The 109998-nt window shown below is 44.9% G+C and overlaps 1 protein-coding gene across 1 annotated transcript; it reads left to right on the top strand.

Annotated features, from left to right (window-relative positions):
* Nucleotides 1-18046: 18046 nt before the first annotated feature.
* Nucleotides 18047-105005, top strand: NR1D2 (nuclear receptor subfamily 1 group D member 2). Its single transcript, XM_069212039.1, has 8 exons — nt 18047-18503; nt 36496-36768; nt 43756-43844; nt 57014-57158; nt 62291-62919; nt 66121-66306; nt 72789-72999; nt 96937-105005. The coding sequence occupies exons 1-8, from the start codon at nt 18488-18490 to the stop codon at nt 97131-97133; spliced, it is 1746 nt and encodes a 581-aa protein (XP_069068140.1). The 5' UTR covers nt 18047-18487; the 3' UTR covers nt 97134-105005.
* Nucleotides 105006-109998: the final 4993 nt, after the last annotated feature.

Genomic DNA, 109998 nt, shown 5'->3' with positions numbered 1-109998 from the left:
TACATAGTAATGATCATTTAGATGTCTTTTTTGATGAAGCTAGCCAATGGTGGTTAGTTGGCATGAAATAAGTCTTTTATTATGGTGCTGATTTTGAATCTAAGATATTGATATGTCCCTACCCCTATTTACATGATATATGATTTTCTAAATGATGTGCCGTGTCAGGATCCAGTGACAAGTTCAATATTTCAATCATGTCAAGGTTTATCTTATATACAGACACTGCTTTACATTCTTTCAGTTCACTGAAGACTGCTGGCTAAGATTTTTTGGGCAACCGGTATAAGGAGGACATCATCAGCATGGAGGATGGTCTTATGCTCTTTTGCAAATGTAACCCCTTCTGTATTTTGAGATTGTCCTATTTTACATGCCAGTGGCGTATTATGTAAGGCAGATAATAATGGGGGTAGGCGACAGCCCTCTTGTGTTCCCATCTCCAATTCTATTGGTTGGACAGACTGCAGTTATGGGAGAACCCCTAGGCCATTTACAATTTGCCATCACAACACCTAAATAGTTGGCCTTTCTGTAAGAAGGACCGGTCCACATGGTGGAAGGCGTTTTATGCATCTAGGGCAGGCAGATCCACTGGTATTGTCTACTTGTTTACCCTTTTGACCAAGTGGGCTGCCCTCTGTAGGATGTCCTGGGACAGTCTACTCTCCACAAATATACTCAAATCGAAATATATCAGTTCAGGGAGAATTCTGCCTAACCTCATTGTCAAAATCTTTGTGCATAAGTTTGTGTCTATATTAAGGAAAGCAGTGCGTCTGTATGAGGTACAAAACTTTTATGTTTATCTCTGCTCCTTCATCGAAGCAGCTCTTCCTCACCTTCGGTGCAGTGGTTATACTAAGTAGTGAGTCAGGGGGGTCAGCTAATCAACCTAAATGTTACAAAAAGCACACATAAAACCATCAGGTCCTGCAGCCTTGCTATTTTTTACTGTTTTCTTGCTCTACTAACTTTGTTCTCCGCAATAGGGGCTTCTATTTTTTCGATCCGATTATCTGCGAACTGGCTTCACCAATGCAATCCTGTCGACTATCTGGAGAGTCGACATTTTTATTTTATAGTGAGGTATAAAATCTACGAGACTCTTCCTGTTTCTCACCATCTTTAATGAGGACTGTCCGATATAATTTATCAAATGTAACCCCTCATTCATTTAACTCCAGAAGCTTAGCCTATGAGTTTCCTACTTTGTTCCCTGTAACAGACGTCCTTTGTTTCATCTACAGGATATCAGTTTCGGCCTTTTTAGGGTAATCAAACTTTAACTGACATTAATATTATTAGTTTTTGACACAGTTGTCTGAAAAGGTGCGCCTTATATTAGGTTTCTTCCCACATAGGTCGTTTCAGGATTTGCAGGACTTGAACAGCAGAGTCTGACGTTAACCTCCCCACTTGCCAAGGAGAACCGAACTCTGGAGGGAAGGGGGAATGGGAATGAGAGAGAAGAGACAACCGGAGTTTCAAGGTCCCTTTTGGTGTGTGTCTCGCATATGGGGACTCACAGCAGCGTTCTTACAGACTAATGTCAAGCGTTTATTGTAAATATGAAAAAACAGATAATAAGTGCAGTTCACAGGCAAAATCAATGCAATAACAGTGGCGGTTTTCATTGTAATGCTTAGTCGCTTTAGTATGGTGGGCCTCAGTGAACTTAAGCCAATGAGGAGGGAGCTGTTACCATGAATGATGAAGTCCAGGTTGAAAGCAACCCTGGAAAACAGGGTAAGAAGAAGCAAGGGGCAAAACAGCAGCAAACCAAGTCAAATCGTAATCCGAAAGCAAGTCAATGTTCAGGTAGAAGTCTGAAAACAAGGGGAAAAACAATAAAGGAACATATGGTGCAGTAAACAACCTATAGCGACAGTCAAGGAGCCAGTACAACAGGAGAACAGTTTATAAAGGACTTCTGCCACTCATGATGTGGAAGCCCAGTCTCGTCAACCTTCAGACTAGCATTCCTGGTTCCCAGACACTATCAGCGGCAGACCACAGCCTCACAGGGATGGTGTTCCATTTTCTCCTCACACCTTGTTTATTCCATACAGATCTACCTCTAATTTTTGGATGTCCAGTATATGTAATTCCTCCCACTAAGCCAAGAAGGCTACACATTTACCTTATATCACTACTTTAAAAGCATCCCAGATTCCCTTCACCTCACTCCTTTGTTGTCAATGTCTGTAAAGTGCGACTTTGTATTTGTCCCAGTTCCTCAATGAAGATTGGGTCTCTTAAGATAGTCCGGTGCATTCTCCTCACTCTATGTTTTTTTTTGTTTTGAGCTCATATGTATAACTTTATGAACAGATGCATGAGGTGAGACTGATACTGTCCCTACAACAGCCGATATTGCTGCTGAAGCTAACGCACTGCTAATTTACATGTAATCAATACGTGAAAATATTTGATACACATGGGAATAGTATGTATAAACTCCTCTTCGACTGAATGAAATTCCCTCCGAATACACCCTAATTCCTGTAAGTCTCTACTATATCTTTTAGGAAAAGCTCCCACATGCCTAATTCCACCATTTGATCTATTCGTCAGTGGGCCACAGACTGCACTGAAAACCCATGCTCTAACAATTTCTCTTTTGGTAAAGTTAATACAAGTCCACAAATTCTCTCAAAAATGTCTTGTGCTGAATTTGGTGTACATATTGTATCAACTGTGATTGCTCTGCCGCAATGATCAAATATCTACCCTACTCTTCCTCTTTATTATCCTATAACATCAGTGGGAGGTTCGGGTTCATAAATGTAGAGATGTCGATGCACTTAGCGCCTGCAGACGAATAAAATAAAGTGCGTTTGGGAATGTTCTGTGTTTCATCTTATATTGATCTGTTTTCTGTAAAGGTGTTTCTTGGAGACATATGATGTCTCGTTGAGGAGCATTCAAATATTTCCAAACTCAACATTTTTTTACTGGGCCATTAGGCCCCTTGCCCTTACATAAACATTGTTTTTAACAAAATATATACTTTATACCAAAACACCTGTTTCACGAGCATTCATTTATTTCCAAATATTTAAATAATATAGTCAAAGCTTGAGTATGTATTTTTCCATGCACAGCACTAATTATATTGGCCACATATACTTGTGAATAAGTGGGAAAATTCACAAAGTTAAGGGGAGCATTTCCTTCTTATAGCGGACAATTTAGCTATCGACACATATTTGTGAGAGTAGGACACAACTGAATTTGTTTTTGGGAGCACACTTTTCAAATACAAGAAAACCACTTTCCATCAATACTGAAACATAAGACATGGAAACGAAATCAAGAAAAGAGACATCTATCAGACTTAGCCTTTATCTCAGTTTAAAAAAAAAATACTGCTTGTGCTTTTGGTAGGGGTTAATTGATCATTTTAGAACTAATACACTTACTATCTATTGTACAGCTGTTCTCATGCATCTTTAAATATGTATTATCCTGTAATATAGGAAGCATTCACAAGCCAAGCACCACTGGCTGGCAGCCTCCCAACTCTAGATTTCCCTTTGCTGTCCCTCTGTATCCTTCACACCGTCATTCACGTGTGTGCACTTCTGCAACAAGGAATTCATTTCCTAAATGGAGCACGCATTTTGACAAGAGGCATGTCAAGCATAGGTCACAACTTATGGCTCAGAAAGGGAACAATACCCTAAACTCACTTGGGTCTAAATCATTTCAGAGAAGGAAAGGCTTGCAGTGTTCAAAGAGTGGTGGTGCTACCTGTGTGAAGTTTTGTGTGTGTGGATAGGCACTATGTGACTGCACCCTACAGATAAACCACATTTCCCAGTCTTCCTTGAACTCTCGTATTGTTGACGTCAGCAGCAGCTATCTTGGATCATCAGATATAGCTATTCTCATGTTTCACAGCATCCTTGTTAAGCAGTCATGCTACAATGTCGCTGCCATCAGCACATTGTTTCATAGATTTATTCAGGAGATCATTTTGCAACGAACAGTTACTTCAATTTAGAGCTTGTTAGAGCACAGATTCTTATTAGAGAGAGGGATTTTAAAAATCACGCTCTGTTTACCACAAACTTTTAAAATATTTTTAACATTTGTTGGTAGGCATGGTTATAAACTTGAGGGATTGTTGTATTTAAACCTGGGCTTTGCACCTCAGAAGGAACAGGAAAAAATTGCACATCAAGACCAAGGTTACAAGTGATTTGTATATATGATTAGGTGTGAGGTCCTAACAGTTGTTAGCAAGTGATATTTGTACTGCTTAAGAAAGCCACCACAGAATAGTAATGACTGTCAGAGGCACAGAGTCAAATAGAAACTAAGAACAGCCTCATCAGAGCACATAGCTATGAGGTTTGAAGTAGTTATCACTAGGATAGCGATGAACACCGTAAGAAACTGGGTTACTAGATGGGGGGTACTTACTTACCACCAGTAATAGTCACAATCCTAATTGGGACAAACCACTAAGGTCACTAAATAAACCTGAGCTCAACCCTATGGTAGCTACAGCACAGATCAGACAGGATTAACTTAGATAAGGCAATGTGTAAAGTATTTATGCAGCACTGAAACAGTAATAAAGTTGAAATGCAAAACAATAAAAATCCCAAAAGGAATTAGAAAAATAGAGTCAAATGTAATAAACAAAAGGACACCAAAATTATAAAAATGCAGTAAAGGGGAAGAAGAAATGTGATTTTTTTAAATTTAAGTACAAACAGCACTAATATGTTTGAAGTGCAAATGATTATCAATGGTTCTAGGCATATCTGCCTGTAACACAGGAAGCACTTATGAAGTTAATTGAGTCCTTGGGCCCAGCCCACAGGCCATACTGTCAGTTGTATGGGATTTCATAGAAAAACAATTTAATGGAATACCATTACTGAGAAACCATTTCATCAAACTGATTAATGGAAAATTTCAGAATTAATAGCATTTACCTTTGTCACATAAACCAATTAAAAGAATGTATTTTTGGTCGAAATTGGCTTTTGAATGCCAGTTTATAAGTGTGAATACAATGTGTGCAGGTGTTACTTTCAGGAAACATTTTTGTTGGAGATATTTATTTCAGTGCTTTACTTTGGGGAACATTATTTCATATTTATATCTTTTGCACTGACAATTACTTTGGATGCTTTTATTTTGCAGACCTATCATGATCCATACACAGCATCCATCACTGACCTCCCACAACCCCTAAATACCCTCAATCCCTGCTCTCTAAGGCCCCTACCCATACCTAAACTGCACTCATCGATGAACCCTAAAAACCTTTCTTATACCACACACCTACCATCCCTGATCATATAATCACTCACTACCCCTAACTTTACTCATTCCTGAACCATAAAGAACCTCTTTCTATCCCTAAACTCTACACATCCCATACTCGTTAAAACACCTCACCTCACCCAAAATCCACCATTCCCTGAACCCTAAAAAACCCTCACTGCCCTTAAACACCAGCCACCCATGATGCACAAGACCTCCTCATCACCCTAAACTACTCACCCCAGGAGCCTAAAAACCCATTTCTACATCTAAACTCCACCCATCCCTGAATTCTTAAAATCCCTCACCACTCTAAACTCCACCCCTTCCTGAAACCTAAAAATTCTTCACCACCCCATCCGCTACCCATAATTGAACATTAAAACCCCCCACCAGCCCAAAATCCCTAGCTCCCCCCTAAGCCCCTACCAGCCCATACATGAACCCTAAAATCCCTCAACACCCTTACACTTCACCCATCCCCAAAACCTTAAAAACATCTTGCATATCTAAACAGCAATCACCCGTGAATCTTAAAAAACTCACCACCCCTACACTCCGCCCACGTCTGAACCCTAAAACCCCTTTCTATGCCCAAACACCAGTTCTCAGACCCCTAAAAAACCCTCATCACTCTAAAAATTACCCATCGCTGAACCCCAAAACACCACAGCATTCCTATTATTATTTATTTTAAAATGTTACCTCTAAGTTTTTTATTTTTTGTACTTCCTTAAATTTGACTTTCGGTAAATTGGTTTTCCATGATTTGGTTTCCTCCAATATGTTTTCTCAGTTTTTGTTTTCTATTAATTCACAAACATCAATGCTGTCAAGAGGGGGGCGTGGCCAACTGCGGGAGATGGCGCACGCTTAATCTCCTCGCTCCGGAGGGGCCGCTTTAACTTATACCTGTAAGCGTGCCGTCTCCGGGCGGGCCAACGCCTAAAGACTGCTGCTGATCCGCGGACGGAGCCTGGAAGCGGTTGGGTTCCCCGCTTTGGATCCGGGACGTTCGAGAGAGCGGGATCGGCTCGCTGGCTCCGGAGCGGACCTGCGGCCTTTCCTCCCGCGGTGAGCCGCGGCCTCAGGTGAGGCAGAGTACTGCGGACGGGCGAGCGCGGCCGGCCCGGGCCGGAGAGGCGGTCCCGCCTGATGGGGGCCCTGGTGCGGGGGACAGAGGGCCGGGAACCCCCTCTGAGAGGAAGTGAAGCCGGAGTTGAGCCGCGCTCGGTCTCGGGTGACGCGGCGCGGGCTGGAAGCCCCCGGTGGAGGGGGCTCGGAACCGCCATCTTGCTGGGAGAGTGACCGGAGCTCGAGGGACGCTCCCACGGGAGCGCGGAAACGACACTGAGCGGCAGGAGGCCCCCCCAACGAGACACTGCCCACGGGGGCAAGTAAACCGCCGGGGAAAAAAAAAAAAAAAAAAAAAAAACATGTGAAAGAATCCTGCTGAAAAGAAAAAAAAAGAAGACAGTGGGAAGAAAAAAACAAAAAAAAAAAAGGGGGAAAAAACAAAAAGGTAATAGAAGAGTGGCAGGACCCAAAAAGAAAATAAAATAATAAAGAAAAATGACGCCGCCCAAGCGAGAGAGAACGATTGGCCCTGAGGCTAGAGCCACCCGGGGGCGATTGCCGTAGTAGACGAAAACAGAGCCCAACAAAGTACAGAGGGGGTGGACATACAGGCCCTCTCTGACGCCCATCCAGGGACCGAGACTGGGTCTGCGCCTGCCAGAGCACGAAATCACAGTGGAAAGAGGGCCTGTGAAGAGACTCGGGCCTACGCCTTGGGGGTGCGGTCTCCCCCACGCGGCTTGGCTGATGCCCCCTAGAGCCCGTCACAAGAAGAAGGTCATGGACATGGCGCCCCCTCCAGCACGCAAAGAAGTGGAAGAACAGTCCAACTCACAAACCAACGTACAGGAAACCCTGGACAGAATACTGGGGGCGATTGAAGACACAAAGACAACGCTACAACACGAAATCAGCCAAGTAGCAGTTGAAGTAGGCCTCCTAAGGGCAGAACACCACAAACTGGCGGACAGAGTCAAGGAAACGGAATCCATATTGGCAATAGTTGAACCGAAACAGAAGGATCTAGCAGCTGAGGTGACCTCCCTGGCTGCTAGAGTGACACGACTAGAACGAAGGGCTGAGGACGCGGAGGGCAGAAACAGAAGGAACAACGTGCGTGTGGTGGGCCTTCCAGAGGGAGTCGAGGGAACTAACATGGTGGACTTCTTGGAGAAGTGGTTTAGTACAACGGTGGCACCTGGATGCCTAACGCCCTTTTACACGCTGGAGCGAGCGCACCGAATGCCGTCAAGGCCTCTCGCCCCCGGTAGGCCTCCTCGTGTGGTAATTGCCAAATTACTGCACTACAAGGACAGAGACACTCTCATACAGAAGGCCAGAGAGATGGGCCCGTTTAAGATAGCGAATGGGGAGGTGACGCTATACCCGGACTACACTTTGGATGTTCAGAACAAGCGAACCTCGTTCCTGGCAGTCAAAAGGGCCCTTAGGGACGAAGGGATTCAATATTCATTGCTGTATCCGGCCAGACTGAGAGTGATACTGGAGGGGAAAACCACCTTCCTCCAAACTCCGGAGGAAGCATGGGAATGGCTCGAGAAACAAGGGCTCCAAGTGGGGCGACCCAGTGGTGAGAACACGACTGCGGGCAGAGCTCGCCGAGCTCCAAGGGCGCGAAAACCCGGGATCCGACCGAAGCTGGCGCCAACACAAACGCAAAAGGAAAAAGATAAGAGAGCGGCTCTGGAGGCGGCGGCCCGAGTTGGTGGTGGAGCCTCTCCCCCGGAGGACTCAGGAGAAGATTCAGACGGTACAATGGTGTCCTCGGCTGGAGACTCGACCTGCTCGACACGTGCTCCCAGGGTGACGCCGCGGTCCGCTGATGAGCTTGGATAAACATTGCACAAGTTGGCCTGGCGTAGCGGTACAACAGAAGAATATGAGGCCCCTCCGGACCTGACCGCCCCCCGAACCAGTAACTCGCTGGTCTAAGCTAGCCTGGCGAGAACTGTAGCTATATGTTTAAATAAGTTGCACTGTTGCGTGATTTTCTGGGTTGCCTGCAGGTTGGTAGGCGCCCTGGGGTGGGGGAGTTGGGTTTTACAGTTATTAGTTAACTTGGCTAAGTGGGTGACGATATACGATAGCAGTAAAGGTTTGAACATGGGTAGGAATAGAGTTGTACTCTGGGGGCGCCAGGGACGCTATTATAAAATTAACTTATTAACATGGCAAACTATAATCTTTTAACATGGAATGTCAGGGGGATGAGCACTCCGACCAAAAGACACAGAGGGGGTCATTCTGACCCCGGCGGTCTAAGACCGCTGGGGCCAGGGTCGGCGGGAGCACCGCCGACAGGCCGGCGGTGCCCCGCAGGGCATTCTGACCGCGGCGGTTTGGCCGCGGTCAGAAGAGGAAAACCGGCGGTCTCCCGCCGGTTTTCCGCTGCCCTTGGAATCCCCCATGGCGGCGCAGCTTGCTGCGCCGCCATGGGGGATTCTGACACCCCCTACCGCCATCCTGTTCCTGGTGGGTCTCCCGCCAGGAACAGGATGGCGGTAGGGGGTGCCGCGGGGCCCCTGGGGGCCCCTGCAGTGCCCATGCCAATGGCATGGGCACTGCAGGGGCCCCCGTAAGAGGGCCCCACGTAGTATTTCAGTGTCTGCATAGCAGACACTGAAATATGCGACGGGTGCAACTGCACCCGTCGCACCTTCCCACTACGCCGGCTCAATTCTGAGCCGGCGTCCTCGTGGGAAGGTAGATTTGCCCTGGGCTGGCGGGCGGCCTTTTGGCGGCCGCCCGCCAGCCCAGGGCAAATCTCAAAATACCCTCAGCGGTCTTGCGACCGCGGAGCGGTATTTTGTCGGGGGAGAACTGGCGGGCGGCCTCCGCCGCCCGCCAGTCTCTGAATCACCCCCAGAGTCCTCTCCTACTTGAAGAGAAGAGGGGTGGAGGTGGCAATGCTACAAGAGACCCACTTAATAGCTGGAGAGGTTGAGAAACTGAGACGCAGATGGAGGGGACAGGTGTTTGCCACAGAGTATTCAGCATATGCGAGGGGAGCATTGATATGGGTCAGAGCTGGGGTCCCACTGATAATAGACTCAACTGACATAGATCAAGAGGGCAGATTTGTGGTGCTAAAAGGGAGACTACACGGTATCCCAGTTGTTATGAGTTGTATTTACGCTCCCAATCAGGACCAAGTCCCCTTCCTGACCAAATTATCAAGCCACCTCACCCGCCAAAGCACAGGAGAATTAATAGTGGGAGGGGACTTCAATGCAGTATTGGACATTAACATGGACAGATCGACCCCGCCACTACAGGGCGCAGGGTCCACTAGAATAGCCAAAAAACTCTGTGAATGGCTGGACTCCTGGGGGCTGGTGGATGTATGGCGGGAACAGCACCCAAAAGACAGTGACTATTCTTATTATTCAGGCCTCCACCGGCTGCACACTAGAATTGACAGAATGACATGCACTGCGGGCCTTGCGCGTTATGTAACCCACTCAGAGTATCTTGGCCGCACACTATCAGACCATAACCCCTTGCTGATCACATTGAGTATTATAGAGGACAGACCCCCAATCCCATCGTGGAGACTGTCCCCCACTGCATTGGAGGATCAGTCGTATAGAGAGGCCCTTCGATGCCACTTGACAGAACATATCAAAATTAACAGTGGATCCGCCACATCCAGAGCCACAGAATGGGAAACGCTTAAGGTAGTAGTGAGAGGATTTTGCCTGGGTCAAACAGCGGGGGTGAAACGCACACTTGAAAGGGAATTGACCTCCTTAGAGAAGAAAATACACGAATGGGAAGTGAGACAAGATGTTGGACCCCAGGAGAATGAGGAATATAAGCGGACCCGCAGAGAACATTCCCAGATCGAGGCACAACTTAGGTGCCACAACACACAAAAATACCTGCCATCAGTGCAATCAGAGGAGGGTAGATCGGGAAGGCTCCTAGCTTGGCTGATACGCCCAGGCGGAGGGGGAGAGCCCATCACAGGTGTACAAGACAAAAAGGGAATATGCAGGCGAAGTCCAGGCCCAATCAACGAAGCTTTTAAGGGATACTACATGCACTTGTATAGGAAACCCCACGACCTGGGGGTGGAGGCCTTCCGAGACTCCCTACAGCGAATCGCTCTCCCAGCCTTGGACCATGTGGGGAGGGATAGCCTGGGGGGACCTGTAACAGTGGAGGAGATAAGTGAGGCTATATTGCAGCTGGCTCCTGGAAAGACTCTCGGTACCGATGGCCTTCCAATGAACTTTTACAAAAAATATAGGACATTGTTAGTACCCCAGCTGGCTGAGGTATACGCGGAGGCATTACGCCGAGGAGAGCTACCGGGCACATTACGGGAGGCTTTGGTGATACCACTACCTAAAACAAAAAACAGGGAAGCACCAGTGACCGACTTCCGCCCATTATCAATGCTGAATAGTGACTTTAAGATCCTCAGTAAGATCATGGCTAACAGGCTGATCCCCCTAATGACCACACTGGTGCACACAGACCAGAATGGTTTCGTCCCTGGTCGCAGCACTTCATTGAACCTGAGGAGGGTCTTTGCCATCTTACACATGCCAGCAACAGAGAAGCCTCCGACAGGGGTTTTATTAGCGGTGGACTTCGAAAAGGCCTTCGACTCGATCAGGTGGGACTACCTTAGGGCTGTGATGCTAAAGATGGGACTAGGTGAAAGCTGGGTGAAGTGGGTGGACCTACTGTACTCCTCCCCATTGGCTAGGGTGAAGACGGGCAGAACGATATCCGACACATATCCGGTGTATCGAGGAACCAGACAGGGATGTCCTCTATCACCGCTGCTGTTTGCCCTGGCAATTGAACCTCTAGCGGCCCAAATGCGACAGGAAGGAGTCGGTAGAGGAATTAACTGGGGTCCAAGCGAGCATATTATTTCCCTATATGCGGACGATATTCTGGTGTATTTGAGAGACGGAACCAGTGGCCTCCCGTGGGTTTTAAAGATCCTGGAGAGCTACGGGGAATTGTCGGGACTTCATCTTAACCGCGGCAAAACATTTGTCTTCCCCATACTACCAAACATCGTGCGCCCTGAAACATGTCCGAAAGATATGAACTGGGCCCCGCGGACTATCAAATATCTAGGGATCCAAATATTTCATGAGCTGGCCGACCTTCGAGATAGCAACCTGGGTAGGGCGCTCCGATCCCTACGCGCCTCAGTTGGGTTTTGGCGGTCGCTGAAACTAACAACAATGGCCAGAGTGGCATTGTCTAAGATGGTGATGCTGCCCCGCCTCCTCTACTTCTTTGCTAACCTACCGGTATGGGTCCCCCCTGCATGGTTCCGTGAACTGAACACCCTGCTCTGGGAATTAGTATGGGATGAGGGCCGGAGACGTACAGCATTGACTACTATGTGCAGACCGATGCGAGCGGGTGGATTAGGGGCTCCTGACTTTGAGGCATATTACTTGGCATCCCAACTGCAGTGGGTGGCTGGATGGATGGTGGGCAAGGGGCAGCTGGACCTAATTAACCCCCACTGTTCGATGGACATAGATCGAATAATAGCACGTATGATAGAGAAGAAGCTGTCCCCCATTGGAGACAACCTAATGACTAACACCGCGAAGTTGTGCTGGAAAAGATGCGCGAGCAGGACTGGAACTGGTCCACCCTACTCCCCGGCACTACCGATTTCGGTATTGCTCGTGGAACTGAAGGGAACCGGGGCTGGGGGCCGGGGATTGGGCCCATGGAGAGATGCGGGAGTGGTGACGGTGGGGGAGCTCTTCAGGGAAGGTACACTACAGAGCTTCAGCGAATTGGTAGGGAAGGGGGTCCCTCAGGGTTAATTTTTGATGTACAGGAGGCTGGTGCACACTCTGAAAGGCCACTGGGATACGATTAATGCAGAGCCCGGGACCCACGGAGTGTTGCACCTCCTGCTGACCTCGGGAGAAGAATCCCATTTAATCACGAAAATATATCGAGCCCAGATAGAAGCTGCATTGGATCCCCTGCACTCACTCAGGGAGAAGTGGGAGAAAACGGTCGGACATACACTGTCTGAGGCAGACTGGAACAGAGCTCTGGCTTATCCCCGGAGGATCTCGCGTAACACCCGGCTACAATATATCCAATATAACTACCTGCATAGAACTTATCTCACCCCTCACCGACTGTTCCGAATATATGGGGGAACCCCTAAGATATGTCCCAGATGTGGTGAGGGCGAGGCAGACTTTGACCACATGATGTGGAAATGCGCAGTGTTACAAACGGGCTGGAGGGCAGTGATAGAGAGCATGTCTAGACTATATGACACGGAACTGCCGTTCGCCCCCGATGTCTGTCTGTTGGGCCTAAAGACAGATATCCAACTAGGGAAGATTAGGAGTCGCTTCTTGGATCTCGCCCTGGCCCTCTACAAAAGATTAATTATGAGGGGTTGGAAAGCTGCTAACCCCCCCCCCATTAGCTGAATGGAAAAATGACGTCAAGAGGTGGGCTGGGGCAGAATTGCAGGTCTTAAAAACTGAAGAAGCAAAGGGTATCCGGCAGACCCCGTGGCCCCAGGATGGGAAGAACTACTGTTGGGCTGGAATAGCACAGGGGAAGAACCATTAAATCCCAATACAGCACCAGCAGAAATGGAAACCTAAACAGATACTGTAAGGAGATAAGGGATAAACCTAGGAACACCGCTGGCGAGAGTGAGAAAACATAACAATGAAATAGCTAGTAGAGAACACTGACAATTCATGATAAACTGCAAGGTGCAGAGCTGAGTTGAGTACAATCACACATAAGGAGCAGTAGGAAAACGCATATAGCAGATGACTATCCCTCCAGATATAGCCCCCACAGGGAGCGACTCTCACCACCTAACACAAAAACCACCCACAAATTGCCATTAAGTGTGTACATAGTTAAGTTCAAGTTGAAGCTGTTAAGTGAGCATGTAAAGCAATTGGGTAACAAAGGGACAAGGAATTAGACACTCAAGGAAACAAATATAGAACCCTAGAGCTAACAGGCAACAGAAATTGGATACAGACCTAGTTGTGAGTTAAAACATGACATAAGACATCTGTGAACACATGCAAAGTGAAGTATCCTTTTAAGTGTTGTGAATAACGTGGATTATATGTTCCCATAAATGTAACTGTGAAAAGTAAACAGCGAACTATTAATAAAAATATATATTTAAAAAAAAATCAATGCTGTCAAGAGCACAATACCACTTCCATGCAACCAAGGCCTTTTGACCCCGTCCTGGGAGTAAGTTCACACCTCATTCACACCCACTGAAATGTTAATTACTGGCTGGCAGACAGGAGAGAGGAAAATGCAGATTTAGCTTCCAGGAACTTCAGTCAGGGCAGAGGTGACTTTCTAAAAGCCATTGTTTCAAAATATTTATTACAAATTCGACTTCCCCTGTGAATTTGGCTAGTAATAAACATTTAAAAAAGACCACACATTAAATTTGTAACCGTTTCCTAGGTGGAGATAACACTTATTATACTTAATATTATATGCCAGTACTTTCTCATGAACTGCCAAAACTGCTACATTGAAAATAGCTTTGAGGGACTGGTCAGTTTAAAATTAATCTTTACATGTCCCACATTTGAATACCAAGCACTTAGCTTTAATAGTCAGTATGGCTTACTTAGCGGTGACTTATAAATATATAAAAGGAGGGTTTTAGGCCTGTCAAAGGGGGTTCTTTAGACAGGTCGAGTCTACAGTTTAAGCCTGCCCAGACAGGCTACCTGCTGGTGGCAGGCCTGCAGTCATGTTCATATTGCCACTGCAGTGGGTGGCACAATAAGTACTGCAGCCCACTGGTGACATGTAATGTACCAGCTCTAGGTAAACTTTGGGCATCATATACCAGGGACTTGTAGGTAAGTTAAATATGCCAATAAGGGGTATGCCGATTCCACCATGTTCAAAGGAGGAACACAAGCACTTTACCACTAGTTAGTAGGGGTAAAGGGAACATAGTTGTATAGCCATCAACAATAGGGCTCAGCAAAAAGGCAAAACAAAAATCATGGTGACCCTGTAGAAGGGGCACATTTCCAACTCATACATGAAGGTACTGATCTCTTTTGATTCAGTTTCAGAAATAACAATTTTTATAACACTACACAGAGCTGGATATAAAGAGATCTATGTAAGGTATATACATTTTACTGTAAGGATAGATGCAGAACTTTCATGGCAAGCTATGATATCTTGAATTGCCTTTAGATACCCACTTTAAAATGCAGATGCCAGTGCCCAATAGAAGCAACCAGTCTGATTGATGGTAGCCCGTGTTTTCTCTCTTACCCTATTCATTTCCCCATTGTACAGGCAGATTATATCCACACCAACCTGTCTATCTCCTGGTTCCTTCAACAGCAGCACAGTTTCTTCACAGCAGGAGGGGTACCATCCTTATACCTCAAAGGAAGGAAACCACAGTTTCTGTCACTGATCCCACTTCTTTCGGAAAGGTATGCAGAGCTTCTTAAGTGGAAATCCAAACACTAGAGATGCAGGACCCCAAGATGGCAATACCAGTGCTTTGGGTGAGGAGATAAAGCCCCTAAAGCAACAAATGCATCAACCTAATAGCCATTTCCCCCAGGCATGGCAGAACCTGATATACAAATACTTTTGCTCTAGGAGGTGCCAAAGGATACACCTCTGGTGCAAAGAGAGGGAGGGCAGTCAGTGATCGGAGCAGAGAAGGTTTTTGTGGGTAAAAGGGTGGAGTGGAAGAGGTTTTGTTGAAGAGGTAGAAAGTTGTAAGATTGGTAGAGATAGAGGGACATTTAGAGCGAGGGTTGTGTGACGGTGTGCACTGCAAGAATGTTTATGTGATTGGATTAGACATAATTGTTATGGAAAGGCATGATGTGAGGTTCGGGTGAAGAGGAGTGATGTGGAGAAATCTGAGTGAAGGTATGTTTGTATGAATGCAATACTTCTATAGCGCAAACCTATCAAAAAGGCAGCCGGGCACTGCCCAAGGTCAAAGCAAGCACAAAGTGATAGGAAGGGTAGCTGGTTTGTGGACTCTAAATGCATTGTGAGGTAATAATCCAAAAAGAGGTGCGTCTTCAACTCTTTTCTAAGTGGGTGCGGCATTGGGTCGGTTCGGGTAAAGAGATTTTGTTCCTGAACCTAGGAACATAAATGGAAAAGGCCTGATGTCTTGTTTTATTTTTTTATTTTTGTCTGTTGCCTAATGGTGTCCTTGCTGCAGGTCTGGTGACAACCACCAGAGATGGTAGGCTTGTCTGCAAGATAAGGTTGGGGAAGGATGCTGTTCACAATAGCTTTGTAATGCTCTAGCTTGTTTTGAGGATGCAGCGGGCCAGCAAGGGGAGCCAATGGAGTTCCATCAGGATGCGGGTCAGGTCATCATAATTCGTCGGCCCTGGGTGAGACATGCAGAAGCATGTTGAATGCCCCGAAGAGGTGCCAGTTTGGAGTCTAAGGTCATAGAGTGAGGCATTCCCAACACTGAGGTGCAAGAGCAAAGAGGCTTACGCATCAGTTCTGAAGTTGCTTTCTGGAAGAAACCGTTCCACTTTATTCAGAAGAGAGAGTTATATCATGTTCTCTTTGTATTTTGGTAATGCATTCCTTGAGGGTGAAGTTGGTGTCCATTGTGAATTCAAGTGACTTGATATTCAGTGAAAGTTGGGGATCAAAGCCATCAAAGTTTGTGTTATTGAGCCCAGTCTGTGCGGTTTCTTGATATTGGCAAATAACAGGAATTCTATCTTGGACGGGTGGAGCTTTTAGAGTGCTCCGCATCCTGGTCTGGATGATGTTCAGGTACTGTTTGAAGCACTGGTCAAGTGTTAACTGAACACTACAGGTATCGACCCTCACACTACTCATACTCTTACACTCTCCCTCACAGGCCCTAATTTCAACTATAAGCTTTCATCTATCGCTCACCTAACCTAACCCTGTATTTTAAGCGTACCCTGTTGCTAAATCCCCCTATAACCATACATCTTCAGTATACAATAGAACGAAATGTTACCTTGGCACACAACCCAAAATTAAACCAGAATCTACGCCTTTCTACAATTCTAGGCAAAGGGCCAACCTTTGCTCGGACAGCACCTTGGGACTAACTAAATTTCGTGCCCCCATTGCTGACTGTGCATAAAATAAGGCAATGGGAAGTCCCCTTTGTGTCGTTAGGCTAGTCGGTCAAGGGGATCTTCATACTGGGGTTGGGCCCAATGTAGGGGAGGAGGACCTCAAGTGATCCCGGGGGCTGGGTGTTGCCACGCTCAGCCAATAGAAGCATTAGGCCAATAGGAGAACTTTGTTTTAAGGTGAAAAAAATAAGTATCACTAAACTTCTCTGTAATGGGCCATCACTAACACGTTTTGTCAATTATATCCAGGCTGGGAGTATGTGTCAAAAAGGAAGGGACCCAAAAAACTCTTCAAAACCCTCACCTCCTCTTCTAAAATTCACACTGTGAACACCTTTACAAGTTAGTAAGGTCTGCCTGACCAGACTAGTATGTTTGACATCATGTTTTTGATGATATTTTTAACAGAACTTAACTGCAATGTTTAAATAAGTCTTCACATATTTAAACTGTGCCAATTTAATACAATAATTGTGAAAAAATTAATGGGGGGGGGGCGGATATTTTTATCCACGGGGGAGGGTGACATTAAAAAGTTTGAAGACCACTGGGCTAGTCATTGGCTGATTACAACAGCGCAATGCATGGCCTCTGGACACAAACATCTCAACCCCCAACTCTCTGGAATCACACACAGAGCAGCTGCCTCGTGCAGGTGAGGTAGATGGGAGGGGAAGGACAAGGAAAGAGGTTAGGTGATTGTTAAACTCAGGTTCCCTGGAACATAGGAAAAAACAACTAATTAAAAGAAGATTAATTTGAATCCCTGGAGCCAGATCGAGACCAGTAGAGGAAGCAGCTAATTCCTCCCCTCTGAATGTTGGCACCCTGGGCATGGACCCAGCTCGTCGATGCCAAAGGCTGAACCTGCCTAAACATACCCTTAACCTAACGTAAAAGTGTTTCTTGTACCTCAATCTAAGGCTACCCCTTAACACGTACCCCGATGTAGTGTTGTCAATGTAAATATCATGTCGGAGTGGTTTCTAAGTGTGGTGCTATGTGGGTGGTCGTTTGAGTAATGGGGTGGGTAAGTCAGGAGGATTGAGTTAATGGGGGGGTTAAGGAGGTGGGGAGACATGCACAGTTGTTGCTATGTTTGGAGGGAGGTGTGTAAGATGGAATGTCTGGAGCAGGGCGTGCTTGATAGTATTAAAGAGATCTGAGTGGTAGGGTGTAAAGATGTGAATTATAAAGAGTGGGCTGGCGTGGGGTGTTTGGGGTACAGACGTAAATAAGGACTGAATGCCGAAGAGATCTGCATAAGGAGAAGTGGAGGGAAAACTGGGTTTTGGAAGGTGTGGAGGGCTGTTTACCTAAACGAGAAAGGTGAAGACGGGGTGATAGGACGTGGAAAGACAGGTGTTGAGTGCTAGGAAGCGATACGATCTGGAGTGAGGAGGTAACACTGAGCGAGGCGAATGTAAGATGATCGCTGCTCTTGCTTGGCTGGCGGGGTGGAGCTGATAAGCATTAGGGCAGATCTCACGATGAAGTAGGGGAGGAACCTTTGCTAGAGCGCTCAGCAGCCCAGTCAGCTATTGGAGCCTCTTGGGGATCCTACAGCTCAGCTTCCTGCGAAAGCAGGGGCGCCAAGGAGCCTGCTTCGGGGTCCCTTATTTCTGGACTGAGGGAGCTTAGCAACATCAATGCCTAGGAAGAGGCAGGAAATGATTCCAGGCAATAGGAGGGATCCGGTCACCTCCCTGCAGAAGCAGAGACAGTGACACCGGACCCCAGCTCCAGGGGGTGCTGCCTTCACCGCTTAGTTCGGGCAATGCCCACCCTTTTCTGCTGTTCATGAATTAAATCCCAGTGAGGCGCATGGACAGGAGACAGCAGTGCAGCCCTGCAGAGGCAGAGAGGCCCAGGGGGCACCCTACAGACATGAGGTGCTGACACTGAGGAGGGGGCAGCAGAGCAGTGAAGAAGAGGGCCCTGCTACCCCCGGCTAAGGAGGCATGGAGGCTCGCCCAGGTAAGGGCTCTTTACATACCTTTACATACACTGAGGGCGTCAGTGAAGCTTCTGTAGGATCTCCGTCCGAGAGAAGTCTGGGACCCCTGACATCTTCTCAGGAGGAAACTGACCATTCTTTGACTCTTTAGGCTATTCTGAATATCAAATGATGGGCATCTAAGGATCCCTGAAGAGGTGTTTTTGGGGGGCTTGCAATAGTCGTTGAAGCATCAGTGATGCAGCAGTGACACTCCTCGCAAGATGTGTGTGTAGGGTGAGGTATTTTTGGGGGTGTTCCTAGCACCCTGGAAAAGGGGAGAGTAGAATCAGGGCAGAGGCACCCTGTCCTATCCCCTGGCTGGAGTCGAGAAGCAAGGCAGACGACAGCTCCTTGTAATGTCGGGCATTTCCCGGGGTGAGGGCAGGATCCCCATCCAACGCACCCGGAGAGCCAGACTACAAACGCCTTATGGCTGGTGGTGTGCGCGCACGCGCAGGTGTCCCGGATTTACCGGGAGAGTCCCGGTTTTCCAACAGGTTTAGGTACATTTTGCTCGCGTGCCGGTATTCAGAGAGGGTCGCCTGGAAACAGGAGCAGATGAAACCTTATGTTTTCCAAAGACGAGATTGTTAGCAGGTGTTACCAGAAAGCAATATAACGAACAAACATTATACTGGCTGTAAAAATGACATTTAATTCATGCTCTGAGTGCCCGGTAATTCTACGCTGCTGAGCGCTGTCCTTCTGTGGCGCTAGGTCGCTATAAAAACGTAGCCCCCCTATTTTTGTGAAATGCCCGTTTTTTGGCCTTACATTTCTGGTCACCCGCCTCGCCGCCCCCCTTCCGGGGCGTTTCTGCATGAATACTGCAGAGGCCCCCGGCGGCGCTCCCCGGAGCACGCGGGCCCCTGCTCACGGGGCCCTGCTCCCCTGCCACGTGCGGCTTTGTTTATCTTCCGTCAGCCGCGGCTACCGATTGGACGAGGCGCGCGGTGACGACTCATTACATAACTACTCCTCCAATTAGCTTGTCCGACCGGACACGTGCGCCCTGTTGACGCCATTGGAAAGAGGGGGGTGAGGTTGGGGGAGCAATGGAAACAGAAGGTGTGCGCATGCGCGTCAGTACAACGGCGTTCTGCAGCTGAGTTGGAGACTGCGCATGGGCAAAGAGAAGGGCAGGGCCGCGTGCCGTGGACATAGAAAAGGGACATTGGTGCGCCCGCTGTGCACCGGTCACAGTTCAGGGCTGCGCCGGCCGAGGGAGCCTCGTTTTGAAATTTGGACAGTAATGGGTTAGGAAGTACTTTATCTCGTATAATGTAGGGTAGGAAGTACTTTATGCGTATGATGGAGTCCTGGTGGATGGCAACGTCAGAAGGATGAAGGGATAAACTAGCCTTGCAGAGTTTCCAACTGATGGTGAACTTAACTTTGCACACAGACGACTCTAGGTCAAATCTTCCCCAACTCTTGATTTCTGCAAGGTCTGTGATGACCGAGCCCCACCTCGAGGCGCATCTAACTTATCTAGCAAACGAGAATTAAATAATGATGTGGTAAAGCTGATTTTTTTTTTTGTTCATTTCAAAGAGTGCCCTGGTGCATTCAAGACTTCAGCTAAACTAAGACCACTCTACTAATGCCTACAGGTGTCCAGATGCTTGAAAAGGGGCAGGTGTGAACTTCTTAGCTTACCAAGACTAGGAACCCTCGAAAACTCGCCATGCCATTGATGTTTTGCAGAATCAGTGCACCAGAAGTTCTCTACGTGCTGAGTACAAACAAGCAAAGCCAATATTCAGCTCTTGTGACCTTTTGGCTTTGCCAGTGGTTGTTAACCACGTTGACCATTATCCCCAATGCTGTTCAGCATGGCTAAAGCAAAACAAAAAATAAACCCTTTTACTTTGCCACCTGCATCATTTTGTTGGTGTGCTCACTGCACATGCTTGTGCCCACAAATTGACATCTGTTTTCTTTTGTCTTCAAAGTTAGTTCGGTAACTAACAAAAAATATTAAACAAAAAAATGCTCAAAACCATTTTTTTAAACTAGGTGGGCGAGCGAAAACTACAGGGGGTGGAAGCAACAAAGGAGCGAAGCAATAGGGCTGGCGGTGGAAACAACAGAAGGGAGGGCATTGGTAACAGAAGCAAACAGGGGGAGGAGATGCAGAAAGAACACGGGGAAGGCCAGGGGCCCACAGAAGCCTCATGGGGCGGGGGTGGGGGGTTAATGCAACACAGAAGCACAGACGAGTGCAGCAGGGAAGGGTTTGGGGAGAAGCACATGGAGACAGGCAGCAGCACAAGTGGGGGGAGAAGTACATGAGGGAGGTGGCTGGAAAACACATGCACTCATATGCATTCTTTGTGACTATTTAGCAAAAAGAAAAAAGTTAGTTTCCTGATATGGAGGACAGGCACAAGGCAAAACTGTGTGGTAGAGCGGGAATGCGCCATGGGAGGAACAAACACAAGATTGACAATCTGACACATGAGTAAGAAGCTGGCTAATGAGAGTGACAAGAAAAACCAGCCAAAGGGTGGACTCCAATCTCCTTTCTGTTAATAATACGTGCATCTTTCTGTTTCCATTAACACTGTGCTTCCTATCTTACAGGGCAAAATAGTTTGTGTGAAATATTTGCAGCATGCATGCAGCAGAAATCAAGCCTGTGGGCCTGATTCACAAAGGTAAAGTTACACTTCTGTTTAAATTTACTATTTTTTGCAATTCACAAAGAAATTTTACGAATAGTATCTTCAGGACTGCGTATCTTATCTTTTGTTTATGTTTGTTATCTTATGCTTATGTGTGGAGTCGCTGTCAGGAGTGCGAAGTCTTCGCAGTCGTAGAGATACCACTTGTAAACTTGCTTTGTGAATTGCAAAAAAGCGTGAACTTACAGAAAAGTGTATGTTTATATTTGTAAAACAGGCCCTGTGTGTTTTGGTAATAGAAGGAGAGTTTCTTTTATTCTGCACTTCCAAGTTATGTTAAAAAATGCACCTTCAGTTTCACATTTATCATGTGATTATGTGTTCACAAAATGGGCTCCTGTAAGCACTTATTAACACCTGCTGGAGAATACTACGTAACTTATGTATTATGTACTGGTCTGTCCATAAGCATTCTAAGACTGAAGACATAAAACGCCATTAAGAAATACATTTTTCTTAGGTTTCTTCTAAACTGAGTTCCATAATGGCACAACTGCTGCTCTGAGAACAGCAAATGTGATGTTAACACACATTTTGCATGATCACTGAAACACACTTTCTTGTCCCTGGTGCAGGCTAAGCTCCACATTACCTGTTGGTTATTGTAGCAATTTGGGATGTGCGATGAAAGTGGTCTGGGCTCCCGCCTTTGTGGTAGTTGCTTCTCTCCTATGTGGCCGTGTCGGCAGCCTCACTCGGGACAAAATTTGTGAGGGTGATTGGTGAGACAGATCTGTGTAGCAGCACTTATTTTTGGATGAGATGGCCCTCCATGGCTTCTGTAGACAGATGTTGAGATGTGGCAGTTGGAGCCTTCAGGGCGAATCCCTGGTGGTGGTTTCTTTCTGGCAGTTCTGGCCACCCAATGGATCAGGGCTTCCCACATGGCGGTGGCACGGCTTTCATTCACAGCATCTACAATTACAGCACAATTCTCTTAAGCCCTTAGCAAATTGCCAAGCAACACAGGATACTTGTTCTTATGCAACTCACCTGGGCACAGGGGACTAGGGACCCTTCACACCAAGCATCAGTCCAGGCTTCGCTGTTTGGGCAAGTTGCCCTTCTCCGAATGCTCCTCACCCATGGAACAAACTGGGCTTCTCCTCTTGGACTGTCTCTACTACAAGGCGAGGCAAATAACTTCCCTCTCTATGATGGTAGGCTGGCTTCAAGCCACTTCAGGCAGACCTTCAGATCCTGCTGTGAATGTTAAGATATCGGATGATTTCCCTTCACCCCTGGGATACTGTCTGTCTGTCAGAAACCGGCTCTGGTTACACATCTAGTCTTCAGTTTCACTGTGGAGCACTTCCTGTGTTGAGAAGAACTGTACTGGAACAGAGTGAGATTGTTTGGATCCCACCTTTATAAATGTTTTGGCAGCTGATGTGGATCCACGGTCCGCGGTCTAAGGTTTCAGATCCAGTTTGTATTGGCTGTCTTTCACAGTCATTGTCAAGCTCATCTCCAGACACAGCCTTTGTGAAATGTGGTGACTTTCACAGCAGTTAGCAATAGGTCTGGCTCCAAGCAGGATTATCCAAAACAAAGGCACAGTAAAGTAGCGGTCTTCACAGCAGGCTGCCATAAGCCTTCTTGAAGCAGTAAGCAGGACATGCAAAAAGGCAGACCCTGTCTTCTCACTTTGAATAGCAGAACCTGAGTATCAGCCATAACCACTACCATATACTAAATGGTGGAACATAAAAGCTAATCAGCAGCCATTTGCAACAAGGTCCTCATTGAATTTCTAAACATAGCCCTGTTTCCATCCTCTCTCACTTCAGTGCCTGGCTCTCCTTGCTCCAGGCAACACATTTCCACTGTCTGGCGGTTTTGTCCTCACCCTCGCCATGCTAAGGCCCGGGGTTCCAAAATGGATCCTGTGGTACCCCATGCTCAAACTCTAACAACACAAGGAGTCCTACTGCCATACATATTCTACACACTGAATGGGCATAGGCGCACTTGACATGCAGCACAAGGTTTTGGGTTTCACATTACAATGGAATTTTACAGAGTACACTCCTGCTACTGTTTTGTGTGCTTAGCCATGGCATGGGCAGAAGTCCGAAGCCCACTATGAGGATGTGCTTAGTGCACAGTTCCATGCTACAGAATAAGTTGTTTTGGACCTCACATTACCAGGACAGGCCTAGACTCAGCGCACACACTAGATTGGTGTCACTCCCCCTTGCAGGGGACCTGCTCCTCCCAACAGACGTGCCTCTCTGAGCAGACTACATGGAACCTTACTCCACTCTTGGTGAAGTTTGGTTATCAGACGAAATCTGTCAAACTGTCGGGTTGGCCATCTGCAATCCCACGATTAATTCCAGATGTTGTGGTATACTGTGTAGCCTAGGTCTTGCAATGAGACAGACCATCTCAGCAACTTCATAACTATCAGCCATTTGAGTGACTTGTGATCTGTCTGACGTGGTATCAAACAAGTGAAGCTGGAACCTCTTCAAAGCCCAAACTATCGCAAAGTATTCTTTTTCATTTGTCACCTAGTTTTGTTCCCTTGGATAAAATCTGAGGTTGATAAAGACCACTAGGTACTCTATACCCTTGTCATCAGGTTGAGCTAGTACCACTCCAACTCCTTTGTCAGAGGCGATGGACAGTATAATGAGGGGCTGAACACTGGTGCCTTCAACACAGGTGCGTTACATAGTGTTGTCTTCAGGGACTCAAAGTCTGTATGCCACTCTGCAGTCCAAATAATTTTCTTAGGATGCTTCTTGGATGTCAGTCATAAAGGGCATAACTGTAGTCCTATAGTTTGCTGCAAACTTTCTGTAGTATCCAGTGAGTACTAAGAGGGCTTTCTATTGAGTCTGGGTGGTGGGAACCTCCAACATGGACTGGATCTTAACGTCCTATGAGTGGATCATCCCATTTCACACCTTTTGTAAAAAGAAGACTCAAGAAAACTGCCTTACCTGGCACTTGTTTGCCTTAATGGTAGTTTTTTCCCTGTATTATGACCAATAACTATTCTGGGTGGCTCAGGTGGTCCTCCCACAATTTGCTAAAGATAACAATGTCATTCAGATAGGCAATGGCAAAATCTCTGGTGGCATCTATTGTAGTCACCTCATTAAGGGCCCGATACTCCACACAGAAGCACAAGTTTGCGGATCCTTGCTTGAGTACCAATATCACTTAAAACATCTTAGCAACCACTGCCTCGATGGACATGGTCAGACATGGTTTGAATGTTTCTTTTACCTTCAAGTTAACTCCTCTGTGTTATGTACATAGACTGGTGTCAACCCTGAAATCAGTGAAAAGAGATTGGGAAATCGTCCTCTTAACTCTGGTACTTTCTCTTTGCTGTTCAAGTGGCAGTTCAGGGGCAAGCTGTACCTCCTCAACAAAAACAGTCAAATAACTGGTCAACACTGCTTTCTGTTCATACCACTGTCATCAGCTTTTTGCTTGCTTGACCCACATATTGCACCATCATCTTCCTGAGGCCAATCACATTGTCTACCAACCCCATTTGAGATGACTCAGAAGTTCTTTCTAATCCTCCTGTGGCGGTGAGTGAGCCACGCACAAGGTGCTCAAACACAAGTTTGAAGGGACTGCACCCAATTCCTCTGAAGTCAAACAAGAGAAATGGCAGGAAAAGATTCCACTTCCTCCTGAGGTTGTCCTGTAGAGTTTATTATGCTCTTAAGGGTCTTGTTGAACCTTTCTACCAGCCCATTGGTTTGTGGGTTGTATTACTTGGAGAAATGGTTGGTCACATAAGCCTGCCCCCTCATCTCTCTCAAATAAGAGTAGATAAAGTTAGCTCCCTATTTGGAGATCACTGCTTAATGAAATCTGACACTTGAAAAGATGTCTAGGAAAGCCATAACTATCATTTTTGCAGTTGTGCTCCTTCCCGTTGGCATGGTCCACCACAATCAAGATACCTTTGTTGCCTGATAGGGGTGTGGTTTTCAGCCGATGGCACAGGCAGTGAGGAGAGAGTGCTCTGAAAACCCAGGCCCCATCCAGTCCCATCCTGGCTCTACACTGGAGGCAACATGCAGCAGTACTAAACCCACTGAGTCTGTGGGCTACGACTGAGATAGATGCGAGGCACCGTAAGGCTGAGAAACTGCTAATCCCAGGATGACCACACAATGGCGGCGCAGTGAATACTTTGGAGGTGCCTGGGAAGAAGCCTGACGACCCCGGTTGTTGTGTTCAGGGTCTGCCTACGTCATCTCTGTGGACATGGGTGGCTCACAGAGAGATGACTGCCTTTGTGAGGAGGACCGGGGATGCCACAGGTGCCAAGAGTGGATAAGGGCTGACGGACAGGAGGCGGCGAGTCTGAGAGCCTCTGGTCCTCCCTACCCCTCCTCTTACTTTGGCCTGAAGCAGGCAAGGTCATCGGGGTCTGGGGCCGGACTCCGGTCACCAGAAGAAGAGCAAGAGCCGAGGAGAACACCCTTGAGTGGTACCAGTGGTGTAAGGACCCAGACCATGCTCAACTGATGCAACGCAGCACTTCGGGTAGCAAGAAATGGACTGCCTGATAGAAATTGACAGGCTGGCAAAGCCCGGGTGCCTGAGGCCTAAGAACATCCCAGGTGAGTGCGCGGGACTGCACCTGGGGACTCCGCGAGGTCGGGGCCGGCGGGGCCCCACTAGCAGAGGAGCCCAGTGCCTATGAAAACAGGTGGGAGGCAAAGAGTGTGTAGCCCTCCTGTAAAGAGAGCCACAGGAGAATACCCACAGCAGCCTACTGAAGGCCCAAAGCGGCAGCCCTTAGTTATAAAACCCCTTGGGATATATAGATGGTGATCTTTGAAAAGGCCCCTGGAGCCTGGTTATGCGAGAGGCCTGTAAAAGGAAAGACTGTCGCACTGTGAGGGCCAAAAAAACGCTACTGAAACCACGTTTGGCAGAGAGGGGGCTCTCTCCTTGATCTTGGTGGAAACATTGAAAGTGACGCAGAATAGGACCAAGGGAAACCTGGGAACAAGGCCACACTTGGGAGACCCCTAGAAAGGCAGCAATTGGAAACTGCTCCCAATTAACAATAATGGCAGAGACCTGTTGAAAGCTCTCCCACTAGAGCTCACTCTTGACTTTCTTGGGATACTGCCTTACCAGTATAGGCTGAAGATTTGCATTAGCAGGCACAGCTGGCCATAAAAGACTAATTGAGTTCAAAACCCATCCCAGCTTACCCATATCTACCTTCGATTTGGCACCCGATACGGTGGTGACAAGTATCATGGGCAAGGCAGTGAAGAAGCAGAAACGAGAGGCAGCGGCCCAGATGACGGACTGTATAACGGGGGATCATGTGGATTCTGTGATTCAGTGCAATGCCAGGGATCCTCCTCTCGGACAACCAGTGAACCCTACACTTTAGGACATATTGCAGACTGTAAAGGCCACCCACAAGGTGCTACAAACAAAAAACAACACTCTGGGAGTGGATCTGGGCCTCCTTAGAGACAATCACTGCTGCCTCGCAGAGAGAGTCACTGCAACGGAGCGTTAACTAGCAGAAATACCCTCAGCTGTGCCCACAATGAATGAAAGACTTGCCTTCATGGAATCAAAGATCTGCACACTTGAACTCAAGGCAGAAGATGCAGAAAACCGATCGCGCTGGAACTGCATCCGGGTGGTGGGACTACTGTAACGGATTGAAGGGAATAACATGGTTGAATACCTGAAGACATGGATCCGAGTAGAGCTGCAGGGAGGCGGCCTATCTCCATTCTTCGCACTGGAGATACCTCCTAGGGTACCCGTGCGGGAACCGGCCCTGGGGTAGCCCCCTCGACCAGTGGCGGCCAATCTCCTGTTCTACAAAGATAGAGACTACATCCTGGCCCAGGTATGTCATAAAGGAGACATCATAGTGCACAGTAGCAAAGTACAGATCTACCCAAACTTCTCTTGCGAAGTGTAGAAGCAATGCACAATGTTTCAGGAGGCCAAACTGAAGCTCGGACAACTGGATCTGCAGTACGGATTGCTGTTTCCTGCAAGACTCAGAGTGATTAGAACTGATTACACCAGAGTCTTCAGTTCCTCACAGGAAATATGGGACTGGCTTGACCTTCATCCTCAACCAGGCTTGAGCAGCGGACCCTGTCCCCAGCGACAACACAGTACTGGGTGGGTGTTTGGGCAGTCCCTATAACTCAGTGGCCCCAACCTAAGATGAGATACAGCTTGAAAGAAGACCGGTGATGGAGGCGGTGGCGCTTCCCTGAGTGACTGGAAATGGACCCGAACAGTGCCTCTAGTGATTCAGGTAACTATAGTTTGCACATGCCACATGTAACGCTGGGAACATCAGATGACATTATTTGATTCACACCATTTTGGGGTGGCACAACTCTGAGTCCTTCCAGTCGATAGATCTCCAGATTGCTATGAAGATGGAGCTCTGGCAAAAGCAATCAGGTTGTTTCCTCCTTAGATATTGGGGGCTTGAGAATTATGGGAATGCTGGGAAGGCTTGGGGGTGGTATGCTCACACTTGCACTCGCCCTGCTTAGTGTACAATCTGTGGGACTCCATGCAGAAAACGTTACTTATGTTGAATGTTTGGATCAGGGGCGAACCCCCACTTGTCCTGGGGACTGTGAGTTGGGTAGAGAATATTACATTTACCTGTTGGGGGTTTAAGAATTGTGAATTTCTGACCGTTAGACTTGCAAACCTCAAAGATGCCCGAAATGGGGGTAAAAGAAGAGGGGAGAGTCACACCACACTAAATACCACTAATGACAACCCCTATGACTTATAGGTTCCTGTTGTGGAACATTAGGGGAATACACACCATGTCTAAAAGATATAAAATACTGTCATGCCTAAATAGACAAAACATACAGGTGGCACTTTTGCAGGAAACACACCTTACCCCCAAGGAGGGGAGGGCTCTACAACAGAGATGGAGAGGCCAGCTGTCCTGTACAACCTATTCAGCATTCGCCAGGAGGTCCTGGTGTGGGTGAGAGCAGACGTACTGTTTCAGACAACTAGTGGACCCAGAAGTTAGATACATGACGGTAACAGGCAGATTAGAGGGCCAAGATTTTACCATAGTGAACATATACGCACCCAACTTGGATGGAAGGCCCTTTTTGGTGAGTCTATCCAGCACCGTAGCCCAGTATATGACACACAGTGATAATGTGAGGAGACTTCAATTGTGTAACAGACCCACACATGGATAGCTCCCACCCTTCACTACTAGACTCAACAACATTTAGCATGGCGCAGGTATTCTCGGAGTGGCAGACGAGATGGGGGCTGGTGAACAGTTGGAGACAAACTCACCCACAAACCCATGATTATTCCTTTTTTACATACTTCATGAGCTACATGTCTGGCTAGACACATTCCTTTGTACCCCTGACATGCATAGCCAGGTCTCCAGCTCAGAATATCTGGCCCATACGATTTCTGATCACAACCTGGTTCTTCTACACCAGAACTGGGAGCGTCTGCGGGCCCGGATTCCCACCTTGCAACTCAACCCTGAATATCTGAAAGATCAGGCATTCCGAGAGGATACAGAATCGAAGAAGCACAATATTTTGAGGACAACAATGGATCTGCCTCCTCTCTCCAAATGGAGTGAGATGCTTTCAAAGCAGTGTTCAGGGGATCAAAATCAGGGTTTATAAAGCACAACTACTCACCCATAAGAGTCTCAAGGCGCTAAAGGAGTTTGTCCTCTGAGCTTCAGTCGAAGAGCCAGGTTTTACTGTAGGGATACTGTGGGGCATCATCAATCCTTGTTAGAGGAACTATATTGAGGGAAATACTGTAAGCAGATGAAGATCTCCATGGACTAGAGGTACAACAACCTTACCGCCCTGACTTACATCAAACCCTTCTGGAAAAGAAGGAAGAAGTAGCAGTCCGGGTAGAGAGACTATGCTGCTTCGACTAGTGGTGCTACATGGAGCATACTTATGCACAGAGACACCGAACGGGCACATTGCTCTCCTGGCTGGCTAATCCTGCAAAGCGTGGGTCATCCATATTAGAATTAGAGAAGGATGATGGGAGCTGAATTTATAGTCAGGATGGAATTCATGAATATTTCCACCAATATTATTCGGAGCTCTACGAGAGCACCATACAGCATAATTGGGAAGAAGTACAAAGTTATCTGACCCGTCTACCACTAACTCACGCCTCTACAAAGGAAGCCGAGGAGCTCGGAGGAGACATCACCACACAGGAAATTAAAGTAGCCATCAGATCACTGGCATGCAGTAAGACACCAGGGATGGATGGCTTCCTGGCTGAATTTTACGCCACCTACTCTGAAGAGCTGGCCCCATGCTTAGAGCCCTATATGCCTCTGCCAGAGCATCAGAATACCTATTGGCCACAACTAGGACAGCAATAATTGTCCCTTTATTAAAACCTGGGAAACCGCCCGAAGACTGCAGAGCGTATAGGCCACTCTCAATGTTAAATGTAGATTACAAAATCCTATGTAAAATGTTGGTGTCTAGACTTCTTCCTTATATGACAAAGCTCATTCAGTCATATCAGGACGTTTTGTTTCCCAGATGCAACTCTGCCCTCAATATTAGGCCGCTCCTGTCCGTTGTGGAGGCAGGACATTATAATAATGCGACAGCAGCGATCTTTACCGTTGAAAAGGCGTTTGACAGCCTTGAATGGGAATAATTATATTGAGTAATGTCCCACATGCAGCTCGGGCAGGGCTTTTTGAAGTGGACTTGGCTTCTCTACACTGACCCAACAGCCTGAGTGCGAACAGGCAGAGCCGTTTTGCAGAGCTACCAGGCGGGGAGAAGAACAGCAGGGTTGCCTCTTGTCGCGCTTGCTCTTCACCCTGGCCATGGAACCCCTGGCTGCTTGCGTGAGAGCAGGGAGATACTTCCAGGGACTACACATTGGTGAAAACTGGCATTGAGACAACCTGCTGATCTTTCTCAGAGACATGCAGGGAGATCTAGGCGGAGCCAAGACAATGCTGGAAGAATTTGGTTCAATTTCAGGCCTATGAGTAAACTGGCAAATGTCCAAGCTGTTCCCGGCTACTATTGAAGGTGGGCCACTGAAGGGGCTATGGCTGCTGCAATGGGAGCCCAGATATTTGACTTACTTTGGAGTAAAAAGTAACTATGATGGACTTAATGTATTAGAGGGCAGCATGGGGTCAGATCCCTAAGATCAAGCATGGAATTCTGGAAAATACTTCCGCTGTAAGTGATGGACAGAATAGCCTTACTGAAAATGATAGACCTACCAAGTCTATTGTACTTCTTTGGGACACTCCCCATTTGTGTCCCAAGGGCAGTGTTCGGGGACCTAAACTCGTTGATCACAGCTTTTATCTGGGGTCCCTCCCAACGGAGAGTCGCCCTCTCAACTTTGAAGTGACCTGCTTTGATGGAGGGACCTAGGGTGCCTGATTTTGAGGCGTACTATCTTGCAGCCAAAGTACAGTGGTTTGTGATCTGCCTAGTGGGCAGACAGAGCCATGGTAGAGATCGAGGCCCCTTTGCGCCCACACTGTCTGACCTGACAGAAGTGTTGCTACGAGTCAAAAGGTAAATGGCCGCAGATTCTGCTGAATTTCGCGTGGTCTCCAAGTGTTGGGACAAATGCCTTTGAAAGATGTGCACAACGGTCCCATATACTCCAGACCTACCCCTCAGCACACTGATGGAACTCCCACATGGTGGGGGGGGGGGGAATTAGAGGGGTTTGGAAGAATGGGTGGCCGCTTGGGCGACCACAGTTGGAGACTTATGCAACGAGGCTGTGCTGCTCCCCTTTGAGGAATTCTGCACCAAATTTGATCTCCCACAAGGGCACTTCTTGCTCCATCGGGCGGTCACAACAGTGCTTTGGAGCACTGGCAGTCTGGTACTACTGAACCCTCCACACATAAGAGTTGTCAGTACATAGCCCTCTCGTCCAGTGTTTTCGAAACAGATGCTTGTATAGGACCATAGGGGAGGATATACAACGGCCATTGGAATGACTGAGGGACAGGTGGGAGGCAGATCTCGGGAACCCACTGAGCAAAAAAGACTGGGATATAATAGTGAGCAGAATTCCCAAGGTGTCAAGAAATGCTTGCTTCAAAATCATACATTTCTATGTCCTCCATCAGGCATATCTCACACCAGCACGCATTCACAAACACTTCTAGGTGGTCAATGTGGCATGCCTTCATATTGGCCAGGTGAGAAATCACAAGAAATTGGAAGTCTCCCAGAGGCCCTCGGACATCAACATGGCACATAGAGCTGGAACAGTGGGCAGGGTGTAAGGGAAGGTTATTGCTATGAGAAGTTGAGAGAGGGATTGGGACCATGGGCATGGCTCGCGCCTGGGAAGCCTCAGTGGATTTGCTTAGGGACCCAGACAACCTCCTGATTGTGGCATCTCAGGATGATGAGCAGCACTGACTACCTCGTAAGTGCTCCAACCCCCTCCCCCCAGAGCCCACACCCACCCTACTCCGACTCACCCCTTCTTCACATGCAGGACACACACATATGAGGAATTGCCTTCCAACTTTAGAGTTTCCGGAGTGTAGGCATACATGACCACAACTCTCGGGAGGTGATTGAACTTGAAGTTGTTGGGATTGGGTTGTTTATATTCTTCTGCAGCTGCTTTTGCCCATTAATACAGGCGCTATCAGATGATGATCCTGTCACATGTACAGCTTGTATGGAATGCGCTGTAACAAAATTCAATAAAATGTATTAAAAAAAAATGCCATGGGCAGTGCAGAGGCCCCCCCTGTAACCCCCAGAAGTGGGGTTGTGATCAGCACAGTTTAGCGCCGGCCTGGCTGAGAACAACCCCGGCCACCTTAAGTCTGTCGGGAACCATGTTCCTGGCTGTGACGGTGGTCCGCCGTAATGTGGTGGTTGAACCTTTTGGAGGTTGGCGGTCCAACCGTCACCGTGAGTCTAGCGGTCCTTGGGCTCACAGACTTGTAATGACCCCCTTTGTGTCAGAAACCATGGGTGGCAGCTTTAGTGTACCACAAAAGTGCTATTTGCGTTAATTTTAGGTAAATCTTTTTGAAAAAATGTTTTGTCCTGGAACGTAAGCAATTCATCAATTGTTCACATAGGCTTGCGTCACTTTTTGTGACTTTGCACCTCCTCCAAGCCTTGATAAATATGCTCTTCAATACCTCAAATTCCTCAATAGCAAGTTGGTCCCTACTTCATTTATCCTGATGCAAAACAATTGATACCATTAACATGATGCTAATCCCAATTGCCATGTATTTAGTATCCCTGTTACCATTTAAACTTCATACATTTGTATTTAAAACTTAATTGTTTCCTATCAAAATGTTTATGGAATAAACATTTTCTAGACTGGCCCTCTCCAAGGTAAAGAAAACAAACCTGAATGTAATATGGGTTTTGTTTCCCTGATTTACATTTTTTACATGTTTCTTTTTGTACTAGGAAACCTGTACCACTTTGTTAGTTTATGTATTGGATACATTTCCGAAATCGGTATGCTTTGGAAAATCTCTTGTTGCTCCACTTTCCATCTCTATTTTAAGGAAGTACCGTGTGTATCATGATGGCCCCTTTAAAGTCTCTTCTAATTCTAAAAGAATTCTTATGATTTCGTACATAAACTCCTGATTTCTAAACAGTGTACACTGGATTATGTAGTTTCTTCATTAATCTGGTTTAATAAGTGAATAAATATTTGAAACTAATGTTTTTGATGAACTGAAATGATGCCTGGGCTGCCACTTTCTTTAACAGTGGTCCCATAGTTCATCTTCAGGTTATACATAATTCTTTTGATTTACCTTATGCTTTTTTTAAAATCATAAGTACATTCTTTAATACCCATTTAATAATCGCATACTGCTTCCAATATTGAGGATAACATCAATATTAAGGCCTTCCTGCAAAATCTCTCTAATATAATTTGGGAGGTCTCTCAGTTTCTAAACCACCTTTTCTGTACAAAGACCTTAAATGAAATACTAAATTGCACCACAAATTTTGAAATTTATTAGGAAGCAGATTTGCAGGCCTAATTCTTTACAGGATAAAATTTGGGACAACATATTTAAAAAATGTAAACCTGCTAACATTACCATTAAGTGTTGTTTTATCTTTTTTTTGACAGGTTTTTAAGTTCTTCTCTGAAGCTTTGTAAGTTGTCAGATGCCCCAAACAGTTTATCATCTTGTACATCACAGAAAGGAAACTAATTGCACATGCTGTTTTTTTGTATTAAAGTCAGTTATTTTTGGAAATCCATTTGGCAACAAATCAATATACTTTTACAGCTAGCGTTGCCTTTCAAATTCAGAAATATATTTTAGGTTGCCTATTTCTGTGATTGCTGGTAGTAGCAATTTTGGAATAATGTTTGGGGTCTATTCCCATTTTGTAGTTTGTTTACAATAGTAGTAATGCTGTTCACAAGCCTACAAGTGTAAATCATTCCCTCCACTTTTCATATCTTTTCTATGGGGGGATTCTCATACATATAAGTTTACGACTTCATAGTAAATGTGGACGGGTCCTGGAGGAGTTGCTGGAAAAGAGGCATACTTTCTACTAAGTGGGAGGTGGTTAAGTAGGAGTACGGAGGGGCTTAGTGGGGATGGGAGTTTAAAGAGGATTATGGAGGGGAATGTAACACCCACAAAAGTGTAAACCCATTACTATTCACAAACTGCACTTCTAAAGTTACTACAGCCAAAAGGGGATCCAAAACTGTTATTTCAACTTAGAGCGGGAGAAAGCCCAGCACCTCACGTAGCCAGCCATTGGTACTACACCGCCCACCCCTAGAAAAAGTGGACTTAGGGACTTGAACAAAACATATGAAATAAAGTCAAATTAAATTAATTAAAGTATTAAAAATATGACTAAATGTAGCCTAATGTTGAAACAGCCTAAAGATAAATCTGATTTATTTAATCTAAAATATTTTAACAACCTTTTTTTTTAAAATTATAAGTTAATGTTAATTAGGTGGCTTTTAATAAAATACAATTAAATAGCTTAAAAATTATATGCAGCACTTTTTATAATTCTTAATGTATAATGAAACATATTTTTACTTTAATTTGATTTTTTTTAATTTAAACATCAATAAAATATGTTTATTTAATTTAATATATTTAAATTATCAAAGAGTTAATTCAAAATTGGTAATAGTGCTGTAGCACTTCTTATCTTTTGTTCTACATTTAAAATACATATAGAAAAACATGAATTTAGATTAATATTTAACATAAAAATATCTGAATTAAAATTGTTTGAGTTAAATACACTTTTTAAAAACTTATTGTTCTACTTTGCCATAGGGAGACTTCACAGTTGGGGTGATATCCCTATGGTAAAATATAGGGAAAATAAAAAAAAAGGGTTAGTAAACTTTAGAATAAATTAGAAAAACTATGCTTATGTTAAATATTAATATAAATTATTTTAAGTTTGAGCTCTATGTATGTTTTTATAGATGTTTATATTATTTATTTATTTTCATTTTCTTTGTCCATACTAAGGACTACTTTGGCAACACGTTCCCAGTTTGCTACTTTTTATCTATGTTAATTTCTCAACCTAAATTGTGTAATGTAATAAACATAATAGATGAGATTAACCCCTAATCTTTTTATTTTTTTCTTCACTTATATTTTCCTCTCTCTTTTTCCACCTTCTTTGTCTTTCTTTTTTTGAACCAACTGTTCTGCTGGTATAGATTTGTAGCCCACTGCTGAGGGCTGAACCGGATATTAGAACATTGGAATGCTGGGGGCTCCATTGAAAACAATGGAGTGCTGCGGGCTTTTACTGGCCGGTAAAAGCCCGCAGCGCCAACATTCCAATGTTCGCTTTGTTCACAGCAACAGCTGTGAACAAAGCCTCACGGAGCCCGAGGGGATTTTAATCCCCTCGGGCTCCGTGAATTATTTTTTTTTTAATAGAACATTCTGCCCTGAGTGGCAGAATGTTCTAATAGCCTTAGAACCCGCCGTAGCGGGCTCTACCGGCTATTAAAGTCCCTCTCCCTTGTTAAATGCCCTCGCCTTCAGCTCGGGCATTTAACGCGGGGAGCGGGCCTTTAATAGCCGGTAGAGCCCGCTACGGCGGGTTCTAAGGCTATATTAAAGACCGTGAACCCAGGTTATAGGCCAGAGCCACAAGCAGGGGCCTGTAACGAGGGAGGGGGCCTTTAACGACTGGTATAGCCTGAGACACAAGGGCCATAAGACTATTAGAACATTACACCCACTGAGGGTAGAATGTTCTAATTTAAAAAGGAAGAAACAGAAGGACAAACATTGGAATGTTGGGGCAGAAGGCTTATATCAGCCATTATGAGTCCTTAGCCTCTTCATTGGAGCTCCCAACATTCCAATGTCCTAATAAATTGTAATCAATCATATTTTCAGGTTGAATTAGAAAATTATATAGCATTAATTGTAAGTAGCTCCTTTAATTTTATTCATTATAGCAGATGTTGTTTCTTAACATTTGAAAGTACTTGTACATTTTTATCTTTGTATGACTTATAATGCACCATTCTTCCCATGCTTGTTGTAAACTTATAGTATAACTTAAGATAGCTGTTAAATTATGTCAATTTTTTCCATGAGTGTGATATTGTACATTTTGTTAAGATCAAATAAAACATTTAAATTGAACTAGGGACTTACTTGGGAAGCAGAATGTTATCTATTCTCTGTTTTCTAAAAAGACTAATGTTGTTTTTGAAGATTAGTAATATTGTGAGCTAGTGGAGTTGACCTGTGTTAGCAGATATATGAGATATTTGATTAGACCATTTGAGTTTGAAATGGATATTATTATTACCAGGTGGTATGGTCTAGTAATCCATACAACTGGTGAAAGCATTGTAAGAATTGTGAGCCCAGCAATATGGTGCTCTCCTGCTAAAGGTATTGTCAGCGTTGATAGTCTACCAGTATTCTGCACAACTGGTGAATGCATTGTTAGCTAGGCAAGTCTATCAATATTGATTTGTGCCCAGCTAGTTAAAGCATTGTAAGATACGCAAGGCTAAAAATATTACTATCACTGGGTGAGGGCATTTTAAGTCATTTGGGAAGAAGTTGCCAATAAGATGTTTAAATGCTGCATCCAAACTATGCTTTATGTGTTGTATCTCTAGCAAAGGAAAGTCGCCCAATGAAACCATTCCAAATGGCGTCCATTAAGAAGAAATTTTGTAACATGGTTCAGCATCTCATGGCCTCACCTTCTTCTTCCAGGTACTGTGATTGCCTCAATGAGTTCCTCCAGTGGTTCTGCCAGTCCAGCCTCCTGCGTAAGTGAGCCCTCAGACTGCAGCTCCCAGAGCTTCTCACCGCCCTCACCTGGCAGCTCCACCTATGAAAGCAGCTGTCACAGTGGAAGCAGCGCTGTGTCTGCCAAAAATTGTGGCCCCATCTCCAAGGGGATGCAGAATGGGCAACAGCTAAGTCAGAAGGCAGCTTACTCAAGCGCTGAGCTACAAACAAAATGTTTTAGCAGAGTTATGAGAAGTAAGTGTGGCATATCTTAGCACTGTGAGAAATAAATACTTGTGTGCATTTTACAAGTGGCAATTCTTTCTCAGATGTAAGGTACTGGTACCACCAGAGGTTTGATCATATGGTGTTCTACTGGTAGTAGAATTCTATAGCTTCATAAGAAGTACAAACTGTGCATGGTTTCAAATGTATTTTCTGCAGATGTAATTTTTGGTGTTCTTCGTCTTTTAACAAAACTTGTCATAGCTTTTTATTAATATATAATTAAGAATGATTAACTTGTCTTCCATTCTGTTGCTTTAAAACAAGGTCATTGCACTCTGTTGATTTAAAACAAAGTCATTCCACCCCCCTCTGAAAGGTGTAAGTTTAATCTTTTACTTTTATTGGAGGGCGTGTACTAGTTATTATTGTCACACTTTGTTTTTTTTAATAAAACTTACTCCCACTAAAAAACGTAGCCCGAGGGCCCTTTAACCCACGAGCAAAAACACTAAACACTGATTGGCCGCAACTCATGTTTATGGCGATACAGAGCTCCTTTTTTGTCTTTAAGCAGACCATCAGGAGGGATTTAAAATTCATTTCCAACATTCATTTAATTCCATTTAATTTAAAATTATTTTGTAGAACATTTGAAAACAGCAACAAAAGAAAATGTTGGCTATTCACGTATGTTGAAATTATAATAAAAGGCAGTTAAAGGTATATTCTCTGATACATTATGTATACTTTTACCATATTACTGTATTACTATATTGCTGTGAAGATCTCCATCTCATTTGAAAATGTTTAGTTTTAGACTTTTTAGGATCTCTATTTATATAGACTAACTAGTTACTTTCCTCTCCCCCACTACATCCTTTGAAACCGAGACCCTGAGCAACAGCAAGCTCACAATTCAGAAAAATTCATTCTTGCATTCAAAATTCCACAGGATCATTTGAAACCCACATTCCCATATTCATTTACGTATTTATTTAATATTTTTATAAACAGAAAGGCTAGCAGAGCGCTCAACAAGTAAAATCATAACAGTGTGAATTTTACATTGGTGAGACATTATCATAGATTTAACTACAGTTTGAAAAATAGTCTAAATGATTTTCAAGCACATTCATTATAATACCACTTTCCTTTGTAAAAGTGTAATATGCTGACCTCACACCCTCTTCTGAAAAAACACAGCTAATAACTAATAAAATACAAAAGCCTGTAAGCACCCCATTTGTCCAATCTAGTCTGCATAAGTAATCTGTGGGAGCTCCAGACTTTGCTTTAGGAGAGAACACTGATGTGCTCAACCAGCGACAGTCGGTCACAAGGTATATTCTACATCGGTATGGCTACCACGAGACTCGGATAGCTGTCTGGTAAAGAAGACTAGAAGAAGTCTCCTGAAGTTCATGTCTGCTTGGTAAAAGACTGTGAAGAGGAAGGTTGTCTCCAGCTTTGGGACTCGACTTAGGGCTTTGATGAACCATGATGACAAAGTGATCCAGGTCCTGAGAATGTGGATGCTTGCCTTTGGGCTTCTTTGCTTGAAAATGTTTTATAAAACTCTAAAGTTATGGAGTCTCTACCATCTGTTTTCCCAGCTGAAACATTGGTGATCACCAGCCATGGTATGTTTCTCTAATGCAACCCCAGCCATAGAACCTAAAGGAGTTCTAATACAAGTTTCTAGATATGCCACATATAATATATTAGGAACAGCTCCTCCTCTGTATACAGCTTAGAATAGTATTCCTAAATATTTTCCTAGCCCCAAAGGTTTCCTGGATTATACATTCTGCCTTAACATAAATTGCCAGTATAGGGGAATGTTTCTGTTCCTCCTTTAACTTTAATGCCAAATTCTTGCTCATTGTTTCTAAATGTTTAAATGTGTGTAAGCAATAGTTATAACTTAACGTAGCCACTTTGTTGCTAGTGTGTTTGACAAGCAAATATTGCAAGTATTGCAGGGATACTCATGGCTTATAAAGCTCTTCTTCTATAGCATTTGTTCGAGAACAAACTAGAAAACCATGTAAACATTGTAGATGATACAATTGCAGACAATGATTCTCTTTTGCTTGGCAGACCACCTTATCAAGACCAATTCTGCAAGGCAGTGTGCTTCCTCTAAGTATAGCCTTTAATCTGTCCCATAGAGTGCCAAGAGGAGTTGTGTCAGCATTATTCCTCAAAGGTTTCTGAATTGTATCATCAATGTATAGACAGAATATGCCAACATTGAACAATCAAACATCTCCCTTTTTGCTTGCAAACTGTTCTGCTGAAAAAACAAGGTTTTGTCTATAGAGATAAAACTGTGATCTGCTAATGTCTTCTGGTGGATTTGCATATGAGCATGAATTGTTTCTGTAAAAGTTAGAGTGGAATATGATCCTGGATCCTTACCCTTTGATGTAGGAAGCAATCTTTTAAACCACAGTGTTCGATTATATGGCTAATAGACCCTCAAACAATGTGCATACATGCTCTTCCCTTTCTACTGGAGCTAATAATCTTGGGGTATGTTAATATTCCCACTGAGAATCAATTACCCCTCCAATTCTGTTAGCTCCAGAAGCAATTGTGTATATGGTGTGGGATTATCAATATAATTGGACCATAAAATTAATATTATGTACAATTACTTATCAGTGCTGACCTTTGCTGTTGCCCGCATCATCAGCCTTAGTACAGACACATTCCCACATGTCCCATCTACCATGTATGGCAACCCACTCCAGTGGGTAATTTGTGCAGTAACAGCAAACACAGCCTAGTCTAATCAATGCAACACTGAGGACCTCATTACGAGTGTGGCGGTCTTACTGGCGTCGTATTATGACTTTGGCTGCCACCAGTACCGCCTAGGTGGTCGGACCGCCGGGCCGGAGTTGAGCACCTCCCGCCCAGTGGCAGCCGTAAGACCGCCGGGGCTGTTAAGAGTCGGCACACCGCCAGACTTTTCGTGGCCCAGCAACAGGAATCTCCATTCCTGTCGCAGGCACACGCACCCCCACACGTAGATTCACCTAAATACACGCACCTCCACATGTCACACCTACAAACATGCACTCCCACATGAAACACCTACAAACACGCACCCCCACTCACCTAGGCACTCCCTGACAAACACCTCCACTCGCTTGCACGCACCCACACAAACACCCCTACTCGCACGCTTGAAGACACGCACCCCCGCCCCTCCGCTCACATTCAGACGCACACACCCTTCCCCTCCGCTTACATTCAGACACACACACCCTCCATGCACACATGCATACATATACACACTCAAGCACACCCATTCCGCTTCACAGACACATACATGCACACACCACACACATGCACACACTACACACCCTCCCCTGACTGCCCCCCCTTTCGAACAGTCTGTCTACCTGTCTGGGCGAGGTGGTCATCTGGGAGGGGATGGATGTTGGCGGTTCCACAGCCAGCGCTGCACCACTGTGCTGTATTACGTCTCGTAATACGTGGGTAGAGTCCATTGGGCAAGTCAATGCTGGTGTGGGAACTGCCTCTCACCTGCCATCTGTCAGGCCGATGATGTCGGATTTCCACCCGTGAATGGGCAGAAATCCAGGTGTGACTCATAATATGGCTGTCTTCAGACCGCCAACACTGGCGGTCTTTTGATGCCGCGACGATGGCGGTCTAGCCAAAAGACTGCCAAAGTCGTATTGAGGGCATGAGTGACCACAAGTAGTTAAATGGGTCACCTGCAAGCAGGATATGCCAGGTTTTAGATGTTTGCTCCATCCATACTTTACTTCTTTTAGTACGAGAATTTAACCTGTTAACATTCCAGATCAGACATTAAACTCGCAATAACATATAGTACCATGTTTTTCGATTTCAACTGCTATTGTACTGGCCCTCACCCTAGTCTTCTGCTAGTTTCCTGTGCTTTAGCGTCAATAATATTGGGATATGTACAGTGATTGTAAACACTGTTCAACTTAGCTGGCTCCTGGAGAAAAAACATCTTCTCCACCACTCTGCAAAAGAGAGATCATTTGTCGCAGAGGCCAACGTCGCTCCACTATAGCATGGCAAAAATTGGTAAGGAGGTGAGTAGAAAAATTAGAAATAGGTTTTGTCTGACGGTCTTGTTAGTTTATCTTTTATTGCAACCAAAAGTTACAAAAATGAATGAGAATTGCAGGTGGGTTCCCAACTCCCAGAGTTATTCACAGAGTTCAAAAAGAGAATCAGGGAGCAGGCCAGATCTGAATATGAGCAGTTGCTTTTGGGAATAAGTAGACTATTTTACCTGTGTGGTCAGGCCCTTTCAGCAGTGCTGGTAAACTTCCAGCAGTTTGAGCCCTTGGCCTAGTGTCCAAAAACATGGTTTTAGAACTTTGGAGACTTGTAGAGCACAAGGATAGAAGTTATGAAACATTTTCCAAAAGTTGAGGATTAAAGAAAAGTTACTGGAGAACTGGGGCATGAAAAATATGTGACCTCACAGGCTACATTTAGCATTCTGTCCCTATAAGCTTCCTGCTTTGCCCCATTGAAGATTTGTTATCTTGATTTCCATGTTCCCATTGTTCTTTATGGAAGGATTTTGAATTTTAATTAACTGTTAATTCCTACTTGCGATTTTCTTCATTTTGCTGTCATTTTAATCATTGCATTGTTATGCTTTTTAACTTAAGTAGCTTGAGTTCTTTTAATCATGTATTTCTTAATACATTCTGTAATATCGATGGGTGTTGTTTCACATACACTCAATGCATTTGTCTTTCAGGTAGGCCTTGGTGCTTGTGCCAAGCTTCTAAGAGTAGCCAGGAATTATTTGCTAGTTTTTCTAACAGAAGTCAAAATATTTCGGCTTTCTGAGAGCTCAGACATAGCCTCATTCCCATAAAGCTCAACCACCTGCGGCCATATTACATACAGGGCCTTGGGGAGACAACACAGATGTGCCTTTGGACACCCTAATATTACAGAAGGGGCGTCAGATGCTTATTCAGCCCTTTCTATAATATAGATAGATACAGGGCCAACTCTATCTTTAGGGGGCTTAACTTATGTGCATGGGGGTAAGGCTCCATGCAAATGACTGGCAACACTTTGCCCCTGTGCCCGCACGCAAAGAGGCCGTCAGGTGCCCACTAACTGTGTGGACTGTCGTAGAGTGGAGTGATGTGGAGTGGAGTGGTGTAGAGTGGATGGTGTAGAGTGTTGTAGAGTTAAGCAGATTGTTATAGAGGGGTGTAGAGTGTTGTAGAGTAGAGTGTGGTAGATTAAAGTAGTGAAGGATGTAATAAAGTGTGCTAGAGTTGAGTGTCCTAGAGTGGAGTGGCGTAGAGTGGAGTAGAGTATAGTAGTGCAGAATAGATTGTTATGAGTGCAGAGAAATAGAGCATTGTAGAGTGGAGTGACGTAGAGTGGGGTAGAGTGTCCTATAATGGAATGATGTTGAGTGTCTTAGAGTGAGTGGCGTAGATTGGAGTGATGTAGAGTAGAGTAAGGTGGTGTGGAGTGGCATAGAGTAGATTAGAGTGACGCAGAGTGAAGTAAAGTGTCATAGATTGGAGTGTGTAGAGTGGAGTAGCATAGAGTGTCGTGGACTGGAGCAAAGTGTTGTAGAGTGGAGTGACGTAGAGTATCATAGAATGGGCTGTCGTAGAGGACAGTATCATAGATTGTCATAGAATAACCTAGATTGGAGTGACTTAGAGTGGAGTGGCGTTGGGTGGAGCTGCATAGGATGTCATAATGTCCAGTTGTGTAGAGTGGAGTGTTGTAGAGTGGAGTGCCGTATAGTGGAGTAAAGTGGTGTAGAGTGTTGTAGAGTGAGGTGGCATGGAGTAGCGTGGAGTGGCATAGAGTGTTGTAGAGTGGACTGGCATAGAGTGACGTAGAGGGTCACGGAGTAGAGTAACGTGAAGTGGAATAGAGTGTCACTAAGTTGAGTGGCATGGAGTAGTATAGAGGAGAGTGGAGTGTTGTAGAGTAGAGTGGAGTGGTGCAGAGTGAAGTAAAGTGGCATACAGTGGCATTGTGAGGAGTGGAGTCATTCATGTGATATGTGCAGACTGGAAACTGCAGTGTGTATGTGTCCAATCTAACGAAAACCATAGAGCGAGTCCCGCAGCAAAATGAAGCCAGCCCAGCTACTGCTGACCAATGAAGACAAAAGAAGTGAGAGTGACGGAGACGCCAACCAGTGGTAAGTAATGGGTGTTCTGTAAGCCCTTTTTAGATACAGTAGATCTCCAAGGGACAGCGCATGCGTGCTACCTCAGCCAAGACCTAAATATGAATAGAAACAAAAATATTTCTCCTCATTATGCCTGCCTCAGGGAGGTGCAGGAGTTTGGAGCAAATCCCTGTGTGCAATTCTCTCTAGAGGGATTTGCATCAAGACCCGTTGGTGTATACATGGAAACATCTATGCACACCCCATGGAATGCCCCCTTGACGCAAAGTAACGCAAGCCAGCACATTGTGCTGTATTGTGTTACTTTGGGTTACAATCCAACGCAAATCGGATTTGCATGGGATTGTAAATCCCAACCCAAGAATTTGTGTCTGGTCTGCATTAAATAAATAACGTACAAACAATGCAAAGTCTTTGTAAATCCGGGCCCAAATATCACAGAGAATTGTATTAATGTACATTGCACACTGGCTGTTTGCTTTTAGTTCCGTCTCACTCTGCTATTCCTTATTTCCCTTTTGTCTTTTTTTCTTTACTGCCTCCCTCTCTAGCACTCTTCCTTCTCCCTCTCAGGAAGTCACACCTCAGTTTCTCACACCCCCATTGCCTTATCCATTTTTCTTTCTGACTCTCTCTCTGTCTCTCTCTCTTTCTCTCTCTCTCTCTCTCTCCCTCTCTCTCTCCCTCTCTCTCTCTCTCTCTCTCTTTCTCTCCCTTTTTCTCTCCTTCTCCTCCTGCCTCTCACTTCACCCCTGAAGTAATCACACCCCAGTATCTCACTCTGCAGGTCTCCTGTCCATTTCCCCCAGATCCCAGTGGCCTGCTTCTGCTGTGCAAGGTGTGTGGTGACGTGGCCTCAGGATTCCATTATGGCGTCCATGCCTGTGAAGGCTGCAAGGTAAAACTACCTATGTACACAACTGTGAACCCTGCTTCTCACAAAGCATAGGCAGCCTTTTTATTAACTAAAAGTACTTCTCTACAGTCACTTTTTTATATACCAAAAGGGCCGCCTGCATGTTTTTTGTTTAATATTTATATTTCTAACATGTTTTTTATGTGCATTGTTTCTGTAGACCAAGCAGACTTGGTGATTATACTCCAATATTCCTTATATTCCTTGTTGACTGATCATGCGTTTGTGCACGTGTTCAGCGCCACCATCGAAAGACATTCTGATCTCTTGCGATTTCAGCCTTTACCCATGAAAATTCTGTACCATATCTGGATACTTGTTACCATTGCATCCTATATAAATCAATCCTCTTTCATAACTTAGTTCGACCCAAGTTGATGGAAAGTCAATGGAGAATCTCCTTACACCCTCTGCTCCATACAACTCAGTGGAGAATCATTTTCACCCTGTGCCCCATCCAAATCAATGGAGAATCACTTTCACCCTGTGTCCCATACAAGTCAATGGAGAATCACTTTCACCCTGTGCCCCATACAGGTCAATGGAGAATCACTTTCACCCTGTGCCCCATACAAGTCAATAGAGAATCACTTTCACCCTGTGCCCCATACAAGTCAATGGAGAATCCCTTTCACTGTGTGCCCCATACAACTCAACTGAGAATCACTGTCATGCTCTAATTTCTACAGGTTAGTAGACACCAACCCTTCACATGTCCATACATATTATTCATTGGAGAATTGTCTTAAATCACTTTCTCATTTGCAAGGTGGTGTGAAACTGTGTATAACAGGTGGCAACCCTCTATTTTAACTTAAATTTAAGTTTTATTAGACGTTAAACAGTGCAAAGCCACCACATAGTTGCAGATGGAGTACATTATACAACATTCCCTATCAAAAGCTACACGGGCATATTTACAAGGAATTGGCGTAGGGCAGCGCCTCAACTATTTTAGCTGCGCCAATTTAAAAGGTCAGAAATGCACCGTATTTACAAGATACAGTGCATTTCTGTCCTTTCCCCCTACGCCGGCACACAAATTGCCTAGCGCCAATGTAGGCTCACTTGCACCCTAATACGAGTGTGTCTACATTGTTGGCAGGATTGTTTTTGTGTAGGAAGGGGCACCTTTCTGCACAAAAACAATTCAGAGAGGCATTTTCCTCATTCTGTATGTGCTGTAGAATTTTTTAATAATAGTTAATAACATTGGATAATGATAAGCAGTTTCATTACAGTAAACAGCATTGTGAGGCCATTTATTGACCTTAGGTATGGAACCTCTCATCCAAGCCCTGATGACCTTATGCTTAGTAAGTAATATCAGTAGAGCAGCCAGCCTCCCTACCGAAATAGGGGCTCCTCTACATGCCCTAGCAGCGATACGTATGGGGATAACATTATTGTGTGCCCTGTAATGTCTTCTATTAATATATTTATTTTACCCCATTAATTAAATATCTCTGGAAATCTCTTAGCAAGGTGTAAGAATTTAGAGCTAACCATGTGACATCTCTGTCATTCAGGGCTCATGGATGGATCAAATAGTGCAGTGAACCCGGGATAAAGTGTACCCTGTTAATGAAACTGAAGTGTAAGAGCTTGTTTAAATAATTCATGGACATTCATTTTGTCAGGGCACAGCAGCATTTGCAGACTTTATCTTACAAAACTACACCAGATGCTGCAGCAGGTCTCAGGGCCTAAACAAATATGATTATACCACCCCATTCCTGATAGAACGCTGTTGGCTCCCCTTGCAGACCCGCACCATCTTCAAAACCAGCTGCATAGTTTACAGAGCTGTGACAACCGCCCCTCTACCCTCTTTATTTACAGATAAGCTCACCATCTCTGGTGGATCTTAACACACTTGCAGCCAGAATACCATCAGACTACAGACTAAGAAGGGTAAAACATAAAAAATAAAATAGGATCCCTTTTCCATTGATGCACCCAAGATTTGAAAATACATCTTCGTATCTGTCAGGACTGCCCCAACGCTTCTCCAATTTAGGAAAGAGCTGAAGACTCACCTCTTTAAAGAACACCTACATCACAAGGCGTTAAGTATCCACAACTCAGCTTTCTCTCCACTTTACTAATTGACTTTATGCTTGTCGTTGACCACTTACAATGTTCCGCTGCCTTTTGGGTAGTTTTGCACGACAGAAATGCCAAATACATACCTACATACATACACATGTACATACATGCATACATACATATATACATACATACATAAATACATACATTCCAGGGTCTTTTTCCCATAATCTTTAGGCCAGGTGAATAGAACGTCCCGTCTTGGACCTACACATCCTGTAAAGCAGGGACGCTGCACCCTTTTCCCTCTCCAGTGTCCATAGCATGGTGGAAGGAGTGCACTTCAGTGGTTCACCTGGGAAGGAGGAGAATACTGTGCTCATTGCCAGCCAAAGGCTGAATTATGTAAAGATTTCTACCGGACCGGTTATGCTTTAGCCTTATGGTCTCCATATGTTATGTATTATTTACAAATAGGTTTACAAATATCTAAAAATAGTTGACCAAGGGTCTCAATTGTCATTCTCTTCTCCTCACCTCGGTCTGCAGAAGTGAATTCTCTGTCACTGTAACAGACGGGAAGTGTTACATCTCATGTCCATTTTTATGAGCTAGTGCAGTGGTTCCCAATCTCTTCACTTCTGTGGACCCCCACTTTATAATTACTGGAACCCGGGGACCCCCACTGAATCGTTATTGGAATCCGAGGACCCCCCAGTGAGTAATTACTGAAAGCTGGGGACCTAATCTGTTAATAATATTTAATTTTCTAAGCAGTCGCGAACCCCCTGAGGAGACGTTGCGGACCCCCAGGGGTCCCCAGACTACATGCTGGAAACCATTGAGCTAGTGTACACAAGGCCCAAAGAGTACAACAAACATTGTGCATTTTCTGGGTCGGCTTGATCATCCTAGTTCAAACCACAGTATCAAGTGGGCGCGCGTCTGACTGGCCTTTCTCAACTACATGGTGGGGCCAGTGTCCTGCTGGTTCTGGCTAATATATGGCATATTAGGCCGGCAAGACCAAATAATAAGTACAAAGGTCTGGTTAGCCAAACCCCCCTCCACCAGAGGGAGTCTTCCATCTGACTCTGGTTACTTTCCCTCCCGTGTCAGCCTGGTCAGTAGAGACTGGACAGCACAAAAAAGAGGTGTTGGGATTTTTAAGAAAAGTTCTGTAACTTAGGGAGTACTATCATTTAAAAAATATCTGTATAACCAGCTGTCAATAGTGGAGGTTTGAGATGCTTTTCTGTTTGAAGTTTTAATTTGCCCATAATTGCTCCACTGTTCTCATGTATTAGGCTGTTTTTGTCGAGACAGATATTTGCCCCCAAATATTTAACTGAGGAATCTTTATGGGTATTCAAGGTTTGATTTTGTTGACATAAAATTTAATGGAAAGAGCTTGTTTTTGTCGTGATTGACAGAGAAACCTGAGTAACCCTAAATCACACTTTCTGGTGAAACTTTCTAACAGCAAATTCTTCACCTTAAGAATATCCCCAGGTGCCAGAATGGAGCCATAAGATTTACCAGCATTGCTTCTGCATGCTTGTAGGTGGCATCATACAGCTCTGCACTGCCTTCGTTCTAGCTCAGGAGTGAGGAAGGAATCCGTATATATCTGTTATCCCTCCATGCTGAAGTCAGTCCCTCTCTACACCTTAGTACATGGATCTGGAGCTGGCGTTCAACTTTTCTCTCGCCTTTTGATAACTTTTTTCTCAACATTCTTTTTCCAGGGTTTAAGTCTTATAGGAACTGTTTCAAACAGATGTTTGTGGCAGGTGTCCACGAGGTCTGTCTTTGGATTTTGGGTTTGATGGATGACTCAAAGTTCAGTGAGGAGTGTGCCCTCATGAACCCGAAGACGATCCAGGAAGGCAGCATAAAGCTGTATGTCACCGAACACTGAAACAAATCTTGGATATCCCTTTCGAAGGAGCAGACCCGCTCCCCTCCTGCTCTAACGGACATTCTGCAACAGGTCATTGCTGAGGTCCAAGTCTTCTAGTAAGTTGGAATCAAAACACAAGCACAAAAAGATCAAGTGGGTCCCAGGTCTGCCACTCCCAACCTGAGACGTCACAAGGACCTCAGGGTGCCTGTAAGTCTCACTCTCGGTACCCATGGAAGAGCCGATCCCACTGCTGATCCCGAGGCATTCCGAGTTTCCAGGGTCTTCATCAACGTCACAACAAATTGAGGCATTTAGAGAGGACATGTTGCAAATTTGTGGCAGCCCCTTCAGTTCCCTTTGGCATGCCCTTAGGCCTCAAGGGCCTCCATTGAGGCCTCCAGTTAGGACTCCGCCAACAGGTCTGCCGTTTGCCTTGTCTGTACCTCTAGAGCTTGCTTCGAGGTTCTGTCCAGTGCCCGACCCGAATTTCCATCGGGCATCAAGATACACACCAGTCCCTGTGAATCGACGATGGCACTAATGTGCCACTGCCAGAGGATTGCTCAGTTCCTAGCGTCCGACTCCGAGCCAAATCCACCTCGGCTTTGACATCAGTTGTCTTCACAACATATCGACGCATCCAACCCATTCATTCTGATTTGAACAGAACTCCACCTTTGTCTCAGACCTAAACCCAGTGCTCCAGCAACTTTTCAGTTGAGACTTTGGCCAGAGTCAACCTGCCTATGGGTATGATAATGGCATTGAGAAGGAGTATGTTGCAACTTTATGAGGATGACAATTTAAATCTGGACTTCCAAGATGCAAGTGGGTTGCACACTTCTCCGGACACTGTGTTGTGTTCTGCCCCAGAACCAGCAAAAGAGATTGCCTCCTTCACTGTGGTAATGAGATGCATGGCAGAGGTTTTAAACTTGTAGTTGCCCACTATGGTGGCCAAAACCAATGTTCTCACGGAGGTTTTACAACCTAGACAAACATAATCATATTATAATGAGGACCTTACTGACACTCTTATCAGCACTGGCACCTTGTCTAAGCCTTGCTCCTGCCTCCGGTAAAGAGTTGAGTGTCAGGGGAGCTTGATTTTCAGATACAGCATCCTATGCCAAGAGTTTGGTAGGTCATGCTGCCGCCAATAGGGTAAGCCTTTACCCTTTCCCCAGGACTTCGGAGGACAGAGCGACTTGAAATCTTTGGGCAGAGGTTATTTTCCTAGGGCAGCCTAGCCATCCGGTCAGTCAGTGCCAGCTGCTTGGGAGGTATATCCATGCTTTGTGGGACAAAGTTGGTAAGATCTTACTGGCAGTCCCTGAGGAAGTTTGAGTCAATTTGGATCAAATCATCCAAAATGGTAAGGATACCGCAAAGTACTATTTCCCATCTATATTGGACACTACTGATTGCTTGGGCAGCGCAGTTGGCACTTGTGTGCTGCTTCAGCGGCATGCTTTGATTCAATCCACAGTCTTCTCCAGGTAAGACTCTTCAATGGACATGTCAGTTGATGGGTCTCACATTTTGCTAAGAAGGCAAATTAGGCTTTCAAAAGCTTTAAAAAATCAATCAATCAGGATTTTTAAAGCACAGCTACTTCAGAGGATTGGCGTACCTCTCACACCACCCATGCCCAAGTCCACTGGCCCCCACAACAGGGCAAGGTCAAGGCATCGGGGGCAGCAAACATTCGAGCTTCCAGCCCCCCCTGCATCCGTGTTTGAGCTGCTTTAATTCATCCTTAGTGGCGCAAGACCACCCTGTGGGAGGCAGGATCAGGTACTTCCTTCACGGATGGCAAAACATAATAACCAACAGGTGGATCCTCCAGGTGGTCCAACAAGTCCATACACCCTGCATTTCTTTGTAGACCCACTGCACCTCGCACTCACATCTAAACATCTGTCAGATGAAGATTTGTCTATCTTGCTACAAGAAATGCATACTCTTTTGGCCAGTAGAGCCCTAGAGAGGTTTCCATGCCAGGAAATAGGGACTGACTTCTGGTTCTATTATTCCCTTGTGCCAAAGAAGGACAGAGGCCTTCATCACATTTTAGATCTCTGCCATCTGAATGCCTTTTTGTGTGAAGGACACATTCGAGATGCTCTTGCTGGCCTAGGTTTTGCATCTGCCCTGAACCCAGCAAACTGGATGGTGTTTAGACCTGCAGGATGTTTACTTTCAGGCACCTCTCCTTCAGTCCCACAGGGGGTACTTGCTGTTCAAGGTGGGTCTGGAGCATTTAGAATTTTCTGTGCTCCCCTACAGTCTCACCAGTGCCATTCAGGTGTTCACAGCCCACCTTTGGAGGTTGGGGATAACAGTATTCCCCTTACTTGGTGACTAGCTGTTAAAGGCTTGCTCACCACAGTCAGCCATAGGCCACCTCGAGGTGATGGGGAAACTCTCAACATTGTTGTGTTCATGATCGATATGCCAGAATCACACCTGACTTCCTCTTAGAGGTTCCCTTTCAGTTTTGGGCCTTCCCTTCTCCACAACAAGTCCAGGACATTTGGGCTATGTTCCTAATATTTCAGCCCGAGTCCTGGGTCTTGGTGAGAAAGGCTGTGAAGCTTCTGGGCCTCCTGGCATCCTGACAGTTGATTATGCCAGATGGCATAAGCAGGCTCGTTAGTATAAACTGAAATCTCATTGGGCCCAGCACCAGGGGAGCCTATTGAATTCCATCCAGGTTTCGGAGGAGACTGGAAAGGACCTTCAGTGGTGCCTGAACCACAGTTTGACCTATGGCAGACCCTTCTCTACCCAGAGCTGATGGTGTTGACCAATGCATCACTGCTGGCATGGTGGAGGTCATCTGGGAAAGTTGGATATCAGAGGACTTTTGTCTCCGGTGGAGACCCTTCTCCACATCCACCTGTTGGTGTTGCGGACCTGTTGCCTGGCACTGAAGGCCTTTCTACCATCCATCAAGTGAGGCTGGTACAGGTTCTCACAGGCAACACCTCTTCCATGTGGTACTGGAAGTGGGTGGGGTCACGGGTCCTGTTCCAGGGAGTGAATCCCCTCTCGAGGTAGCTGGAGTGATAGGGCTTTTCTCTGGTTATGAACCGCCTGGAAGAATCTTTGAATGCCAGGGTGGGCAAGCTCAGTCATCGGTGCCTGGCGAATCATGAATGGCGACTGAACTTCAAGGTAGCACAGGGCATTTTCCAGCAATGGTGAGAAACTTGGCTAGATGTTTTCAGCACCGAAGAGAACAGGCAATGTTAGACATTTTGCATTCTTGAGTTGTCAAGATGGATGTTTGTGGAGATGCTGGATAAAGTGGAGCACGGGGCTCCTGTACTCCTTTCCACCACTACTTCTCCTGCTCTGAATTGTGAAGAAGACCAGGACTGAAGTCATTTGTCTCAGCAGCAAGGCAGGGTCCTGCACCCGATCCAGCACAATCTGCACCTCCATTTGTGGAGATTGAGCAGCAGCAGTTAATGATATCTGTTGTTCCTCCCGAAGTTGTGGATGTCATCTTTGCTGCCAGGCGTCCTTCTACTAAGTCTGTCTATGTCAGACGCTGAAGCAAGTTTTTAACCTGGTGTGGTGCAAGCAGTAATGATCGGTTGCAGGGCAAACTGTTGGCTGCCCTATTGTTTGTCTTATCTTTGGTCCAGCAAGGACTTGCATCTGGCACCATTAAATGTTACCGGTCCATCCTTGCAACCTTTATACGTTTACCAGACCAACAGTCCTGGTTCAGATAACCCATTATGATGACATTTTGTAAAGGGCTGTATCATTTATTTTCTCCAAAACCCTTAATGATGCCACAGTGGGAACTTAATTTGGTTCTCACTTTCTTTATGTGCACAACATTCAAACCCATGCCCAGTGGCACATTTTTCATCTAACTTTGAAGACCTAGGGGGTCATTTTGATCTCGGCAGAGAAACCCTCCGAGATCGGCACTGACGGTCAACAGAAGACCGCCAGCGCGCAGAACCCCCCCGCCGGCCACATAATAAACATCCAGCTGTGCCGGCGGGCAGAAACAGTGTTTCCGCCAGCTGGCTGCAGGGCCTGAACATTGACGTCGGCTCCAAATGGAGCCAGCGGCAATGTAGCAGTGCGGCGGATGCAGCAGCACCCGTTACGCATTTCACTGCCCATAAATCGGGCAGTGAAGTGCGCGATGGGGCTGTGCATGGGGGCCCCGAGTCACTCATTCTGCCACCACAGGCTGCCTGGTGGCGGAAGCCTGGCAGTGGCGGCGTTTCAAATGTGGTGGTTCAGCCACGTTCATTATATGGCGGTCTGGACCGCCATGCCGTTGTCGCAATTACCGCCACCGCCGGCATGGCGGCCCAGACCGCAATGTTCATAATGAGGGCCCATGTGTCTGGTTGCTGTGGGAACTTCTAGTACCATGGAGGAGTGATCTGACAAGGTGCATCGCCTCTATTCAATGTCTATCATCCTATAGGTCAGGTGTGCACTGGTCAGCCAGTAATCTAGCCGTGAAAAACTGTCATGCCTGATAGGAACCTTACTTGCACATCCATGCATCTATTATGGTAATGCAAATCCTCTTGAAGGAAGAAGAGATACCATACATATCTCACGTGATCAGCGGTCTGGGGCCGCGTTCTATCCAGATGGGCATCATTTGACACATTAAAGTCATCCCTACACAGTATCAATGGGGAGCCATGTTGATTCACCAGAGCTGTAAGTTCCATAAAAATTTGCTGTGATTCAACTTGCGGGCCATATAGATTTAGTAGTGTGCTCTTCAAAGTGAAGTCTACTGGTTTTGTAATTAGGATTGCAACCAAGCTTGAAAAAGAGCTAAAGGAGGGAAAACTATACTCACCATCCGGTGGCAAAGGAGCAGTTCCGTCCAGACCCCATGTGAGTCTCCTGCAGTAGTACCACACCTGCCTTTATCCCACCTAGACGAGCTATAATCAGCAGGGCTTTTATCACAGTTATTCAGCCCATGGACATTCCATCTGGTACAGTTGATTGGTGTGGTTGTCTCTGATACTTGTCCAGCATCTCAGTGTGGAGTTTATGGTACATCAAACCAAAGCACTTGCATCTTGCATCTGTGTAGCAATTAGGGACAAGATTACGAGCACGGTGGATGAGCAGAAAGTAACTATGCAGAACACCATGTTAAACTTTACCTGTCTCACACTTACATTGTTCTTCCCAACTAAGAGTGGAGCATCCCCAAAAACATTAGCCTTCCAATTATTAGGTATCATACACAAGGATGCATATACTGCCACCAGCCAACCGCATAACCCACATCTAGCAACTATTTCTCAAGGAGGCAGGGACTAACATAAAAGAGAGCAAATAGACAGTATTTTTTGCCTATGTACATATCCAGTCATGCATGTATAGTGCAATACCTCAGACACAGAAGTATAGCTCTAAAAAACATTGCAAATGAATTAAGAAACAAAGAGATCAAACCCTGCATTAAACCTGGGAGATACATCTTCACACTTAAGCGCGTGCATTATTCTCTATTAGTCATGGAGGCTTGGGAGCTTTGCTTGGCTTAGTGAGAGATGATTGACGCTTCCTTTTGCACTTTCTTTTTCAGAACTTTATCTGGTTTAGCAGAGAAATGCGCCCAACCTGCAAAGCTGACTTTAAATTTGTATGGGTAGAACATTGCACAGCTAATGCCAGCCATTTATAGGCCCTCTTGGGTTGAGCAAACGCTCTTCTCAACTCTTGAACAGATTTCGTGAAGTCTGGACAGAAAGAAATTTTATCACCTGAATACTCCAGCGCGCTTTTGTTTCTTGCCAATTTTAGTATTTGCTTCGTGTCACAGTAATCTAATTTCCTGTGGATGATGGGGTGCGGTGGGGCGCGTGGCGATGGCTTAGGGCCACGAATATGTGGGCTCTCTACTATAGAGCATAGCTAGAAGACTTATCTGCCAAAAAGTTAAATGACCAGGGATTCAATAAATGTTTCAGCTTTTTCTATTGAGGTGGACTCCACTATGCCCACGATGCGCACTTTGTGGCATCGTGAGCGTGCTTCAGTGTCCTCACGCTTAGGAGCATATTAATGGGACTGTAACACAATGCAGCATAGCAAATCACCCTTCGGTGCTGCTTCGTTACAGGGAAAGGTCAGGAATGCACCATATTTATTGCAATACAATGTATTCCAGTCTTTTCACCAGTGTTGGTGCACAATGTGCTACCCAGCGCCAACACCGTGGTGCAAGGGTGTCTCCATTGGATGCAGCATTGTTTTTGTGCAGGAAGGAAGACCTAAAACAATCCTGCGAGGCGTATTCCTCTATGTGTGCTGAAGAATATAGCACTAACAGGAAGAGAAAGTTGAGAGTAGAACTAAAGATGTTTCTCCTCGCTGCGCCTCCCCTGAGAAGGCGCATCTTTGTGGCACAGTCCCAGTTCTGCCACTTCTGGTAAATCTGGCAGTGCATCAAAAATCATGGGAGTTGCGTGGGAACAAACATGCAACGCCCATGGGATGCATTCCTAGGGCACGGTGAGGCAAAGCAGCCATTTATGCTGCATTGCCTTTCTCCAGATACTCTCAGGGTCGCGCAAAGTGGCCTTGCGTGGCTTCATTAGTCACAGGTAAGGTTTGCGTCGCTCTTCCACCACGTTGCATGGTGCAAGAGCAACTGAAACCGGTTTATAAAAAGGTCCCTTAGTATTAGCAAGTGAGACTGGTTTTGTCAGGTCACCAAGTTGGTTTTAGGCTGTCCTGGGCCCGTCTTTGAGGTCCAAAATTCAGTGTTCCCCTTCATCTAATCTAGCTGCATCTTGGTCAGTTTTTATTTTCACGTGGTTGAGGCTTCATAATATAAATTTTTTGATCAGTTGGTTTCAGGTTGAGGAGAATCATTTTCATTTTCTCCATGCACCACAGTTTCTTCGAATGCGCCCCCAGAATAACCAGATGCCCTGCTGCTTTTTTAGGTCGAGCCTGCCAGAGCATGCATTAGCCTGTGCGTCTTGCTTGCGAGACTCTTGTACTCAATATTGGGCTTAGAATGCACCCATTGCTTAACATTGTCGCACTTCTTTGCTGCCTTCTCAGTGGGCAGCACTTCCCATCAGTCATTTTAGGTCTGCAGCGTATAGACCAAGTACAGGTTAATTAGCTGTTATTCATTTTTCATCTGCTGGCTCAGCCAGCAGGTGCAGGTAGGGGTGGGGCGGGGCGGGGCCACAGGAAAGTGGGAAAGGGAGGAGGCGAGAGTGCACTGAGTGCACATGTGTGTTTGGCTGGCCGTTTCAGGCTGGCCAAACACACATGCGCACTTAGGTTTCACCAGCCCGGCTGGAGAAACTGCACAGACCCCAGGCTTGCGTCTGAGCGGCAGTGACTGCCACTCAGACCAATCCTGGGGCTGCTTATATGTTATGTTTAGCATGTAAGCAGCACCAGGATTGCTGGTGTCCCAGCGGTGAAAGTAAGTAGTTTCTTTCTTTATTTAAAAAAAATTATGTTTCTGCCATCATTCAAGGCCACCAAACCCTCCCCCCCATGACATATGTGGCGGCCGCTGCTGCTCGGAGGGCCATTAATAGACTCACGAAATAAATTAGCACAATTTGAGGATCATTAACACATTTGAAACAGACACCACACAACCTGACGACTATTGATATACTTAGAGAAAACACTACATCATAGAGCCCGATAGCTATTAGCTCATCTACGGTAGCCATCACACAGCCTACGGGCCATTAAGACATTCGGGAGAAACCATACAGACCGAATGGAATTATCACTTTCAAAGACTGCTCAAAGTAAACCAACATTTTTAGGACCGACATCAAGCAGCCGAAGGACTAGCTGAACCAAGACGCAATAGATCGCCCCTGGGTGAGGCCTGTTGGCTTTGCCAATGCTTGTTTATTCTCAGATGTTAAATTGGAGTGTTTTCATTTGTTTTTTCCTGCCACTGGTACTCTGGAACATGGCCAAGCAGCACACAAAATATGGATTGGTGGTGCAGGACCGCGCAGCGTGCCCGCTCCGAATCTGGGACCGTGCAGAGTGTCAGCCAGTTGCCGGCATAGAAGAGCTATTAGGTCTTTGTTAGTGTCGGTGTATATTCTCCCTCCTCCATTACGCACTGGTTTAAATTCTTCTTTCGGGCTGGTTCTCAAATTCAAGCCCATGAGTTGCTTTGCACGTGGTAACCTGCCACCAGGCCTCAATCTCCATTTGTAGCTTTAATGAAGTTGCCTGCCCCCTCTTCCTAATCCAATGTGGTGGGCACTATCACTGCACACAACACCAAGGCCGCAGAATAATGAGGACCCAGGTAACAAAAGTCGAATTAAGATGACATTTCCATATCAGGAGTCTACTATGCTTCACTAGAAAGAATAACACCTTCTGGCTATTTTCAGAAGAAAGGTGGTAAAACTGTTCCACTAATGGTCCTCTTTGGGATAAAGGCAGTCCTCAACTTGAGATAAAATGATATCCTGAACGTTTTGCCTGGAATCATAGAAGTGAAAGGGGGTGTTCCAGTGGGAAGAGTTACATAAGCACATCTCTCTGTCTCTAGATTGTGTCTTGAAGGCTGTGTGGTGTGTTGCTTGTCACGGGGAGCACATATTTAATGCTGCACCGGAATAGAATGCCAGGTGCATTGAGAAGTATGAATATTACACTCTCAGCCCACAAGGAGATCTGTGTGTACCTGTGGATTGGGGGTGCTGGCAAAATTAAGCATGCAATTTGGAGCAAGTCTAGTAAGAAGTGTATATTCTCACAATTATTACCACAGTGCAAGGGTCAAATTGAATATTATCCCCACAGTACATGTATCTAATGTGAGAAAAAATGCAGACTAACTCAAAGATTACACATTGTAGTGAGTTTACAGAGCAAAACAATTATGTTAATACACACAAGACTATTTAATGTGTTTCTATTGCATTGTATAGTTGTAACCTTTTGTATCCTAGTTCTCTTAAATACTTTTGTGCGTAACCACGTCACATGAAACACAGCGCAATTTCCGGTTAGTAATATGCCATATATTATCAAAACCATTGTTGAGGGAGGAAAGGGCCAGTGTCTTAATTATGCAGCATTCACCATGCCACTCGGCACATAGCCCCGTTGCAGCTGGTAAGACCCCCATCCACCTGTGTTTGCCTGAGTGTCTGTGTTTTCTGCCCACCAGGGTTTCTTTCGGAGGAGCATACAGCAGAACGCCCTGTACCGCAAGTGCCTGGAGGACGGGAGCTGCAGCATTGCCCGTCAGAGCCGCAATCGCTGCCAGTCTTGCCGCCTGAAGAAGTGCCTGGCGGTGGGCATGTCCAGAGACGGTATGTCCTTGCCCATGACACCAGCATTGCCTTTTGCACTCCAGGGTTGGGAATCTTTGATTGCACTGGCTGAATACAAATGCAGCAATGATACTATGCACAAGTCTCAGCAGCTCCTCCCTCAGATGCAGTGGTCAGGATGCAAAGATGCTCTATTCTGAGCTGGGAAGCTGACTCTGCCCCAGCCTTACTGGCCTCTACCATCCAAGGCCTTTTATGACATTTGGTGGTTGCCTGGAAGTCTTGTGGTTTAGGCCAGCTTGTGCTCTGACTCTAGTAAAGTATTCCATGGCATCGCTGTGATAAATGCCCTCTTTTTTTCCCTAACACTGTCCCTCCTGCATTTGCGTGACACTAGCAGCGTGCTTTACCCACAAATATAGTTTTATATATCTATTTCCTGTTATCCTGTTAAAGACATCTCAGTGGATTGAGTGCTTGCAACAGAGATAAATGTGTACATTGAGGTTCAAGTGCCCTTACGATAGCCTGGTTTGTTAATGCACCTTCTGCAAAGATCTGTGTGTCACCTACAGTTGAAGGTTTTAACTCAAAGACTATAAAATTAATGTCACCGAGTTGGCTAACAAATACTGCTCAAGTGCAACACTTATGTTTCTGATGTATGCTGTATAAGGAGTGAAATCTCTGTACTCACAACATCTACAAGGGGCATATAACATGACACAACATGTGTATTTGGAAAGCGCACGCTCATCCAGAATGGTATGTTGTATCTGAATAACAGACATTTCTTAGTACCCAACTCGATGGTACTCATTGTATTGAGCTCAGAAAGATGAAAGGCAGAGTGGACCAGCCAGGATTTGAACCTATAACCATGAAGTAAAACATATATAAGAAACCATTTTGCAGTAGCAAATGCTACCAGGATTTGTGACTACAAAATGTTGTCTGGTGACATATGCGTCTCCTTTTGTGAGTCGGTAAAGTCTTTTTGAATCGCAAATACACTTTTGTTACTCGTTCCGAATCACAGTTGAGAGTGACAAACTAAAGAGGTGTACCCTCCTGACTTCGATTCACAATGATACATATTAATGGTTTGGGATTGCAATTGTGTGTGCAAACCATTGAACAGTTAGCAACTTCTCAAAGGAAATGGTAACAGATGTGCAAAGGGGAAGCTGTCCCCTTTCGACAACTTACTTTTTGGGAATTGTGTCAGGCCACTTTGAGATGTGTTGATGACAGGAGCACAAGGCTTTCAATACATGATCTCTATGTTGTAAGCCTCCTACAAGAGAGTGTGCTGCATTCTGAAATCTCTTTGTAAAATTGGATACCCTTGCTGGCTCTAAAACAGACACACTTTGTATAATACTAGCTGTGCACACACCACACACACCCTCTGAAGCTGTCTCAAGTAGTGGAAAACTTCTCTTAGGACCACTGAACACCGCTTCTGTTTATAATCGAGTCTGTGAACCCACTGTTAGGTGTGGCCCAATGAAGGTGGAACTGCTAAGAAGCTTCTAAAAAGTGACACCAGATAATGGCATTTTATCTTGTGAGTGACATTTTTCCACCACAAGCGTCGAGGACAATTATTTCGCAGATGGTGCATCCTGGACATGTGGGACATTTGCATTAAAAAGAGAGTTGTGCACTAGTTTCCAGTGGCTAGGGTATGGATTCTACATTTGTTGAAGTGGTTGGAAGTATTTCTCTATTAAGAGCTTTCAAAGAAAATAGTGCTGAACAGTGGGATCTGGCTGTTGACAACTGAAATTAAATACTGAACATATGGTGACGCGTAAGTGTAATCGTATTATGCTCAAATGAATGGCTGCTTGGAAAGAACTAATTGTGTAATGAAAGAATTTGTTCATCTCCTGTTCGGCAGTGGTATTCCGTGGGAACAAGTGGACTCTGGCGTGGTGTGGGAATATAACACCACATACTCAGTCACCACTGGTGTCCCTTGTTTTACTTTAATAAGGAAGAAAAGGTTGATGAAAGACAACTGTCCATGGTGGTTTGCACCAAAAATGTAGGAAAAGTCCACTTCCTCTAGCCAAAGTCGATATTAGTAATGAAAATGGAGATCCTAGTGCGAAGAAAAATTCACTATAAAGTTACAAACGTAAATAAGTCGAACGGTTCAGGGTAAGTGAAAGTTCAAATATAATGTTACGCAGTTTTTGAATGACGGAGTAGTCAAGCTTTTTGAATGTTTTCCAAATTGTAAAGATTGGAGGGAATGTAGTGTTGAGTCATAAAATCAAGGGGCATATTTACAAAAAAGTGGCGCATCGGTCCTGATACTCCACTTTTCTTGCATTCCCCTTGCCCTCCCATCGACACCATGGTTGTGCCGTATTTACAATACAGCGCACCATGGCAGTCATTACCACAACAGTGTCAAAAGTTGTGATGCTGTTGTGGCGCTTTGTTGCACTAGCGCCCAAAATTTTGGTGCTAATGCAGCAAAGCACAGGAAGACCCGTAGACTATCATGCGTGAGTCACTTTAACGCCTGCCCTAAAAATGACAGAAAAACTGACGCAGTTAAATCTTGTAAATTTCACTGCGCCATTTTATCGGGCCTCCCTGCTAGGGAAAGCCCCCTTGCATACATTATGACTGGCGCAGGCATGATGTGGCGCAAGGGTGTATAAAGTGGCGCAATGCATGCATCGATCCACTTTGTAAATATGGGGTGTGGGGATGACCCCCTTAATGCCGTCTTAGCATCATAAAATGACACTAAGGCGGAGTTAGGGTGGACAAAGGGCTTGTAAATCTGCCTTCAAGTGCGCAACCCTTCCTAGGAAAAGTTGGCATGGAGAAATGTGGTCCATCAAATCACAAATGTTGGAAATAGACAGAAAAATGATTCGCCATCTAAAATACCTTAAACAGAAAAAAAGTTGTTTTCAATAATGTCTTCTCAGTATTTTGAAGAGGTGCTTTATGAATCCAGGGAAAGCAAATTGTAGCGATGAATATTTTAACTTCCGCTTGGCCTAGCAGTGGCTGTCACCAAGGAAGGCGATTCCTGAAATGTGAGCATGTGGCAGGCGGGATGCGGTGGGGAATCTGGGTGTGATTGTTAGTTTCAAGGAGGAAAGCAACATAAACAGACTCCGTAAATATGATACAAGTTCAGATCACATATCAGGCCATCACCTGATGACGTAGAACATTTAAAAGGCTTTTCTATCCACAGTGTGTTCAGCACTCTTAGAAAATTTGCCAATTTTCTTGTGCAAAAACAGACATTCGATTCCATGTGTCTGTGATCTGCATCAGCATTAGAAAAACATCTAAGGAACCTTTAGGTAAAAGTGTATTTTACATGTGTTCATGCTTTTTAAAACATTGAAGAAGAGCTTTTTGGCACAAGCCTCCTCATATTTTTGTGTGTCTGTCAGTTTAGTACCACCTTCTTTGTCCTCGTGTTCCCCAACACACTTCACCTGCAGTTGTAATCCCTCTCCCCTGTCACAAGTCCTAGATGTATCCATTGTATCTACTGCCCATCTTGGGATGCAGTCATGTTATCCCCAAACACCTGTATTCTGCTCAGCATCCCTAACCTCATCCATAGGATCCCTCTCAGCTTCCCTAACCTCCTCCTCCTACTGGAGCCCGCCTGACATCCTAAACCCGACCTGCCTTGATCCTGATCAGTGACCCTAACCACCTACACCTGGCTCAGTGCCCCTACGATCCACTGCCTGGATCCCACTGAGCATCCTCAGTTTTATCCTGTATTATCCCACGTAGCGCCCCTAATCTTCATCACTTGTATCCCGCTCGGTGCCCCTACCATCCATCATCTTGATCCCACTGAACATCAATAATTTCCTCTACCTGGATCCCACTCAGCATCCCAAATCCCCTTTTCCTGGAGCCTGCCTACCATCCTAAACCTGACCTAAGACTCTGATCAGTGACCCTAACCTCCTACACTTGAACCTGTCTGAATGCCCCCTACCATCCACAGTCTGGATCCAAATGAGCATCCTTAATTTGATCTACCTGTATCCCACGCAGAGTCCCTAACATTCATCCCCTGGACCCCGCTGAGTGCCCCTACTATCCGTCATTTCGATCCCACCAAACATCACTCATTTCATCCACCTGCATCCCACGCACAGTCCCTAAAGTTCACCACCTGTATACCTACCATTGTCTCTAAAGGTCACCTGCTGGAAACTGATCAGTGTCCCTAACCTTCATCTCTTGGATATAGATATGTGACCTTAACCTCCTACACGTGGAACCTGCTCAGCGCCCCAACTACCCCATCTGTATCCCGCGCGGTGTCCTGACCTCTCTCACCTAATCCAGCTCACATCCCTAAACTCACTCACCGGGGTCCTGCTCATCGACCACCTAGATCGTGCTCACTGTCCTTAACCTCCCCTACCTGCACCCTGCGCAGTGCCCACCTGGTCCTGCACCACTTCCCCAGTTCCAAACCTACTCCACTAGGACCCCGCCCATCACCTGTACCCTCCTCCGAGATCCTGGTCAGTGTCCTGACTTCACTCAACGTGGTCCTGCTTAGCATCCCTAACCTGCCCTACCTGGGTCCTGCCTACCATCAGCCTCAAAACCATGCAGCGAGCAAGCGTGCAGTAAAACTGCATTACAGGGACGCAGGACTCACAGAGTTATGACTTGCGAATATGATACGGAAGCCCCAGATGCTTTACAGGGTATTTTTAGACTTAAATGTGTGTTGATACAATTGCTTTGGTTGTATCAAGAGAGGCCACACGTCCAATGAGAAATATTCAGGATTTTGAGGTCTCCCCAATAGCAGCATCTCTAGAAGTGATTTTAGAGGACCCAAATGGGCCGCCGGTAAGCTTAGTGGTGCCACCTACAAGAGCATTCGCGAATAGTTTGTGTGTGTGTGTGTGTGTGTTTATGTGGTTGTGCATAATAATGTGTGTGGCAAGGTGCTGTCTGTTGTTTTTGTCCTCACCGGCATAGGCAACCTTCGACAGTGTGGTGGTATAAGGGAGGGGTCCTATACAAATGAAGCTCAGACACTGGCCCTTATCAGCCTCCCTGTTAGTGATGCCCGTGCTCCTCTCAAAGAACAAACGTACTTCCGCTGTGCTTTCACTAACTGTCATCTCCTTCCTCTGCAGCTGTGCGCTTTGGCCGCACACCCAAACTAGAGAAGCAACGGATGCTGCTGGACATGCAAAGCGCCATGAAGACCATGATGAGTGGGCAGTTTTGCAGCCAGGTGGAGAATGATGTAGCGCCTGACCGTCCAGTTACAGCACATTTACCAATGGTGCCTCCGCGTCCTCCACAACAGCCGGCCGCACAGACTCAGCAGGCTTCAGGGAGCTATTTGGGACTCTCGACCCCTTCTCAAGCTTCGCTACCTTCTGCCAACATGTCCAAGGAGGATGTCATCCGAAGCGTGACCAGAGTCCAGCGGGACACATTCATGTACAACCAGGAGCAGCTGGGCCCAGAGTGGCTTCTGAGTGGAGCAAGAATGAACATTACTGCTGAAGATCAGCCTGTGAGCAGCAGCGGCCTCATTTGTCCAGCTAGTCATAACCAGTTGCATCAGCATGGGCCGCACAGAGGCGGTCGCCAGATGTGTCATCCAGATGGAAACTCCTCCTACTTGCCTCCTTGGCATGGTGGTGACCACCATGGTCCTTTGCGTGGAAAGTGCAGCCCGCCCCCTGCTTCCAAAGGTGTTCTTTACGGCCTCACCAGGAACTACTCACCTGGAGTAGTCCAGAAAACCCACCTGGTACAGTACTATGTTCCTGCTTATCATTTACTAAACAGAGGGTGGGGTGGATTGCAAAGCACTGCAGTAAAAATAATGCACTCCCGCTTATTGACACTGGGGGACCAGCCTTGGTGCACTGGGCGCTCTGGTTCAAAGAGGGCTGGGGGTCTTTGTTCACCAGGACAGCTTTGGTCAGTGTCAGAATTGACCAGCAAACCTGATGTCAGCAGACAGCCTGCTGGGCAGTGCCAAGGGTGTGCTGGGCCCAGGATCTAGATACAAGGGGGGTTATTACAACTTTGGAGGAGGTGTTAATCCGTCCCAAAAGTGACGGTAAAGTGACGGATATACCACCAGCCGTATTACGAGTCCATTATATCCTATGGAACTCGTAATACGGCTGGTGGTATATCCGTCACATTTGGGACGGATTAACACCTCCTCCAAAGTTGTAATAACCCCCAAGGTTCGCTGTGGGGAAAGAGGTCAGTTTGGAGAAAAACTTGGCATCTTCTAAAACCTCCTTCTTTCAGGGTGTTCCACCCGAACACAGTGGTAAACAAACCTCTGGAAATATTCCATTGCAACACTTGTTTCCAAACCCTGGGCTCAGCACACACTTAGCACTGCCAAGTAAGCAGACTCATCCGCAGTGACTCACACAGAACTCGCGTTGCCGCATACCTCAGAGAGCTCCACTGTCTCCTGATACACAAATGTGCTCATTTCAAACACACACACGATCAAGGCACTATACAAATTAGGCCCCACCCGGCTGAACAATCGCATCTCCTTCCACCGACCAACCAGACACCTCCGCTCCTCAGGGTGCCTACTCCCACATGTCCCACACATACAGAAAACCAGATCAGCAGGACGCGTGTTCTCTTACATCACTCCTGAAGCGTGGACAACCTCCCACTCCACATTAGAGCCTCCTGTTCTCTTCAGGAATTCCACAGGAAGCTGAAGACCTGGCTTTCCAGTTGACCAGCCTACATTACGCAGGCGTAAGCACACACATCTGCTTGGTGCCAGGATATCCTCTCATGTGCTAGTGTACTTTACAAATGCACATAACATACCATAACATCACATAACATGACATGGTAGTCCTAGGCACCAGTGCTGTACTAAATATGTAAAGAAAGACATATTTACCCAACGTATGCACCTTTCAGTATCTATGCCTTAAAGGTACAGTATTTAAAAGCACCACGCGTGTTTGAGTTGGAACCATATGTGTATACAAATAATAAACCGAGCTAAAGTGTACATTACTAGGCATGTGTGCAACACGTGTGTGATTCGAATGTGTGCATCAATGTATGTATGCCTCTTGCCCTGTACAGTGCGAATGTGTAGTAAACTTCTGAGCTAATATATGCACGACTAGACTTGTGTGAATGTCTTTGTGAAGTGCACCTGTGTAATAATAAACTGCTAAGTTAATGTCATATCACTAATCATGGTTGTATCTCTTTTCATGGTGCACATCTGTAATTAATTATTGAACTAATGTACACATCGGTGGGTATGTGCGCATCTTGAGACAATGCCTCTGTGCCTCTGTACAGTGCACTGAGCTAATCTACACACTGTTGCACATGTGCTTCTCTGTGTACCATATATATGTGCATCTGTCTGTGCAGTGTACATCTGTGATAAACTATTGAGCCAACTTGCACAGCTGTCTATACAGGTATTATAAATCATGCTATTAATTATTGTATTAACTGGCACATTGTTGGGCATGTGTGCATCTCTGTACTTTGCATGTGTGCATCTGTTTATGCAGCATATTTGCAAAATAGGCTGCTGAGCTAAGTTGTACATTATTGTAGATGTTCACATCTCTCTGTCCTGTGCACATGTGCATGTGTCTATGTACACCCATGTTCTATCAGGTATGGAGCCAACTTACACATTGTTCTACATGTGTGCATCTCCCTATGTCGTGCACATTTGAATCTGTATACACTGTCCATATTTATAATGCACCACCCTGCTGACTTGCATGTTGTTGCTGATTGCTGTACATGTGTGCACCTCTATACAAAGCATATTTGCATCTGTCTCAGCCGTGCAAACTTGCATCTAACTATATAAAGCACATGTGGCATAAACCAGTGGTTCCCAACCTGTGGTCCGGGGACCCCTGGGGGTCCGCAAAGCCTTCTCAGGGGGTCCGCGAGAGCCTAGAAAATTAAAAAATATTAACAAATATTGACAAATTAGGTCCTCAGCTTCCAGTAATGACTGAGGCGGGGTCCCCGGATTCCCATGATGATTCAGTGGGGGTCCCTGGGTTCCATTAATGTTAAAGTGGGGGTCCACAGAAATCAAAAGGTTGGGAACCACTGAGTTAACTGGCACCTTGCTGTACACATGTGTATCTTTGGACAGTGCATATGTGATTCTGTCCTAATAGTGCACATGTTGTAAACTAATATACTTGTGTGGCCCAACAAGTGTCTGATGGAAGCAGGATCACTGTCAAAAGGTCTATTTGATGCTAAGTGCTTGTCTTTTGAGGCTACTGGTAAATATCTGTTTAATGGGGGCATGCACAATAACAGGTGGCCCTAATCATTGGCAGTGTCTAAGTGTACAATGATTGGCCTTCCCTGCATGATTTAGTGATAACCCCTAAAATATCTCTAAGGGTGACTGCCTAAGAGATGTGCAAATGCATTGATCTGAGAAGGGCTGACTGTCCCAATAAAGGTCTGATAGTTGCACAACTACTGGCACCAAACTGAAAAGGGTTTTGGTGACTGGCATAGTAATTGCCATTAAAGGCATGATTATTGGCACAATAATTGCTTGATGAAGCCTAAAGTCTTTTATTATAATTATCAGGTGGGATTATGATGCTTGCGAATAGGACATACCTTTCTTTGCAGATAGGATGCACTACCATTTTATAGGCAATGCATAGTTACGTTTCTGAAAATAAGGACATACATGTAGTGGGTGGTATGTGGTGGCCCATCTGGTGAATGTGATGAGAAGCCCCTGAATCTTCCGTATCTCGCAGATATTCACCTTGTGCTGAACAGCGAACACCTGCAGGTCCGGGCTGCTGGGGATGCAGTGGCCTGCATTACTCCCCTGCTTATATGATACTTTACAGTTTGCTTCCTCCATCTCTGACATATCACTTTCTGCACATTGGTACCTTTTTAGTTCTTCAAGGGATTTGTTCTCTGATTGTAGGTGTGCCCAATGAGTTTGACCCCCTGCATTGATCCCCGCAAGTCAGGTCAACAGGTCTGGGAGGAGTTCGCCATGAGCTTCACACCCGCTGTCAAGGAAGTGGTGGAGTTTGCCAAACGTATTCCAGGATTCTGTGACCTCTCTCAGCCTGACCAGATCAATCTCCTGAAGGCTGGCACCCTAGAGGTAAGGAGGGAGGTGAAAGCACACACTTCCCTGCATTTATTCTCTTTCACTTGCCTTTAATACCCCAGTTACCAAGAAGAGATTCATACCCCAGGTACCAAGAAGAGGTTGACCTATATCAGTGGTTCCCAACCTGTGGTCCGGGGACCCCTGGGGGTCCGCGAAGCCTTCTCAGGGGGTCCATGACGGCTTAGAAATTCAAATAATATTAACAGATTTGGTCCCTAGCTTTCAATAATGACTCAGTGAGGGGTTCCCAGATTCCAGTAATGATAACGTGGGGGTCCACAGAAGTTAAAAGGTTGGGAACCACTGACCTACATTATCACCCTTAAGGCCACAGGATAAAGCGCTTGATCTATAGAAGTGGGTCATACCAAATACTTAACAAAAGTATATGTGGAATGTATTCAGTTACCAAAAGCAGTTTGCCACTATGTTGGTAAAGTTGAATTTTCCTATTTGAGGGTCCGATTGTGAATAAAAGTATATTTGTAGTTGTGCCTTGGAAAATGATAGAAGCTCGAATGAAAGTTCTTTTTACTAGCATCTCAATAATCTAGTTCAATGGTGAAAGTAGAGTTGTGATGTCTGTAGTGGAAAGGTAGTTTAAAATCATATTTTATGCTGCCTGAAAGCCCAGCAGAGTTAAATCAGTTCTGCTGAATTGCATTTTCCAGGTCTCTGTAATTAACATTCCAATTAGGTATAAAGTGTTGTTCTACAAGGAAACAACACACCTGTTTGTTAAGCCCAGAAGACTTTTTTTGAGAGGGGGATTAGGGGTCAATTAGCTGTGGTAGGCATTTGGAGCGGGTGGTAACATAGCATCAAAAAAGACTAGAGCAACACTGTCTTATTCCCATGCATATGCCATAAAGAGCCCCACTAGCAGAAGCCTTTCATCCAGAGTTCCCTCTCAGACATTCCTCTTCCCAATAACAAGAGGGCAAGCCATTCCCAGATCAGGAAGAGGGACTGCTTCCTCATTTCCATAGGGCTGCATCTGTCAGAATATTCAGAGTGAATCTGACTTGTGCCATCTTGAACAAAGGCCATTGGAAAGTTTTGCAGACAAGGGAGACACGAAGTGCTGAAAAAAAAGAGTAGTGAGTTTTGGTGGGAATACTGCTTGGAATGGACAGCGGGAAATCTTCAGTCATTTGGCTAGTGCGATAGATAAATCGAGCTCACTAATCAGGCCCCCCAGAACAATCCTAGCTCATGATGAAGACATCTAAAAGATGATTTTTGACTGACCCCGGGGGAGGGTGGGGTGGGGGGGGTTTGAGGTCCTGAAGGAATTCTGTCCTCTATTTGCACTCACTGTGATGAAAATTCATTCTAAGGGTCAACTTGCTGGCCTCCTCTAGATGGTCTGAAGGACACAAAAAGATGTAAATTGCTTGACCCTGTGCAGAAGAACTACTACTGAGTTGGGAATGGACTATACTAGACCATGCTATTAGAAAGAAACCAGAATCCTAGAACCATTCCCGTGGACCTGGCAGCTGTAGGAGTGACCTTCCCAGCATCAAGTATTAAGACTCTTGATTGTAGCAGAAAATATGGGAATAGAGGTACCTACTCTTGGAGCTTTTATTGCAGTCCTCCAGAGGAGCATCAGGAAAATTGAAAGCATTTGATTATACCTACCTGAAAAGTAAGTGATTCTGTCCCCAAGGTGCAACAGTTTTCTGGTAACTGTTCTTTATTTTCATTTTGATGCAGTAGCGATCTCTAGTGGACGTTATGAGTAATGCTTGTAGACTACCACTAACCTTTACACCTCAATAGTACCTCTGAGGACTTTTTGACAGTTTTTTCTTCAGTGATTTATATTTCAATTTTCTTTTTTACGCATTTTTGTGTAATTTTGCAGATAACATTTTTTTATTTTTCTTAAATTTTCAAAATTAGTTTAGGATCTTTATTGTTTGAGGTTCTTAACTTTCAGGGTGTTTTGAACTGCTTGAACCTCTTGCGTGTTTTGCTTAGGAGTAAGTAGCCAACCACTTGCGCTGTAGTTACCAGGGCTGATCAGGTTCTCTTAGTGAACTGTATTGTGAAAAGAGTGTGCTTTGGTAAGTTGATAGGGCCATCCCTCCCAAATCAGTAGGCCACTTTCTGACACATTTATAAATGATTAAATGCTTGGCTTGCAGGATGGAACATGACTAGAAGTGTTTTGACTTGAGGAAGATGTGGACCCATGTTTTAAGACAGTCAGAAGGAGGAGAAGAGACTAAGGAATACTTTATCTTCCAGCACGGTGCAGAATGACAAACCAGTGTAAAGAGAAGGGGAAATCAACTTGTGGCTTCAGGAATCCTGTTGGGAGAGGAGACAGGAAAGAGAAGTTGCATATGTGAAATGATCAGTTGCAATTTTATTAAATGTTCTGTTAGAGCAACTAAGAAGACTCCAAAGCAGGGTCCTGCGATACCTACCTAAGCACTCTAGAAATAATTGTGCGCCACACAAATGAGCTCTCAGTGGCCAGAGGTCAGAGTATCTAAAGGCTTGTTGGTGCAATGCCATGTTTAGCTTTCTGTGTAAGCCTATGTGTGAACTACCACTCTCCTGGTGGATAAGGGTAGACTATTGCCCATTAAGGGTGTCAGTCCTGTTCCTTTTTTCCCCACCTTCTTGACCCTCTTAAATTTACGTGAGTTCTGCTGGTGAGGCCAACAGGAGCTTGTGGCTTGGCTGATGAGTCACAAACCTAGGGATCATGCACTGTTATACTTTCATGCATCCTTTCAGCCGGCTGAGACTCAGTGTGGTGATTCAAGCTGCAGCTTTATTCTATCTCTTGCTAAGGACAACCTTCCTGCATGTCTCTGCTTCTTGCTTAATCAGTTGGGATATTGTCATAATTTAGGCATCCATGGTCATAAGACGCCATGCCCTCAGGTTGCACCTCCAGCTTCCTATTGTCGGAGTAGCGCTGAAACTCTTAACATATAACCTGCAGTGGCCTCAGCTAATGGTTGCACAAATGGATTGACGATGGGTGGTACAGGCAGGAATGGAGCTCCATGTAGCAGGTAGACTTTACTGGACTAATGATGTCCAGTTTTAATCATTGGTGATCTGCATTCCATGAACAATGTATCCAGTCTTACTCCACCCTTAGGACTCCATACACTTGCTACATCAGTAGTTGGTGGTCTGCAGTATCAGTGACACCCAACAAGTTCAATACTTTTAGAGCTGCTGATTACTCTCCATCATGTGTCCTGAGCTGTCTTTGCCTAACACCAGTGTCAGTAAAGGCTGTGTAAGAGACTTGGGCAGAATATTAAGTGGCAGATTATTGTGAATTTTTGGGGATAAAGAGATGGCCATGTGTTTTGTATGGAAAGGAAAGGGGTGGTATGAAGTGTAGAGACTTTAGTGCATGTGGCACACCATGAGTGAAGCTAGATGTTATGTTACTTGTAGCATAAACAGAGCACTAACAAGCATTTGCAAAGCAATGGGTCTTGCATTTTCTCGAGTTAAAGCTATTGGCATTGTAAATTCCTAACCAGACTTTTCTAGCCACATAAATTGAAAATGAAAAGTAAAACAGTTGACATAAGAGAGCTGATTAAAAGTGCCACGGCCGCCATGAGCGTGAAGGAGGGACACAAAAGGAAAAAGAAGTTCGCTCACTGAAACATATCGGCAATCGTGCAATTATCCATGTAACAAGGCGGTAACAAAACCATCCCAAGGAGGGACAAATGTAAAGCATTTACCAATTATTACAAAGGATTTTTGAAAGGCAAGCCCACGAACGAGTGAAAGTGATAGGCGTGCGGTGGGTGTGGTTAAAAACCCACAGTACTTAAAACAGGTCAGAGCACTTGCGCTCAACCTAAAAACAAAGACCAGAAGATTGATGGTCACAGTATAACTAAGCGACTAAGTGGGCAGGGGGTGCTATACCCATTTTATATATGGAGCAGCAATGGGAAAATAGTAAGAGTGATGGCCATTGTCTATATGAAACAGCTTAGGGAGGAAGATGTGTATGTTATGGGAGAGAAGTAGGAGATTTCCCTCACAAAACTGTTACCTTACAGTTACCTTACAGTCATTGTCACCTGCCAGTCCATTGGAGGGCCGGCCACTATGGCAAGGGTTTCCGATAGCGGGTCAAGCTGAAGAACCTCTGCGGTTCTGCACCTCTAAGTGGGATGAGGGAGCCTTCAGTGTGACAGGGCACGAGTTCCGCCAGCTAATGGAAATGCCACCATCCGCTAAACACTGAGGGGCACATTTATGCGGTTAGTAGAGCAGCGCAGCAGGTAACGTCGCTGTGTTGCACTGCGCCACAAGGAAAGGGAGGAATGTGCTGTATTTAACACAGATGGCAGATTTCTGACTTTTCTCCCCGTGCTATCCCACAATGGGCCGCCTAGCGCCAAGGTAGGCACCCTTGCACCATGGTGCATGGGTGCCAGCGTTGCATGCAGGATTGTTTTTGTGCAGGAAGGGATAGCTTCCTGCACAAAAACTAACTTTAGAAGCATAATCCGCTGTATGTGTGCTGCAGAATGCAGCACGCTTAGAAAGAGGAAGTAACAAGGAGATATAAAGACATTTCTCATAATTACGCCTCTCCTGGGGAGGCGCATCTTTTTGGTGTATTCCCAGGTTTACGAGGTTTGGCAAATCTGGAAATTCATTAAGAAACCATGGGATTTGCATGGAAACACCCCCAGGATGCCCATGGAGCACCACCCTTGCGCAGAGTAATGCGTCACAAATCTAACGGGTTGCATCATGCATGTATCACGTTGCGTGGTGCAAGCATGACGCAGACCTCCCGTAAATATGCCCCTAAAAGAGCCCCTGAATTTGTAAGCCAGAGCTGCCAATTGATGAAAAGGAAACAAAACAAACTACCTGGCACTCTTAAGTGCAGCTGCCGATGAGCTTTCCTTCGACTGGTCCACAAGCCTAGAGACACCAGCAGCAACAACACAGAAAGGAAGAAATCAAGGACTATTAACTCTCAACAGCTGTGAGCATTCCCAATAGATGCTGTAATTCAGTGTTTTTAATTTACAACTATCAAAGCTCAGTCAAATCCTCCTCCTGTGCCTTCAAACTTGACATTAAAGGACAAAGTAATGGTGAGGGCATTTCTGGTAACAGCAGCACAAGCTATACATCGCTCCTGAAGCCCACTTACAGACTGAAACGCTGTAGAATGTGGTTGCCCGAATGTGTACACATTTGTGGGAATTCTACCTTGTGAAACCAGGCTAGAAAAACCTCCATTGGCTTCTTATTAAGCCAACCAGTGAAACTCAAAACACATTGCACCCTGGAAAGGTCAAACAGGAACTGGCACCCAACACATCCTGAGTAGAACCTACAGCCACCTTTTCCACCAATTGCCCTTAATTTGTAGGGGCTGTGGACATAGTATTTTTACTGAGCACAATGAAAAAAATAATAATGTATATTTCTATAGCACACTACAAACGGAATTACCTGAAACAATAGGTGCAGCAACACCGAGAAAGCTTTGTCAGGTGCTCTTTTCTCACAATATTAAACGGCCTCCGGTTACAACATGCTGTACCCACTGTATGCCCTCATGGCATGTACTGTCAGCCTCACAGGTATTGTGCCCAAAGATGTGCCCTGCTTACAAGTTAGCCACGTGAAGTGCGTAACTTTGAAGATTCTTGTACTTTTCATCCATAGATGCTCTTCCTCTCCTAATGCTCTCAGGGGTGAAACTTAAGGGCACATTTATGAGCCTCTTTGCGTCGCTCTTGCTCCACACAACGTAGTGCAAGAGCGACGCAAATGAAAAATGAGATTTATGAAGCCACGCAAGGCCACCTTAACATAAATCTCGAGTTATGTTACGCCGCACAACTCGCTATGTTGCATTACTCTGCTCCAAGGAGGTGTTTCCATGGTTGGGCGTGGGAGTTCCCAGGGAACGTCTATGGATTTTGATGCATTCTCAGATTTTCAAGAACAGGTGAACCTGGGAATGTACCAAAAAGATTTGCCTCCTTAGGAGAGACGTGACATGGAGAGATATCTTTATTTCTCCTCGTGGTTTCCTCTTTCCATGTGTGCTGCATTTTGTCATGGGCAGTGCAGGGGCCCCCATGGCCAGCCCTGTTGAACACTGTCACCCGACGCACCGCAACATTGCCGCCGGCTCTGTTATGAGCCAGCGTCAATGTTGTGGGCTGTTTCCCGCTGGGCCAACCCGCAAATAATGAGGGCCTTGATTTTCTTGTGTGGAGACGGGACCATTTTCCACTTCTCTCACAGTTACTGAACAATTTCTTTTTTAAGGAGAAATAACTTTTTGCAGTTTCTTTTTTACAGCTGGTGAGTGCAGATACTCAGAATACCCCCCTTCCTGGCTTTTCTTCTGTTCTGTAACTTGTTGAATTCTAAAATTGGACTTTCCCATTATAAATTCTTCATTTTCTTCTATTTTTTTTGTTTGCCAGGTGCTAATGGTACGATTTGCGTCGCTCTTTGACGCAAAGGAGCATGCAGTCACCTTCCTTAGTGGGAAGAAGTACAGTGTGGATGAGTTACAGTGCATGGGAGCAGGGGAACTGCTGAAGTCAATGTTTGATTTCAGCGAGAAGCTCCGCGCCCTGCACCTTAGCGAGGAGGAGATGAGTCTCTTCACAGCAGTTGTCCTGGTTTCTGCTGGTAAGCAAAGTTATTTACATATCTCTTCATCATTTGCATGCAGCAAGCCAACGGATGCAGTGTGGTTGCCACATTCCTGCTGATGTTGACTTGTTTCATTAAGTGGGCGACTGACATTGGGGACTCAGCTGGTTCAGGAGTTGGTTCAAAGTTGAAGGGGGTCTTCACTCCGAGGTTGACCGGTTCAACGCAGCGACTGGCTGACACTTGCACGCCATCTAATTGTATCAATTCCATCTAAATTTACGCTTAAACAGTTTCATCTAAATGTGCACTTAACGTTACCTGGATACTTTAATTATTTCCTCTTGATCTATCTACACATCATTTAAAATGCTGCACATCAACTTTTTAAGTTTTCACTTTCACCTCTGACTCTTGTCAGAAAAGCTTGTTTGTCTTAATTTGACTGATTGCTTGTTCTTTCAAGCCATCGCATATTCGACCATTGGAAGTTGCTCAAAAATCTGCAACTCTTTGCTTCCCTTAAGAGTATTCCTCCCTCCTGTTATATGAGGAGGCATGTGGTAACCCCACATCAACTTTTATAGATTTCCATTTCACCGATTTGAAAATCTTAATAATGTTTTATAGTATTACTATATAGCTCTAAAATAGCTAACAGTGTGCCCCCCCCCCCCCCGAAATATCCTTCTATGTAATTGGGGGTCCCCTTTACTTCTCCATCTCCCACTGCATTTTATAGAGTTCCTGACCTAACGCGTGTCTTTCATTTTTGAGATATGTGTGGCTGATATGTCTTCTTTTGTTATTTTCATATTTTGAAATACGTTTTGATGAATTTGTATTTCGATTAATGGAAGCAAGAAACTTTTATTCAGAGGATATTTATGCCCTTCACTGTATGGGTTCGAGGGCTTCATATACAACCCCTTGAAAGCAGCACGGAAATAACCAGTAGAATAATGTATTCAGTATAACTCAATTTGCCTCTCCCAACCTCTGCGATGCGCCCCTGGCCACTTGGCAAGAAGCCCTGTTGGTCTGTAGAAAGTTTCTTGTAAAATCCAACTTGATGTTTTTCTACTTTAAAAAATGTGCATCTTGTAATATCATTTACAACATATATTAAGTTACTCCCTTTGGTTTACATTTGTTCTCTTTGCATGCTTATATACAACAATAATGTCCCCAGAGATCGTTTTTACATTGAAGACCAAATTATTACCTCCATTCTCTGTATTTTTCAACTTTGCCAATACTTTTTAATGTTTTGGATACAACGATGAATACAGCATTATGAGTGTAGTCTTCAACAATTCAAAGTAGAATTGCATCTTTTATATCCTTTTAATTTGTGTACCGACTCTCTTTTGCTATTACCTAAAGATTGTTGCATAGGTTTACTTTGATTTTTGTTCAGCATTACAAGCGTACCGCGGTCAGTTACTTACTGTGTGTTAGTCACTGTGTAATAGTATTGTGGTTTGTGCCTTCTGGGTGCATGTATTCACTTTTATTACAGTTAAATCCCATGTTCACCGGCTTCATCTAGACTGTTGAAAGCATGTTTTCTCTAATTTTGTGTGTCAGAACAATGAAGCTGCATCAGTATCGTGTTTGGTCTTAGGTCCATAGGCACATTAAACAGTGACAGACATCACTCCTCATAATGAACATTTGTAGCTTCTCAGTTGGTTGGAAGAAACATTGAGGGTTCTGCGGCTCTGCACATTCTCCTGCTCTGTGTGTGTACCAGATTACATTGACAATTCCTGTGTTCAGGTGGTGGTAAGATGCTGTAACAAAAGGGGAGGGGAACTAGGAGATATTGGATGGTCCAGTGTACAGTCTCCCACAAATCAGCAAATAATAACCAAGTGAGTACACTGTTCTGTAATAGCAACTCCTCACTACAAATTTGGGGGACGAGAAGAGATCACATAAAGCATTTCCTTTGTTAGCAGCAAGTGCCCTCACCCATCCTTCGCTAGCATTCTTCATCATCAGGCTTGCTCCTTGTCGGGCTGGCGCTGCGGTGCCCAGTTAAGCCCCGCGAGAAGGCTCTTAGCCGGTGATCTTTTTTGTTAGGTGCCAAAGAAGTACCGGGAGTGCCGAGTGTATCCCGGTGTGTGTTAGGTGAAAGACTAGAAGGAGTGTGAGTTATTATTGACTTTAGGTGCTGGTGGTGTAGTTTTACTATGGGCGATAGGACCCATGTCAGGGTTAAAACACCTCAGATTATGAACAAGACATTTTCAGACAACTAGGAGATAGTACTTGCTATGAGAAGATCTCTTCAGACCCTATTCCCGCACTGGCAAATAAAATCAATAAATTCTTACATGAATGTTTAGATCATTTGCTTTCGAAAGAGGAAGAATATTTGTACCTTCGTGTTCATAGACCCAGGAATCCCTGTATTTATATACTACCAAAAATACATAAGAATCCTACTTCCCCGCCTGGTAGGCCCATTGTTTCAGGTATAGGTGGTCCTACAGAGAGACTTTCAGAATATGTTGACATTTTTTTACAGCCATTTGTAGGTAACTTACCATCTTATATTAAGGATACCAAACATATTCTTAGCATATTAACAGACATTACTTGGGAACCAGGAATGATCTTCGTTACACTAGATGTTACCTCCCTGTACACCAGTATCAACCATGAACAAGGAAAGGAAGCACTGCGTCACTTTCTTTACAGGAGACCAGCGAGCCTATATGGTCACACTACTATGTTAATTAATATGGTGGATCTGATCTTAAACAACAATGTTTTCTTATTTAAAAATGACTGGTACCGCCAGAGACAAGGTGTCGCTATGGGATCTAAATTCTCACCAGCTTATGCGAATCTCTTTATGGGGTTGTTCAAGCAAAATAAGATCTGGAGCAAAGAGGGTAGTATTTGGATGTCGGATATACTCTATTGGGGCAGATATATTGATGATTGTTTGATGATCTGGACGGGTGACTTACAAAAACTCAATGAGTTTATAAACTATCTAAACATGAATGAATTTAATATTCATTTCCCTTCAGAACATAGTGTGACTAATATTGCCTTCCTAGATGTGGAACTTCTTATCCGTGATAATAAAGTAGAGAGCCGGCTATACAGAAAAAGTACTTCTTGTAACTCTATTTTACATGCAAAAAGCGCACATCCGGTCCATCAAATCAATTCGATACCATATGGTGAGATGGTGAGGGCAAGACGTAACTGTAGCCTTGAAGAAGACTTTGGACTATGTATTGAGGACATGAGCAACAGATTTAGAGCACGGGGATATTCTTCTAATGTGATTAGCAATGCTCGTATGAGGGCGATGCGTTTAAAAAGATCAGACACACTGTGTCAGAAATCGAGACCTAGAGACAATGCTATTCGTTGTATAGTCAACTATACGAAAACAGCTACCTTACTGCGTGAATGTATGAACAGATATTGGTATATTTTGACAGCTGATTCTAATCTTAGGAAAGTGATCCCGAATACCCCGGTCTTTACCTTTAGGAAAGGTAGAACTCTCAAGAATATTCTATGCCCCAATTTTCGCAGTAAACAAAACCACGAGAACTGGCTGACTAGCAGTAGCAAGGTTTTTTTTAAGTGTGGACATTGTGGAATGTGCAGATGGGCTAAGTCAGGTATCTCCACATTCATGAGCTCTACTGGGGTGCAATTTAACATCGATCACAATATTACATGTGATAGTAACTTTGTCATCTACATGATCTTATGCAATTGTGGCCTGTATTACATAGGCAGTACCATTAGACCACTCAAAATTAGGGCGAGTGAACATTTCAGAGCCCTGAGGCAGGAGGACGAGAGATACCCTATAGTAAATCACATGCGGCATTGCCCAAAACGGACCAACACAGGTGGTTTCAAATTCTTTGGATTTGACCTTATAAAGAGAGACCCTAGGGGAGGTAACAGAGAGTTAGCCCTCAGAAGAAAAGAATGTTACTGGATCTTAAAACTCAGAGCGGTGGAAGATGGTCTTAATACCAATTTTGAGATGGAATACTACTTGGGGGATTAATTTAACATCTTTTTAATATATTGTAATATGACCTGTATCTTGTTGCCTACTTTGGGAGACTTGCTAAAATGCATTGAATGTTAGCTCATTTCAAATGTGCCTCTGTATGATATTGTGACTTAGTTACCTCACGATGTTGTCCACATTGACTATCTCTTGGATTTGCTTGAATGTTGCTTTACCCATGATTTGACATTTTATTTATATCTATTATTCACGCACATTTCACTATATGCACTATGAATTTGGATTGTAGACTCAGTGTAATATGTAAATAATATTAGCACTTCAATGGTATATCAATAATGTGAATTTTCATATATATGATTGTGTGTCTATACTTGCCATATAAGGTTGCATAAGATAGAAATGGGGCACGTTCCATGTACTTTTGTGTTACTTATGTATTTCTTCCCTTTCTCTATTACTTTAAAGAATTACTAGATAGTCCTATTGCTAATGGCTGATTTTTCTATCTTGGTTGGGTCGCTGTATTTACAATTAGGATCCTTAGACTCTCGCAACGTATGTTAGCTTTCTGACACTTGTAATGTATGACAGAAATTTATAGCCTCAGTACTGTTGTTATTTCTTGGCGTTATTATCCTGCCCACAACCATGGGGATGCTTTATTGAAACTTTCCCTGGCAGATTAGGGCCGTTTACCTTACATAATGGTATGTACTCGGGGACATTTTGTCGGTGTTCGCATCGTTTGAGCTTTTTATCTTCGTAGTTCTATGTTTTTACATTTCCAAGATGGCGCCCGAGATTGTAGGTTAGTCCCCTTTCCATTTTCTTGGCAATAACGTGAAGACGCTTCAAATAGAACCTTCCCCGGTCGGTCGGCTTCAACGCTGGTTTTTGATACTGGGAACGCTGCGGGATGATTTGATCGCGGCGTGGTTCCCCATTTTTTAGATAGTAACCATTATTGGATAGGTGAGTGACTATAGGAGTATTATAGGACCTTGGCAATTTCTGTTATTTTCTTTTACGTTATTTGGGATCTTACTTTTTGATTCTATGCGTTTTGGCTCACCATATTGACGATTTTCTTACATCTAATTCACTTTAGGTACGATTTGAGATTACTTCAAAACACTACTGACTTTGGATTGATTATACTTTGTAAAGGTCAGTTGGGGCTCATTGTCCATGATTTTATTTAGTTATTTGGTGGTGGTTTTGCATCTCGGACATTTTAGGTAATTTTGGAAACTATAGAATTTACTTTTTGTTGTCTCTGCAGGTATTGCAGTTGTTATGAGAGAAATATTTTCAGTGAAAATTGCATACTTAAGTTAAGGTATGTCCTGGATAATCTTTGGGGGTGTACTATTGTTTATCAAGAGATTTCCTTTAAAGGATTTTGCGCATTTTTTTAGTAATTAGGGTTAGGTTTTACATTATCGCAGGTCTTGTGTATATTCTCTTGTTTCACAATGGTGTCTTCTTAATTAATTTTGGCTTTACAATGGAGACGTGCACATTTTATTGTGTGAACCTTTGGCACATGTAGACATTGCACATGGTGATCCTGTGTGAAGGCTCCAATGTATAACTGACTTGGGCATCTTCCTTTTGTAAATGATTTTCTGTATTTTGTTTGGTGGATTACAGATTAACGTACTTTGATTAATGTCACATAAGTCACATATGGCATGTTTTCTATTCTTACTATTGTCATGTTTTGAATTGGTCGTTTCTGCTCTGACCATTTCTTTTATACATATTACATATGTAGACATTGCTCTCATTTATTTTCAGCCCTGATGAAGTCCTTAAGAGAACATTATCTCATAGGATGAAACACGTGTTGGCTGTGATGGCTATAAGAATATTGGCCGTGGTTGCTACATAAACTTTGATTTCAAGGATGGCCTTTTTTTGTTGAACTTTATGCTATATGAATAAAGAAGGTTCTAAATCTACATGATGGCTCTTGTTAATATACAATGAAGATTGAATACATCATCAACTTCTAACCATGGATTCATGAGTGCCCTGACATATGTCTTTTCAGGGTTAAAACATGTAGACTGGAATTGGCAGAAATAATAGTCTGGTGTTCCCAGAGTGTGAATCTGTGTGTGGAGTACCCTACACCACAGAATTGTGGTTGTATGAATCTGTGTGTTAGATTGCCTGCCCTACAGAGGTGGGATCAGCATGTTTCATGCCCTGGTTAGTCCCACAGGATCTAGTGGCGTTTCATCAGGACCAACCTAAAGAAAACCTAGTCCTCTCTAGGAGAGTAAGAGGGTCATTCTGACCCTGGCGGCCGGTGGCCGCCAGGGCCACCGACCACGGGAGCACCGCCAACAGGCTGGCGGTGCTCCAATGAGCATTCTGACCGCGGCGGTTCAGCCGCGGTCAGAAGCGGAAAGTCAGCGGTCTCCCGCTGACTTTCCGCTGCTCTTTGGAATCCTCCATGGCTGCGGAGCGCGCTCCGCAGCCATGAGGATTCTGACCCCCCCTACCGCCATCCAGTTCATGGCGGGAAAGCCGCCATGAACAGGATGGCGGTAGGGGGGGTCGCGGGGCCCCTGGGGGCCCCTGCCGTGCCCATGCCAATGGCATGGGCACGGCAGGGGCCCCCGTAAGAGGGCCCCGAAAAGTATTTCAGTGTCTGCCTTGCAGACACTGAAATACGCGACGGGTGCCACTGCACCCGTCGCACCTTCCCACTCCGCCGGCTCGATTACGAGCCGGCATCCTCGTGGGAAGGTCGTTTTCCCCTGGGCTGGCGGGCGGTTTTACTGGAACCGCCCGCCAGCCCAGGGGAAAACTCGTAATACCCGCCTCGGTCTTTTGACCGCGGCGCGGTAATTTGGAGGGCGGGATCCTGGCGGGCGGCCTCCGCCGCCCGCCAGGGTCATAATGAGGCCCTAAGAGTGCTCTCTTGGTAAAGTGTGCCTAGAACCTAAGGCAACTTACAGTGGTGTATATATCCCCTAATTAGGTGACCCTCCTAGAGCCAGGAATGGGCCCCTTGGGGTATTGTGGATGATATAGATCCTGTAAATGAGCCTGTCCTGAGGCTGCAGTCCACTGACTTACCGGTCATCCACAAACTTCCGGGTTTGTGGAAACATAAGGTTACTATCAGCATTCCATTAAGGGTTGTTTTATTCCTTGCTAGTCCAACAGCCATGCAGATTTCTTCTCTCTTACATATTACAGCATGGTAGAATAGTATGTAATTTAGTTTTTCAGGATAAATCAGTATTATTATATTTTCCCCAAGTCTTTCCCCTCCTATTTCTTCAGGAGTGAATTATCTGTGTGTCCTGGCACCTTTACTGCCCCTTTGTAACTTGAGGTTACTTCTGGATGTCTTCAGGGTTTTACTTGCCCTGTTCAAAAGAACATTGTAGAGGACTCCGGCGAGGTCTGGGTCATCCACCTCTATAAATACGTTTTCCTCCATGGTACCTCGCTTCCCTCATTCCAGTAACCTGTTATTGCTTATGGAGAAGCAGAAGGACAAATCACTGCACCAACCAGTCCAGGAGCATCTCATTGGAGTGGAGAAGTGTGGTACAGTGGTTAGAGCAGCAGACCCTGATGCAGAGATCTGGCCCGGGACCAGGGTTCAATTCCCACCCTCAGCGGGTCTTGGGTTCAATTCCCTGAAACCAGATAATTCTCGCCTCGGTGCCTAATCTAATTAATGGGTCCCACTCTGCAACTCTGGGCAATATCTTACTTAATCTCCACAACGTCCCTGACAGCACTTGGATGCCTGGGGGTTGCCCAGGAGTGGGTGCCTCACAGGGAAAAGCCAGGGGGGTTCCACAGCTGTATGCGTACAGCACCTTGAGACCCTAACGGGTGAGTAGTGCGCTATACAAGTGTGAAGTTTACATTTATTCCAGAACGGAAAAGGAGCCTCTACATAGAGAGCTTCAGGGCGACCCTTTCTCTAGCGATGTTTCCTGTTTTCTGATTGGGGAGAGTAGATTCTTGACCCACCTAACCCTTTTCATTCTGCTGTTAATGTTAATTCCTCCTTGAGACCTAGCTCTTTTATGAAGAGGTTCCTCCCATTTCTTTCTCATCATGGAAAATGGCAGCTGAGTTGGACGACCTGCGTCTTAGTTTGCCCTGAACCCCCTCCATGTCTGAGAATCCTATCTTGCGACAGTGGTAAGTGATCTGGTTGTAGCGGTCTGACGGAGAGCTCTTTTTCATGGTCATCAAAGTGCTGGAGCCGGAAGGGATCGTATGGGGGCTTTGAGATGCAGGTATGTTCTTAGCTGAAGCTCTGTTATGGCAGTAGTGCATGTGACCTTTAGGAGTAATGCATTGGTGGTGGAGTTGTCTCCAAGAAATCTTTGTCTGCACTGGCTAGTTTACACCCTGTGTTTGAGCAAAATAGTTTATAGCGTTGTTCATGGCCTTCAAGTCCTTCCATCTATCCATTATTGACAAAAGTGCGAGGGTCCTTGCAGACCGCCGGAAATGTTTTACGTCGACTGGGTGCTGATTTCGTCAACCAACTGCATGTATGCAAGGGGGCGTTCTGGCGTCAGGACCCCTGCAAAAATGACTTTTGGTGTCATTTTTAATGCCTGCTGAAAGCAGGCGTTAAAGTGACGCACCCATTTTAATCAATGGGCCTCATTGCACTTTGCTGCACTAGCATAACATTTTTTGACGCTACTGCAGCAAAGCACCACAATAGTCTAAAAAATTGTAACCCTATTAGCCTAACGTGCGCCATGGTGTGCCGTATTGTAAATACAGTGCAACCATGGTGTCGTTAGGTGGGGCAGGGGCGACGCAAGAAAACTGGTGCATCAGCACTGATGCAACACAGTTTCTTGTAAATATGCCCCTTAGTTTACTTGTGAGTCACTAGAAATTGGTACTACCTGTACCCATGGCCTTTGAATACATGCTACTAGTGGGCAGCAGCATTAATTTTTCCACCCACTAAAGTAGCACTGTAAAACATGTCCCAGGCCTGCTACTGTCATTTCGACCTGACAAAATAAACCTTTTGCCAGGCCTAAACCTTCCTTTTTAATACTTATAAGTCACCATTAAGGAGGACCCTAAAGGCTCGTAGGGCAAGCCCCAAACTATCTACAGGGTATGACATGTGTTTAAGTTTTACATGTCCTAGCTGTAAAACAAAACTCCTAAAGTTGTTTTTCGCTGTTGTAAGTTTATCTCTCCAGAGGGCTAACACTGGGTTACCGTATTACACTTAACGAGTGCTAACTTAACATTGGAAACAGATAGAGAAATTATGTTTGCACTCAAAGGAATGGCAATTTAAAATTCTGTTTGATGACAAGGTTGTATTTTAAGGTCCAATTTTGAAAACGAAACTTTTAGAAAGCTGTCATATTTCTGCCCAAACCAGCTGTGCCTTTCTGCCAGTATCCTGGGTCAAATGATTGTGGATGGCTTTGATGTTGTGGGTTGTGTATTGTTTCCTGACTGTGAGTCAAAGGGAGCCTAGATGTCTGGGGAGAGGGTATTTCTGACAGGATGCCCGGATAGGAGCTGTAACCCGCCGTCATTGCGTTACAAAGGAGCCCTGCCCTTGCATTGATCATCCCAGACAGTTTAGAGCCAAGACTATGGGAAGGGGAAGAACTGACCAGAAACAGTTTAGGGTGTAGGCAAGGGAACTCCTCCACACAAAGGCTTGGCACCAAGTATAAAAATGGGACCTTCAGAACCTCCCATCACAACACCCCAGGACCTGTGTAAGGTTCAGAAGAAGGACTGGCCTGCTGACTGAAGAAGGAAGATTGGACGGGATTGTCTTCAACCCAGGTTACCCAGAGTGACTCTAAGGGTCAGTTCGCTGACCTCCTGTGAGCGCCATGGACACAACAAGCTTCCAGAGGCCTCCATGCAATGGCCCACCTGACCAGCTTCCATTGGACCTGCCTGACCCCTACTTGAGTCCGTCGGCTGGCTTCTACTGGAGTGATTCTGATCTGCAAGAGGTGTCCCCAGGTCCTGGATGCTTGACCGGCATCAGTGTGAACTCCCCCTGAATAAAAGGTGAAGATGCAGAAGTTTTCAGGTCCTAGTGACTGTGAAGTGACCTCTTCGTGCTGAGAATCGACCATCTGCATTGGCCGCCAACATGAAGCTCTAGCTGGATCTGCTCTTTGTGTCGACAGTGACCGTTTGCGGCAACACGGCAACGCAAGACCTGCACTTCGTGATGATATTGACAGCTTTAGATGATCATCAGCTCTTCATTCCCCAGCAATGACCATCTGTGACACATGTACGGCTATTCAGACTACATCAGCGACCGTCAGTGACGCTCGACCTGCTCCAAGTTCCAGCAGTCTCCTCCTCGCAGTGACGTCCCCCATCCTCCTCCCCCCCCCCCATCCCGGACGGACTCTTATTTTTTCTACGTTGGTTTGGGATTTTGTCTTGTGTTCTGTTTTCGCTGTATTTGTGTATGTGCACTGCATACATATCTTACACATTGCCTCTAAGCCAGACTGCTTTGTGCTCAGCTGCCAGAGGGTTAAACACAGGTTAATTTAGTGACTTTTCGGTTCACAATAGCAGGGCTTGTGTTTATTATATGAGTGGGAATTCCATGCTTCTGAACTAATAACCCAAATTCTCACAATGGGCATCCCTGCCTGGTGCCCCCTGTAGTATCTGTTTTAGGAGATAGGAGGCCATTTACTCTGATGCTCTCAGTCAGACCTGTGCATAATATTTTGACCCAATTTAAGAATTCACACCCAACTGCTAAATTGTGGCAAAAAGGAGCAGTAATTCTGTAGAATGCCCAAAAGCACCCAGCCAGACCACCCATCTCTGAAGCCAGTCTTGCTAGTTATGGTAAACCTTGTCTAATTTACTACCCAGCACAGTTTCGAGCATTTGAAAATGTTAATTATGCCTTAGACTATAACCTGTCAGAATGTATCTAAACATGGCATCAGTTTACTCAGCAGGGGGTTGCTCTCTGTCAGTCCTAAGCAGGCTGGCTTTAACTCTCGTGGCGCCCACTGCGACAATCTTTTTTGGCGCCCCCCCCCCACGTCCTTCTCCATGAATTCCCTCACTACCACTCTCCAACAGTGCACCTCATATCTCCATGGCTTCTCTGACATACAATTACTTTATTTAAAGCGCTACTTGTAGTTCACTCACACTCAGTTTTGGGATCTGCATGGTACACGCTCTTTGCATCAGGCCCATTCACCGTCTCTGCTGCTTTATGATGAGCGCCAGGTGCAGCTGCACCGGCCGCACCGCCCCAAAGCCGGCCCTGGTCCTAGGACATTTCTAATTATACAACAGCCGCAATACATCACATTGTAATCAGTGGTCTTCTGTGAAGTGCCCGTTCTTCAGTTGTTCACAGGCATGACATTTATGATTTGATAACAAATCCTAAACCTGGGGCCAGATGTATCATCCATTTTTGCATTCGCAAATGGTGCGAATGTCCGTTTGCGAATGCAAAAATGCCTTTCAGTATTTATGAAAGGCATTCTGACAGCAAGTTTAAGGAATCGCTAAAATATCGATTCCTTAAAATTCCGACCCTGTTTAGAGAGTCGCAAATTGCGATCCTCTAAATAAGAAATCGCAAATAAGGCGTCCTTATTTGCGATTTCTAAACCACATGTAACAAGCGATTCCTTAATGCGATTTGGGCATTAAGGAATCGTTATCACCACCAAGTTGACCTTGGTGGTAAACATGTGCAAATTTTAAAAATCCATTAAAAATGCATTTTTAAAATTGACATGTAACACACACATGCTTCTTTGTCATGTGTGCACCTTACATGTCCTTAATTTATTTTTTTAGGGTGCAGCAGAGGGGGCCTTAGGCCCCCAGCACCCTGGGTTTTGCATTTCCCAAATTTGCGAATTCCAGTTAGGAATTCGCAATTTGGGAAATCCAAAACATTTGCAAGTATGGACCTACAGGCCCAGAGGTGCGAATGGGACCGGTATCGCAATTTGCGATTCGGTAATAGCATTTGCGATTTTTAAGAAATCGCTATTACCGAATCGCAAATATGATACATAGCATTTGAGATTCAGAAATAGCGATTTCTTAAAAATCTCTAATACCGAATTGCAAAAGGCTTTTTTGATACATCTGGCCCCTGGTCTTTTATTTTTAACTAAGACATGGTTTACTCCTCATTTTGATATACTTGTAAGTGAATGAGTTCCTGACAATTACAGAATGGTGCATACAGATAGCTCAGACATACGAGGCAGGGGGATAGCAGACATAGATAGTTCTCATTGCTGTACCCCCTCTGAGCTCCTTGCAATTGCTTTTAAAATTTACAACATTGTCTATAATTTTCTTTAAATTTACTGCCCTCCAGATTTGTTGTCTCGCCACGTTAACATTCTGTCAAAGGAAATTAGTTGGTATTGTCTTAATAGGAAGGATGTGATGATCCTTGGCAATTTTAACTCATGGCTAGAATACCATCAAAACCCAAGCCTCCAATTTAAGGAGGCATTCAAAGTGATTAACCAAAGTTAATTTCTGTGGACGATATATCTCTGAAAAGGCCGTCTGCTGGACCTATCATCACTAATTCTGAGAATCTATTCTGCAGTAACATGTCGCCCATTACATGGTTCGATCATTTTTTAACGTAATTTATTCTTTCTTTACCTCTTGCAACCTTGAAGCCTGTCGCTGATACTCCCCAACTGAAAACTAAACTGGCAAGCTGCTGTTCCGCAAACTGTTCTTGCTGATTCTGGTCAACAGCTTAAGCTACGTCTTACTGGAAATAGAGTTACAAACTTAGATGACATACTGGCATCAATCTCCTCAATTCACCATGACAGCTTGGACTTGATCTTCACCTAAAATAAAAAATTGACCACAGTAAGGACCAAACATGCATATTTACTGACCCAGAGGAGGCCTTGGCCTCTGTGAAGAAAATGAGGAAATCTCCAGATTCTCCACCGTTCACACCGTACATAGAAGTGCGGTGTGAAATGGATGGCCGTGGCAAACTACATGCTGTTGGTTGAGGGGCTGCAGTGGGCGTATTTTATTGCTTGATTTAGTTCCTTGTGGAGTACGTCCTAGCATGTGGTTTTACTTTTCATTTATCATTGGCTCTATGTGATGGTTCATGGGGTCGCTTAGATCTTTATGTAGATACAAATGACTCTGAAAAATGGGGATGGCACTTAGGGGGTCATTCTGACCGCCGGGGCCAGGGTTGGCGGGAGCACTGCCAACAGGCTGGCGGTGCCCCGCAGGGCATTCTGACCGCGGCGGTTTGGCCGCAGTCAGATGTGGAAAACCGGCGGTCTCCCGCCGGTTTTCCGCTGCCCAAATGAATCCTCCATGGCGGCGCAGCTCGCTGCGCCGCCATGGAGGATTCTGACACCCCATACCGCCATCCTGTTCCTGGCGGTTCGCCCGCCAGGAACAGGATGGCGGTATGGGGTGTCGTGGGGCCCCTGGGGGCCCCTGCAGTGCCTGGGCACTGCAGGGGCCCCCATAAGAGGGCCCCACTTTGTATTTCAGTGTCTGCTATGCAGACACTGAAATACGCGACTGGTGCCACTGCACCCGTCGCACCTTCCCACTCCGCCGGCTCCATTCAGAGACGGCGTCCTCGTGGGAAGGTTGTTTTCCACTGGGCTGGCGGGCGGCCTTTTGGCGGTCGCCCGCCAGCCCAGTGGAAAACCCAGAATCACCGCAGCGGTCTGACGACCGCGGTGCGGTGTTCTGGCGGGGGTACTTTGGCGGGCGGCCTCCGCCGCCCGCCAAGGTAAGAATCACCCCCTTTATGCGCTCATACACAAACACAAAATTCCCTTTATGGATATTTTAGTATCAAGCCCAGAGAAGTATTGCTTTCACACCACTACTGTTTCTCAATTATGATCTAGTGGTTATGTTCTAGCCTTGTTAGAACCTATCCTACAGATAAAAAACACACCCGTTTCAATCCTTTTCTTATATATATTAATGATATTTTCATTTATTGTATTCTTACAAAACATTTTTTTAGAAATGTATTCAAAACAATCCCTAGGTACTTTTAGTTCTTACTTCATTCGTTTTTAACATAAAACTTTTGTATATAGAACCTATTGCACAATATTCATATTAAAAATATAAAAAAACTTCACAATCCAAGCCACAAACACTCATACAGTACTTTTTATATGAAAATATCCTTATTTCATTTTTTCATAAAAACTTTCAAACAATATATGCAAATAAGAGTTGCTCATATACAAGTGTTTATAAAAAAGTGTCGATGCAGCGTTCCGATGGTTCACCCCACCTTCTTCAGGACAAAGAATACCTTATGTGCAACAAATCACTGAAAAGAAAAAAAAAATTTGGGGGGTATTATAGCCCATATCTTTTAATTCTAAGGTTTAACAGCAGCTAACCTAGATAGGTTCTAACACGGCTAGAACATAACCACTATATCGTAACTGAGAAACACTAGTGGTGTGCCAGCAATACTTCTCTGGGCTTGATACTAAAATATCTATAATAGGAATTTTGTGTTTGTGTATTACAAATTAACCCCATCCCTTTATTGGTTTTGGGGGTTTCTCTCTTAATTTTTTGATACTTTATGCGCTCATGACACATCTGATACCAGAGTTCTTCCTAGAAGTCTGTTGGTAATGGCTAACTGATTGCAAAATATTTCCGCTTACCCTAACCAACTGCAAAACTTCATCTCTAGCAACCTGTGGAAGGCTGTCAACACCAGCCTCACCTCTGCACCTAAATTCTCTTTATTTAAGAACCTCCCTACTGGTCACACTCCATACCAAGCAGCAACCCAACCCAGTTAATCTACCTAGGCAATCCCCTAGCACCTCCTTGCACCACATTAGCGTTATTTTTTAATGCTAATGTGGCATTAAGGAGGCATTTTTGCCGCGCCATATTTACAAAGTGGCGCAATGCATGCGTTGCACTGCTTTGTAACCCCTTGCGCCACATTATTCCTGCAGCAGGCATAATGTATGCAAGGGGGTCATTCTGGCGCTAGGAGGCTCCCAAAACTGGCACAGTGAAATTTACAAAGATTTCACTGTGCCATTTTTGGCGTCATTTTTAATGCCTGCTCAGAGCATGCGTTAAAATGGCGCAGTGACCTATGGGCCTCCTTGCACTTTGCTGCACTAGCGTCAAAAGTTTTGACGCTAATGCAGCAAAGCGCCACAATAGCTTCAAAAATTCTGACACTATTGGTCTAATGACCGCCATGGTGCACCGTATCATAAATATGGCCCTACCATGGGGTCGGTAGAGGTGCGCAAGAAAAGAGGAGCATCATCTATGATGCAACACTTTCTTGTAAATATACCCCTCTGTGTATAATGCCCGCTGTTGTCACAACACAGTTCCCTTTCTATAGCGTGTAGCATGCTGGTTGCTATTAGTGGCTTACCGCCCCAGGCTACAACTCTGTTCTCCATACTCGGACACCTGTCAGCAGCTCCTTACCTGCATGGATGCCCAGAGAATTGCATCATAGTCTCCACATACATGGTACGCGGCTGTCATTCTGGAGCAGAGATCAACCACAGCACTCTGCTCTCCCTTGTTCTACAGCCCTGCCTCAAGCCATATCCATCTTCTGAGCAGGGCATGAGGAGGCAGGCAGCACCATACGCTGCTTCTGATGAATCTGCCTCCCCACCAGTGATGGTGCCCTACTGCAGGATTTGCCTCCCATCTGCCCTTGTATGTTTGCTTTAAGATCTCTGCTGTCGCTTGGTATGTCAACCTGGCCTGAAGGTACCCAGGTATTCAGTGGGTTTGCAGATCCATCAGTGAGCCGGCTGGCCCACCTTCTTCATTCCGCCTTGTGGTGGAGTTCAAGCAGCGACCATTTATGTCTTAACTCACTAGGTCAACCAGTAATCATTTTGGAGATGATGGGAAGTCAAAATGCTGCATTGTTAACATATTGACAGCTTGGTCTGGAGCACCTCATTTATGTTCAGCCATCTTGGATCCTTCTCTCCCTAGAACCCAATTAATTGGCAGCTGCCCACCGATAAATCGTCTAGGCTGGCGTTCATTCTAAAAGGCACCTTCAAATCTCTTTGTAATGTCCCAAGTCTTATAGCATTCCTTCACATCTGGAGACTTCAATAGTAAGAAAGTTCAGCAGGCTCCTTCATCAGGAGAGGGAAAGTTCTACAAAATGATGTGTCCATGTTGCAAGGCAAAAGCCAGTTTCCCAGTTATAGGACTCAGAAAAAAAGCGTACAATAAAATTGTCTCTCTAGTACTAGAACAGTGCACTGGACAGTGTTCTAGTTATTCTACCTAGAGCATAATTCAGCTGTACATAAACTCCCATGTAGAGTTTGCAAACTGTCCACCATCTCATAACCCTAAGCTCAGTTTGGTCTTGGGATTCAGTGACAACTCCATGTACCAGTAGTCTGCTATTTTACACGAGTGTGACCAAGTTGCAGCTGCACACAGTTCACCACTCTGGTACTCTCTCATAGGCAGCAGCTCTCTGAACCTCTGCCCCTTGTCCACTCTTGCCAGAAGCTGCTGAACAGGAACCTCCATTCTGGAGGGTTGTCTCATTCTGTCTAGTTCTGTTACCAGGTGCCAGCCAGAGTCTCAGCATTTTGAAACTGTTAGGCTCTCTCAGATGCTTCATGGTCCTGGTGTCTTTCTGCTGCTGAACTGGTTAGGGCTCCCCGGCTGCAGAGGCCCCTCTGTTGCTTCCTGATCGCAGTGACGGCTACTTCCTCCGAGATCAACAACAGGGCCTGTCTGCGAACTCGGCCCATTTTCCTGCACACAGCAACTAAAGTAACATCTTAGAAAAGGAGAGTTGTTTCATGTCAAGCTAATGAAAATCAAAACTGTAACTTGCAGGTAAGAGAGGTAGAAAGGGACGGTGTATGTATCTACCAAGCAAACTAGATAAGCAAGATATAAACTTTTATATTGGAGGAGGCTAACTCCACCCAGGAAGGACTTGATGTAGCCATCATTCAACCTTATTTCGTATAGTAAAGATGCACTGTTTTAGGTCGAAGCCTACCAGAGGCCAAGCCATATTGGGGACATGCTGAAAGCTTACTAATGGATGCACTCCTTCAATTGTTTAACATTAACTTTGTGTTTTGTCACTCACATTGCTTTCTATTCGCGGACTTTCATTTTTTCAGCCCAGTGTTTGCTTTTTTGGGAACAATTTTTTTTCTATTTCGTGATGCACTCCATGAAAGTGCATGTCTTTTTCCAGTTGTCGCTTTTGTGAACTTGTCTCTCTCGCATTCGCTGTGCTCTGTGTTCCTCTTGCCCATGTGTTTCTCCCCGAATCCCCCTGAGTTGGTTCCTTGCCTCTGTGCTTCTCCCCACCAGCTCCTCATTGCTTTCTTTTGCCTGTTTGCTGCACTCACCCACGTCTTCCATTTTCCTTCTGCCCGAACCTCTGTGCCCCATACTCCTGTGTTGCATACACCCCCCTGTTGCTTCTGCCCCGTTGCTTCCGCCTACCCTCTTAAAAACATGTTTTCTGTTTAGCTACAGAACCAACACAGATTGGTAACTTAAAACAAAAAAACTAGCTACATAATTTTGTTGATGCGTGCGCCTACAAAAAAGATGTGGTCGACCATGACAAAAGTTTTTCTTTTTTAATTTTTTTGCCCATACTGCACAGCATCAGGCATTCTGTACAGCATAGCTAAAGATAATTGGCAAAGGCAATAGGTCATAAAACTCAGACCTATTGGCTTTGCCAATGCTTATTTATAGGAAACTGAGTTACATAGTTGTTATGGTACCTCACAGCAGGATGAATATATCACCCTAATTAACCCTGATTGGTTGGTAGGATAACAATCACTTCTAATTCACTAAGTGGCTGGATCAAGGCATTATCCGATTGGCTAAGATCCTAGGCTTTACTCAAACTCCCGCCCCTCCCTCCGACTCCTACTCCTGCGCCCCCTATTTCTCCCATTTCAAAATGCCCCTTCTAGACTCCTTTCTGCATGATATATTTTGCATATCGTTTACGTTTCCTGTTTCTTCTGTTTTTTAAGAGTGTGTATATTAATGTGTTATATTTTAGGCTACTGCAACCGAATGCAGAAATAAAAGTAAAAGTCAAAAGATGGAGTGCCAGGGCCCAGTACAAGTGTCTTTCATTATGCAGTTGTGCTTTGATGAAATATGTTCAACCTTTTCCTTGCAACCAGGAGCATGTGCCCTCCTTTTTAGGTCCAAGCCTACTCTGTCTGGTTTGCTAACAATTTCTTGGGTATATTTGGAAAGCTTCTGTGGGAATGAATTCCACCCAGTGCTTTCATTTGGCTTTGTGGTTTGTAACGCGCATTTTATTTTTTTCTATTTGCTTGCTCTATTTGTTTTATGCTGTCCAGCTTGAGTTCATTCCGTCTGTTGGCCATATCTTATTTACTGTATTCTTCCACCAGTGCTCGATTGCTGTAAACAAGTCTTTAAATCTTGTTCTTATCTTGTCACATTTGCTGTGCATTCAAAGACCGAGGTCAAATGTCAGGCTCTGTCTTCCAGTGAGCTTGTTTACTTTTCTTTCTCTAACTTCAAAGTGAGAGGATGTATGAGACAATCATGCTCACAGCTGGGGGTGTGCTTCACGAAGGCTGTATGATGTTATTTTCTTTCTAGCACACAACAAAGTTTAAATATCTGTAAATTAACTGTGCAGATTTTTTTCTAGCACACAGCTAAATTTAAATATCTGTTAATGAACTCTGCATGCAGTTATTTCCGAATATATCAGCATTAGAAAAGCACAAATGAAGCACATTCTTTGGTAAATCTGAAGTGTGGTGTAAACAAATATTTTAATACAGTCAAAACAAATCATACACTTGTTGATGACATTTCACACATAACCGTTTATGCGCTGTATCAGTGAAATGGTATGTCTGTGCAAATATAATGGTCATTTCAGGTGACGATGCGGTGTCTGCAACGGCAGTAGACTATCACGTCATGCATACTTCACTTTACCCTACTTTACTCTGCACCACTCCAGACCACTGCATTCTACTCCGCACCACTCCACAATACACCACTACACTGCATGCTACTCCACGGTCTCACTGCACTGTACTCTGCACAGCTCCAAACTACGCCACTCTACGGCTCTCTACTCTACACCACTACTCTACTATGGACCACTCCACTCTGCACCACTCTGCCACCCTACTCTGCAACACTGCACTCTGTGCCAATGCACTCTACTCTGCACTACCCCACTCTATACTACACTAGCGCACCACTATGGCAGTCCACTCTATCTACTATGTACTCTATACCACTCTACTCTACAGCACTGTACTCTACTGTGCACCACTCCACTCTCAAACAATATAGGCTACGCCACTGCACTCCTGCCAGTCCACTCACTGCCGCTGCACTCTATGCAACTCCACTCTGCCCTGCACCACTCCACTCTACCCTGCACCACTTCACTCTGCCATGCACCACTCCACTCTACCCTGCACCACTTCACTCTGCCATGCACCACTTCACTCTGCACCACTTCACTCTACCCTGCACCACTCCACTCTATACCACTTCACGTATGGCACTCTACTAGGCAACAGTGCTCACTGTGCCACTTCACTCTACTCTGCACCACTCCACTGCACTCTATGCCAGTCCACACTAAGCAACTGTAATCAACACCGCACTCTTCTCTATGCCACTGCACTCTACGCCACTCTATGCCATTCCACTCATGCCTCTGCAATCTACCCAGCGCTACTCCACTCCACACCACTGCACTCTATGCTACTGCACCATATGCCTCTACACTTTACTCTGCAACACTCTACTCTATGCCACTGCAGTCTACACCACTCTACACCCTTGCACTGTACATCACTTTACTCTGCACCACTCTATGCCACTGCAGTGTACACCAATGCACTCTACACCACTCTCTTCTACACAACTGCACTTTGCAACACTCTAGTCTGCAACACTGTACTCTCCACCACTGAACTCTACGCATTCTACTCTGCACCGATCTACTCTGTGCCACTGCACTCTGTGCCACTACACTGTACTCTGCATCATTCTACTCTACTGCACTCTATGCCAGTGAACTCCATGTCACTGACTCTATGCCACTCTAATCTGCTGTGCACCATTGCACTCTGACACTGCACTCTATACCACTTCACTCTACGCCTCTCTGCTCTACTCTGCACCATCCTACTGTGTGCCAGTACACTCTCCCCCACTCTGCTGTGCCCCACTGCATTCTTAGCCACTGTACTCTTCACCACTCCAATAAAGGCCACTCTACTCTGCATCACTCTACGCCACTCCACAACACTGCACTATATGCCACTGCACTCCGCTACTCTATTCTACACTGTACTGTAAGTGACTGCTCTCTGCACCACTCTATGCCAGTGCACTATATGCCACTCTACTCTATGCCACTGCACTCTTCGCCACTCTGTGCCAATGCACACTGTCTGCATCACTCCACACCACTCTAATCTAGTATGTACGCCTGCACTCCACGTCTCTGCACTCTACACCATTGTACCCTACGTCACGGAATTCTATGCGATTCTACTCTACACCTCTGCACCCTAGCGTGTACCACTCCACTCTACCCTGCACTACTCCACTCAGCGCCAGTTCATTCTACTCTGGAACAATCTACTCTATACCACTGCTCTCTGTGCCATTGTACTGTACGCCACTATACTCAAAACCAATGCACTCTGCTCCAGTCTACTCCGCACCACTGAATTGTATGCCACTTCACTCAAGGCCACTCTGCTCCACTGTACGATATCCACCCTGTGATGCTTTACTCCATTAAACTGTACTCCACTCTGTGCCACTCCACTCTGACACTCTACGCCACTTTACAAAATGCTACTCCACTCTGCCGTTCTACAACACTACTCCACTCTGCAACTCTCTACCAACTCCCTCTGTGCCACTCCATCCCACTTTACTCCACTCTGTTCTGTGACACACTACTTAACTCTACTCCAGTCTATGCCCTTCAGTCTTTGGCACTCTATGCAACTCCACTCGACACTTCTTGAATCTTCAACACTCTTTACCACTCTGATATTCCACTTTTTCTACACTAATCCAGGATATGCCACTCCATTCTACGCCACTTTACTCTACAACTCTATTCCACTCTATGCAACACCCTCTACGCCACTCCACTCTGCTCTACACCACTCCACAACAGTCTGTGCCACTCCACTCTACGACACTCTACTCAACTCCATTCTATGCCTTTTCACTCTACAACACTCTACTGCCTCCACAACACTCTACACCACTCCATTACACCCACTCAATTCTACGTCACTCTATACCACTCTACGCCACTCCACTTTATGACACTCCGCATCACTCTCCTTTACCCCGCTAACCTTTAGCCATGCTAAACAGCAGCCATGCTGGTGTACAACATGAATAAAACATATTGGCAGAGATAATAGCTTTTGCAAAGGCGAGACTTATTGGCTTTGCCATTGCTTATGTTCTGCCTGCTCAGGTCATGGATCAAGGTGCAATCATGCAATCCCTGTCCGTCTGCTATTGAGCTCTACAGCAATTTATATAAGCTTTAGGGTTAATCTAGTGGAGGACAGTAACAGGCTTTTACCCAGAATGGCGGGAGGTCTATCTGCCCTTCTATTTCTACGTTCAGTTATGATAGTTGGGCAATGCTAATTAACCAGACCCTCTGCAAGGTCTTGAACCATTGTTTTTATGCAATCGAAAATGGGGTTGGACCAACCACCCAGTTAAAGTTGGGTGGTTGGTCAATATTTTTTGCAATCACATCTCTGTGCAAAACTCGCCATTTATATAGTTGCACAGTTGTATAGTTTATATAGTTGTACTGTAATACAAACATTTTTCCCCTGGACTTGTTGTTAAAATCCAATCTCGCTATGTGAATGCTTAATTATGAATCAATTAGGATTTATAATGCGTGGCAAATCACCCTTGAGGGCCTCAGGACGCTGGTGCTGCTAGCTGCTTCGCAGTGCTCTGTTCATTCAAACAGCCATGTCTTGAGTCCTTTCCTGAATTCCCAGAGCAATGCAGCATTCCTGAGGTGCAGGGGAAGGTCGTTCCAGGCTTAGGAGAGAGAAGGAGCGACCTCTGCTGTTGGATCGATAAATATGGGGGGTGTCTGCAAGGAAAAGGGAGACAGATCGCAGGTGTCTGGTCGGTTGGTGGAAGGTCATTTGTTAATTCATTTTTGCTGGCCCTCCGCTGTGCAGGGCTTTGTACGCGTGGTTCAGCATCTTAAACTGGCGTCTCTCCTGGATCGGAAGCCAGTGGAACCATCAACCTGAGCACAACAGGTATCACTTTGATATCAAAAGTAACCAATTACGCTCCAGCCGCAGTATTTAGAAATTCATACATATCCAATAAAATACACATAAAATACTATTGACATTCGTTGATATAACTCATCATCCATTGGACTAGATACATTATCCAAAACGTTTAGCTCAAAAAGGACAAACAAAACTGTATACAAAGTACTCAAAAAAGTTATTGCTCATTAGTACTTTAATAATCCACGTAGCGAAAGATTAGATTTTAACAACAAGTCCAGAGGAAAAACGTTTGCATTGGTTTGGCTGAACCTCATCCCCTGTCTCTTTGTGAAAGGAGTCACTTTCTAAATTGTTGATGTCTTGCACGGTAAACGCTGCAAGTGGTACCGACATGCTGGGAGAAAACTTCTAGAAAAACAGCAACACTTTTAAGATAGGTAAAGGAAATGTTTCCCAATTCTTGGGCAAGTTACCACTGCTCGCATTTGTTCACAACAGTTCCACCATGCCTCTAAAAGTGTTCTACTTTGGAATTTCAACTTTCTCCATTCTGGAAACTAAAATGTCATCAGGTGGGAACATTTGTGTATATATATATAATTGATCTGTGTAGAGGTGGAATAGATTTCTGAAAGCATAAAGTTCTGTTTCTCATCACCAATTGATTCAGATATTTTCAGGTTACAGTCAGTGGTGCGGTATCATAACCCCACTGCCTTGCGGAAACACAACAAAATAAATGGACACAAACAACATCAGGCACACAAGCAGTTGCCCACTCTGCGCGTGTGTGAGAATCAATGTGTTACTGATTTGAAAGATTCCGACAAGTGCTGAATATTGCTGGATCTCATCGGTGGAGCTTAGCTATAGGGGTATTGGAAGTTGATAGTGTCAAAATTCATTTCGGTGTTTGTCATATTAATTTCAAATTGTGTCATATCCATCTCAGCACAATTATATTCAACTCTGTGCATGTAATGTTAATTTCAACATGTCGCATTCTTTTCAACATGCGCTATACTAAGTCAAGCATATTCTATATTAATGTTAACACATCATTTCCTTCAATGGCGTTAGCATCATTTCAGTGCGTGTAAAATGCATTTCAACACGTTTCATTGTTTGCAATTTCCTTTTTATTAACGGCCATTTTAATTTCAGTGTGGTTGTTGTGCATTTCGGTGTGTCTTATTTACTTGGCGGTGTGTTTCATGTTTACCTGGTTTGCACATTCCTTCCAATGCATGTTGCATCTTTTTTTCTATGTTACAGTCATTTTTCTGCAGCCCTCTGCATTTCATTAGATGTCATACTTTCAGAGTTCCGGTCTTAACATGGTTTCCCATATGATTGCCCTGAAAACAGTGGGTCACCTTGGCTCAGGATAATGACACTTTGGGCATGGTTCAAAAACTCTTTATTTTCTGGAGTTTTTCCACAGTGCTGGGTCACTCCCTACTGGTGTTTTTTGCTACTCCAAGATGCGATTGATGGCTTTGTAAACAGTTTCTGCCTGTGCTTCACTGCCTGCCTCTCTCGTTTTACCTACAGACCGATCTGGTATAGAAAACGTCAACTCGGTGGAAGCCCTGCAGGAAACGCTCATTCGGGCACTTAAGGCTTTGGTTAGAAAGAAGCATGCGAACGCAGCATCGACATTCACAAAACTGTTGCTGAAGCTGCCAGACCTGCGGTCGCTTAGCAACATGCACTCGGAGGAGCTACTGGCTTTCAACATCCACCCTTGAACCTTGAGCTACTTAGAGCAAGTTCTGTGGACCCCTGGCCTGTTCTGCAGATATCTAGCCTGTTCTAGAGGCAGCCTGCATGTTCCGTGGACAGATGGTGTTTTTTTTTAGGTGCCACGTTCCCTCCTTGACTGTTGTAACCTTTCACCTCATGCCTTTTTCTCCTCTACACTAAATTTCCTGTCTCTCAAACGCACTCTACTTGGATCTTTTTGAGCCCCGCTTTCTTTCTTGGTGGCTCATTTTCTTTCTCTTCTACCTTATTTCTTGTTTTTGAAGTCTTGCTTTCGGTAAAAGTCTGATGACGAAGAATAAGTCCTGGTTCCCAAAAGTTGTTGCTGTTACCCACCACCTCAAACCACAGGCACAAATTAAGTCCTGACAACAAAACTAGCTGAAACATGTCTTCGGACCATCGGCTGTAGCTACACACAAGAATGTAGAAGTGAATTTGATGTATGCTGTTGCTGGAGATTGCTGATGAGGAATGCACTCTTCTTTCAGGTGGAGTTTACAAGTTCTCCTTCTCGACATCTCCAGTGATAATCATAAGCACTGATTAGCCCCGCCCACTTGTGGAGTTTCAGCCTATATTGGCGAAATTGTTATTAGTTTTCTTTTTAAAACATTTTTTTAATATTGTATCAAATTTCAAATGGACAAAAGAATTGTATTTTATATTGCAACATTTTGGACATTTTATGTGAGGTGTGATGTTCCAAAGATATGTGTAGGTCACACATTTAATCACACTTGAACCTGGAATATTCTGGCCTCATTGCAGTAGGGGACGGGTTGGGTATTATAACAACTTGTCGCAGGATTTCCATCTAGGAATATTGTACGGTTGACATATGAGGTTACTAACATGAGTCAATTTGACAGAATTCTACAGAGAACTGACAGACTGGAAAGTCAGTCAATTGATAGACTGGCTTATAAGGCTATCATGAACCTTCCAGACTGGCCTACATCTCTGGCAGCACTGAGACCATTTCATACATCAAGGCTGCCTGACGTCATGGATGGTAAATGTACAGATAATGCTTACGCAATGTATGAATATTTATTTCAGTAATGTTTCTACCTGCTTTGGCTTATTGTGCTGATGAGATCCCTTCCAGGGGCTCTCCTTTGAGCAACAAGGGGCAGGGCTGGAGCAAATAACTCTGGAATCCTTGACCCCTCCATCCTCTCCTCCCCAAACCACATTGTCCTTTCCCTGATGTCCTGCCTCTGTCTCATTACAACTGTGTTATAGCTTAATCTGGGTGAAATGCACATCATATCCTTTGAGAAAATTGTGCTAGATTCCCGAAAACGTACACAAAGTTATGTGAAATACCAGTCTGGCATTTTGCACAATTTTTGAAGCAAGGATGCATTTCACACTAAAAAAACTGCTAAATCGCTTGTGACGCAAATAACAGCCACTCATAACTTTTTCGTTCATTGTTCTTGTTAGGTTTTTTACCTGAATGAGATCTCATTTGCACAACACCGCATAACTACTTAAGGCCTGATTTAGAGTTTGGCAGATGATGTTCTGTCACAAACATGACGGATATCCCGTCCGCCGTATTACGATCCCATCATATCCTATGGGAATCGTGCTACGGTGGACAGAATATCTGTCACGGTGTGACTAAGTAACCTGTTTGCCAAACTCTAAATCAGGGCCTTAATCTTTCTCATTTGCATTAACGAATGCAACGCAAAGTGCTGGAAATTTTGCTAGATTACGTTGTCATAAATTTTTGTCTGGGCCTGTTGCTCAACAAATTGCAAAATGGCCGAGAGGGTTTGATGTTTTCCTCCAGAGAATCTTCTACAAGAAATACTAAAATGTTCACTTTTGAGGCATTTCGGGATAAGTATAACAAAACAGAAACATTTTAAAGAATTGTTTGCACTGGAGATTTAAAGAAACTCACGCAGAGAACTTTAGCAAGTAGTAAAGGTTGTAACCAATCAGGTTGGACTTCTCAGTTAGGCTCATTTGATTGTTAATGGATGAGCCAGTCAAGTTGGCTGAAGCCCTTTGGGAAATACTCCACTTCTGAAGGCCACGAACAGCAGAAGGATGTTGGGCACCCAGACAAAATAATATTTTGCTACTGGAACTCACCCCATTAACAGAAGGTGCTTCTTAAGTCTTTGGCGCCACCTGTTGGTGATATCATAAAGCATCTCCCCTGCTGCCATGTACCTGTTTGGTAGGGTGACTAGATTTTGAGAAGCAAAAACCGGGACAGGATAGACATAAAAATAGGACTAAAGGTTTCAGCCTTTCTTCTATGTCTACCTGCTACGCTTACATAATATTATCTTTGGCAGGACCTCTACCCTGAGTCCTCCTACCCACCTTCTCCCTCAGTGTCCCTTTTGCTGCATTATGTATGCAGCTGACCTCCTCCTGTGCTGTCTGAGCTAAAGCGTACCTTCCAAATCTCCTTGCAGGATGAGTTGACTTCTGTTCCAAAAACCAGGACATGTATTTAAAATTTAGAAACGTGATGGGACACCGGAACAGTCCTCTGAAAACTGGGACAGTCTGGAGAAATCTGGGACGTCTTGTCACCCTACTTTTAAGAAACCTACACATCAACTGTTAGTAATGCTCCACATGACTCTGCAGCTAATATTTTGATTTAGTGCTGCAGAGTGGTCTTAAATGGACTTGTGGCACTGTACTCCGCCAATCACCAATATTGGCAACAGTTTTGAGTTGATGCTCTGCTTGTTAGCAGCTTTGGTGAAACATGTTAACCCAGCTGCCAGATTGTTTTCCTTCCACCCTTTTCTCCTCTTTCTTGGGAATCTCTTTTTTTTGCAGTTTTATATAACGTGAACTCGACCGGAAGGTATTGGAGCGCTTTACATGTGCACCAGTGATATTACACAAGTACACATTAATTTGATTTGCCCAGGATCACAAGATGTTGAGCCGACGTGGAGACTCCAACCTGGTTCCCCAGCTCGAAAACCGGCAGCTCTGGCCATTACACCGTACCCTCTCTATCCTTGGAATAGCAAACTGATATACTCGGAAATATGATGAGATTACCTTTATATGGTGGCTTGAGTACTCCTGATCTCAGCCTCTCTCCTATTCTCTACACCCCTTTGTGTGCTCTCACCATTGCCGTGTCTCTCTGTAGGTGTCAATGCATAGAGGACCTGTGCCCTACTGGCAGAACATTTTCAATAACCTAAGATTCAGGATCAGGGCCTCCCCATACAGAAGACAATGGGTGTCATTTAGGCTTCCTGCATGCCTATTAAAATGCTGCTGCTCTGACCTTCAGCTTCTTCCAGTGTAGGTCAGAAGGCAACAAACACCAGTTGCTCCATCCCAGCCAGCAGAAGAATTGGCCTCCCCTGAACTGGGTGACAGCAACAGGAAGTAAGAGAAGCTGAGTGCATAGTAAGGGGGGGCAGTCAGGGCTCTTGTGTGTGCCATTGAGGACATTGATCATGTTTACAAACTGGACAATCACAGAAACCTGAGACTGTATGGAAACTTGTAGTGTCTGCATGGTAGGGCAACATGAAAACTGGTGATGTGTGCACACTGGGCAGCACAGAAACCGTGAACTAGCTCAGTTGTGCGGAGTGCAGCTGACACACGAAGTGGAGCAATATTACATTTCGAAATATGTCTAACCTTGGCTTTATGCAAAAGAGAACTAGGTGCATGATGGAGCTTGCTGGAAACTGCTAATGTGTGCTAAAAGGAACTATATAAACTATAATCTCTACATGTCGAGGGCATTATGGAAAGTGCTAATATATGTGCATGCTGGGCATAAATGAAACTGGCTGTGTATTCATACTGGGGCATTATGGAAACTGGAAATTCCTATTTCCTGGGGCATTATTGAAACTACTAAGCAATGTGGACTTTCTTAATTTGCACTTAATGTTGCATTGTGGATAATGGGCAATAAGTCAATTTTGGGGGAAATATGAAAACCTGCGAAATTGTCTCACTTACCTAATGTAGATACTCCATTTTCTGTAACATGGCATTGTGGAAATCAACTATGTGTGATTACTAAGACATTAGGACGACTAATGCTGACTGGGCCATTGTGATGAACCAGCAATACGTAGTTTATGGGGGCATCATTGAAACTATAAATGTGTATTTACTGCGGCTTTATGGAAACTAACAATGAACATTTTCTGTGGCATTGTATAAAGCATTGTGTGTTTACTGGGGAAGTGTGCTTGTAACAGAAATTTGTAAAATAATTTGTTTAGACTCCACCATGCATATACGGCCGCCCCATCTTGAATCATTCATTCACCTAGAAGAACTGAACGTCTGGGCAGATGACCTTGTGAATAAACATTGCCCAAGGAATCATTGACAATCAAGACAATCGGGGGCTGAATTACACTATATGGCGCATATTCCTTGGTTGCGCCGGGCGCACCTTTCAAAAGGCGCATTCGAGTGAAATACAGAGCAGCTTTGAAGCAGCCACTTGGTGTTTCACTGTGCAGGCGGCAACCCTCCTACACCTATAAAAGGGGTGAGAGATCCCCTTGCAGACGGGTGCAGTGAGTGACTGCACCCACACTTTTAAATGGGGCGGTCTGGAGGGTCCGTGGGACTGCCTTCATCCCCTCCAGAGGGCTGCCATCAGGGGGCGCACTGGCCCACCTTTTTGTGGCATACTGTCATTGTGCCTCTTTCCCTTTCCGTCCAGGTCTATAAAACAGCACGGGCACAGAGACAAAGAGATTCCCTCATTTGCATGGGGCCTAGGGTGACCACCCGTCCGTAAATTTCACGAACTGTCCGTAATTTCACCCTGCTGTCCGTTGTCCGTGATGAAAGCTTTAACGGACGGCATTTGTCCGTAATTTTAGCCTTTCACCTAAAGGGCAACGGAGGCAGGGCGAAATTACGGGCAGAGGAGTTTCCCCAGCTGGGATGGAAGGCAGGGGGTCTCCTGTGCTCTGAGGGAGGGAGGGGCAGACAGATAAGAAAAGGCCTTCTTGCCAGGGGGCCTTCTTCCCTAAACACGTGCAAATGTGGGCAACTGGTAAATCTGCAAATACAAAGGGGCTTGAAAACCTGCATTGACTTTACTAAAAGGAGCCACTTGAAGTTTTCTGGTGGCAAAGATATTTCTTTCAGAGAGGTATTGTAATGGTTTTCCAAGGTGAGCTGTGGAGTGTGTGGTTTTAATGGAGTGTTATAACATTTTTTTAGCACTAGGTATAAACTGTATATTATTCAAATCTGTATTTGAGAAGCGTTTTTTTTTTTAATTTAACCGAAATGTATTTGCGCAGTTTGTAGCAGCCTTTATTATAATGTAATTGTATTTTTTACAGTTCTTTCAGGTACCTCGGTACCTCATAGTACTAACAAACATTGGCAAAGCCAGTTGGTCTCATCTACGAAAGAGTTATTGGCTTTGCTAATGTGTTTTAGCCATTAGCCATGTTATACACCAGAGTAGCTTCTGTTCAGCATGGCTTAAAGCTAGTGGCATAGTGGTGTGGAGTGGAGTAGAGTAGTATAGGAGCAGTGGCATAGAGCCCAGTGGTGCAAAGTACAGTGCAGTGGGGTACAGTGCAGTTGTTTAGAGTGCGTTAGTGTAGAGTGCAGTGGTTTAGAGTGCAGTGGCATGGAGTGGCATGGGACCGAGTAGAGTGGCATAGAGTGCAGTGGAGTAGAGTGGCATACAATAAAGTGGCAGAGAGAGCAGTAGTGTAGAGTGGTGCAGTGGCATAGATTGCAGAGTAGACTCACGTTGCAGGGAGTGCAGTGGCGTAGTGTAGAGTGGTGCAGAGTAGGGCAAAGTACTGTAGAGTGGAGTGATGCAGAGTAGAGTGGCATAGAGTGCAGTGGCATAGAATGCAGTAGTACATAGTACATTGGTGTATAGTACGGTGGTGGAGAGTGCAACACTGCAGAGTAGAGTGTCAGTGCAGTGATGTTTTGTGGAGTAAAGTGGCACAGAGCAGTGGCGTAGAGTACAGTGGTACAGAGTAGAGGGCAGTGGCGTGCAGTTGTTTAGAGTGCATTGGCGCAGAGTGCAGTGGCATAGAGTGGCATGGGGTAGAGTTACATAGAGTGCAGTGGAGTAGAGTGGCATACAATAGAGTAGCAGAGAGTGCAGTAATGCAGAGTGGTGCAGTGTCAGAGTGCAGAGTAGACTCATGTGGCATAGAGTGTAGTGGTGTAGAGTGGTGCAGAGTGGAGTATTGTAGAGTGGTGTAGAGTAGAGTATAGTGCCTAGAGTGCAGTGGCATAGAGTAGAGTGGTGTAGAGTGCAGAGTTGCAGAGTAGAGTGTCAGTGCAGTGGTGTAGAGTGGTACAGAGAACAGTGGCATAGAGTACAGTGGTGCAGAGTAAAGGGCAGTGCAGTTGTTTAGAGTACACTGGTGTAGAGTGCAGTTGCATAGAGTGGCATTAGGCAGAGTAGAGTGGCATAGAATGCAGTGGAATAGAGTATATTGGTGCAAAATGCAGTAGTACAGAGCAGAGTGGTGTAGCAGTGTTGCAGAGTGTCAGCTTGCAGTGGTGTAGAGTGCATTGAACTAGAGTGCAGTGGTCAGAGTGGTATAGAGTACAGTGGCGTAAAATAGATTGTTTCAGAGTAGAGTGCAGTTGCATAGAGTGGAGAGGTGCAGGGTAGAGAGCAGTGGCATAGAATGCAGTGGCACAGAGTGCAGTGGCATAAAGTAGATTATTTCACAGTAGAGTGAGGTGGCTTAGAGTGGAGAAGTGCAGGTTAGAGTGGAGTTGCATAAAGTGGCATAGAGTGTGATGGCATAGAGTAAAGTAGTGTAGAGTGCCGTGGCATAGAGTGCAGAGGTGCAGGGTGGATTAGAATGATATACAGTGTATTGATGTAGAGTGCAGGGGCATAGAGTTGAGTGTTACAGAGTAAAGTGCATTAGCATAGAGTGTATTAGCTTAGAGTGCAGTGGCGTACAGTGCAGCGTTGCAGAGTGGCAGAGAGTGGAGTTGTGCGGATTAGATTGGTGTTGCCTAGACTGGAGTGGTATGGCGTGCAGACGAGCAGAGCGCAGTGGCTTAGAGTAGAGTAGTACAGAGTAGAGTAGAGAGGCATAGTGTGAAGTAGCATAGAGAGCAGTGGCATAATGTGGAGTGGTTCCGAATGGAGAAGAGTGCAGTGGCATGGAGTGGTGTAAAGTGGAGTGATACAGAGTTGGGTGCAGTGGTGTGGAGTGGTGCAGAGCAGAGTGGAGTGGAGCATGCATGGTGTGGGAACACACTGCCATTACAGACAACACATTTTTGATTGAAATGACCATTACATTTGCACAGATATACAGTTTTTCAAATCAAACTATATTGTGCAGAGACGATGATATGTGGAAATTGCATCACCTAATGCAATGATTTGTTTTAATCATGTAAAGGTATTTGTTTCCAGCATAGTTCAGAATTAACAAAAATGTGCTTGATTTGTACTTCTAATTCTGATATATTCTGAAGTCTATTTAAATGTTGTCATGTGATAGAAAAACTCTTTCCTATTCCCAGTATCCAGCAAGATTGTCGCATAAATCCTCTCACTTTGAAGTCAGAGAAAGGAAAGTAAACACTAAGGGCCAGATGTAGCAAAGGATTTGCGCGTCGCAAACGGCAAAAATCGCCGTTTGCGAGGCGCAAATGCCTCTTTGCTATTCAGAAATGCATATTGCGAGTCGGGACCGACTCGCAATATGCATTTCAGAATCGCAAATAGGAAGGGGTGTTCCCTTCCTATTTGCGATTCGGAGTGGCATGCAATACCATGCGGTCGCAAAGGGTGTCGCAGTTACCATCCACTTCAAGTGGATGGTAACCCACTCGCAAATTGGAAGGGGTCCCCATGGGACCCCTTCCCCTTTGCGAATGGACCCAATACTATTTTTTCAGGGCAGGTAGTGGTCCAAGGGACCACTACCTGCCCTGAAAAAATACAGAAACTACAGGTTTCTGATTTTTTTTTAAGTGCAGCTCGTTTTCCTTTAAGGAAAACGGGCTACACTTAAAAAAAAAAAAACTGCTTTATTTATAAGCAGTCACGAACATGGAGGTCTGCTGACTACAGCAGGCCTCCATGTTTGCGAGTGCCCATAGTTGCTATGGGGCCGCAATTTGCGACTCACCTCATTAATATTAATGAGGTGGGTCTTTGCGACCCCATACCGACTTGCAGACGGTGTCTGAGACACCGTTCTGCATACCAATTTGCGAGTTGCAAATTGCGAGTCGGAAGGACTCGCAATTTGCAACTCGCAAATTGGATTTTTGCTACATCTGGCCCTAAGTTCCCACCGAAGACAGAGCCTGACATTTGACTTTGTTCTTTGAATGCACAGCAAATATAAAAAGATAAGAACAAGATTTACAGGCCTGTTTACAGAAAGGGAGCACTCAGCAGGATACTGTAAATAAGGTTTTGGCAAGGGAAGGGAGGAATTCAAGCTGCATAGCCTAAAACAAATAAAGCCAGCAAATTGAAAGCAACAAATTGTGAGTTACAAACCACAAGGCCAATGGCAAACAACGGGCAGAATGCATTCACAAGGAAGCACTATGAATTTACTTAAAGTGACAGCTGTGGGATACTTTGTTGGGAAAGTCCAGTATTTTAGTCCATATCTTGCAAAGGTTTGGTACATCAATCACCCAGGCAGTATGACAAGAAGACCTGGAGTGGTTTCCATGTTGCAGGATAGGTCTGTACACCCATTCCATCAGTTTGCCACCATTTCCTATGGTAGAGAGCTTCTGGCACACCTCTTGTAGGGTTAGTGCTAGGTAGCAGACATGAAATAGGGCATTTAATGATTATTTAAGGTGGTTGTAAGTAAGAAGTTTACTGGGGTGAAGATGGTAGTCTGCCACAAGGGTTTGGAAATTTAGTAGCTCACTGTTCAGAAAGAAAGTCCCCAATTTTAAGACACCTGCAACATTCCACTGATGAAGTTGCTCTGAGCACAGCCATCCTGTGCGAGTGGGAAGGCTTAGCAAAGGTAGTGCAGGAGCATAGGGTTTCTTCGTGTCAGTGAGTTTACAGGTTCTGGCAAGGCAAGAGAAAGCCATGCATGATAACCCCGGATGGTGATCCATAGAATGGTCAGTAGGAAACGATGAGCAGTGCATTAAGCCTTCCTTAAGTCTTTACTGGTAAACCCCATCTCATGCAGGGAGGTGGGCAGAAAGCCAGTGAGGCACCCATTGGACATCTGCAGCTGAATAAAAGCATTCCAAGTCCAGAAGATCTAATCCACCCGCAGTCACAGTTAGCTATAGAGTGGAAAGAGCTCCCGATGGCGCTGCAGCGACCAAATCAGATGTGTGGCCTGTCTGAAGAAGGAATGAAGGATGAGCAGGGAAAGGTTTGCAAAATAATACTATCATTGGGGTAGCACACCATCTTCGCTAGTGCCACATGGCCTCTACAGAAAGCAGAAGAGAAGACCAAAAAGCAAACTGGGCTTGGAGGGACCGTTCGCTCTGCCGAGATTTTCATCCTGGAAATCAGTGTAAGAATGGTAGATATTAATCATTAGGTATCGAAAGGTAACTGGTTCCCAGTTCAATCTGAGATCTAATTGTGTATGAAGGTGAAAACAGAGCCATATGTTAAAGAAACACTAATTAAATTTTAAAATGTGTAAATTTTGTTTGTGCAATTTACATCCCAAATATTTTGAAGATTCTATGTGTACTTGACACTTAGGGATAACCCAGATCTCTAGTTTGGCTTTTGCTCAATTTCAAAACCATATAAAGACATGGACTAAGCGGGCAATTGCCTTGCACAACCTTGCAAGGGGTCTGGCCCCTGCTCACCCTTCACAAGCACTAACATGCGAACCATTGCACCAGAAGAGTTTGCCAAGGTGGATGGGTGTTGATTGTTCAACCACTTGACAGTGCCCCTTCTGTTTCGCTCCTGTGTGCAGACAACTCCCCAGGTACCCAATACCTTCAAATAGTCTCGGTGGACCCATTTTGTCTGATTTTAGGAATTGTCCCACCTTGTTCTTCTCTTCTTTATTTATCCAGTTGTTAGCAACAATCCTTTGAATTACTTGCCGTGGATCTCCCATTTGATCTCGATTTCATCCTACTCTTTTATTATCTTTGATTGGTAGTCCGGGCTCCCATTTCTGAGATAAATATAGAGCAGTGAGACTACAATGAGACTACAGACAAGTTATGGGTACATCACATCCTGTCATTAGGTGTGAGACTGTCACCCAGACCATCTGCCATGCCTCTTTAAAAAAAATTAGGTTGAAAGACCATGGGCGGTTGGGGTAAGCCAGATGTTTTTGTTCAATTTGTTTAAACTAGCATAAGGTTAATTACCTTAATGTTTCCCAAACTGTTTGCCAGGGGTTTTAAAATGTTCATAAACATAATCAAAATGTTGCTGTTACTTTCTCTTCAGGAAAGATCGGGTAGATTTGGGTAGGGGTGATGGCCTTGCCGTGAAGGGCATTCATTTACTACTGAACAAGGACGTAATGTGACACCTGAATGTAGCACACCAGGAGGCAATCACAAAAGGTCCACAGTGAATAACTAGTGCTATGTTAAAAAAAAAGTAAATAAATGCACTGACAACATAGTGAGGCATGGCCTCTCTTGCGTGTCTCTGTAAAACTGACGTTTGTTCTTGAAATTTTGTCCTGAATTTTGACCCTTTGTCCTGAATTTTTGTCCTGAATTTTGACCCTTTGTCCTGAATTTTTTACAGTCCTGTCCAGAATTTGCCTCAGTGCCTGGTGGTCACCCTAATGGGGCCACGCCCCCACGCAAATGAGTGAGTGCCCTTTTGAGATGGCACTGGTGCTTAATCTGTGTCAGTGCCATCTGTATTACAGAAGCGGCTGCACAAGCATCTGCGCCCTCTTCTGTAATACCAAAGTGCCCCGGAGGCGTGCAAAGTGGGTGCAAACGCCCTCAGGGTACTTTGTATAATAACGGTCCGTGATCTTCCTACAATTATCAGGAAACCAACTCATTCCCATGGTCACACTCTTGAGCTTCTTCACTACCTGATCCCCAGGCTCCCTCCATTAGACTAGATGCATCACCTCCGGATGGACCACATCAGTGTTCATCTACTCATCAGTAATGAGCTTAGCAGGCCAAGGGGCACAGAACCTGGAGGGTCTCAGTCAGCACAGAAACTGGAAGTCTCCAAACCCAGGTGAGACAATGTAAGCTAGCCCATATCTAGCAGAACCTGTCATCAGGGGCTCCACTAGTTGTTGAAAATCACTAATACTCTCGACCTTAGGTACCCCTCAAATATATATAACAAAAAAAGGAACAGGTTATAAAAAAACAAGCATTTGCAATGCAATCGGTCTCACATTTGCTCGAGTTAGAGACATTAGAGTTGTAAATTCCTAACTGGACTTTTTTTGCCACTTAAATTGTAAATGACAAATAAAACAGTTGACATAAACAAGCAGATTCAAAGCGCCATGGCCGCCATGAGCATGAGTGCGAAGGAGAGACACAAAAAGAAGCTCACTCGCAGTCAAACGTATCGGCAGTCATGCAATTATCCATGTAACAGGGTCAGTCTGCAAGGTAGTAACAAAACCACCCAAAGGATGGACAAACGTAAAGCATTTACCAATGATGATAAAGGATTTTTGAAAGGCAAGCCCACAAATGAGTGAAAGTGATGTGCGTTTGATGGGCGTGGTTAAGAGCCCACAATTCTTACAACAGGTTAAAATGCTTGCGCGCTCGATCTAAAAATAAATTCAGCTCAGAGAAATTAAATGAAATGATGGAGATCTTATGAGGCACTGGAATAAATTACAAGTCCAGGTAGAGTGGACAAACGTCAGCATCAAGTCTCATGCCTAGAAATCTGATGGATTTGGAGAAAAGAAAATTTACTATAGATTAATAGCTCAGAGAACTCACCAGAAACTGTTCAAAATCTAGTGGCCCCAAATTTGCCACATTGAGCAGCCATTTCTTCTGGTCACTTCTGTGACAACCTCTTTCACTCCTTAAAAACAAAACAATGCATCAGAACCAACACTTTGCACCCCCCCTTCTCCAACCTCTGGAGGACATCGCCTGCCACAGAGCCAGATATCACCACGATTCGGTAATTTTCAAGCAATTCTTTTAAGCGGTAACAGCAATTTGCAACACAAAAGTCACCCACTGATGCCTTTCAGCTCTGTCTTTAGTTAGCACCACCAACATCAATGCCTCGGGCCATGTCAGGTATACACTTGAACATGTACTCATTGTACCTCCCCTGAAAACGAGCCAAGTTGGACAGCAGCACGGCTGAATGTTTTTGTAAAACCAAAGCTATGGCGCGGCTAACGCTGGCTGCATCATGCCTCTTTTTTTTATTGCTGGTGAGTGGGAGGCAACATTGGGTGGGGGAGGCAGCACGGACAACCTAGGGTGTGGGGAAAAATGCTATGACACAGCCAGCTGTGTCCCCATCATAGCACTTTAATTTTATTGTGCAAGCGGGGAGCAAGAGAGAACTGAAGAAAGGAGAACAGATGGGTCAAGGAATGCGGACGATGGCAAGCAACACAACGCAGGTGGACAACTAGGGGCAAACAACAGATGAGAACCGGTGAGTGCTTGCAAGCAGCATGGATGATGCAAACAAGGAAGTTTGGTGGCAAGCAATACGGACAAGGGGATGGGGCAAGCAACACAGATGAGGAAGAGTAGGAAGAATACAGAGGAGAAAAATAAGGACACCCTTCATCCACCTGCCATGAGGGAGCCGGCTAAAAAAGACACACTCTGATAGAGTGCTTAAACACAAAGAAAAAAGTAGAGCCTAAAACTGCAGAGTGGAAGGACACA

The sequence above is a fragment of the Pleurodeles waltl genome, chromosome 10, assembly GCF_031143425.1.
Source record: "Pleurodeles waltl isolate 20211129_DDA chromosome 10, aPleWal1.hap1.20221129, whole genome shotgun sequence".
NCBI lineage: Eukaryota > Metazoa > Chordata > Amphibia > Caudata > Salamandridae > Pleurodeles > Pleurodeles waltl.
This window is presented reverse-complemented; position numbering and strand designations above follow the sequence as displayed.

Excerpts from the sequence above, each read along its gene's own strand:
- NR1D2 (XM_069212039.1), top strand. Across the intron at positions 43,845-57,013 it reads ATGCCTGTGAAGGCTGCAAG|GGTTTCTTTCGGAGGAGCAT; the intron begins GTAAAACTACCT and ends TCTGCCCACCAG. Across the intron at positions 57,159-62,290 it reads GGTGGGCATGTCCAGAGACG|CTGTGCGCTTTGGCCGCACA; the intron begins GTATGTCCTTGC and ends CTTCCTCTGCAG.